At 40.3% G+C, this 143771-nt stretch overlaps 6 protein-coding genes and 1 non-coding gene across 12 annotated transcripts; 1 reads left to right on the top strand and 6 right to left on the bottom strand.

Annotated features, from left to right (window-relative positions):
• Window positions 1-10101: 10101 nt before the first annotated feature.
• LOC119742123 (neuropeptide CCHamide-1 receptor-like) lies at window positions 10102-24441 on the bottom strand. The gene is made up of 2 exons (XM_038218154.1): window positions 24252-24441; window positions 10102-13900 (listed from the first exon to the last, which is right to left on the bottom strand). Exon 2 carries the CDS (start codon window positions 13110-13112, stop codon window positions 12000-12002), a length of 1113 nt encoding a protein of 370 aa, XP_038074082.1. The 5' UTR covers window positions 13113-13900; window positions 24252-24441; the 3' UTR covers window positions 10102-11999.
• A 50385-nt stretch (window positions 24442-74826) lies between these two features.
• LOC119740237 (coiled-coil domain-containing protein 87-like) lies at window positions 74827-101019 on the bottom strand. Of its 2 annotated transcripts, XM_038215479.1 has the most exons (25): window positions 100904-101019; window positions 98385-98531; window positions 97548-97620; window positions 97389-97438; window positions 96714-96827; window positions 96006-96077; window positions 95301-95397; window positions 94702-94783; window positions 94177-94306; window positions 93293-93528; window positions 92069-92219; window positions 91214-91375; window positions 90679-90779; window positions 89030-89195; window positions 88218-88263; window positions 87957-88027; window positions 87014-87177; window positions 85144-85438; window positions 83850-83962; window positions 82941-83056; window positions 80772-81016; window positions 79831-79980; window positions 77738-77852; window positions 76686-76828; window positions 74958-75128 (listed from the first exon to the last, which is right to left on the bottom strand). In XM_038215479.1, exons 2-25 carry the CDS (start codon window positions 98481-98483, stop codon window positions 74958-74960), a joined length of 3162 nt encoding a protein of 1053 aa, XP_038071407.1. In that variant the 5' UTR covers window positions 98484-98531; window positions 100904-101019. The 2 variants fall into 2 exon arrangements, with proteins under 2 accessions (XP_038071406.1, XP_038071407.1); XM_038215478.1 differs by lacking the exon at window positions 87957-88027 and having other exon boundaries at window positions 74827-75128; window positions 88147-88263.
• Trnav-gac lies at window positions 93627-93699 on the bottom strand. Its single transcript has one exon. It is a non-coding gene; the product is annotated as a tRNA-Val (tRNA).
• Window positions 101020-101115: 96 nt separating the features above from the next.
• Window positions 101116-106085, top strand: LOC119740238 (tRNA (adenine(37)-N6)-methyltransferase-like). 3 transcript variants are annotated; one of them, XM_038215481.1, is made up of 5 exons: window positions 101116-101218; window positions 102210-102542; window positions 103474-103634; window positions 104304-104831; window positions 105700-106085. In XM_038215481.1, the coding sequence occupies exons 1-5, from the start codon at window positions 101211-101213 to the stop codon at window positions 105918-105920; spliced, it is 1251 nt and encodes a 416-aa protein (XP_038071409.1). In that variant the 5' UTR covers window positions 101116-101210; the 3' UTR covers window positions 105921-106085. The 3 variants fall into 3 exon arrangements, with proteins under 3 accessions (XP_038071409.1, XP_038071410.1, XP_038071408.1); XM_038215482.1 differs by having other exon boundaries at window positions 101124-101203; XM_038215480.1 differs by having other exon boundaries at window positions 101131-101179.
• A 4552-nt stretch (window positions 106086-110637) lies between these two features.
• LOC119740235 lies at window positions 110638-142260 on the bottom strand. Of its 3 annotated transcripts, none has more exons than XM_038215474.1 (18): window positions 142170-142260; window positions 141364-141765; window positions 140408-140701; window positions 139796-139957; window positions 138458-138629; window positions 137484-137656; window positions 126025-126378; window positions 125089-125263; window positions 123257-123425; window positions 122260-122416; window positions 120810-120980; window positions 120572-120658; window positions 118729-118890; window positions 115564-115722; window positions 113896-114033; window positions 112974-113330; window positions 112100-112237; window positions 110638-111625 (listed from the first exon to the last, which is right to left on the bottom strand). In XM_038215474.1, exons 2-18 carry the CDS (start codon window positions 141557-141559, stop codon window positions 111492-111494), a joined length of 3198 nt encoding a protein of 1065 aa, XP_038071402.1. In that variant the 5' UTR covers window positions 141560-141765; window positions 142170-142260; the 3' UTR covers window positions 110638-111491. The 3 variants fall into 3 exon arrangements, with proteins under 3 accessions (XP_038071402.1, XP_038071403.1, XP_038071404.1); XM_038215475.1 differs by having other exon boundaries at window positions 113896-114024; XM_038215476.1 differs by lacking the exon at window positions 140408-140701.
• LOC119740236 (frizzled-4-like) lies at window positions 130332-131819 on the bottom strand. The gene is made up of 2 exons (XM_038215477.1): window positions 131538-131819; window positions 130332-130494 (listed from the first exon to the last, which is right to left on the bottom strand). Exons 1-2 carry the CDS (start codon window positions 131731-131733, stop codon window positions 130445-130447), a joined length of 246 nt encoding a protein of 81 aa, XP_038071405.1. The 5' UTR covers window positions 131734-131819; the 3' UTR covers window positions 130332-130444.
• Window positions 142261-143100: 840 nt separating the features above from the next.
• On the bottom strand, window positions 143101-143565 carry LOC119740700 (zinc finger protein 566-like). The gene has a single exon (XM_038216078.1). The coding sequence runs from the start codon at window positions 143563-143565 to the stop codon at window positions 143101-143103; it is 465 nt and encodes a 154-aa protein (XP_038072006.1).
• Between the last annotated feature and the right edge of the window lie 206 nt (window positions 143566-143771).

Here is a 143771-nt window from a genome sequence, read left to right as displayed (position 1 = left end):
TCAACTTGGAGTCAGATTTTCATTTAAGGGTGTATTGAATAGCATCAGAGCAAATTGCAACTTAATAATTATACTTCCCGTACTGATGTCTAACAAGACTCTGTTCTTTATCGAGTTTCGGAGCACGAAGTACCTCGAGGTTTTCTCATGTTTGACGAATGGAAAGTCATCACTTCCAAGATCCTTCATCAAGAACGAATTTGATCTTCAAATATTTACGGGTCATGTGCACTTCCACCGAAATTGAAGTGATGAAAATATTTGAGGGAAAAAAAAAGAACACCCATGCGGCAAGAGTTCATAGTTATTTTTAATTGGATTTTCGAGCAAAAAAGCGCATGCGAATCCAGGGGATCCCGTCAGTACAACATGTCTCGATCCTGGGAGGATACTAGTTAAACTTTAAGAGAAGTAGGCCTATGTGGTCCTGTGGTTTGATTCGATCAAAGGTCGAAGTGAAAGATTGGATGCTCCTTCTAACACAGGGAAGTACTCGTGCCTTGGACAACACTCACCTGAGACGAGTGTTCGCGCATCGGACATTGTACCGTGGAATTAAAGTCTTGCCCGCGACGGCACGCATAGTTGAGTCTTATCTCTGAAATGTCAGAACGATAATAAAAGAGATGTTTTACAGAGTCTAGACTTAAACCTGCCACCTCTGACGTCATCTATTCGCTGATTTGTCACGGTTATGTGTTGCTGTCCATAGAAAGAAAGATAAATGTCTGCCAAGAATCTAGACCCTTTTATTATTGAGTTTTATATCCATCGTATAACCCTAAAAGGGCCGGGTTATTTTGACCATCACTCAGCCGGGGGGAGGGGGGGGGGGTTCCGCCCCTAAGATCTCGGCCATCGAGTGACGAAAAATATTGAAACTCAGTACATGCATAGAACAACTTATCATGAACATACCGAAGAAATTTCGTGACTTTAGGTCAAAGGGTTTTGGAATTATGGCTAATTAATTATTCATATGTACGAATGGTAATTGCTCTGTGGACACGACGTATATGGGAACATTCAGTTTTCACGGCGCGTTGCGCCGGAATTTTTTTCGCTGCGCGGCAACCCGTGGTCCGATTTATAAAAATGTCTTGGTATCAAAAGATGTGCAAGGCTCGAGGCTAAAAAGTCACAACAGCTCGGGTTGCGAAATTATTTTCCCAAGCTATCGCGGAAAAAGTTGAGGGGGGGGGGGGATTCCGCCCCGGCCCCTTTTTTTGATAAAGCACAGCGCTTTCCGAAGGCTTACGAGACAAATATTCACACGTTCGCTCGGTTGACAGTAGCGTATCTAAGAAGCGGGGGGGGGGGGGGGGGGGGGGGGCAAAGGGAACGGTCCTCTCGAGGCTTGCGCCCTCCTCTCTCGTGACCCCATTTGGGGCAGGCAAAGATGAGCTTTCAATTGTACCAAACAAAACCGCATTAAGTGCCCCCTCTAGAAAATGAGGCCACAAAGTGCTCTCCCCCTCTAATTGGACCCGGTAAGCCAATGTCGGGTGGGACTAGAACCCACGACCTCCTGCTTACAAGTGCAGGTGACTTCACGGCTCGATCATCGAGCTTGCCAGTGGGATGGATGGGGGAGTGTATATACTGCAGCTCATATGAAATACTCGAGTATGTCTCTACTCCAGTTTTCCGGCCAAGAGTACACCACGTCAATATACGTCTACCAATTCAAATTATAGGCTGCGTTGTGGCAATCAGTTCGCCCATCGACTTAGAGCTGGCTCGCTAAAGGGATTTTATACAGCTCCTAAATAGGTTAAGCAAGTTAAGCGTGAAAATCGCGCCAGTCGCCGGGTATTCTTCCCGTCCAGTGGCGGCAGTCAGCCGGCCCCGGCTGAAATCGGTCACGCAGAATAGAACGATCACGTTTCGGCAAATTATGATTATTATTTTATCCCAAAGTATTGAAATTGACTTCCTTTTGGCTACAATCACTGGACCTGGTGCCCGTCAGTCACGTCATTAGAGGAAGTACGTGTTTATTCAGACATTTTTTCCTCATTAATTTTTTGTTGTAAAAGGGGCAAAATAAGACTAATGGTTTTTTTTTGGTCACTCAGTAAATTGGAGCTTTAACAGATTCAGAAAGGACGCCAGGGGACGAATTCATATAGACGTACATATCAGTTTGCGGTTTGTATAGTTTGGTCGTGCCTGATTGGGAAATACGTAGATGTGATATTAGAATTGTTTAACCTATAGAGTTTGTGAATACCATTTTGATTAGATCCCTATATTTTAGGACAGGATTTTCGTTAGATACTATTTTCTACTAAACGGTGGTGGTTGTCTTGGCAACGTCACGAGTCCCTACTTAATGAGTGTCGTGAAAACAGTATTGACAACTTAAAAATCAATGCGACTCGGCTCAAGTTACATCGAAAATCGTTTTAATACAAATTTGCTTGGCGAACAACTAGCTACTCTTGCCAATGTTCGAAAAACGTCCGACTTTACTCATTTTGTATGAAGACAAAAATTGCCCGAACCGTGAGGGCCCTTTTTTTAAGCTCTGGCAGAAGCTTCTACATGTCACATTACCAACACCTTGTCGTAAAAGTTGGTATCTTAAAATTTCTAGGCAAAACCACCTACATCGGGGGTTTGTGTAGACAATATCAGACGGTTTATTGCTCCCCATCACGCTCAATTAAATTCGCCAGCGACCGCAAGTTCCAATTTAAAGAACAAGTTAAAGAGGTTGTGGAATGCTCGAAGACATTTCCGTCATGTTTCGGGTATATGTAGCCTAAGGTGTGATGAAATAAAAACGACTATTGTGTCGGTCATGAAATGAGTACAAAAGGTACTTTTGAGAGCTGTTTTTCAGGTCCTGTTTCGACCCGAACGTGCAGACACAATAGTCATGGGCGTCGCCAGGATGTTTTCTAGAGGGGGGCAAAAAATGTTTTGCCAAAAAATGCTTGCATTTCTCAACACATTCTCGATTTATCAGTTTTAGAGGGGGGGCAGGGACATTTTGCCCCCCCCCCCCCCAAAAAAAAATCATTAAATTTACACCACCTTGTCTTTGCGCCTCTTTTTCTTTTCTTTTTTTTTTCTTTTTTTTTCTTCCTTTTTTTTGTGTGTGTGCTTTTCCAGGGGGGGGGGGCAAGTGCCCCCCCTTGCCCCCCCCTCGCGACGCCCATGACAATAGTCGTTTTTATTTCATCACACCTTTCAAAACAAATTTCAAAACAAAGGCAAACAAACTAAATTTAATACTTAGCAAAAATTGTAGCTTATTGTGCACTCGTTCTTTTTTTCTTTTCTTCATGGCCCTCGCCATATTTTACCGTTCATATAATTTGTCCTTTTTTTGTAAGCTTTATCCTTGAGACGATTAAATTCCATTTCCTCATTACGAATGGCTCCCGTTTCCCGCCTAATGACAAATTAATGGGGTCACGAACTTTTAGTCAACGGCAACCTGCGAAGATAGAAAAGTCAAAGTCGCTATATATAGAAACATGACAAGTTATTACTAGACCGTGGCCTAGATGTCCTATCTAATTTAATTGAACACAAAAAAATACCCACAAAGAATCTATGCAACTCTGGCGATGAATTAATTGCTCTAATGGTGTTTTTGTTTCACAGGTGTTCTAGTTTATTCCCCAGACATTTTGTCTCCCTCAATTGCTTTATTTTATATTCCATTTTGTTTCTTTTACTTTAATCGGGTAAATTGTCTTATCAATCTATATCGATTTGTATTAAGCGTATACTGAATAAAAGAAATCTTTTGATCTGAATAACGATCTGTTCATTTTTAAATTCATGGCGAAAGCAGTGACGTCATGAATAAGAGATGAGAATATTTTGAATCCTCGATGAGGCCATGTCTTACTCTATCTTGGAGAGCAACACATGCCATCGACGTTCGTCTCTCGATATTTGTCTCTAGACGGTTACTCGACGATTGATGTTAAAATAGCAAATTTTTTTTGCTGATCGGCACAGATTTCTACATGTACCCTTGTGGCCGAATCTGAGTTGCAAAAGAATTTCTAATCTACTTAATGGCATCATCATCATCATCAATATGATCCTCCTCCTCATCATGTCTCGACTCTCGACATGTAATGAGCTGAATTCTTCATCGATGTGTTTTTGTGTCTTGTCTGTGTTTTCATGTCTCCCATGGCTCCCTATCGCTATGTGAAGTTCCACTCTCGTAATTTTAACCATCACGTTTGAATATTTGAAGCATATATCACTCAAAGTACACCGCAGGAACATCTCCACAGAGACTAACTCTACGTTATGGAATTTATTGGCCTTCTAGCCAGAGACCGAGTTTCTTGGACCCGAAACATCAGTCGGCAGCAAGTCACAAGCAAGTCACATCATGACATGAAATATCATAGGCTGCTCAAGTCAAACTTTATTTTCGCTTGCAAAATTTGAGTGCCCATTAGACGCATGAAATTGGACACCAATGTGCAGGGCATAAGAACACGTAAAATTAGGTCATGACGGTTCATCACGTTCTCCGAAATTGTATTTCAGAGAAATGTGGTTTGATAAAAGCAATTCACCGTTGGAAGGTTTAATGGAAGCCACAATTAACCATCTTAGTGGGGTTACTTCCTCTGCTCATAAAAAAATCATCTAAAGATCTTTATAGCGATCATGACTCAACTAAAACCTAATCAAACACCAGGAGCTAAATTAAGGGCATGTGGAATCCGAAATGAACCATCGTTGTATATTATTTTGGTATTAAGGAGAATTCTTACTTCGGTATTGCTATATCCTGGTAGGTAGGCCCTATCCTACATGCCTCAAGCTGTTAAGAAGATACGCTAGACCAATTACCCTTAACCACCATCGTAACTCACGCAGAGTGTCTCAGGGAGATTGCCAAGCGTGGCTGCAAGAGTACATCTGACATTTTCTTGGAAATAATGTTTGCGGATATATGCAATAATGAGGTGATATGCCTCAACAACACTGAACATAGTAAGACTGGGTAGAGGGCTACTGTATACTGTACAGTTTGCAAAACAACGTTTAAATTCATCTGAAATTAAGGAGAAAACATGGAATATGTAGGCCTATACAGGGTGAGTAAAAAAAAACCCCGAAACCCAAATGGGAGGACCAAGTTTTGAATGAAGTTTTGCCTGTAGCACTTTCAAAATCTATAGGATATAAAAGCCCAGTCATCGGATCACAAAACAGTAAGTGTTCTTTCAGCTAAAAAAAAAACCCATTCTGTTAGGGATGCATGAGAATTGTTTTCGTTTTGCTGAAAGAACACTTACCCTTTTTGTGATCCGTGGACAGAGCTTTAAAACGGTGGTCAAAATTCCGTAACTTGTAAAGTAATGAGTGATTTGAATGATTCTTGTACTAAAAGAAAGCTCTTGAAAGTGCTACAGGCAAAACTTCATTCAAAAATTGGTCCTGCCATTTGGGTTTCGTTTTTTTTATTACTCACCCTGTAGGTAGTTGTTCTTTGAAAATTGTACAGATACTTATAGGTAAAGTAAAGCAGAGCATTCAACGCCAGCATGAAGTCAGCTCCAGCCTCGAATTATGCAATGTCAAACTACGGAAACTCCTTGAGCATGTTAGGACGTGTCTGAACCTCCTTATCCTTCCCTTCACGAAGCCTCCCAGTTATACAATACAGCTCCATGTCACTAGTGTCAGTGATCCATATAGGCCATGGGGATGGGGGAGGGGGCCGCTGGGGGAGGGGGATTACCCCACGCCCCCCCCCCCCCCCCATTGGATGTCTGTGTTCCTTGAATTGAAAAAAAAATCATACTGCTGTTGAAATGAAATGTTTCATTTGCTTTTAGTGCACTCTTGAAAAAAATAATGCAGTCAAGGTGAACCCCCCCCCACCCCGAAGTTTGACCCTATTATAGTTATCCGCTGCATGTAAATTGGCACTTCAAGAAAATGACGATATAGGGTAAGCAGCTAGCCACGGAAAGTGGTTCAGACTTGCACGATGAAGAATACAATTTGAACGCTCTCATTACCGTTACTTTGAAAACTGTTTGACAGGAAGGTTTTTTTTTGGGGGGGGGGGGGGTGAGTGGGGATTTGTTTAAAAAACAGATTGTCAAAAAGTGTATCATGTATATAACCGAGCCTCAGCAGCTCAGCTTTGTCTTAGCACTAAAGTCTGCTAGGTGATATTTTACAAGCCTAGAGGGCGAAGTTTCAGTTGTACAAGCTGAAGAAGTTACATGATAGCCAACGTGGTCTTAAGAAAGTAGGGTAATGTATCGTTGCACGGATGTCAAGATTCACTCTCAACTAATGTTGCGCCGAGGTCCGCCAGATAGAGTGTTGGCTTCATGGATGGTTCCTGTAGTTAGTTACCCAGAATTGAAACAGATCCTTTCCCTCTCCAGATCACCAACTGTGGTAATCCATTGTGACATTTTAAAACTATCAGCATGTGACTTATCGGGGGATACATCAGGACTCAGGTTTCGTCTTAAGTGTTAAGGAGGGAAGATAAGACTCAGTAACATCAATCTGCAGGTTGATGAAGATACAATGACACCTGTCTCCTCTCGTCGGGATTTATTTGTGTTTCGGTCCGGGGATGCTTTCCTCGAATAAATGACCCAAGGGGGGAGAGGGGTGTTACCAGATTGGTGTTTGGTGGAAATGTGACGCTGAATTGATTGAAAGAATATAGGAGCTAGCGGTGGGTAATGGATTTACGGCACGCTTAAGTAGACTTTGTCAGATGTAGAAATTGAAATATGCTCCCAAATGAGAACTATACGGACAAGATTGTCAGAAAACGAAGTAAGACATCTTCAATTTCGTTTAGGAAATAAAAGGGAGATAACATTGAAATGTGCTTTGGGAAATGACGTCTTTCTTTCGTCCCAGTCTCTTCTTCATTCTTGAAACTTTAATATTCATTGGAAGCTCGACGGTTCTAAGATCGAGTGACACATCGCTTGGGATTATACATCAATCAGATTTTATTTTTAGAAGGAGAATATCATATTCCTCATCTTTTCCATTTGCGAGAGCTGGAAGAAAATACCAGCGAAAATCACACCGAAAAACGCAATAAACCCAATCACCCCCAAAAAGCATTATGTTGTTTCTGCCCCAAGTACCGACGAATGTGTCGGCTAGATATTTCAGTCCTTACTCGAGTGATATTCCATAACGTTTTTCCATTCGCAGTTAATTTATTGTAATCAAATATTTATTACAATCGGGAAATGATCTGTCTGATATATGAGTGGGCGGGGCAAATATAAGGGTAAGGTGTAATATAGACACCATCTTCACGCGATAACGATGTCTCCCTCAGACAGTAATCTAATTTTTAAATGTCATGGGTGTGATTTTGAATTATTCATTGAGAACTAGAACTGCATATCGTCTTCAATCGTTTGCTTCCTCCCAACATGTTGGAGTCTGCATACATACAAAAGCAGCCCCGATCGTCCAACAACAAACATATACACAACACATGCATCACAACCGTTCCTAATTTAAATTTGGGTAAATTTTTATTTGAAATTTAGAAAGCCACTCCTTATTTTTTCCTGCTACTTTGTCGATATGCTTTTCCCACAAATGTTTAACTGCACTTCTACGAAAGTAGGGCATTTGGATGGATTCTCGTGATTTCACGTATTATCTCACGCATGAGTTAAGTCAGACGAGAGAATGTATTATATGTATTCAACACCCTGTGATTTGTTCTTTAGATGCAGTCTGAACTTTACCCATCATGCACGTGTACAGCGCATGCGCGGAGGTAGTAAAACGTTTGCCAAATTATACAGGAAGAACTTTCTTTATGAGAAATTGGAGTACAAAATAGAACGGAAGCTCATCATGTGATTTCTGCAAGTTGTTCTCTTGTAAAATATGCAGACGAAAAATCCCATCTCGCACGGTATTACTTTTTGTTCTAATTCCGTCCACAGAATCTCATTTTTCGGCCGAGATTTTGACAAAACAATGATTGGACTCTCATCTTCATGAATAAAGGCACGGGGTTGTCAAAACATGAATTTGCCTTAATTGAAATCAAACCAATCTGGGTTGAATATGTATCTGGATCAAGATCTATACATGTATACGCTGACAAGACTTATCATTGCTAGATCGGCAGAATAAACCATCTTCGTTCTGATAATTCATCTGGATCACTTTCTCTGGATCACTTTCTTTGGTAAAGCCAGCAGAAGGATCTTATTTCTTCATCGCAGGACGACTTAAAAAGCTGGAGACTCCGAAATGTTATCCCGCAAAGCGAATGACCGTTTCAGATGTACAACATGAGACAAAAATTGTGTATCTATCCCAAGGCCTAAGGGTTAGGACCATACAAAAATCCGGTCTGTACCTCTTGAGTGTTTTGAAGACGTAGGTTGTTTGGTGTCGTTTTAAAATTGAAGTGTCCATAACGGACCTTATGAAATCAAGGAAAGGGGTCTGGAAAGTTTACTCTGTTCAATCTTGTCAGATTTATTAATTTATTTAAGATAGTATTACACGCATATCCGACTTTCTATACACATGTACAATGTAATGCCTTTATAGAAAATAACCGTAAAGATTTCGAACGGTAAAGCTTTTGTTATGCAAATAATGACTGTTTACGAGTGCAATGGTAAGAATAATTTCATGAGGTGACAGATGGAATGTTCCATTCCAACCGTTACCAAATGAAATCATTTTTCCACCTGAAAAAAATCCTCGTCATCTGACTGGTCAGAGCCACCAAAAGTGTGACTGTGCAATGGAAGTTCTATTTACCTTGGAATGATCTTCTATTTTTGCGGTGCAGCCGCGTCGTGCGTTGGGACGAATAATAATATCCAACGACACGTGATCAACGACCAACCAATCAGATGAAGGGGATTTATTCAGGCATTGCATAAACGCAGATGAATAACTACTCATTTAAAATTGGGGGAAATGTTGCAAATTAAAGCTTTGTATTTAGTATAAACGAAACGTTTATAGTTTGTTTACTTCAATTATGCTCCATATTCGGAGTGCATTGTGGGCCACCTAAGTGTAAGAATATGGCGGTTATATGGAACAACCAACACAAAGCTCACGCCATAACCTAATCGTACTTTTGCTGTACAAGACAACTGGAGTATCTGCGATGTGATGTGACCACTGTAAGTGTAGAACAGTCAGGAATATGGATTTGATTCACATTTTGCCTAAAATTCTATGCCCTTGGGCAGGGTTCTCTGCTACAATTGCTTCTTCTCACCAAGGAGTTTTATGAATCTGAATAGTATATTGGCAAGGCACCCATCAGGAAACATCACAGTCCTGTTGGTCTAAATGGTTGAACCAATCCAAAAGTGACTAGGCCTATAAGTAAAAGCAGGATGTTAGGCACTTGGATTCTCCGATTTAAGCTTTTAAAAAGTCACTAGCGTTTCATCTTGATTAAATACCAGATGAAGCAAGAAAGTATATCACTTTTCATATTTACAAATAAATACAGACACTGTTGCCTGGATAACAATATTTTGAATCACACAAATAATTATTTGTACTTATTGGTTATAATACTTACAATTATTACAAACATTTATTGGGGGACTGAAAGACAACAGTCGAGCATTTTCCGTGTCGATAGGGATGTCCGCTCATGGCCACCGTACTAACCAATAGCGCTGATCATCTCTATATTCTCTTTCACAAAATGTTGTGAAGAAAAAGCAAAGGATTATGGGTAGCTAACCGCCATGAATGATGTTCGTGCGCATGCGCATTGCAAATTTTTTGACTCGGGGTCACGGGTTAGAATCTATCCAATGAGAACTAAGAGAGAAATGAGTCCTCAAATGCACATTCACATGGGGCGGGTACCAGCGAAATAGGGACGATACAATTTTGATTAATTACACTTAATGATGCAGACAGTTTACGTTGACAGACAGGAACCAGCCCTGGACAACATTTACAATAATTCACTGATGATTGTACACATTGGCGAAATTAGATCAGTTGATTGCCTCAATTTCAAGATAACGTCTACATTTGAAGTCAACCGTAAAATCTTGACCAAACCGTCTAGAACAACTCATACACATTTAAAAGTTACAGTTTCGTGGCTGAAAAAGACAAAAAGGTCAATTTTTATTCTGTATAATACTTTGTGGAATATTCCATTTTGATTCATTTGTAATACCACACCGTTGATGCACCATTTATACTCTTTATATACATTCAAATTATAGTAACATTAAAGAGCTGTATATACACTGCTTAAATACACTGACTAAATTTTTTTTATTACACCATTTTATGCTCGTAAATTAAACTTAAGTCAGGTGGAGCAAACACTGCTGTTTTGCGATGAGAGATTTTTTTTGTATCACTCCAAAATGCTTAATTCTGTTTCATTGAGATTGATGATAAGAGCAGCGACCGCGACTTCACTGAGTTTGCCCCACTCGGACGAACTTGTCTTTGTTTGATTTTAGTGGATCTGAAAAATAGCAAAATTGCAATGCCGTATTTTTTTTGTGCACTCAAAGTTCACTGTTTGTCTCCAATTGTTGGGTAAGAAACTGTAACCTAGTCGTAATAACATTCTGGTTTCAAAATCCTGCTCCAAAATGTGTGTGGCTCTTGCCTAGCTGCATCACACCAAGACATTCACATTATTGTCAATATATGCTGTGCTGCTGAACCGGGTTGAGCTTTGTGACAGGTATAAAAAGAAGAATATTCAGCTAGTAGTTGCCTCACAATGATAGTAGCAGTTATACTATTATGAAATGACAACTACAGTACTGGCTGGACAGAATGATATTCAATTAGTGAAAATATATATTTTTTTGATAGGGTGTTCTAGTACTACCATACTAATACCAACACTGCCACCATAAATCGGTTAGTATCTTAAAATATTCAGAAAGATTTTACTTTACAAATAACAAAGTATGTCACTTCTACTTATGACTATTTTTTTCAGCAGTTGCGTTGTATTAATTTTTTATACAAAACTAGCTGCTTGACATTATTATTTATATCAACTTTTTTTGCCGTAAACCAATTAAGAATGCAACAATAATAGTTAAAAAGTAACAAATGAGTGAAAACTCCAAAACAATAGGCTAATAAACAAAGATCAAGACAAATCCTTGACGAAATTCAAAAGTCCTTTCCAAAGAAATTGCAATGCCTAGACATTTTATTTCGTATACGATCGAGTTCATAGCACGAACTTTAATTTGGTTGGATCGAACACACGGTACAAAATAGTCACCCTTTTTGACTTGTAATCATAAATGACCTTCAATCCAGAGATATCCATCTACAGACTCTCATTCATAGTTTTCTTTTTCAAACAAAGCTTCGCCATTTTATTTCTAAAACAAAGATAATTCACTTGTGTTCATCTCCAGGTATAGTTTGTGCAATGAGATTAGTTGCTGTTTGGTATTGATTTAACCTTACAAGGAAATCGATGCAGACTTTAGCCTACTTTATGAGTGTACTTTTGGTAGTTGCTTTCACGCTTGAGTAAAATGTGCAAAGCAATGTTTGAGACCTGTGCTCACTCAGTCGAAACAATCGAAATACCATAAATAAAAAAATGTATTCTATATCTAACTTGAAAAAAAGACACCGGTTTAAAGAAGAAACGTAACATAAGTTAGTTCATTGCAATGAACGTGCGGCGATATATCTTAAGCAAATTAGTGCAACTGGGAAATGTTCTTCCTTAACCCAAAGCTTCAACTTCAAGTCGAAAGTCAGTTGAGGAATTTTCCCCCAAATAAACCTTCTTCGAGCTGCATGTAGCAACATGTAGGCCCCTATAGACAGAGTTGCGACATGAGGGTCTACTAATATGAGTCAAACGTGATGTTCCTGGTCCACTGTTCCAAATCCAATCAACATATAAAATGAACACATTGGAAATGGAATGTGGACATTTAATGGAGCCTTGAGGACCAATGTGGTTCTGAAAGTCAAGTTTCAAGGCTGTGTATCTAGCTATGCGAAACCAGTGTAGATGAACTTTGCTTCATCTGGAACTCCATACTGCTTCTTCGAGAGTTGGGAACCGCTGTCTTGAAGGCTGACAACAATGTCCAAGTGTGACCCAGCGGTTGATTCTTATCTCGACAACATTTACACCAACTGAAAAACATTCTCTTGAAATGACGTCGGTAGTTGGAGCTCATGACGTAAAGAATGATTGGGTTGAGACAAGACGCCAGAGAAACCAGTAGATACGTCATGTCCATAAAGGCCAGCATAAATGGTGTGATGAAGACCTCAGCATTGATCTCGAATTCAATCCAGATCGTGTAGATGTGGTAAGGAAGCCAACACACAGCAAAGCAGAACACGGCAACTAGGATGATGAACGCTAAGCGACGACGGGCTTTAGAGTGTGGGTCACGCCTACCATTACCGTCACGAACTTTGTGACCGATTCGTTCAATTCCACGACAGAGGGTGTGAGCCGTAAGCGCGTAGAACATTGTAATAAGCCCCAAAGGTAGGATGTAGAGACAGATAACCTGTAAGATGACGAAGACACGGTAAGGGATGGTTTCACGTGGCAGGTGGCAATATGGATCTAATCGACCCAGGACAAAGGCTGGGATGCTCGACAAAGATGACAAAGTCCAAATCATAATGACTGTAATCAGTGTGTATCGCGTTACGTTGATCTTACGACGAGCCATAGGGCGAGCGATAGCGTAATACCGATCGGCACTTAAGGCGGCTAAAGTAAGCACCGAAATTCCTTGAGAAATGTAAATAGAAGCCAGGGTGATCTTACAGTAAGCTTCACCAAAAGGCCACACCTTGAAAAAGTTAAAAGCAATCAGATCAGGTACGTTCATAACGAGGTAAACTAGATCGCCGATTGCCATGCTCATGATCTGTAGATTAGGAATGTTCCTCATGTCTCGAAATCCGATGATGATTAGGATTACGCTGCTGTTGCCGATAATCCCAACAATCTGGATTATCAGGTTGACGATGGCTAGTGCGGGCAAGCTATCATCTTGAACGTAGTTAACCGTTTGATTATCGGGCGGCATCTCTGAGCCGGTGACCTCCATAAATCTGTTTGGACGGGCAATCATACGGATAGCAGAAAATTGGAATCGCTGAAAAAACCCTCAATCGATCTGAATTGTGCTCGGTATACTAAAATCCACCTGCTTCTACTTCCTTTAGGAAACTAGAGCAGAGTGTCAAAGGCTAGCAGGTGAACGTTTCTATGGGTAAAGGTTTGATGAAAACGTCTAACAGAAGTCACAGATCGTTTCCAGAAAAAAACTTCTGGTGTACCATCAAGGACGCAGAAATTTCCAAACGTCAAAAGTATCGCTCCAAGTTTTGACACAAAAGAGTTGGTAAAAAGTTGACCCTTTTTTCAATGCGGTCGCGTCGATCGCTGCAAAAGATCACGCTTGGTTCAATTTCCTGGACGAGTGGCAAAATTGGAGCAATGACTACTGTCTGGAGATGTGTTTTCCTTGAACAACGACTCTACGAAATTAACTCACAGAGCGCCAAGATTCAAGCATTTATTCAGGTATCATTATCGTGTTTACTCCTCAGAGATGTAAGTCCAAGTAGCATGGGTTGGTGGGTGTAAGTTAACTTTGAACGTTGATTGTTCCAACGCGTATGGATATCTCTCTCGTGGCTGCACAGATCCGTGTAGTAATTAAGCCGGCCTTACGATAGCAAAGTCCCGGCGGGGTTCTCCGCGATTTGTCACGCTGTACTCTCAGCTAATTTACGTCGATCTCTCAGGGAGAAGCTCTCACTCCACCCTTAATTACAGTGACAGGACAGCAGGAACATTTCCCCTGGATCCAGGGATTGGTGCTCGCTGAATAGAGAGCTGTGCGACCTGGCGAATCTGCGGAGACCAACAACAGAGAATGACACGATAAATAAGTGTTACATTGCTTTAAGTGCGAGTCGCCTGACCTGGCTTCTTCGCGTGATTTAGAACCGAAGGGTCGCTAATGCTTTGGGTTCGGTTGTGTAAGATAGAAGCTTGTCGGTTTTGATTCAAAGTCCATTGTAGTATACGGACTTAATGAAGATGTATCACATTCTTATTGAATTCAACACTCGCCGCCAAAGGTCCATCATCTTTGTCGGTTTTGATTCAAAGTGCATTGTGGTACGGACTTAGTGAAGATGTATCACGGTTCATGCACAATAAGGGTAAGATTCCATAAGCATCGTGTTTCACTGAATGAAAACACTCGCCGCACCACAGATCCGTCATCTTCCTCTTACCCTAGAAACATTTGTCAATTAGCAGTTGAGGGATGAAGACATACAAAGTGTTGAAAGTCCCTAGCCTGAATCCACGACTGAACCAATAGAAAATGCTAACCAATCATGACAATTCGGTGTCAGTGTTTTCAGGGTACGCTATTGCATATTCCTGTGACACTGTACAAAATTGACTGTGTGGGCTTTACAACGACAATTCTGCTTCATTTCTCGCCAGGCGAAAAACAACCGTCAACCAGTCACAAGCAATACACATCCCATGACGCCTTGGCTGGTATCTGCGTTTTTACTCAGCAAATTATGCTCAGCTTATCTAAGTGCTTAGCAGCGGTGGCGTAACTACAGGGGGAGGGGCGGGGCACGCGGGGGGTGGGAGGGGGCAAGTTTCATCTAGCGGATGCCCGAGCCCCTGGTGTCCCCCTTTTGAAATCTTGAATTGAACACAAATATGTAATATTCCTTCACTGCCCCCTTGAAAAATGTGTGCACCCCAGGTGCCCCCCCCCCCCCAGGTTAACCCTAGTTGATCCCTGTGTTTATTCAAGTAGCCTACACTCTATGAAATAAAGTCCTGGTTTGGTCATCAGAGGTGTCTTGAAGACATCTTCGTACTATCGTGGGTAAGTTATTGCACTTTTCCCCTCCACTTTTTTCGGTTCGAGCTCATTAAGCACATTCGTCAAAGCTCATCCCCGGCGACATATCATATCATATTTCGTCGCTGAGGAATCGATCAGGCAGACATTAAGCAAACATGACTCCTGGCACGGCTTGGCGTCGAGGGTGCGGTAGTGGTGTTATGGTGATAGTTAGTTGTTGCTGTGCCATTTATCTCTCTTAGTTCAACTCTGTGACGTTCATACCAAAACGTCTGCTTTAATTCACTGCAAAAACTGTGGTGTTAATTTAACACCATTCGGTATCTATATAGGACAACACCAGTAAAATTTAACACCAGATGGTCATATATAGATACCAATGGTGTATAATTAACACCGCAGCTTTTGCAGTGTTCCCTCCAATTTTAAATTGGACAAAGCAAGGCTATTCAGAATGGCTATTCAATGGAAATATTTGCATGGTTAACACAATGGGCCGGATTAGCCTATTCATTGATGTATCAGGGTAATCATATACGATAGCACTGCCCGGTTCACAAGTAATATTCGGTGAGTCAGTCAGTCAGTCAGTCGGCGAATGAGTCAGGCAGGCACAAAGAGATTATAGGCTGATGACCCGCTTTGAAAGCAGCAAAAATGGCACCACTATGACATTGCAGAACACGAACATTTAGATAACCCGGAAAACTATGCTTAAACTCAAAATGTCGTATCATCCAGGAGTGATTTTATTTTTAGTATTCCTTTCAGGAATGTGTTACATTTGAGGAATATGTTACAATTATTGTACAACAAGCTGAGACAATTTATGACTGAACGATTTGCTCCTTGCTTAGTAGGACATTCTGAAGCAGTCGCGTGCATACGCAGAATGACGTTGACTGATCAATGTGAATGATTTGGTATCATGTTCACCTTACATTGATAAGGTGCCTATTGTAAGTAATGCAATGGCTGATGATATTCACGAAACTGGATGTCTTGAATATTTGGAAGTCACAGGTTATCATTAAAATTCGCTTTAAGCGAAAAACAAGAATTTTGATACTTTTGCAAACATCTATTTTAATAAAAGATGAGTCTCATGTTTTGAAGGTCAAAGATTTCAAATCAAAACCGTCATTAAAGCTTTTGACTTGAAAAGTAGTTCAAATGAATTAACAAAAGATATTGATTTAGCTGGTTCCTTGTTTGCACTAGGCCTAAGTGCCAAATAGTTTTTTTCTTCTTCACACGAAAAACTAAATACAATATCGGCGAGTATAACTGATATCAGCTTATCCCTCTATTCCCGAAGGAACGAAAATTCACTCTGTAGAGTGATTTTAACTCTAAATCGTCTTATCCCTATTGTAAATTTGAGGGGAAAGGCCAAAATTTGTGTCAATTTTGCAGGTAAAAGACCGTCATCCAAGACCGCTCAGATCAGAGTAAGAAAATGTCAACAAGTGCACCAACGATACTCCACCGGGCCATACGTTGTTTTCCTGCCATAGGGTCCAATTTCCTTCCGACGCCCAGTCTATCGACTGAGACGCTTTGGTTGCTCCGTCTCCGAGTTAAAAAAAAAATGGTCTCTATTAATTCCAATAGTAAAAGGCACAGTCATTTGACGTTTGAAATTACCAGTCCGCTTTTAGTTTTCGGGGTGTTTTTTTTGTGGTACAAATTAAGACATAACAGAGAACAAGAAAACGGAGTAAAGTGAGGCAGGTATCACAGAAACGAAGCCATGAAGTTGAAGGGTCCATGAAGTGAAACTTTTTGAGGAACAAATTTTGTGCAACTTTCTACTATGCACTTTTTTTTTTAAGGATGCATTTACAATGTTCCATGCTTTTCCTGACAAGGGCGGCGCTGTTGCAGTGATGTCATTTCAGGAAGCCACTGTTTAACAGGGAAGTTTTCTGTTCAAATCGTGAACCCCACATTCCTCATAGAAAACATGTGTGAAGTTTGCTCATTGGCTTACTGCCATGTACTGATACAACAACGAATCATCAAAGGAAAGAAAATTTACGACAGCGAAATATCCTACATTCTGGCAAGTTTTGGCGCTGAAATACCTGTAATATTGAGGTATCTCAGTGCTTGAAATGACATCACACTTTTGCTCATGAATATGGAAATTTACATTGGCATAACATTAAAAAAAAACCCACAAAAATAGCCTTGAAAATGGCAAAACGAAAATTGAAAATAGTTTGAAATGGGAAACAAACGTTTCAAGGATCGCATTTAAAAACTAGAAATTTGTTTGTGGACAAACACTGAGCTGTTTCGACCGTTTGCGCAGTAACTGCCATGAAGGGGTTTCATCCAAGTCGAGCGTATTAACATTAGTCTGTGTACTGTGGAGACGTACACAAGATATGCCAGAGTGGGAATAAAATTAGAAATCAACTGATTAAGAATCCCATGATAACGTCATCATGACGTAATAACAAGTGCTGTTTCGGTGTGTACACCGAAACAGCTAATATATGACATTTGCATGGGCTCATAAAGTGAGCAGGGACGTACTAGGAACACACTTGTAATAGATATAAAGGAAGTGGGACAGTAACAGTAAAAGAAACCCAGAACGGGAAAAGATGAAGGCAGAAAAGGCTGGGGAAAGCAGGGACTGCAGACTGAAGTAACATTAATTTGAATCGAAAACCAACCTTATAACTGTCGCCATTTATTTGGATAGCAACATTTGTATTTGACGGGTCGTTGCGATACAATCTGACCCTTAAGGAGCATTTGGGGCTATGAGGAGCTGAATATAAGCCGTAATGACAGCAAGGCAAAGCTCCGTCAGAAACCAATGATACAATAAGAAACTCTCAACCCAAGCGCCTCACATCATTCTCCGCTCTACGATGGGCTTCCCGGCCCGATTGGCAATACACGATCCCCTGCAGGCGTTAAGGTGTCACAAAAAATGTCAAACAACTTAGCGGCAGGATTTCCGGCAGTGTCGGGTGAAGTAACCGATCAGAAAAAATCGACACGTACTGTTTTCGAGTGCCAGTTACTGCCTAAATCGATGTATTATACGACCTAATTCCCGCCATTGCCAACTATCGACTTTTCTAACCTAATTCTTCCCCCAAGTCCTGAGCATTTTTTTCACGTATTGCAACGTGATGCGTATTACCTCCTTTAATGCACACATTATAATCAATCGTTAGGCAATGCGAAAGGATATTATCTGGAAGTCTGGGGCGAATAGGTACTTATGGCAACACGAGTGCCAGGCACAAGAAAGGAGAATTACCTGATCTAGTTTTTGGTCTAATAAAAAGGCTTTTATTGCCAAGTTGCCAGGGGTATGATCGCTTTTAAACATAGGCTACTGTATATAGGTCTAACGTACCTTTCTGAGTGAGTGGGAGTAAGATGCCCCGCCATCATGTTGGCTCAAGACATGAAGAAATGGTGTCATGGCGGTCAACTGTAACAAAAATGAACTTTGCTTTTTGTTCAGGACATAATATCCGAACTAGAACACGCCGAGGTCGAACTTTACCCACGCGTCACCACGAGGTCTGCGCTGGTTCCCTGCTGTATATTGCTATACCTGCGACTATTGGTAACCAGCTATGCCACTAGCCCCGCAGGCTCGCACCAGAAAGTCGACTAAAGTGGCGTATAGTCGACAAGCGTGTTTTCAAGACCAAGTACAAAAGCTAAATGATTTAAAACAGTTCGATGTTGTTCTCATTGCTAAAACCTGACGAATTTGAGTGAGGCATTGTCTACGCATCGTTTGAATTAAGTGCACTGATCTAATAAAGTTAATTATTAATTTCGTAGGCCTGTATGCATGAAAACGAAACGTACACAGGAGGTAACTTGTTTATTTACACAGACTTTGGTATGTGTATTGAAATATCGAAACGGGTGTTATCTCTATGAGACCTAAATAATAGAATGTAGGTGATTGTTATCGACAAGGGGGCCATGCATTCATCTATAGTTTTTATCAAGGCAGGCGCACGAACTAATCACAACAACATCATATTACCCTCAAAATAGATTCATGCACTTAAACCACTCGAATGGGCATAAGAGACATCAATCACACCAGTCATATGGCATTGATTCCTCGTGAAATAAGGATGTGTATGTCTATATTTTTAATTTGTCTTCATTTTTTTCATTTAATTTGGATATTCACATATGTCGTTATTTCACTTTTCCAATCATAGTTTTCATATTGGTTTGGTTGTAAGTGCAGGTATACATTGTGTCCCAGAAAAAGCGGGGCCCAGACAAATCAGCGGCCATATCTAAACAAATAGTCATGTAAAACTAAATTTAGTTTGTGGGTTTTTTTCATGCTGTTGATGTTGTTTATTGCCTGTGGAAAAGAAACTGAATTGATTAAAAACTTTTAAAGCCATCACAAGAAATTTAAGAGCTTCATAACTTCGAAATTGACACTTTTTGCGGCATAGTTTGTGCTGGTAAATTAGTGAAGAGAGGGAAACCACGAACCTGTATCAAACACGAACACATTTCACATGCAAACAAGAAGAGATACTTCTGCGAATGCGAAGAGAGGGTGTCTTTTATTTACATGCAAATGTGGTCTGAAATAAACACAATTCTCTTCTTGTTTGCATGTGAAATGTGTTCGTGTGTGATATAGGTTCTTGGTCTTCCTCTCTCCATTAATTTATACCAGCACAAGTTGATGCCGCAAAAAAGTGCAAATTTCGATTTTATGGAGCTCTTACGTTTCGAGTCATGGCTCTAAAAGATTTCAATCAATTCAGTTTATTTTTCCACAGGCAATAACCAACATCAACAACATGAAAAAACAAAAACACAATTTAGTCTGGCATGAATATTTCTTTAGATATTGATGCTCAATTTTTCGGGCCCGCTTTTTCTGGGACAAACCGTAGATCTCGGGTCGTTAGTCTTCGTTCCTCTGGATGACACTGATGAATTGGAAAGCAAATATTACAAGACATATCACGTTACATGCACACTAAATTACAATTACACCGACAATGCTTCACGATCTGTACATCTGGATCTATATAGCTCTTATAATCATTACAAGCAGTTTATCATTAAAATCATTAATTATAAAAAAAAACATACAGCTTTGACATATCTGGGACATCTGTTACTTCACAAATCGATAAATTATAATTTATGGCGGGTTTACCTAAAGCTATTTTAGGCCTCTTCTGATCCACAGCTAACTTTGACAGCTGTGAATTAAAAAAAAAAAATTATCCGATGTTTTTCATTTTGATACTACAGAGATGCAGCGAAATTCAGCAAGTTTATCGTCAGATACTACAAAATAATTATGCTGGTCCTGTTCTGTATGCTACTTTCAAGTGATAACAGTTTTTGGCTTGAAAAAAAAAGAAGATAATTATGAGACAAGTGGTACAGATGTACTTACCCAGAGGTCACTTTTAATAGGCTGTGAAATAAATTTAAGTGATAAACTGACCAAAAGAGTTTAAATATAAAGGGTGACTCACAAATAATGCAACCCTAAAACATCTGCCTTTAAAAAAAAATGGATCGGTGGATTTTATGATGTTTTGGGTATCAGATTAAAGCTGAGAGTATTTTCCAGTTTCAAATACTGAAAAAAATCATGAAAATAGCACTTTGGGTTGCCGAGAAAATACTAATTATATAAAAGTAGTAATTTGTCATCCTGTACACACGCAAAATTACCACAGTAAGGGATTGTCACTGTACCCATTTGTGCATGTCCTAATCCTTACAACACAGCACATGATAATATGACACGAGTACAAAATGAGTTTGATGAAAATACCTTTTATTTTCCACCTCTCATCCCTTTTTCAACCTTTTCAGCATCATAAATATGTCAAAATACTAAAGAAATTGCACAAATGAAGGATAATTGCACAGTAGGCTTATACAGTCAAATGTTTCACTGCTTGAAGTACTTGTGTACAGGATAACAAATCTACTTTTACATAATTGGCATTTTCTCAGCAACCCGAAGTGTTATTTTCATGATTTTTTTCAGTATTCGAAAGAAAAAGCTCTCAGTTTTAATCTGATACCCAAAACATAACAATCCACCGATCCTTATTTTTTTAAAGGCAAATGTTTAGGGTTGTATTAATTTTTTTAGGTCGCCCTGTACATCCTTCGTGGAGGGTGCATACCTATGTTCCCCAATACCGATGTTGCCCAATTCTGATGTTCCCCAACCCTAACCCTAACCCGGCCTAACCCTAACCCTAACCCTAACCCTAACCCTGACCCTAATCCTAAGGATTTTGGGGAACATCGGTATTGGGGAACATAGGTATTGGGGGACATCGGGTAGACCCCTTTGGGGATACATATAGATGCAAGAATAATCGTAAATTTGACCAACCGTTTCTATACCTTTTTGGCTAGTCCTAGAGTTTCAATCAGTGTCCTCTTTGTATGTATCCGACTGACAGTCACTTGTGAGCCGGGCAGTTCTTTCGTATAGTATTACCCCATAATGACAATGCGTAAGGTAAATCCGGCCCATTGTGTAGCCCACATCCATGAGAAGACTCTCAGTGATTAACAATTCTGAATCTATGGTTGATAATTTATTACACACTGGGACCAGCTTTAACCGGCTTTTCCAGTCTTGTTTTGAATATTTGTTTTGTTTACCGTGAGTTGCTTGTTTATATAATGAAAAGTATTGAAATGTAGGTGCGAATTTTGTCTGGGCATTTCCCCCTGCAGGGACGTTTGTGTAATATTTCACAGTTTTTCATTTCACAACTGGGTCATTTTCCAAGGTTGGTTGACACATGTTAACAAAAGAAAACCTTGAAACGACCCCATCTTTCCACAATGCAGCGATCGAACGTGCAGTTTAATTTCCACTGGTATCCATATGTTGTTATTACAAGCGATAACGTAGTGGGTTATAATAGGTTAAAGACATTAATATCAAATCTGTTTTACCTGCAACGATTTGTGGTTATCAGTTTCGAAAAAAGCTAACCCCCAAAAAAGCTAATTAAATGCGAAATATACCAAAAAAAACTAAAGCGAATATAGGGCATCAATGAAAGTCCAACCGGTAATTTAAGAGAGGAATCAATCTATTTGGGCAAAAGACCACTTTTACATTTTCGGAATTTGCAAGCAGGATACTTTGTCATACGGTTACTGTCAGGAATGTTATCCATGAATTAAGCAATTCCCCTGCGAGCTTTTCATTTCCAACTTGATGGATTTGGCTGGGGTAAGATCTCATCAGGTAATGACTAGCGCGTCGTTCGGAATCTGTCGTCATATTTTACTTAGTTAGTTTCGTAATTTGTGAGCGGCATTTGGAATGCGCGTGTTACCAATTGGAGGCTTTGGAAGTGAATCGTTTTATGGACAGACGGATAAATTTAAATGACTGCTCGTTCTGTCGGAAATTCTCGCAAATCTTTGAAGCGATGAGTGATTCTGAATATTACTGGAAACATTCAGTCCGTGAGTTTCAAGAATTGAAATCTCTCAAGACGTTAAGGTTGATTGGCCGGTCTAATTGATTAACGGTCTAATCGCAACTTTTAAGTTTGGTAACTGATATTGTGTCATTTTGTTTTGCTGTAAGGTTTTGTGTGTGTCTTACACGTGTAATGGTACCATCAAGGAGACACGCTATCGTAATTCCTCCGCACAATGGGAGACATCGATCGGTGAGACATTTTCATGTCTCCCTAATGTCCCTTTTAGAGGCAAAATTTTGTTGTCGCAATTGCTCTTGGTCTAATTAGTCTATGGGGATGTCTCCCAAATGTCAAATCCAGGGTAATTATTATTACGCTAATAATCTCAACTGCACTCAACCGTTTTGTGTTTCATTTTAAAGTGGACACTACACAACACCCATCTGACTGGAGTGCCCTACCCATTCTTATCTAGTTATAATAACACACGAAATGTAACTTTTGTGAGAGACAATTTGAGTAAAGCGCCCCGTCGCATTATCGAGCATGTATGCTAACATCGATCGCAGGCGAGTCAAGAACGACAGTGACAGACACTCAAAGTTGTCATGATGTTGTTTGGTATACCCAAGCCACCCAGTCGCGCGTAAACAAGAATTCGACCTCAATATGTCACCGATAGAGGGGGCCCGGCCCTTGGGGTATAAAAACAAATGTGAACCTCGGGCCTCATGTATGCGGGTCACGTGGAATGTTGTATCGTCTACGGATTCAACGGGATGACGAGTGTTCAATGAAGGTATGATAAATTTACGACCATTTTATGGTATGCACATGCAAACGCCGGAATACTGCAGCCGCGTCCGTGCATCCCTGAAGGCTGAAACAAGTAGAAGTGATGCGAGATAGTTAACAAGAACTTTAGGAAGGTTGGGAAAATAGACAGATAATTCAATCTGGCCGCAAGTCTCAATTGATTTAATTACGATACGGCATCAAGTTCACGTGGCGCGGGGTTTTAGAGGCCTATAAGTCCATAAAACACTTGCAGGACGGTGTCCCTTACCGCCCTTTGGGCACTCAGAAAAATATTAATTTAAGAAGGAACTGAACTGCTTACGCTAGAGTTCGCTCCTCTGAGACCGAAAGTAAGGTTGAAATACGACACCCAGGCCAATTTGGTATGGCAATGTACTAAGATAAGAGGGGCTCCGGTAATATGGCAGAATTGGCTGATGATGTAAGTTGTCCGTCATGGAAGAATGTTCAATTTTTCGGATACAGTGATGTACTTTAACAAACCACATCATATGCAGCTGTTAAATTTGCTATCGTGTTCGTTTTAAAAGGAACTACAGAGATTTAAACCAATGTTTATGAGCTTGTTTTTTCAAGTTTCCGGCATAGATTTCCGGTTTCCTTGAATTGACGTCCTGCATGCCAGATGCAATGACTTTGAGGGATTTTATGCCCCAATGTGCTATTTTGGGACTGCAAAGGCAAATTTTGAGGCGGTTACCCGGTCACTAAGTTCACTACCAATACTTTTATCTCCTCTAAAGTCTTTCTTTTACTTTTTGCTAATTCTAGGAAAAGAGACAAACAACATAGAAATTATATTCTGGTACAGAATATTACGAATAATTATGTACAAAAACTACAAAAACTACAAATGCACAGTACCTGGCATACATACTCCCCTAAAAATTACAAGCAAGCGGTCAAAAGTTTTTCTTTCAGTTTTCCTATTATCAAGCTATTATTAATTCCGAGATGGCAGGATTCGAACCCAGGACTATGCCCTATAAAACCAATCAGGCTCCTCGGTTCAATGATAGCACACTCCCTTGTACTATCCCTCATCACGCGTTCCACCACTTCCTCGTCATCACCATGACTTTCTTACCTCAATTTGAATAACTCTCCATCAACGAAGGTGTATATATCCATCATGACGTCACTGTGACATCCTTGGTCCAAGGAAGCTTAAGACACAGCATGATCTACAATCATGCTTGCAAGACTGTCATCATGCATCCAACAACCGTATTTTGTTCTGTAATTCAACCAACTCAAAGCGCGGCCTTGTTCTAGAAACCCTGAAATACTGACAATAATACCTGTACTGCAAAAGCTATACTGAACTCGTGATAATAAACCGGTGGTCTGGCTCCGGACACGTATGAACCTACCTTCCTGTATGGATATACCACATGTCGAGTTGTGCAGGTTCCGTGTAATAAACTAATGACAACAAACCACCATGGAGTCCAAGTAGGCCTAGTCTGTACTGAACTTTTAGATCCATGATCGTTCGTCACACATCGATAGCTGTTGAGTTTGTCAGGATACCCGTGTGATTTGATTGGTTCAAGCACTATGACGTCACCGAACTTAATGACATATCAGAGTGGAACTTTACACCAACTAGTTGGAGACTTCAAACCGTTGTTTCAAAAATTTCACTCAAATTGTTATTCCATTAAACCGTAGGAATCCGGGAATCGGTTTAATCACGGGTACCCGTGTGCGTGATGTCACGTAGGCCTAATTGATACAGGGTGGCGTAGCTATAATGAATATTCCGGATGCGATTCCAGTAACTTTTACTGCAAACCAGTGCGTGTCTGTCCATGTGTTTAGTTACCAAAACACATGAAAGTGTGCCACTTGTCATGTAGTATAACAAAAACAAAAATTAGTTTCTTTAACACTGGACGTTTTCGATTTTATTCTTTCAAAGTGTCGATATATTGGATATTTATTGATCGAGTGGTATAAAACATAAGGCCTAAACACTGCCAGATATTGAGCTTATTGGTTCATTGGTGCAGTGATATACGTTTTCGAAACGACTAAATGGAAGCAAAATTGTTGTCACATAATTCAGACACCGCTTTATAAGCTCATTCAACCTACCATTTTATAGTAAGTAAATCCTTGTCATTTGATTAGGTCACGCGGCATTCGTTAATCGAACCACTGCACGGTCTACGTCATAACCGTGCATTGCTGGTTCCATTCACTATGCATTTTCGTCCCATCCCTTTTGATCTATTGCACGCCGCGCGCACGCTAAGACGCGCAGCGGCCCGGCGTCAGGGCGCTATGCGTTACAGCAGTAACTTGCCTTTGAAGTTGATACAGTTGCCTTGATGATTTTTTCCCCATTTTTTAAGAACTTACAATGTTATTTGTCATTTTATCGTCAATTTTTTTTATATTTTAAACCTTTGTTACTGTTAGCCCTAAACAAGCTAAACAAAAGTAGTGAATATGATTCAATTTTGTTTGTTCTTAAAGCTTTATCCTCCAATCGGATAACAAAGATCTACATGGATGTTATATAAAACAAATAATGAATGGTTTGCATTCGTGCAATGGTGATAATATTTCCATTCGTTGAAAGATGGAATGTTCCATTCAACTCGGCTTCGCCTCGTTGAATGGAACGTTCAATCTTTCAACTCATGAAAATATTCTCACCATTGCACTCATAGACATTCATTATTTGTATACCATTCAACGGTCGTATATTGTCTACAACTATACCACAATGGGTGGCGCAGTGCTTTTACTGCTTTAAGCGCTCGCAAATCTCACCACTGTGGCCCGGGTTTCGATTCGGATCTGGTCATAATGTGAGTAGAGTTGCTCGTTGATTCTCTCCCATCCCATGTCACGAGACTTTTTCTCCGGGTTAGTATGGCTTTCCTCCCTGGCCCTCCGCAAAAATCAACACTTTCAATCTGGCTGTGCTCCGTTTTCAGATATGGGTCGTATGGCGGCAACATTAGGCGCCTTTACATGCCTTCGGCTCGACCACTTTGTAGCTGCGTAATTCGGCTTCTGCTACAAGTAAGGACGATCAGCCTCCCCCAAGTCCTTTCCAACTATAGGCGAACATATACGAACCTGGCATCATATAAGTCTTGGTCACATTCTCAGATATATAAGTCTCCTTACGGTTATTCCCCTTTTGCCATCGCTCGTCGCCCTAGACTCAGAGCTAGCTATAAACACATGGTCTACGTACGGTTCACTCAGTGTCACAAGAGCAACGGTTATTGCACACGGAGCATCTTTGTCTCATCTCTGTTAATGCCTTTGACATCTTTCCAAGCCATCCACATCCTAACAGTGAAGAGTTCGACGCAGCCTCGGATCATATTCCCGTAATTTCACGCAGCAATCCATTAGGAAAAATGCAATCTTGCAATATTTACCAAGATTTCATATCAAAAATGTAGCATCCATGTATGTGTTATAGCATGTCTGTAGTTGTGTCGTGGATAAACATCATGCAACTCAGTTGAACTCGTATTTCGGGTGACATAAAAAGGGGGAAAACAGAAGGGAAAAAACACCGTTTATACGTAGCATTAAAATTGCCGTGATGATAAATGGAGCCTCGACCTCATCCAGGCGTTATAATCTATAAACACTCTATGTTTGACGTCATAGTCGACGTTCATGTTATTGGAAGTAATGAAGTTGAATGTCCTGCAGCCTGTTCACATCGATAAAATCAACAGCACCTCACTTTTCTCATGATCTTGCCAATTATGTTAGAAAATACAGGCAGCTCTTGTTTTGTTGCCTTTAAACTAAAGATAAACACTTCTATCAAAGGAGAGGATCTCCAAAAATAGTACTTCACTTCTGATAGCGAGAGGGTATACGAGCACGGAAGGGAAAGGAAAGGGAAATGATGCAAAGACAACGATTTATTCAAATGATTCTGCACGTACACATATAGCAGCACCTGCCAGTGGAGGGACGGCATGGTTGAAGCACAAAAGACTCATGATATGAATAGAAAATATAAAACAAAAAATAATCTCGATATGATATCTCCGTCTAGTCGGGATGCTATGAGAAATCATACGTTTATAATAAATGTTAACCTCTATTTTTTTTTAACTCTAGTTTGCTAATGACGTGTTTGTACCTATAAGAGGCATGTTTGGTCTTCTTAAATCATTAAAGCGCCCACGCAATGTATTTGTTTTTAATGAAGTCCTTGTAAAAATGTACCTTTGTGTCCCACTTAACCTTATATGTTTAATTTTCGTTTTGCCATGTTGAAGGGTATTTTTGGTGCCTTTTTGTTATTTATGCTAATGCGACTTTCCATATTCATTAGCAAAACTGTGATGTCATTTTAGTCAGAAACCTCAATGTTACAGCTATTTCAGCACAAAAACAAGTTGCTTGAGTTTTGGATATTTTGCTGTCGTAAATTCAACTTTCTTGTGATTCGTTGTTGAGTCGGTACATGACAGTAAGCCAATGAGCAACCCTTTCTCACAACTGTTTTCAATGGGAAAACTTTTGGGTTCACAATTTGAACAGAAATTCCCTAAACTGAACTGTGTCTTCTTGAGATGACATCACAGCAACAGCGCCCTCGGTTGTCCCGAAAAGCATGGACAATTTTAAATGTTTAAAGAAGTGCACTTTTCAATAAGATTAACCAGAAATGGATGTCATGTAGTTTTCATACATAAGGGGAGTAAAAAAATGTACAAAATGTGTTCCTAAGAAAAATTCATTGCATGGACCCATTAAGGTTTCGAAGAAAGCTCGTTACATCGCCCATTAAATCCACGCCAAGCCGCTTTTGGTATACCAAAAGAAATTTACTCTTATAGTTTCAGACAAGAATGATAATAAATAAAAATTAAGCTTAGCCTTCTTTTTTGGCCGTTCTGTACTTTCCTGCGGAGTGTTTTTAATTTTACTGACTGTCAAAGCTGACATGAAGCAGACAGGCAAAAACAAAAAGGAGTAATCCACGGCATGACTCATTATAAAGGAGATGGGCCACGTGTTCACATTTATTAGGAAAACCGTTATTTCAGCAGTCAAAATTCTATCAACGCTTCAAGTGTAATCTGAGAAATCATCCGTAAACCTGCTGTCTTTTTATTATTATTTTTTAATTATTTCCTTAATAACTCGAGCTGTACTAACCGGCCATGGGCACAAACAGATGGAGGTCCATCTTAAAATCATTTCAGAGTTTAAGGGATTTTTTTTAATATATGAGTTTGGAAGGGTTTTGTTTGTTTTGATTGCTGCTTTTCCCAGGCGAATATCTTGGTGAAATTCAAGACGGACTTCATGCCAGGTTTAAATACCAAAATGATTTGGACAAAAGGATTGAAATGTCAGCAGCGCAACGGTTGTTGTACTTGTAGTCGAACACTCACAATTACACTTTAGAGTGAAAAAAAATATCCTGTAATATCTTTTGATTCTCTCTGATTAATTGTATACATTAATTTACAACATGCTAGTAAACTGGAAATCAAAAAAGAAAAGGAAATCATAGTAAAACATTTAACATCGAGCTGCGTTAATGATGGTGTTCATAATGGGTTTCTAGCATCTGTAATTTCATTAATGGTGCAGTTCAGACGACGAATATGTGAATTAAAACGCACCTTATGTGATGTAGTAACAAACCAATCGACAACTTCATATGTCGTCTTTAATATTCGCAGTTTTGGCCCAGTTCCTGCCTATATAGGCTACATGTTTCTCTATGACATCCAGAGCATTCATCATTCAACGTGGACTGCAAATGACATTCAGCCACGGATATGAAACCGTAAGCCCATAATCAGGGAAGGGTAAGTCTCGGATCCCTTTGGGAGCGAGGGTATAGCTGAACATGTTTAATTTGCTTCTTGCACCGTTGTTCTCCTCTCCAGGGAAATGAGGAGTAGGAACCAAGTCTTTTGACCGTGACTCCTCGACCAATCGTCGTCTTGTTTATTTATTCCCCCCCCCTCGTCGCCTGAAGTGGTCATATACTGGAGTAAATATTACCACAGAACGTGTCGAAAATTAACAATCGCCCACTAGAGCCCCGGGGGACAAGGGGGTCCTGTTTTCAGCACACAATCACGAAATGTGATTTGTTTTTGTTTCGGCATGAGTTCAAGAAAAGTGTGATTGAAGAGGATGAGGAGCCGGGGTCGGGGACTCCTCTCGATGGATTGGACATTTGGGTAAACACTCTTGGAAATCATTAGCGGCGTTAATGAGGCAATTACTGATGAAGGGACGGCTCCTTGACCTGAGTAAACCTCGTACGTGACCTCTCGCCGTGCCTGGAAAATTAATTTGGAAATTAAGACGATTTTCCTAAAGTATACCTGTGGAATTTTCGAGAAATTGTCATCGCACTGCATGAAAGTCAATTCGCCAAACACGGATAGTTATTTTTTTTCTTTTATGTCGTTATGCCAAAAATCAATTTGTATTTTGACTTTTAAAGTACTGAACATCGATATTTTAGCATAAAACGATTTGATGGTCTAAGATATTGTGTGCAAAACGTTGCCCGTACGGTAAGCTTCGGCAGTGTCCTCTCTATCGGATTTGATACATGCAGTGTTTGTGATTAAAATTAGGTCTCAACGAGGACACCGTAAAACAAAACCGGATATCTTCAACTGAAACAATCTCTCCATTTTAACTGATTGGCTTAGTTTTCTCCCTGAACTTCATTGCGGTCATTCACATCTCAACCAAACTGGCTGCATATCTCCAGTAACCTCGACCAAAAAAACCCCAGAATATGCGCATGACCTTTCAAATTTACACCTCAGAAGGTAAGGTCTTTTATTTTAGTTGTTGAATGATAACCGAGACACGATGAACCTCAAAGAGTTCAACATGATTCGCAGTGTAATTGAAAGGATTAAAGTAAATCTCTTAAACAGATAAACATTCCTTATTGTGATCTCGAAGATACCTCAGAGTACAACTTGGCACATAATGGTTGGCGCTTTACACCTTCGGAGGTCATATTCATTATCGCTTTTATTCTCTAATTAAAAAAACTGACACGTTTAATAATTATCGATAATGGTAAAACATCTCCAAGGAGATGGTAGGCCTACCGAATTCTGTTCTCCTAATCTCCGTAGCTTGATGGATAAAAAATTATGACTTTCATTGCTATAGCCTAAGGACAGTACAAGGTGAAACCCCTAAGACGGTTTCACAGATCAATATAAGATTCCATTAACACTGCGGGGTGTGTTTTACGACTTGCTTGGAAAACACAAGGAGACCGATGAAAGATACGAATATTATAGGTCGGAGTCCAGTCTTGAAATAAGGGATCTGTCAGATATGTTATCAGATTATGAAAAAAAAACTTATTGATGTTTTAAAACTCACGATTTTTGCCATGGCCTGTCTACTTGCAAAGTGCGCATTACTGACATAATAAAGTACAAATGAAACTGAGAATTATTTTTTTTTATAGTCCTAACAAAATGGTCGTGAAAAGTGTGGAAATTAAAAAGTAATTTTTTTTTTTTTATAATGGTCCCTTATAGTTTCATTAAGATGCTTGTTTGGTCGGTGACACTAACAAACCTTATTTCTCTCAAGTAACTTGTCTGTTATAAAGAGCTCGATCTTTTTTATTTCAAGAGCAGTTTCCTAACAAACAAAGAAAGTTTCTTTGTTTGAATCTGCCCCATTGTACTGCATAGAACACGTTTCGCCTTGAAGATAAATTTGTCTCTTGGTCCAACTTATTTCAAACATGCGTACATTAGGCCTAAGTGCAATTATCTTTTCCCGTTGCTACAATCTTTAAAGCAAATTTTCAAGGAAGGTTCAATTATTTTGAGCTGCTTTCACGGCTTATTGTATAAATATGCGCCCGATTACTTTGTAACGGTACAACTGTTTCTCTTTCGAATTTGAAAGGACAAATTGAAGTCAACCCATTGTTGGGATTGTGTGCATCGATGTGGTCTGTGTAATGTACCGTCACCATTAGAAACAATGTGCCTTTGCCTAGACTAACATATCCATGACACGAGTGTATGTATTGAATGTAAACATTTAGACGCATGTTAAACCCAAACGGGCAAGAATGCGTGAAGACATCATGCAGACTTCAGAACCAATCAATTTTATCGCGTCATCGTCTACACGGATACGGGAATGTGACTGTATGCCAACCTTGACGACAGGGGTTTGTTTGTAAATCCGACTGAGAGAAAGGACAGTGAGTAAGACGATATACACGTGCGGCACCCTGTCCCTTCCCGGGCTTCATACGGTGGAATTAAACCAGACGCGTTCATTAAGTTGACAACATTCCAGATTAAACCATACATCTTACGGCTCAACATCTGCTCAAATTTATCAAACTCGACTGTTATGTTCTCAATCACTTGAAGTTGTAAACTTTAAGACCTAGACGAATGTTACAGATTAATGCTCACCGAAAGCACGTCAGCCTTAAGGGTTTTTTTAGGACACATAATGTCACATAGACGAAACTAATTTGCAAGAGAAAAGGTGTTTTAAATTGTTGGTTTTGTTCCAAACTGTGTCGGGGTCATCATCGGTCATGAGTTTGTAAGGGGAGCATTTTAAGTCAAATAATAGACAAGAAATTAATCCATTTCATTTGAAGTAATTGGGATATTGCGTGCACGTTAGACATGGTGACAGTTAGTGACAGGCCCTGAGTTTGTGAAAAATAAGGTTTGAAAATGAGATTGCACCCAAAAAGATAAGAAACGCCCGAGGGTGTTGCAAAATCAAACTCACAAGACCTGTGCGATTATCTGTCAATCATACTGGAAGAGTATATTGTAAGGACAACGCCGTATCAAGAACAGGGTGAGCAAAAAAAGCGAAACCCAAATGTCGGCACCATTGTTTTAGTGAAGTTCAGTATGCATCACTTTCAAAATCTACGATATAAAAGCCCAATTCATAAGCTTTCATTTAGTGCAAGAATCACTCAAATTCATCATGTAATTTTCAGGTTATACGGAATTTTAAACACATTAAAGGGTCCATTAAATGAAGGTCAATGAAATGAATCTTTTTAAGGAACACATTTTGTGTAAGTTTCTACTCCTCTGAAATGTATGAAAACTATTTGAAATCCCTCTTATGGTTAATTTTATTGAAAACTGCACTTCTTTAAACGTTTAAAATTTCCCACGCTTTTCCTGACAGCTAAGAGCACTGTTGCTGTGATGTCATTTCAGGAAAATACTGTTCGGTTTATAGGGTTTTCTGTTTAAATTGTGAACCAAAAATTTGTTCTTTGAAAGCATCTGTGGGAAAAGTTTGCTCACTGTCTTTATGACATGTACTAGTAACACAACAACAACGAATCACCAAAGAACAGAAAATGTATGGACGGTAAAACATCCAAAACTGTTCCTGAAACTTTTGGTGCTGAAATAACTGCAACATTGTTGTATCTGCTCATGAATATGGAAATTCGCATAAGCATAAAAACAAAAAACCTTGAAAATGGTAAAACAAAAATTAACAACATGTAAAATGGGATACAAAGGTGTATTCAAGGACTGCATTAAACAATGTACTTTGTATGGCCCTTTAAGCAGTCACAGTGAAGAGTGTGAAGTGAATGGAGCTCACGGTGATATTGAAGAAAGAATCCCAAGGCAATAACAAAATATTGTCATCTGAACAGCAAGGGTCTCAATTGATAAACCCCGCTTGAAATGAAGTAATAATTCCGCATCCTGCAGAGAATAGACTCAAAGACAGGCTGTATATTGATATTAATCCCCTCCAAGCTGAAGGATGTTTGGCAGGTATACAGGAAATCAAATCCATTTGGATTTTATGGGCGCCTAATAAAATGACAAGCGACTTGAGGCGAAGACTATAGGAGTTTCGCATTCATCGATGGCTATAAAATACGTAGAATGTGGAAAAGCCATTTGATCTTTTAAGTTATCAGTATAAATGTCAGTTTCGTAGCTTCACAATAACGTTTCAAAATTACAAAAGGTGCAGGATTTCAGGGTATTGTAGGAGTTAATTGACATCCAACAGGTGATATACACAAGAGGCCGTTCGTTCTATTTATATATAACTTTGAGAGGAGAAAATAAAAATAATGTTAAAATACTCATTACAAAAAAAAACCATTTAATAGGTACGAGTCGTAAAATTGAAAGTTAGAGACTTCCTAATGCTCGTTTGCGACTGTTTACATCTTAAAATATTTTATAGATTAAAATAAAGATTTTTTTTATTACTTGTGGTAATTTGCGAGTTCTATTTTCATTTTTATTTTGTATTAGGTTTTGTAGTCCCTAACACATTCCTGCCTCAGTTTAAATACAAAACTGCTGAATGTAGACACCGATGTGGATGGAATTATCACTCTGAATATATCACCAGACTTGAGGTTAACTGAAATCCCATGATTTTTCAAATAGCACAATATGAAAAACGCTTAAGTCTTAAAGGCAATTACACCTGTTCCTGTTTCATCAATAATTGATTGGCTGATTACTTCACCTGTTAGGTTTGTGTATTTTTCCTGTGCCTTATGGTACACGTGCACTGGTCACATCAGATAAATTAACCAACTATGATAATGATTAACCAGAATGGATGAGTGATATTATACTTTTGAGGCCAAGATATCAGACACTGTGCCGTCGTCCTTGCTTTGATATTGGCCGGCGTGATACGTTAGTCTTATTTTCGTTTCTAGGTCTGTATTTCATTTTAACGACTGACACACATCTGTCTACCCTATATATCTCCAAACTAGAATCTTACTTGGAGCAACAAATCAACAGATTGTGAAAGAACAAATAAATGCGTATATAAAATTTATAATATTGAATAAATTATATATGATGTCGATAAAAGTAATGCAAGTCAAAATTGAGTCAAAACCCAGTCTTTAAATGTTTTGGAGGCATTTTGTGTCTCGTATTCCACAAGATGCACTACTCCAAACAATCCCTTGAATGAAAAAATAATCATCGAGGAAAGTTTGGACTCGAGCACGCAGAAAATCTTGAAAAAGGCGATGAAGAGTGGAACAAGCCAAAAATCTGATAAAGAAGGAAACAGACTACACAGAAAGACAGATGAGAAGATGAATCGTGCCTTCGAACGTTGAACACAGATGTAAGAGTAACATCAATCATTGTGGCGTTTCACATGCAAAGACAAACATCACACACCGGCCTCTCGAGATTTCCTGTCTTTACCCATCTTCAACAATATACGACGCTTCGCACTAACGCGAGTTTCTTGCTCATGTTCGACCGTCTACTGCGCTTGTAACACGGCATGTCTGAGACAGCTGGTACGCTAGGGCAGGAAGTTAAGACGGAAATCAAACAGTCATATTGATGGTACTCATCGGTAAAAATGTTTATCATTCCTGGTGGGACGGAGCAAAATTGTCTTGCAGCTTGTTTTCTTTCGTCTTGAGCGATAATGGAAAAGGGTGTGAGGACGAACAGCAAAGGAAATGATGATGTTCATATTTATTTACCAAAGCGATGACTCGGAAGGACTTGACTTACACAAGTTATTTTTAGAAACTCCATTTTTACATATTGATCGATTAACTAGGCATGCTGAATCAATGTAGAAATCCCGTGTTCAATTCAGTACACTGTATTCGTAGGTATTCAGTATTCGTAACAATTTGTGCAATGCCAAAAGTTCTCAGGATTGGCACTGTATTTTTTTTACCAAAAAGTAGTCACATGTATCACTGACTTCAGAAGACATGAGTAAAGTAGAGCAGTATTAATAAGTGGCTTGCCAGATAGTTTACAAAGTGTTTGCCAAGTCACGGATTTCAATCAATTATCTCAAGAAGGCGAGAGGTGATATTTGTCCGAGCAGAGAGACGTGAGCATATCGATATTGATTCTGGTCTCGGACCCGTGATCTCAACCTATGAGATCAATTTGTCTGGTTTGGGGATACCCTCGAGCATAGACGCACTGCTGATGAGAATCGCCTCATTTCAGTTGAGGTGCTTTTCAGGTAGATTTCCCCCGTATATACTGGTGTTATCGGGTGGTTTTGGGGTGTTTTTTCTTTTGGTCTGAAAACCCTGCTTGAAACTTGAGCAACATTTGCGCAATGTTTCGGCAGCTTGATGCAGCTTGATATAAATCAAGTTGTTATCCTGTACGCAGCAAGAGTTGGTTGCATTGAGGAAATGTTTGCGGTATCGTTCAGTCATTTGACAGTTGTAAAAAACTGCTATATTTTCTCAATAACATACAGGGTTGTGCAGAAAAAAGGAAACCCACTTTTGACAGCAATTTTCACCTACTTGTTAAGCACATTTTAAGAATTCAATTTAATAGTATTAAATATTGATCTTTAGACATAAGTGACGAGTATTTGATGCAATGCATATTTTGTCTCTGAGATATGGTAGTTAAAAAATTATTCCATCCGCTTGACTGAGCTCCGGAGCTTGATTTGAACACAAACAACACTACACTAGACTTACACGTGCACAACAGTGATTTTGGTGACTTGTATTCAAATTAGCATAATAAGACTATTCTTGCGAATTTTTTACAGATGTTTTTCACCATGTATGGTTGAAGAGCTATACTTCACTTCATTACAAAACAAAAACAGTTCAAATAAGTTAAAGTAAGTAGGTACCAATAATTGCTGTCAAAGGGGGTTTCCTTCTTTTTGCACCGCCCTGAAAAGGCATTTGCCCCTTCTATCTGGGAAAATTGGTTCAAGGAATAATGAGTTCTTTGAGAAACGTAACTTGATATATGTGTTTTCATGAAAAGCTTTAAAGCCAGGATCAGCGGTGAAGATTCAATCGTATGAAAGCCGTAAATCAGAAATCTGTCATATAAATCTCGTATCTAACCATTTGCAATTTTCGCATTGCCACCTTAAAATGCTCTTCAAAAAGCCGGATTTTGTTCTCCTGACGAATTTTTAATTTGTGCGTTTTTTAACGAAAACAATCTTTAATCTGATTTTGGGCGTCAGCTACCCTCTGAAAAGGTGCTTTCATTTTGCGCACAAAATGACCTGCCCTGCTAGAGCCGAATTATTGTCTGGCAGCCAATGATTCGAATTTTGTGAAGAAATAATTCAATAACTAAACGTCGGTGGATCTTTTTGTTCAATGTCTCATTCAAAAGTGAATAACTCTTATATTGCTTGGGGAAAAGCAATTGAAAACAAATCTGTTTTTGTTTTCAGGTGAACTCGAAAATAGCACGGGAACACATCTTTTTTCACGTACTAAAGTTTAAAGCCATTTTTTAAACTGTTATTTTCCTAGCAATACAAATTAAAGTTTTTCACTGTTGAATAAGACATTGAACGAAAAAAATCCGCCAACGTTCACTCATTTCATAATTACTTTTCAAAAAAGCCACGAATTTACGGCCTAACGTTTTGATCCTATTTCAGGTCAATCCAGTCAGCAAGCAGTTTGCAGCATTTTGTTTAATTTCAGAATATTACTTCATAACTTTCGAATTATTTCCAGCCTGACTAAACTTCAGGCGGAGCTTTTTGTCTGTTAGAGGTGTAAAAGCAACCCAAATTGAAAGGCTCTTTCAGGTTTGCAGACGCCCAAATATATAAAAAAAAAGATTCTCGTTTAAATAAAAGATACAAATTAGTTGGGTGAAAAGTATAGGTGGGTGAAGCAAAGTCTAATTTGTTGAAGAGCGTGGCGAAGACAACTTTAAAATTGACGTGTGTAACTTATCACATATGATGAATGTGCTTCTGTATCGTGTTTACGAAGCAAGAATGACTTATTCCTGCCTGTGGTAACGTCCATTTTGCACGACAAAAAGATTTTGATTGATCGTTGTCTATCAGACAAGTTCTTGTGTCGCTGCGTACAGTGTTTAATTGTCCATATGAAGTTGTATGTGATAATTAATCTTGTGATAATTAATCTTTTGAATTACTCCCAGCAGGTAACTTATTAAATGTTGGGTCTGCACAGTGCCACTTAAAGCGTAAAGTTATATCTGTGGCTGTTATTAATACAAAATCATTCCACTTGATAGTTAACTTGAACGATTCGTAACCACTTCGGTCTTGCATAGCTGACAGGAATGACAGATCTTCTTAAGAAGGGAAACCAAATTGGTAATTATTGAAAAACAAATCACTGAATAAATGAGTACATATATATTCTAAGTTCAAGGAAGGTAGCGATGCCATCATTTTTCAAAGAATTCTCCGTGCTTGTCAAGACTTAAAACAAATCTTTATTCTTAATCAAGTCCATTCATCATCGCCCCCGTCGATATACTGACTCAAACAAGTAAAAGGTTTCAAACAAATAAAAGTGAAGCTCTCGTTAAAGATTCACTCCAAGCCATTTTTTTTTTAGTTTCACCAACCCGTCTCAAAATAGATTCCATTTTTAAAAGGCTATTTCACTTTGAATGAGGCATCAAACGAAAACATTGGCCCGCGTTTATACAGAGCAAGTACTTCACGCATTTTTATTTTTTTTTTGCAGCCCGACAATAATTCCGTTCTCGAAGGTAAAACTGGTTCCCGCCCCACTATCAAAATTGATAATGCAAGGACCAGTCTACTCGCAAGATAGATCTGTTAGTGCGCAAAAGCAACCCAAAGTAAAACCTTTTTTTCAGAGGGCTGCACACGCCTAAAAATGAAAACAAGTAGATTTTTGTGGTTGGCATGAACCACACAAGTTGAAAATTAGATAGAGAGAGAGAAAAAAAATCGAATTTGTTGAACGACACGCACACGGACAGCACATCTTTACAGTGGTATATCGATCACATTTAAGGGAACTTTGAAGATTTTAGATATTGTAATTATAAAAACGTGCAGGCAATACAGATGCCCTTTTCCCAGTGTCAGTCAATATTGAACGCCTGCCCGGAGCGAAAACTGTCATAAATGGTGAAGCCTCTTACCAATGTTAATATTTACGCTACAGAAACCAACACGAAAAAACCCAAAAACGTGACACACTGACAAGAGTTAACTCGTCATCTGGACAAGACAGAACATGCTGGCATTTTAGTCGGGCCAATTGTCAAGTCGAGATGGAAAATGAAATCTTGTCGGCAAGTTTTTACATTCGATATGTTTTAAAATGAGACACTTCATCGTAAGTGATATTATCACTTAAGATCAAGTTGTGTTATTGAAAAACACAGTTGTGCTAACGCCTAATGACGCCTCTCTTCTTTTGAGGATGAAACGTATATACTTCAAGTCTTCAAAATGAAATGTCTGTTCTTGGTGTAACACACTGTGTAAACATTCAGTTGTAGTGACAGTTTTGTTTTGTTTGTACCATCACTGCGTCAATGAATAACTTATTGTAATAGGGTATAATGTACAGTCTGGCCAGCGTATCGCTCTACACAACAGTGTGTTAAGTAACCATCTAAAACGAGACGACTAGTCGTCTCGTTTTAGATGGTTACTAAACACACTTCTGTCAAGCACAGAAGTGGTTTCTTATAAAAGGTTATGCAAAAAATCACGTATTTTTTGGTTTTGTCCTACCATAAAGGGCGAGTCACAGAGAAAGTGGCCAGGATTAATGATTATTTCCCTAAATAGCAATTAAAGTTGATACGCCAATGAAGTATGTTTTTCACAAGATGAATGAAGTATGTATTAAACGAACATGTTATTCCACTCATCTGAAAAAAAAAAGACTACTGAGATTGATCATTGCTATCAGAAGTAATGCAAGTTTTACTAAAAGAGTCCATTTTGTGTTTACAGTTGTCCATGGAATGCTAAATGCTTTGAAGCTATCAGCTGAGTGGGGACCAGAGATTGCATACAGACATTCAAATACTTAAATGAGATTAAATATACTTTGAGTCAAGACTGAGACATTGTTTTTCTGTCAGATTTTGTGTTTTTTATTTGGGGAATAAATCAAAAAAAAATTCTGAAATGAGAATGGTGATTTTTGTCTGGTTTCATTTGCAAGTTTTCCTTGATTGCATTTAAAGGGTATATTCATCAATGCGTATCTCGGTATAATTGATCTGTGGTGGACAGCTGAATATTGCGGTTCTTCTAATAAAATAGAAATAACTTGTGAATAGAGTATGCAAATTAAGTGAAATTTTCACAGTTACTTGTCAATGACATGTACTTTGTTCCTATGTTATTCTTATTAAATGGAGAGGGCAACCTATCTTTTAAATATTTTGTTCTCACTCGGCCACTTTCTTTTTTGACTCACCCTGTTTATATTGAACAGGCCACAATGACGAACTTGACGTGTTTCGCTTGCTCACTGCCCATGCAAACAATCTAGCCGTTAAGGTTGTTATTTTGACCTTAGTGATCAATCAATATTGTACCGGACAGCTTGGTGAGTTATCCGTCTTGAGAAATATTCAATCTCCGACTGTGAGTATTGTCTTACATCCTAAGAGCAAACTCATCAATGGAAGAAGTCCTTGCCCACATACATTTGCCGTCGGTGGACAATTTGTCACGGACGGAGAGAAGATATGTTATCCGACCCCTTGGTAATTGACAGAGTATCTCTGCGAAACTTGAGTACCTGTGAAACAAGACTATGTGCTCCGTGCGCCAACTGAAGATGGCGCCCTTTTACCAAGCAACGACGTCCCATGGGCGGGACATTTAGTTGGTTGACGCGCACCGTTCCTTGTGTGTGCCGCACGTACATTAGGGGATTTGTACTATGTACACGCAGTGGTACGACCGTGCGTCGCGCGCGGCAATATCGCAGTCAGGCAAGATGGCGTCGATCGGTCACCCCCGACTGTACTTTCTTTGCCGGTGAGGGGGTACTTGTGAACGGAGCGGATAGGCAATCCTAATAAAGCTTGATCCAGAGCGAACACAATTATATTCAATATATTCAAAATGGCTAAAAAGTTGGTAGAGTAAGCTGTAGTGGTTATAATAATGGAAATGAAATTATGGTAACATAATGGAAATCAACTTTTGTATGTATGACGAATATACATGGAACAATTAGCGGCGCCAGTCTAATTCATAAGTGACAGTCAGTGATTGCGATAGATAACCAGTCTAGTTCACAAGTGACAGTCAGTCAGTGAGATAGGTAACCAGTCGAATTCACAAGTTACAGTCATTGAGTGAGAAATTATTAATAATGTCTAGTTCACACGTGACAGTAACTGACCTAGATAGTTAATCAGTATAATGTACAAGTGACAATGTGTGTGAGAGAGAGACTTAGACAAGTCTAAGTGACAAGTGACTTCCAGCCTCGCTTTGGTTACGTTGATTTGAATGGGGAAAAAACAAGATGGCTGCAACATGATAATGGTCTCTATAGGATTCCCTCAGTTATCAGCAAAAATATGTATAAAACAAACTCACATTTTTTTTCTAAATCCGTTAATGATCTAATAAATCCGCTAACACAAAAATGATGGGAGAAAGTTCGGTAGGTATGATTTCGAAAGGGTCAAGAATTGGGCAGCATTCGGATGTGTTCGAGTAGCTTACCCGGATCGACTCGGGTAACAGTCGGGTTAGCCACGACAGCCTGCTAACCGAACGCTAAACCGCAGGCCATCACGATCCTCACGTGACATCCGTAGCCGCGGCCGTATCGTAGCCACTGACGAAACGCCCGTTTCGGACTGGGTCTTACTTTGAGATTTACTTCTTTTCAGTCAATTGCAAAACTCAACAAAGTTGGGCTGGAATTTAGGCCTATACAGTTGAATTTTGTCTGTTTCTTGGAATGAACAGCGCATGCGTGTGACGTATTTCCACCACAGACTCTGCTCCACGAGCAGTGTCTGTGGTGGCTGACCCGGTTGAGCCCCGAGAATGACGTCAGAGCTAATCGAACGGCGCGGGGATAACTCGTGTCGATCCGGGTGAGTTACTCGAACAGACCCATAGACGCCATGCATTCAGAGGCCACCTTTGAGGTATTTCCCCCCTTATTACAGTAACAATGAATGCACGAGAGAAGTATTCATGTGTGTCATTCTGGAACAAACGCACACCCCCAAAGATGGCTGCAACGCAAGAGGTCTATAGCGGTAGGAGAAATATGCATGAGTCGAGAAGGGCAAGAAATCAACACAAAGTAATGGTTCATGTATTTGAAATTTAAATTCGCAATTGATATCACATAGGTGTTTCGTGGTGTGAAAAATATGCAGCATAACACTTGAAAGCGCTTACACAAACCCCCATCTATTCATAAACGAATAAATACGAATATATTAATGACGTAACTGGTCTGCTACAACTGAACATTATTGCGTCATTATTTGCCACGGCAACGGCGTCAACAACGACAGCGCAAAACTTCAAAGAAATTCCGACTTATTATTCAACGTCTGCCACCAATTTTGAAATTTCCGCATTTAATTTAGTCGTCACTGTGGGGTCCAAATGAATAAAATCAAACCTTTAAAGAAAATCTGCAATAACGAAGCGCAATATGTTAGTCCGTTAGTGACTCGTTTCTCCCGCAAAATTGTGAAAACAGGCCGCAAGGGGATGGAGAGAACGCCGTGGATTCCTAGCTGTGATTAACCAAATACTTGGATTGAATTAAGGAATATTTTCATTCTTTGTTGAAATGCTGGTGTGGCTTGGTATGGCACGTTCCCTGCCTTGGGCGGTTCGTATACCATGAAGACCACTGTGGAATGAGTCCCGTGTGGTTTATAGCTCAGAGGGACGAAGGGGGAAAAGTGAGATGCCATTTGCATGTAACTTGTCGTATAGCGGTAACCGATATACGATCGAGTGTACAATATCTCTCTGTGCTGGGACCGATCATGGGGGAATACGATCGACCAAGTTCCGCGGTTACATTAGATTGAAACTGAGGCCCTGCTGCGGGATTGGTATAAACAAGAATAGTTCTGACGTTATAGCTCAGTCACCTACACAACAATGGCGAGAGAAAAACACAGAGCGAATACTCGTACAAATATTCCAATCTGGACCAAATTTCATGCATTTTGCTCAGCACAGAAATCTGCCAAGAACAGAAACAAACACTTGCTTTTAAAGATTTTGTAGGTTTGCATAAGGCACCCGATGTGTACTTTATACATTGGTGGATCCAGGGAGGGGGAACAACGGGAGCCATGCCCACCACCCCCCCCCCCCCCCCCCCAAAAAAAAATAACCGGAGGAGTGACAACACATTTTTGTCTAACATTTCACGAAATAAAATAAAACGTTGCGTATCTCCCTCGGAAGCCATCAGGTATACATGCCTTTTAGTTTTACACAATGTGACAAAAAGCGCACGACACCGTTATACTTAGGCTAATTCTCTTTCCCTAAAACCCCAAGAAACAGTATCCCTTGAACATTTGGCTCTGGCTTCGCCCTTGATTTTATATTGTATTTAACGCAATCAGTAGACGAACATCCCAACTCGGTCCTGCGTCCAAATCTTTGAAGTCGGCGTCGATGTGATTTTGTTACGGTTGCTCTATGGTTCAAGTAATTCCAGATGGTGGAAGAATGCAGAAAATAATTTAAACGCCTCCTCCATGATCATATCTACAAGCGGGACGTGTGTTTCATTTATCAATGTTACGTATGTTTCTCCTTTGGAGCCACGGTCACTGGAACCTTTGATAAATATTTGAAATAGGCCTACAGTCTCGGCCTGTGATATTGATATTGCCGGTGATTTAATACTGTTTATGGGTCGCGAATTTTTAAGGCATGGAACCTTAATGTGAAAAAAAAGTCTAGGGTGGTTTAGATCATGTTCCTTCCTCCATGGTTAGATCAACTTGAGGAGGAAAACTCAAGGCAGGGAATATTTGCTCTTTAACGTCGGTGTAACAAAAGTAGAGTTTAATTGAACACGTATCTGTAGGCCTACACGGGAGCTTTTTAGAAATTCTTCAGTCGGCCAGCCCAGACTGTTTTTCTATTTCCAATTTCCAGTGGCGTAGCATGGTCTTTTTTTATTGGGGGGGGGGGGTAGCATTTTTTGAAAAGGGCACTTGCACCTCTGAAATGTAGTCACGTTCTTTTCTCCCGACACTTGGCCTCCGTCAAATCAAAAAGCGGGGGGGGGGGGGGGGGGGGGGGGGGGGCGGTGTTCATCATGCACAATATATGGTGCTTTTAATGAGTCGCATTCAAAAAAGGCACCTGTAACGGCCGATGAAAGTAAAAAGGGCACAAAAACGTTTTTACAGGGCACTTTTTTTCGGGAAAAAAAAGGGCACTTGTTCAGGGAAAAAAAGGGGCACTCTTGACAAATATTAGGGGGTCAGCGCTTGTGACAAAAGGCCAATGAATGGAAAAAGGGCAGTCTTTTCAAAATATTGGGGGGGGGGGGTAAATCCCCCCCCCCCCCGCTGGCTATGCCTATGATTTCCAGAGATGCGAGTATTATGCATGAAGGACATACTGCCTTCATTGTAAAATCTAAATTACAATGCTAACATTGTGTATGCATAATACGTGCGAATGCACGCACATATTGTTAATTATGATACGGCTATTAAGTGAACGCTGCCGCATTTGACCTAGAGATTCAACAGGTTATTCAATTGTTTGTTGCCCTCCGTAATTATATTTCATACTTGTTACCAGAGTTTTTGCTGGTAGAAATGGTATATTTCAGTAATTCGTGCAGTTCATTTGTACTATTTATTGTCCTGATCACCTTGAACAAAAATCATGGTTATTGGAACTATAACAGAGTACCTCTGATTCCCACACATTTGCCTTGAAAAGTTAGGCAGGCAATTTATCATAAAAACGATAAACCTGTCAGATCGGCAAAATACCTAAAGATCAAAGTTATCATATGTCATTACCAGATCAATGGTTTGATTATTTGTATTGGATCAATCTCAATTCCCCGGGGAGTATACGCAACCACACGAGGTAACCTACCATGCGTAACTATACTCTATCGCTTTACCAAAGGCACACAGATGTAGTGCGGAATCTACACCACATTCCTGATAATATAGAAACCACCCATATACTCGTATCATAAGGCCACTGAACAGCATGGAAATAGGAGGAACAAGTCGAGCATACAATTTGGATGCAATACCAGACAAAGCGACAAGCAGTTGGTGACATATATCGGTAAAAAGTCACAGCAATCAGCAAGCAGTCACAGACAGTCGGCATTAGCAATCAAAGCACGGCAGACAGTCACTAACATTTTGTACGAAGAGAAGAGACAGACTATACAGATACTTTCACAGCATGCATACAGACCGGACTTAATATTATTTCGGTAAGCAGCTACCTATACAGACTAAAGCAATCACAGATATTTCGGTTAACAGTCAGAGATATTACAATCATACACAGACTGGATATTTGCAGGTAGGGTCACGGACTTGAGGAAGTCACAGATATTTGGTACGCGGCCACAGACGGTCGGTACGTAGTCACAGACAATGGGCAATAAGATTCAGAAACATCGATAAGCGGTCACAACAACCGGCAAGTGTGCACAAAAAATAAACAAGCGATTGCTTGGCAAGCTCATCTCTTAGCAAGTCATGGTCGATCGGATCTACTTGTGAACCTTTGTGTCACTACTTCTGTCAATCAGTAAGATCTACGATGTCTAAGTATAAAACCACAGTTTTATGCTGTGGCCTGTAACTTTCCGATAAGATGTGGACATCACATGAGTTGAAAAAATGCTTTTAGCACCGAGCTTTTAGCAAGTCACCTTACTCAAATAAAAGCCAACAATTCAGACAGCCTTTTGTTGATCACGCTTCATGCCACTTTTCCTTTCGTCGGGTTTTCACGTTTCCACTTTATATTTCTTAAGTTTTAAATGGATGCATGTTACCCCCTCTCCCTACGCTTGATGCATACTTAAGGACCTATGAGTAGGTTGGCCATGATTTTGTCTATAATATTGGCAGGCTTTACAACTGTATTTTTGAAAGCTTGAAGTAGAGCATGTCGCGTCTATTGACCAAAATAATTCAAAGTCACGACATGTGCGTGTGCATGGCATTGTTGATGAGCGAACTCTTCGAATCTCGTATAGAGCACCGTCAAGTGTCCTCGATGGCAGTCATTTATGTTTCAATGAATTTCTCACATTCCATATTGGACATGTTATCAACCGGTCACGCCAAGCCAGAATCTAAGAGTTACGCCCAGCCAAATCCTAAGAGTTGCCCACATTAAAAGGTTTAAAGCACAGCGTTTGAATCGTTTCATTGCATAATATTTCTTGGGCCAAGTTGACGTAAATGCAACTTTGAATGTTTGAAATGTTTACCCTTTGAACTTAGTCACGTAAACAGAAATTTGAGTCGCACCTCCAAGATGTAAAGAGGCATGGTTGTGACCAGTTATTTGCAGATCGAAAGTTTCCCACTCAAAGTACTTTTTACTTCAATTATACCTAAACAAGACCGCTGTAAAAAAATATATGGTGCACGTCTCAAAAAGTGACAATGTCCTATGCTAGCAAAATCCAAGCGAAGAGAAAATTCGCGTTTGTTAACAGTTATAGTCCAAGTACAATGTTTTTGCAAGTAAAACATTGAAAGGGTACATACCTGAATTTGCAGGTGGTAAGTCCGAAAACTGGACAATAGCCGGAACTATTGGTGCAGTGAAGGTTGGCGAGGATGAAAGTTGCGTACCAAAGTCGATGAGATGAGTATTAAGTCACCGCAGACCATTCCATGTAGAGATCATGATCGTAACTGCCACTCAGTAGTCACTCACCGCTTGCTACCATACACAGCTACGGTATTGTAGAGCACGGTGAATCTGTGACAAAAGAGGGCGCGCTTTAATTTGTTTGTTCCAGAGCAGTGGATACATCCGCCTTCGTTTTTTTTTGGGGGGGGGGGGAGGGGGGAAACAACAGCTTTTCCAGCATTATACATGTCATGGTCTTATTACAAAACAGTGGCCAATTGTTCACGTTTGATTTGAGTTGGTGCACCGCAAACGAATAAGATTCTGATAAAAGCATGTTCCATCAGCGCGCAATCCTTCCGCATGCAGCCTGATAGTATTTCGTCACCGACACCACGAAGTAACACTCACGGAGTCACGTACATACCAGTCAAATCTAGCAATCGGAGAAAACGGCATCTAAAGTTGAACGCCTTCTAGAACAACAGTTTGCGTGAAACTGCAGAGTATTTTCAGTTGGGTTTCTCGTTGTGGACACTTAATTTATTGATGTTATTTAATTTGCTGTTTTTGACCCGTTTGTATATTAAAACAACAAGAAATAAGATAAAAAAAGGTCAGTGCTAGTTCGTGAAACCAAAAAAGCTGCGAAACTGTAATTTTTCGTTTTCACGAAGTAGCACTCTTCAAAGTATTACAACACTAGTAGAGTGTTACCTCGTGGAAACGGAGGTCAGCGTGCGCGCGCTCAAACAAAGAGAGTGTTACTTCGTGAAAACCTTTTTGCTCGCATTTGAGCAGAGTGCGCGCCATGCATTATTGTTGATGTACCCTAACGTGGCGCGGCCCCCAACGTGACGCACTTTGATTTTTCGCCTGTAGCGCCTAGCTAGAGCAAAAGTTTTAACTGAAATTTCACAGAAAGTGAAATTTCATCAAGTTCTAAACACTCCTGTTCATAAATCGCGAGTTTATTTACCTGTAACAAAGTTAGAAGATTTTTTTTTTTGGCGTGATTTTCCGATTTTATTTTCAAGTGCAAAGTGGTCCCTTTGAAAATGCCCCGAAAAATAAGGGAAAAAAATATGACAAACATCTGGCTGGGTATGTAAGTAGAGATAATAATTATTTATCAGAATTTATCAAGTTTACAGAAATTCTTTAATGTTAATTTGGAAATTTTCCGGGATTTATTCAAGTGCGCCACGTTAGGGAACACAACTATACAATGGTAAATGGAACTTGAGTGTTACTTCGTGAAAACGAAAATTGTCACTTTCGCGCAAAAGTTGCCATGGATAATTATCGTAATTATTACAGTAAAGCTCTTGAAGCTTTGAAACTTTGTGCAATGTTAGGCTTTGATGAATAATGTTTAAAAATGTAAAAAACTGAAAACCGAAAAAAAATATGGTTTAACACGTGGAGTGTTACTTCGTGTTGTCGGTGACAGTTTTTTTATCGCGAGAAATACTCTTTTTTTTTTTTTTAATAGTTCATCGTTCATTCATCTTCGTCGAGCAAAGGCAAAGAGGAAAAGGTTACTTAATGAATATCAGTGAGAAAGGGAAATCTCGTTTGCCGTTTTTGTCAACTGTTTTTTTTTATTGAGACTTACTTTGGCCGAGTCCACTATGTACCAGAAGCCAACTGAAAAAGGCTGTCCACAGTCATCTTGTACGTAAGTAAGTCCATCCTGATAAAACAGATAGTGGGATAAATGCATCATTTCCAATGAAAAAAAATCGTTATTATTGAAAGCATATAGGCGTGCAGGCTCAGGTGTCTTTAATGGTATCTTCTACCTCTGATGTCGCCGGTTCGAATCCCACCTGGTGCAATAATTGCTGATTAGGCTTATCCATTCTTCATTCTTCTGACATTGTTTTTCCCGACGCCTAAGATATGACTTGCAAATTCCTCATGTCTGTCTGCATCCAAAGATGTTAACCGCGCCACAGACGCCAGGTCGACAGAATATCCTTTGTCATAAGGGTATGTGACCTTGTTTACATGTCGAATCTTCAATTTTAGCGACATCTCAATAGTTCTTATACATGACCAGACACATTTCATTTACAGATATATTTCCTGAAGTTTGTCAATTTTCCAACACATGCATGCACACTGTTTATCTGCTGAATATTTGTCAGACAATAATTTCTCGTTGAGTTCTGACGGACCATATTCCCGTAGGCAATTCAATTATAGTAGAGATGCGTACTTCACATCCCAAATGAGGAGTGTAAATGACATCAAATCTTTAACTGGATGACAACAGTTTTGTCAGCTAGCGTTTCCTGTCGGTGAAATGTCTGAAAAATGAAACGATTGCTGCTCAAGAAAGTATTCCAAATTTGGAAGCCATCTTCGGTCAAGGACGTGAAGACGCCGAGTGCTTTCCAGAATCACCGATCTGTAAATTTTCTAAAGACGTAGTATTAAATCACCAAATTGAAAGGTTAAACACCAATATTGCCTTGGGAGCACTGTGATACTTAAATAATTGATTACTATTAAACAAGCTGATCACTAGATCGTGAACTAGTCACCCGATTCGAAGCTGGTGCCCGCTGATCATCAATAATGCATTAATCTAAATACGGCAGGGGAACCAGTCAAGCGATTCCGTCGGGTGTCCGTTGTTTATTGTGCATAATGCATTTCACCCGTAGCCTGTCCTATATATACATGGGTCCAGTTTCGTCAGTGTTTTTTTTTTTATTCAAGCACACGAAATACAATCATGATGTCCTCTCATTGTGCAGTAAGCCGAGTTTAAAGGGGTATGCAGCGCCCTCAGTCGGTGGACATGCTTTACGAGCTCCTCTGATCAGAATTTAATTAACCGAAAGCAATTGAAAATATATAAATCTTCAAGATGATACAGTATTGTACATCATTTCAAATGTGGAATTTCTAATTTGCCGATGCTCAAAGTCGTGAGCGGCCATAGCGAAGCATTGGCCGCTTCACTTCAATTGTGAGGGTCTTTTCAGTCTTTATTCTCAAAGTTTGAAGCGGGCTATGTTCAGAAATATAAAAAAAAATGATTTAAACGTGCGTTTTGCAAAAGATTTGAGAAGTGCTGGGAAGTTTGCGTCAATTTTCGACCATTCATCCTAGTTTGTACGTTCCACAATAGCACCTAGCTTACATTTCAACCATTTTATTTCACCCCCATTTTCAAACTTACCCGGCTCCTCGGGTTTTTGTATTCGTATATCCGCATTTAGATGTAAAAAAACAAATGTATGCCTGATGCTAACCAATACAAAAGCTCAAAGAGAAAAGTGATAAAAAGAAACGATTGAATAAAGATATTCAACATGGCTTCAAAAGCCGGTAAAGTGAGACCACATTTCCCGTCAAGGTGTGGATGCAGGATCCTTTTGTTTCCAAAGCAACTCTCTCGGACCATTTTGTACTTTTGACAAACAGTTGATTCAATTTCTTGGGGAAATTTGAGCAAGGGTGGTAACGTGACTCGTCCCGATCCAGAGAAATAGTCAAAAAGATCTGAGAAGTCATCGATATTGATGGCCGCTTTTCGTCCGCCAACCCGCCAGGATCGTGATTAATTTCATTTTCACGAAATTGGACAATAACAGTTTTTCATCAACTCATTCTGTGTGTAGCTGTACTTTTTGAGAGGAAGGTTTTGTATATTGGACTGTGTATTTGGTTGGAGCAGTTTGAAGAAAGTTGAGTAGTTTGAAAGAAAATCCGCAATCAACACACACTTTAATATCATCTTTAAGAAAGAAGAAACCAAATGAACCAAGTAAACAGCAAAAACAACAAATCCATGTGTAAAACCAACCCTGCCCGTGTGACCCTGGGAAGGGATGTTGGTGCAGTATTTATCAAGACAAGACAAGACAAGAAGTAGAGTATGGAAACTGACCGTTGCTAAACGGCACAGCACAATCTCGACTAATGATCGACATGTCTATGGTTCGTCATGTTTGTGTCACCTTGTTTTAGTGGCGGCATAGTGTGGTGTCAACTATTATTTAAGGCATCAAGAAGACGGATATATTTCTGGAAATGGACCAATTTATTTTGAGAAGAGAGGGAAAAACAATGTACAGGGTTTCTTAACCCATAAGTAAACGCTTTTTAGATGTCACATCAAAGACTTAATGGTAATCTTTGTTTTCTTCGAAGAGAGTAATACATTATTTGTCATCACTACTGAGACGTCATTCACAGATCATGGGCTCCTTACCACTGGCCCACGCTTTTCGTATTAATACATCGCTGTCTTGATATTTCGTATATTGATGCACTTCGCCAAGTATCCAACAGTGGTCGGTTTCTTTTCTGGGCCAGTTTTTAGGCTTAGAAAACCTGCAATGATGATTCTTGCTTCTAATATGCAGGTAGCCTAGTTAAAAAAAAATACACAAAAGCAAAAAACCTCCTACAATTGCCAAACATTTGAGTTTAGATACATAAATGCGGACGCGCATTTCTGACAGTTAATATAAACAGGATCTTTGTGTATTCCCTGTCAGGCGAGCTCAAAGCAACAATGCCTTGCCTCAAATATTGCTCGACATCAATTTAACCTAATTATTAAATGAAAGCCTTCGCCCCCAAAGATAATTTTTTGATGCATATAGTTGTCCAGAAAAGCACACACGAAAGGGTTTTCTGAAATTTAAGTGCTCCAGATACACCGAACAAGCAAACAAAACAATGATGGATAAGTAAGCGCCAATAGAATTTGCATAAATCCGAGGAAACTAATAATTTGAAACGAATAAAAGAAACAGTTTTGTGAGTAAAGCTTTCAATCTTATCATCTTTTTGAGATTGACTTGCATGTAACGTGTAAACGTTAAGGCAGCTCTAATGCATTCCTAATTTGTTTTTCTTACTAGAGAATTTTGAACCTTTCTTAATCATTTTATATTACTGTTTGTCTATTTTCAGACTGTGTTCATTGTTGAAGTGCAGTTCGTCAATAATGACATCAGACTGAAACAAAGAGACAGCGTTCATATTTTTACTAGCAGGGCATTCGAAACCGTAAAATTAGTAAATCTTGCTATTTTGTTTGAGATTTATCAATTACTTTTTTTTACATCGACACCTCGCATGTCTCTCTGCTGTCTTTTGGCAGAATAACTCTTGCGTTGATGTCTATGTCGTCATTGTGTAAACGTCACTGTGTAAAATCCAATGGTTACTTATCAAAATGTAATTTCCTTCGTATTTTGGTGATTCATTTTGTTTTAAAGCCGCCATTCGAGCATAGCGATATCTTAATTTGATCATGCGCACCAATGCCGGTCCTCCAATGAGTTTCCTTACGCCTGGTTGGTGCGTCCAAATTGTGTTTTGTGGATCCGTCGGGATAGCATTTGCTGCATTGGCCTTTATCAAAATTTGGAGGTGCGGTAAAACGGATTATCGTTGAGCAGCAAAGACGACTTCAGTTTAATTGCCTCGGTTGGTGAGAGTGTGCAAATAAAACAACATCCTCTGAAGTTTGTGTGAAACGTTTCAGTTGGCAATTCTTTCATTTCTTCTGAAATGAATTTTCCACTCGCGTGTATGGGTTCCGTGCGATTGACTTAATTCACAGTTATGTTTAAAGTGCACTAAGGGTAAATTCCAGTCACGTTTCTCTTATTTTTGTTAGTAGATGGCACCGCGGCAAACGAGAATCACTGTTCCCAGCAATAAAAACTAGAAAATAATGCTCTATTACTATCAAACTTGACTAAGAAGAGAGTATAGGCCCTACATCACAGTTGCGGGAATGGTAAAGCAGCATGCAGCAAATCGAGTTCTCTTCTTAAATTGAATCTAAGCTACGGTCGTCTTCGCCTTATTGAAACATCTCTTGACTTCCGATGTCGGAAATACTAAAATGTTGACCGGTAAATAGCAGGACGAAGAGTGACAGCTGAGGGGCCGAGCTCGCCTGGATGCGCCAGGGTTGCAAAGCATAGTCACGCTCTATGATGAGATAACTCATCATAGGTTGATGAAGACGGGGTTCTTGGAATTCAGCTGAAATGCTCGTGGGCTAAAAGAACTCAGGTCTCCTCCGTCTTATGGAGGACCTACTTACCAGGATGACACCCATTTGATGTGGGAGGACAGAAAGAAAGCAGGAGAAACAGACGAAGAAACAAAACAACTAAGTGATTGATGACGGGAGTTGCCTCACACAGCCTCGGAGCTGGAGGAACACATTTTGATATGATGCTTAAAGGGGTACATTCGGCCACATTTCGTTAAGATTTCATGTTTTAAACTGTTTAATACTTAACTTATTTCAAAGGTCTGGGTGCAACATAATGTCTTATATTTACCAAGAAAACGTTGGGAAATCATTTTTTGTTTGCATCTGACGCGGCAGCGGTTTAACCCTTGTCTGCGCGTATTTGAAGCATCGAAGTTTTGCGCCAGCTGTCTACAAAAGACTCGCGCTGCTTAAAATGTATTAAATCCACTATGGGATACACTGGGGGTATCAGATACCACGCTAGCTGCAGAATTATACACATAACGATCCCGAAAAAGTTTTAAAAAGAAACGTGTGCCTGCAATACACATCAAATGCTCGATTTGTTGAGGGCCAACATTTTTTTTACATTACCCGAAATTCCTTCGCGCGGTAATTACACGAAAAATTCAATTTTCCAAGGTATGTTCGTATTCTACTTTTTGACGATCTTTCCGACATTATAATTTCTTGGTAGACGCGTTTTAGAGTCAAAATGGGCACTCTTAAAAGTGCCCCTTTACGGCTTATACAAAAGTAACGGGTATAGCCAAACAAGTATTGAAGAAAAAAAGGTTAGATGTACATGGTCATCATTATAGAGCCACGGTATAACCCTGTAATTGGTGGGAGGATTGTGGCAACATGTTGAGAAACATTAAGAGTCGCTGTTGACATCACATTTTGATGTTGATTAACAGCCGAATCCACACCAGAAGACATTTTTTAAAACAATTTTCTACGGCTTTCCTAAACAATTCGAGTAATAATTTGAGCAGAAGGCCATCATTTAGTGTGGTGAATAACTTTGACCTGTGGGTGAATGTCATGATCAATATTTTTGGTGTTGACAACATTGAATTGCAGCGTCGTAAGATCATTTCCGCTTATGAAGAGGTATTCCTTTAAAAAAGTACTGAAATTGTTTACAGTGAAACTACCGTTCGGATCTTTGCAGTCTTTTACGTCATTTTGTTAATTTTCAGCGTCACGTTGTGACGCCAGTAGCCTAATGCATTACGGCCTACGTTAATGGTGATGGCTTGATGCGAGTTGATTGAACTGTGAAGTGTAGCCTTTTCAGCCCCAAAGTCGAAACAAACAAAAAAACAATCAAAAACGGAAAATTATGTAAACGTGGGAACGACTGCTGAATCGAGCTCTGAATTGACCGAAGCTTGTTAAATCTTAGCGTGATTCGCTGACTGCAGCCGCCGTATTAACGAGTCAAGTCACGGTATTGTATAGACAAAGCCTGCGGTGCAATAATTACGGACCACTCGCAAAGAGAGAAATCATATTGATTGTATAATGAAAACGCCATCTGAATGTTGTCTAACTAATTACCGGGGTGCCGAGGTAATGTCTACAGTATATGCTGGTACACTGACTCACTAGATCAAAGTCATTACAGCATAATAACATTTGACAAGGAGAATTATATAAGGCGGTACTAGTTCCTTTTATTCGTTCTCGTTGTCAAATACCCTAGCCCTCATTTAAAAAGAAATAAATCAGTTATAGTTTTTCGAGTTGGCGAAGTTGATTATAAGCCTGCTTAAAAATTTACTTGAAAGAAACATTCTTATATTAGAGAAAGAAAGGCCCGATTGTGATCGACAATATGAAAAAAAAATATGAAATGATGCCCATAGGCTACAGGAAACGTAAGTGATTCAGAAAAAAAGTTGCCGATTATGACATCACTACTCGGTGAACGTTTTGATGTAAGATGTGCAGATTCCATATACATAAAGATCCGAAAGATTTTTTTGCTAATTCCTTTTTGCTAGCATTTGGAGCACTTTCGGAGCAATTGGAGCCGAGCTTTCTTATATAATCTTCTCTTTTTTTAGTATGAATGAAACAAAATGGGCACACGGATTAAAGAGGATTGATGAGTTCTTCATAAAACTGTACTAATTGATAAACTTCCCTTTCCCATCATGTTTATTCACCAGCGTCTCAATCTATAGGGGAAGCCATCCTTTCAGATGAGACGACGAAAAAAGGAAAACCTTCAGATTACATCTTGGGTCTCCTCAACTATAATCAGGAAGTATGTGGGCTGACAAAGAGTGCACCAGGGAAGTATTTCTCTCCAAACTAGCGGGGAAATGGACAAGGAATTCGTGTTAGCCCGAGGCGACGTGAAATGAGACGGACTCACGACGGAATAATCGGTTATTGGCCAAGCTACTTCCATTCTCATCAACGATAATGGTTTCTGGTCTGAATCTAAGACTTCGTGACTTTCACCTATGGGGATCAGTTATGGACTTGGTTTGGTGGTCCACTTCAGAATCAGACCAGCCACTTTGTGGTGTGTTCTTGGCCTCAAACTTGTAATCCGAATGATTTACAAGAGGCACACGTTCCGCTACCATGTTCCAAATGTCACCCTTATCCACGAAAACACTTTGATAATTTTTTTTCCATTTTGCTAAATGGATATATTTCAGTATTATATTTCTCTCGACAAAGTGATTGATTTACGTATTTATTCGTGCGTAACTGAAAAAAAATATGCCGCCAACACGACTTAAAGTCTTTTATCTCAATACTTGTTCAAATTATGTTGGGTATATAAGGCATTTCATCCGATGTTCAAAACTTGCTTTGAACCAGGCATTGTTTTCTGAAAATAACTGAGCCCTTATCTATGGTAGCCCTGAAGGGACATCACACATCGAAAATATCTTTGCAAATGTTTGCGAAAATATTTGCGATGTCGCAAATTATTATCGCAAATATTTTGCAAATATTTGCGATGTCGCCAATTTTGTCACATACTTTGTCGCATACTTTGTTGCACAGTTTGCATGTTTGTATTTAGGGCTACTTTTCAAGAATCTGACGGGTATAAAGGCCCTATCTCACTCTTGCGAATAGAGCTAACGTGTGCCCGACGTTTTGGCAATTTGGGTGTACGTTCGTGTAAGTTGTCATTCGTTCGTGACACGCTTGGCATAGGTTTAGGTTGCTTCTTCGTCAGCTGTTCGGACATTATGGGACACATTTCTTGCCATCAGGATTCTTGCGAGGCATGCTGGAACTGGAACTGGAACTGGAACTCTAGCGGAACTGGTCTGGAGATGTTGACTGTCTGAAGTGTGACGACGGGGACTTGGAGGGCGTGGGTCAGCGGAGACACGTCACGTGACCGGCCGCAGCACGCTAGGCATACGTTGGCCATTCGTTGCGTACGTTCAGCATCAGCCTCGACTCCATGGGCGCGTGCGCGTTCCTAATTCACTAACCCCTGGCCGTGATGTACATGTAAACGATGCTGACTGGCTATTGAGAGCGTACTGCGCGGGCCTTTCGAAGATTGCACGCTCACGTGCTTTGCACGTCACGTCACGTACGAATATTCAAAACTGCGCGATGCCTGTACGATATGGATTATGGCAGCCTCGTTTTTCGCTAAAAAAAACCCCCTGTATCTGCGGTTGTAAAGAGACGAAAGGGGTACTACCTTTAATACAAATCTTTGATCAATAACGCAACGTCCAAACCTTATGTTTGAAAGCATTGATTCTTCAAAAACACAACCGTTCAACATTTTAAAGATGGCGTCGGCACGTAAAACGGATAAACTGCAGCCTAATTATAATGTGCCATATTTTGACACATTTATATTACACAAATCCAGGGGTTGAGATCGCGCAAGGCATGATGGGAAACAACATGGCGCAGCAAGATTTCGTACCCATGGGAACGAGGTTGGTTCAGCATTCGTTACTATGGACGCTAATTATACGCTCAGCATTCGTTCCTCATTCGGTGGGCAATACGTCAGGATCGAGTTCGCTGAAAAAAACCCCAAGATTTTGGCCGATAATTTGAGCGTATCTGGACTTTGCCAAATTTCAAGAAAAAAATCAGTTCGCTAGGCATAAGTTAGCTATATTCGCTACTATGTGATAGGCCCTTTATTAAAGTTGTTTGAGCTCCAGCCTTCATTTCGCTAATGTGCATACGGGAGAGTACGGGTATAGGCCTATCGTACATTATACGTACGTACGTTTTGACGACACGGCGATCGAAGAATTTGCAAAGATATTTGATTTTCCGATACAATTTACAACATCGCAAACATTTTCGCAAATATTTGCAAAGATATTTGCGATAATATTTGCGACATCGCAGATATTTTCGCGAATATTTGCTGAGATATTTGCAATGTGCGATGTCAATTTAATTACTACATTCATAGCTACAACACAATAACCTCTACCAACATTCATCTACCTAAACATAGGACACAACCTTTTCAACACACAATTCGATATGGAACAAACTTCCCAATCATATCAGAAACTCAACCGTAACACACTTAACATATTTAAAAGTAAAAGTAAAATGTACCTGTACAACTGCTCTTTGTAAATTACTTATCTGTATTACCTTACTGAGTTTGTTCTGAGTTTGTTTAGTCCTTATGATATTGTTGTATAGTACCCTAGTTAGGCCCGTAATCAGTTAAGGTTTTGGTTTGTTTGTTTGTTTGTTTGTTTTTCTTGATTCAATGTTTAGTTTGTCGGATTGTCTTTGTCTGTTGCTGTCTGTCTGTCTGTTTTGTCTTGTATGGCATCCCCAGCTGTATAGCACCGCTTACCGGGACATGCCTCCATTTTCACCTTTGTTAATTTCAAGTTAATACTTAATATACATTAGTCTTGTTTAAGTATACACCGAGTGTTAATCTATATTTAGTTGTATTTTATTAACTGTGAAATAGAAATAAATGTGCATGAATTGAATGTCCCTTCAGGGCTACCATACTTATCCATTGGTACCTTGACCAATCGTCAAACGCATTCAATTATACAAATAACGAATGTTTGTGAGTGCGATGGTAAGAATAATTTCATGAGGTGACAGATTGAATGTTCAATTCCACGAGGCGAAGCCGAGTGGAATAGAACATTCAATCTGTCACCGAATGAAATTATTCTTTCCATCGCACGAACGTAAAACATTCGTTATTTGTTTTATACAAAACCTGAATAAATTCTCGTCATTTGATTGGTAAATTATAAACTACAATTTATTTTGATTTTAAAGATGCTGAACTACCCCTTCACGAAAATGTTTGAACCCAACGCTGTAGCGCTGGCTCTTTGGAACAATACGCGCTACGCTGAACGCGCACACCAGCATGCATTTTGCACGCAAATACCGCGTCATGGAACAAGCGCAAAGTGAAACGGTATAACGCATGGGTATACCGCATGGTCGCACCGTGCATTATACCGAATAATAATATGTCACGTGATCTACAATTCACCAATCAGATGACGGGGATTTATTCAGGTGTTGTATAAAATGTATTATACTGAAAGTTTGTGAAGCAAAGTTTGTTATTATACAAATAACGAATGTTTGTGAGTGCGATGGTAAGAATAATTTCATGAGGTGACAGATTGAATGTTCTATTCCACGAGGCGAAGCCGAGTGGAATAGAACATTCAATCTGTCACCGAATGAAATTATTCTTTCCATCGCACGAACGTAAAACATTAGTTATTTGTTTTATACAACACCTGAATAAATTCTCGTCATTTGATTGGTAAATTATAAACTACAATTTATTTTGATTTTAAAGATGCATGGTCGCACCGTGCATTATACCGAATAATAATATGTCACGTGATCTACAATTCACCAATCAGATGACGGGGATTTATTCAGGTGTTGTATAAAATGTATTATACAACACCTGAATAAATCCCCGTCATCTGATTGGTGAATTGTAGATCACGTGACATATTATTATTCGGTATAATGCACGGTGCGACCATGCGTTATACCCATGCGTTATACCGTTTCACTTTGCGCTTGTTCCATGACGCGGTATTTGCGTGCAAAATGCATGCTGGTGTGCGCGTTCAGCGTAGCGCGTATTGTTCCAAAGAGCCAGCGGTACAGCGTTGGGTTCAAACATTTTCGTGAAGGGGTAGTTAAACATCTTTAAAATCAAAATAAATTGTAGTTTATAATTTACCAATCAAATGACGAGAATTTATTCAGGTGTTGTATAAAACAAATAACTAATGTTTTACGTTCGTGCGATGGAAAGAATAATTTCATTCGGTGACAGATTGAATGTTCTATTCCACTCGGCTTCGGCTCGTGGAATAGAACATTCAATCTGTCACCTCATGAAATTATTCTTACCATCGCACTCACAAACATTCGTTATTTGTATAATAACAAACTTTGCTTCACAAACTTTCAGTCGAAACTTCACATCAAGCATCAGCTGGAATACTGCTTATATGCTTACCAGTGCCTCGATCGGCTTCTAGCTGTTCTAGGAAGTTGGTTGGTTCTTTTTACCCCGAGTGTAACTTAGCCTCTTTGCGATATGATCTGACTTCTGGAAAGGAAAGGAAGGAAGCAACGCCTACACTTCGTCTTATAATCATCGACATCGCCTCACATTTTGCCCGCAGGGAAGTGAGACCAAACATAGAGCAAGGAACAGATGGACCAAAGGAGGTAGTTTACGGCGGAAAGGAGAATCCCCAGAGCCAGTCTAGCTCATGTTACATGTTAATAAAGATTAGTCTGAAGACTTTGAAACCCCGAGGCAGGACTCTAACACACGTCAGAGAACCTCTTGAAGATTCACTATCAAGTTCAAACGAGCAGCTGATGAAGTAGAACAGTGTTTTAGTATAAAGCCTTGTGATTGCGAAGGCTTTGCGTCCAGCGTTGTTAAGCAAATTTAATATCCGATCGCGTATGAAAACAGAGCAGTGAAATCAATGCGCCCCCCCAAAAACATGGCTTTTTTTACGTTATGTTTTTCAGAAAACATGCTCAGTATGATTGAAATGTTTGATTATAACAGAAGAAGAAATTCTAAACTTCATGTCAGTGAAAAAAATTGCCGTTATTGATGCCGAAACGTCGTTACTGGTCACTGGTAATGCTGACCTAAAAATCATGGAAAATTGTTCAAAAAGGTCCCTCTTTTTACTTATCTCAATTTCTAGGACTCCTCACAAATTGTTTTTTTCACGATTAGTTGAACACTAATATCATCTAAGTATATTCCAAATTTCAGCTAAATCTGTTTTTGCAAACGCTAGAGTGTTACACCTTGAACTATCTTCAAGGCATGATTTCGCTGGACTAGGATTTTCTACCGACCAATACAACACGTGGTTTTAGGTTGACCGGTTGTGCCGCAACAATGACGAGGCGCATTTTTTATTGGCAAATTCATTAGCATGACTCGGCGCACGGATACTCTACTACTGTAGAGGATCGGTGCTCGAGGTGACTTCGCGTTGGTCTCGATATCGACCAATGGAAGCTGGGGAAAAGGGTGATATTTATTAATAACGTGTGAAGGAGGCGATAGTGCAAATTGTTAACTGCACAACATAATGGATAAGAATCTGATAAATATTCTTGAGGCTTGAAAAGATTGACAGATATTGCAAACACCAGTGTTACAGCCTATTTTTTTCAATTTCAAAGAAAAATACTGAACATATAAAAACGATTTTTAGCACATTATAGTTGCATCATTATAAGGGGAACAAACCCTGAAAGTTGCACGAAGATGCAGTCTACCAAACGGGAGAAGTTGATTTTCAAAGAATTCGCTTGCGAACATCAACATGTCTTGGTTCATGTTGTTTCATTCGAAATAACATATTACAACCTTTAGAAATCGGCCTTCGCAACAACATGGCCGGCTGTATACATCGTCGCAAATCCCTGCACCCACTGTTTTCAATGCTTTGCGTTGCGTTGCATTGCATTGCGGGCGGTCACTATCCCTCCCACACAAATGTAGGTGTTAACATTCTACACTGTTACCAAAAGTTCCTGTATGGCTAGAATTTGTTTTCAGAAAACAAATTCACCTGACTTCACTTTTTTTTCATTAAGCGTCACGTTAAGTAAAAAAATTGTCAGAATTAAATATTTTTTCTTTGCACCAAGCAAATAACAGATAGACGTCAAAGCAACAGTAGCACGTTCCGGAAAATCAACATGTTTGGAGTTTTAATGCCTGGGGTTCGTATGCGTCGTAATGACTGAAACTAGATCAGTTATGTCCCAAAAGGGACTCTCAGGTGGAAGACCGCAGGTGGTCGCAGTAGGTGTTATAATAGCAATCCCAACACTCCAAAGATGCCTCGAATTCCCTCCAGCAGACAGAGGTGACGCTGATTGTCAGAGAACTCGGTTACTGGAGCATGCTCACAATTGCCATTTTTTTGGGCACAACTACAGTTTCTTCAGTTTATTCGGTTTCAAGAGGGTGCGAAGTCCCTGGCTGGTGACGTGTTAATAAACACGCCAGACGAGTCCGTATTCATCTCAAGCATCAACGAGGGAATTCTGGGTGAATCGTTTGATGCGTAATTTAACACAGTCGTAGACCCGACTTTAACGCGCAAGCAAACAAGGTCGGGCGAGTATCCAATTTGACGTGGTGGTTGTTCATTTCTTCGTAAAAAAAGGTCGCAATCATGCGTCATCACAGTCATCTTTTCACGCCGTTGTTGTGTTTTCTTTCTTCTTCTAAATTTTTTGTGGGTGAGAAGTAACGCTAAGTGTTGTTTATCATCTATTCTGTACATCCGATCCCAAAAAATCTTTATTTACAAACACACAATTACTACTTTTTCTTAAATATATATATTTTGTTGGAACTTCTTGTGTTACTTTTATACTTGCACTTGTCATTGCTTGCTCTTCATTTCTACCAAGGCCCATTCTCTTCGGCCCCAATCCCATATTTTACATCCGATCAGATACAAGCGGTCAGCATCTACCCTGCAGGCTTTCAACTGTCGTCAGAAATCAAGACATGGTTCCCAAGACGCTTGAGAGATTGGACTTGTCAAAGTTGATCAAAAACCTAGAGACCTGGTACTCTGAGCGCTTCAGGTTGCGCCCAGTGAGAATTTCATTAAGGTGATAGACACATCGCTCATATCCTTCCATGCTCTCGTAACGTCTCTAGTGTTTGTATGCCGTTTGAATGACCTCCCTTTCCAACCAAGAAATCCTGGTGATTAAGAATCAGAAGTAAAGGAGTTTAAGGTGAAATGTGAACACCTCTCCCCCTACCATGAGAGGATGTATCAAATGAAGATCAATAAATACTGGAAAGATGAGAGGAGAAGAACGGGTCAGCATCTCTTTAGAGACTGTCTCGTGTTGCCAAATCTTGAAAAGGTCTACCAGGTGAGAGCGTCAGCAATTCTTGAATTTCAAATTAAAGACCACCATGCTTTCCTTCAAAGGTAAAGTACGATCAATGTCGACTGCCAATAATTATAAGTGCTTGTCAATTGGATTCAGGAGGGACGAAAATAAAGCCGTCCTTTCAAGTTGGAAGTCACTTTCACAAGAAGTTGTACAACAACATTATATTAAGAGAAAACATTCTGTATCTTTGTTTACCGTTACCTTTTCATTTGCAAGTTACATTTATAACTTCTCGCTTCGGTGTTTCCGCTCGTAATCATAAGCTTGAAACATAATCTTGAAATCGAAATCTAGACGACATGTGTAGCTTTTCGTGAGTTTAATAAGAGTTCAAATCTTTGGTTAAATTCTAAAGGGAATACGCCACAATACGATTTTAATTGGCAAATCCAGGCAAGTTTCTATACATTTTCTATTCATCTTTGCGCTGAAAACAGCTTTATATTTATTTGCAAATAGTTCTTACAAACTTAATAGCCCTTTTTGCCCTAAACGCGTTGTTTTAAATTTTACATGCGAATTTACATAATCAAGAGCCAGAGACAATCCTTACGCACTTCACAAATTACACTGTGTAATCAACCAATGGGTATGCTTTAGGCCACCTGACTATAAATTGGATATTTTGCTTGTCAATTTTTGAATGTAGAAACCTGTGAATTTAAAGCTTTAGATTAATTGACTTTATACGTAAAGTGAACAATAACACTTTGACTTGGTATCTGTCAGTAAATTTGACCAGAGGGATCTGACATTTTACTCTCTGTCTTCCTGAAAAACAAACAAGTCGACTTGATAGTCTTAAAAACAAATACAAGGAATTGATTTTTACTTTAAAACGGTATTATTTACCCGCGAGGTAACCCTAGAGCAAAATATTAATACAATCTCAAAACACATAGCCGCCTCTTCAGGTTTGTTTTTACTGGAAAGGAGCGGTGTAAACATGTCCCGTCCATCAAAGGAAAGACCAATTACAGCGGACAAACACCGAGATAATTAAATTCGTAAGGCTCGGAAATCCAGCGAGAGCTCGTGGGAGGGTAGTGGGGTTATTGAGGAGGAGAGGCGGGCATCAAACATGACTGGTTGCACCCGTTGAAGTCTGATCACGGAACATGGAACGAGTATGGTTCGGTATGATTATTAGAATTGGCGCCTGCAGCTAAACGGATTTACGCCATATCCAATTACATCTGGAAATTATGATGTTTTTGCTGTCCTACAGGTTTCATCTTACATGCTCGGACAGCCAAAGCTTTCAAGGATAGGACAGAGTTATGAAAAAATGAGATGGAAAAATGGATGGAGAGCTTTAGAAGGTGAGTATGTCGGCAGGTGGGTCTATTCGCGAACGGGAAGTCAAAACAACTAGACAACATAAAGTACGAGGTAAGAAGCAACCTGAAACAGACGAGTAACACGCGTTCCAGGCTTGGATTTCAGATTCCTGCCGAGCCTAAATGAATTTAGGTTGACCTAAATCGAATTTTGTGTCGGACAGGCGAACTTAATGTACTAATTTTTCAATGACGGGATTCAGGAATCGTTTTCGAACGACTGCAACGGTCGATCTTCCGCTTGAAGTCGATACTTATTGTCTGAAATGTCAAACATAATTCTAATTTTGGGAATAATTTACTTCAGCGTGAGTCTGGAACGCCAGTCTCAAACTGAGGTTGATAACGTACTTCTTCAACACATTCCAATCCTCTTGTAAAAAAAAACCCAACACATTTCATGGGAAACTAAGTAGTGGCCAGAACACTAAGCCTTGAGTCAGTAACTGCGTCAACAAAAGGGGCGGGACAAACAGTGACGTAAGGCGTCTAACAATGACGTGTGGTCTGTAAATGAAAATATTAAGAGTGCAATCTAAGCATGGTTCACGTCCACTTCTAATTGATACAGTTATTACATATTTCACATGAGGCATTATATTATCTAGGCTGATACTGGATTTCCAATAAGCTTTTTTTGATTATGTTAACAAGTTCTCACGTAATCTTACTGCATAGGCCTACACCGTTCTAATACACTTAAGGCACTAAGGATCATTTTGCTTCGTGCGTTTGTTTTCAGTTGAAGCAACAAAATAGCTCAAAATCTTAAGTATAGGTTGTTTAACAACTAGTCTGTTGAACTTTCAGCTCAATGAATATTATACATTTTGAGGGAGACAGAGCAAAATGTAGCTCCTCTTGGTGGGTCTCTGAACTGGATTCCGTTGCTAACGCACGTAGGGAAGTGTGCCGCGGGCACCCTCTTTGGAAACCACCTTCAATGTTAGTTTTCTTCCAACGACACCATTTCGGTCGGATTAATTTCACAGGCTATTTGATACCAGTCCTATCTTGACTTTGAGCTAGGTTTCTGTCATTCTATCAGTAGGTCCTTTTCCGGGTAATTGCAAATGATCATACGAGTTCAAGTTGAACCCAATTAAACTAAAAGTATTAAACAATGCAGTCAAAGGCATCCTGCATCGAGGACAGTGCAAACATTGTGGTATTGATCAAAATGGATTAGCGTTCACTGCGCCGCATACAATCACGGGAAAATACAGCTTTTTAATCAATATAATCTTAACAGTGTATACTAAATCAACAAGTGGTGAAATAAAGCCTACAGATCGCGATATTCAGAGATCAGAATTGAACTATTTGATAAAATAAGCTGACAAATACGCACTTAACTAAATAAGTTGTAAACGAGAATGCATTCAGCAACAGGAGTTTAATTCAAGGCTCTTCTGTTTTAACACTGGTGATCAATTTTGTCACAGTTGAATGTTATAAATGCTTACCTGGCGATCCAAAGTCTAGGCGTGGTTGAAGCTGGCTGATACAGAAGAGCCTCATGTAGACATGTCTTCACGTCTACCTGTGGTGTGGACTGTGGACCGTATCATTCTGTCGCTTTGGAGATGAGAATCACGATATCTTCTGTCAAAAAAACGGCGTCAAAGATGACGACGTTGCTGTAAAATGAAAGCAGCTCGTTCATTGGTCGTTCTGGCTGATATTATGAATATTCATGACTTCGACTTTTAGAGATTTTCGATTTTCTTTTGTTTTTCGCTTTGAAAATGGTAGGTGTGATGCTGAGCTGTGTATGTTCCTGTGTTTCTTGTTATTTGTCTTTTCTCTTCACGTAACTTATCTTAACCTTCCTGCTTTGTTATTGGTTTGCTGATTGATTAATTGGTTAATTTTGACTGTCGAATCATAAGGTATTCAATTTTTCCCCTCGATTTTTATTTGAAACAGTTAGTTGGTTGCGTGCCTTCGTTACCAGATGTGATACTCAGTATGTCATCCAATATTTACCTGCGGTTTGCATGAATGAAAGGACCTCGACACTGCAATAGGGTGGCTCATTAGAAATACCAAGGACCTGTCTAAGTGGCTTGATTAATTGGCTCTGAGGACGACCTTGATATTTGAGAGCAGTTGGATAATTTATAGGGAGAAAATAAGAGCAAGGGAATCTACTAGGTGAAGACAAAAACAGACATTCAGGCAACAGTCCATTACGATCTAGACATGTAGTGGATAGTGAATGATAAATCATATAGTAATCAACAGATGTCACGAACGCGCAGGATCAAATTGAAAAGTGCAACATTTCTAAGTCGCACAAAAATAGCAGGATATTCTTTGTGCAGTGCTATGTTGTGGTGCAACTTTTATGTTAAATTTGGAGGCTCAGTTTGAGCTCCCAATATTGGAAAGCATTTATATTTCGTTGCGTGATGTGAGGACGAATTTGTCTGGCAAAGAAAATGGTACTGTCCCAGCATAGTTTTCAATTGGTTAATTCCTGCCTTCGAGTGGGGGCACAAGGAGCGGGTGGGACGGGGGGGGGGGGGGACACGCCTCGAGTGAGGAGGGGGTATACCCCTTGGCGCCCCCTTATTTACGCCACTGCCGTTGTATCAAAATCTAAATTCCATTCAATGCAAAGGAATGAGCAATGCAGTGAATACATATTTCTGGTTTTATATTGAATATTTCCGAGGATCTGTTTCACAACCCAATCTTTAGAAGACTAATAAAGAAAACCAACGAATCAGGGTTCCGAGGGGCGGATCCAGGAATTTTCGCAGGGGGGGGGGGGGTGTTTCATCAGCAAAAAAATCTGAAAATGTACACAGGTTTTTCTCTCCGGACACTTGGCCTCCGTAAAATCAATAACTGGGGGGGGGGGGGGGGGGGGGGGGTGACAGAGCTGGGTTTTTTTTTGGACCCCCCCCCCTCTGGATCCGCGCCTGGTTCCATGACGTACATTAAATTCCTCTAAAGATGGATTGACTGCCGGAGGTTTACTATTTCACCATCTGACATTACTGTACACTCTTCTAGTTCACATTATGTGTTACGTTAATGCATGCATTCCCCGCCTTTTGCATGTTTTATGTGTTAAGTGACAGCGTCCATCTGTGGTGATGCATCATCGGATGTATATCCCATGTGTTATAGATGAATGTCTTGGCACGTCTTGTCAGGTTGTGTCATCTTGTGTTCGTTCTTTGAGAGAGTCGATTTGTTGCAGTTGTCCTCAGGCTATTATTGACTGCCAAAGACTTTGGACCTTTCAATGTAAAAGTACTTGTTTATTTTTAATTTAATTTAATTTATTTTATTTAATGTATTTGTATTAGCATTTTTATCTGTTGACTTGATCCAATTCAATCTTTGATTGCCACATCAAGTCTAATGAAAATAAACCATTTTATCTATCTATCTATCTATCTATCTATCTACTGTTATTCTGCTTGTCTGCTTGATTCTGTTTTTCTTTTTAGTTGTTCTCTTTAACAATGATATTCGGGTTGTTTGTTTGTTTGCCGCTGACTCAACGGCAAGTGGGAGATCTGAAGCACATTAGAATGACCTCATGTTGCTTACTGCTCTTAAGTCTTACGGAACTTCGTCCTTTTCTCAGAGAACGTATTGCAAAAAGAGCAGCCGAGAGACCAGACTTCAGTGGCAGAAATGTTAATCTTCATTTTGATAGGTGTATTCTACCTGATCCAAGAAATTCAGGTAACCTAGTGATTAAACATGTATATACCCGACAGAAATGCACCAGACATCTGTTGGTAATCCACAGCATAATCGGCCTAAAATTGCCAACAATCCACAAACATGAATCCCTCCATCAGCATGAACAGTCCAGGAATCAAAAGCAATCCACATGCAACCAACCCGAAATCCACCTGCTACGAACCAGAAAATCAACCACCCGCAGTCTACCTGCAACCTACCAACAATTAATCCACCAGCACCGACCTAGCTGTAATCTACCAGCAACCCACCACCATAACCCTCCTATAATCCATCAGGGACCACTTGCAACCCATTAGCAATTTAACAACCTGCAATTCACCGGCGATTATTCCTCATTCCACCAGCAATCCACCTGCAACCTACCATCAATCGACTAGCACACAACCGCAATCCATCATCAACTTACAAACCACCGTCAATGTAACTACCGCTGGCTGTCACCCACCTGCAATTTACCAGGAAAAAAAAAAGGTAATCTTCCTGCAAATACACCGTCTGCTTCATTTTGTATTCCACCAACAAACCACCTAGAATCCACCACTAATCCACCTGCAATCCACCTGCAATCCACTAGCAATCCACCGTCTGCTTCATTTTGTATTCCACCAACAAACCACCTAGAATCCACCACTAATCCACCTGCAATCCACCTGCAATCCACTAGCAATCCACCTGCAATCCACCACTGTTAACCCACGTATAGCCCACTAGCAATCCACCTACAGTGGTGTATTTAGGATGGGTGCCATGGTTCCCGGAAGTTATAAAAAAGAAAAAGAAGAAAGAGCGCCACCTTTTGTCCGATGGTGTCCAATATCGTCTGCTTTGAACTGTGCTTCCAATAGCCATTTGGCGTCCAGCCGCTTTTGATTATATCCAGCGCGGATGATATTCTGCCCACCTGCAATCCACCAATAATTTATTTGCAATCGACAAGGAACCCAACTGCAATCCATTAGAAACCCACCTATTACCTGTTTTCCGCTCCGATCCACCAACAACCCACCTACAATCCACCAGCAATTAAACCACCTGTAATCCACCAGAAACCTACCTGCAATCCATTAGCAACCCACCTGTTATCCACCTGCAATCCACCAACAACCCACCCGCAATCCACCAGCAATAAAACCACCTGCAATCCATCTGCAAGCCATCTGCAACCCATCTGCAATCCACCTGTTATCCACCAGTTATCCACCAACAACCCACCCGAAATCCACCAGCAATTAAACCACCTGCAATCCATCTGCAACCCATCTGCAATCCACTCCTAACCCACCGGCATGTTATCACCTACATCTGTTTACTTTGCGCAAGGACACAAATAACAAGATTCGCCGGCCGCAGTTCAGCTTTCGAGTTGGCTCCAAGCGTTTGAATTTGTAATTTTAAATTTGTGTATGTTTATTAATTTGTTTATTTAATTATTTTCATTTTCTTTTGTTCTTTCTTGGGAGCTGGGGGTGGCTGGGGGATGGGGGTGGATTGTTGGGTGAGATGGTGGGTTAGTGGTTGTTGTTATATCAAAAGTCACACACACACACAGATCTTTATGTTCGAATACATTCCCACAAGATGTTGCTTTCAAAGTATCCTTCCTTCTTTACTTCAATCCAACTTATTCAACTCCCATCTTCTATTGTGACATGCATGTATTGCATTCTTTCTGAAAAGGTCAAAGCTCTTTCCTTTCACTGGGAACTCTCGTGGTCATCTCTTAACCTGACATCACCAAGGGTTTTGGGTCAATTTACATCAGTGGAAAGTTGAGTAAAATTGCTTCCGCTGTGTTCGTTGTTCACCATTGTGTGAACCTATCTCCTTAGAGTCATGCTTCATATGTAAAATTGGTTGCAACACCAAACCTCCTTGAAAATTGAGACGCGAACATCAAGATTGTGACCCTGGAGTCTACAATATCTAAAACCGTTGGGATTTCTCGGTACTTTTCGTGGGAAAATGAACAGGATTTCTTTGACGTTTCACTCCCTCAAATAAGCCATTTAACGTGCATGGTTTTATTGTGGGTGTTCCAGTTTTTGTTTGTGCAACAAAACAAATAGACCACATTAGCGATCCTAACCACCCCAGAGCCGTGTATTTTCCTGTTGAAAACAGACTTGTCATTTAAAGAGTCCATGCGATAAACTATTTGACATGCCTTTTTTGGTTGTTTAAAGTGCATTTTGTTCAAATCTTCAAAACATTTCCATGCTTTTCCGGATAACAGAGGGCGCTGTTGCTGTGATGTAATTTCAGGAAGACACTGTTCAGTTTTCTGTTCAAATTTTGAACCCAAAAGTTTGCTCATTGAAAAAAATTTGAGAAAAGTTTGCCCATTGGCTTACTGCCATGTACTGACTCAACAACAATCAGCAAAGAAAAAAAATAACTTGGAGGTTTCTGCCTGAAATGAAATCATTCTTTTGCCCATGAATGTGGAAATTGGCACTAGAAATTGGACACAAAATCGCATTTTCAAGGATTGCATTAATACAACTACATTGCATCCCCTTTAAAGAGGCAAAAGCGTGAAACGTTGCCTGATTGCCGTTGCTTCGAGCTGCCAAGATCCCCTGAATTAAGGCTTCATCTTGCGCCAAATATTGGGCTTAAAGTAATGCATTAGCGCTCGTTATTTAAGACGCTTATACAATCCAATCAAATCCCGGATTTATAGAAAATCGCAAGCGATGGGAAGAGAGATTTAATGGATGCAGCTTCGGGCGATTGTGTCGGATATTGTTCGGACAATTGACGACATCTCTGGACAGGCCAAAGGAATTTAGTTTCAAAGTGTCTCATCACCTTTGACAAGTTCCTTCTCCTCTCGTGTGTGTGGGCGGGATACTTAATGTCAGTGTCAAAAAAATGACTTAGTTTAGAAACTCGAGAGATTAAAATTAGAATTTATAAATAACTCCGTATGATACTCTTAAAAAGTTAAACATATACATTTCTTCATCATTTTCAGTTTGCAAATTGTTTTGAAAATATTGATCAGCAATTTATTTATTCTTAATTTTTTTTTTGAAGAGGGCAAAGAACAAGCAAACAAAGTTGAACTTAAGTTGATTGTGTTATAATTAAATTCCCCCAGAAAAACAATATTTAAACAAAAACACTCTTTTAGGCGCAAGCAGACATTTCCTAGAATGAATGCACAATATTCTTTCCTACATGCAGAATATTGCAAAAGTATTCACTTCGATGAATAGCTCAGGTTACAGTCAAAAAGTTAAAGTTCATTCTGGGGTCGTCGGATGACGATCAGTAATACAAGTAGAACACTCAGGAAATATAATACAAATACTTCGATATGTAATGACATATGGAGATTACACAGAAATATTATACATAAAAGGTATCAGTTATCATGTGTCAAGTGTCAGATGCAATTCTCATTTGCCGAGATCTGAATCAAAGATAAGTGATCCACGCTGATGACAAACTATACACTATTTACTTTGCAGTACATTTTGCACTCTGTAGGCCTACTTCATTTATTCTTCTAAATTAATGTTCATCATAAACTATACGCACAGATAGAAATACGGTTATCCTTTTACGAATTCTTAAAGAAGGCTTAATCGATCTCTTGATAACTTACAAAATCATGGGTAACAAACATTATAGCTGTCAAGTTAAAACGGATGTTATTGAGCTACAGTAATAAGATTGCTTGTCCTGTTCACTTGATAACATTAAAATGCAACATTTGCCCCAAATTGCACGCTGAATCCCTAATCTGACGAAATTCTGGTTAAAAAAAGGTCATATCCCGATGTCACAGGTATGGTGTGAAAAGCTGCGCTGCAACGGTTCCACAATGCGACATTTGAATGCATAATTTACTGTTTCAAAGTGGAACCGCAGCTGTAACGATGTGACAAGATGTCCGAGACGGCGGCTTGTATTCGTTTATTCATGTGACGGGTGTGGGGCAACTTGTGCTGTATTCAAAATCCTAGTAACACGTGCACGTTGTTCGGAAAGATGATCGAACGGTCGCTAGAAAGTAGACTATCGCCGATTGACATACGGTCTGCTGATTCTGACATGCTTGTAGGTCTAAAACGCAACCTTATAGAAAAGCAGTGTCCTGTGATGATACTTTTAAATACGATCAGGCAAGGTCTTACTGCAAAAGTCACCAGGGCTAGCTATCAGCATCGTGGGTGTTGATTACACGAGGGAAACGGAGAGACAATTAGTTGGGTGTGACAATTATTACGACAATTGGACTTGGAATTTAAAATTCATCATTTGTCTTTAAAACCGAAAGTTTACAAAATGGAATCGAAGTGGCAGGCAACCAAGGGTGATATGTAAATATTCCCCGGAATCCTTCTTTTTAAAATATCCTCCTGTAGGTAAAATACAACCTTCAATTTATTACGAATCTCAACACTATACATAGTCTTAACAACAGCAAAAAGAAACCTGAGATCAGAATAAATCAGGTGTTTTTGTTTGTTAGTGCCATGTAATCAACGTATATTTCACGGAATATATTGACAAAGTTTCATAAAACAGGGCTTCCCACGATCATGACGAGAAATCTTATCGTTTTACCAGACATTAAGCATCACCTTGCCTGCTAAATCTGGAATTCTACGAGCTGACTGCTGCTGGATTATTGACAGTTTGGTATCAAATTCCCGATTGCTGCAGTGTAAGACTTATAGATGGAATCTTGAGAAAATTTGCAAGGGAGTTAAATCGATCAAGATTCAATCACCTCTCACGCATGCACAGAAGAGGCATGGTTTGTTGTGGGTCGTATTATGGACGAAGATGACATCTTTAACGTCTGCACTGGGGATGAAGTAGGAAGTAATCAAAGTTCAAGTGAGGTACGATCGGTGTTTGCTACAGTCATTTAGATTATTGAGGGCAGGAAATGCGACAGGTGTCGGCGCTCATTTCCCTTGATGGTTCTTCTTTTGTTAATGAACGCATCTTACCTACGGAGTTAAGCAGAGGTTGGGAGGAAAATTATCTTTCTTTTCAAGGTAGAGGCATATCGCTGTCCCATCAGTTGCGACTTATTAGTTGGACTTTGGGTCAGGTGGGGACAAGGATCGAAGAAAAGGCCCCGTACTTTCATCCCGGTTAAACTCAATTTTACCTGATTCGGTTCCCTACAGACGTACTCCTCAACCTCTTTCTCAGGGTGTCGAGCAGTACGCTCCCACCACTAACTGCTTTCTCACCTGGTAACATTTGCATATCCCAAAATGTTGGATACGTATGCAAATGTGGAATAGTCTGGTGCCGTCCCCTGCTTTACATCAGCGTTTGTTTTTGTATGTGGTGTCCGGGGGTAAAACAAAAATCAATTTGTCACGGCGTGAACCGTTGACGATTTCCTTTTCAAAGTTAAAATGTTACAATCTCATCCAGTCAATATGCAGTACATATATCATATTTCATACTAATATGTCTGAGCAAACTGGAAAGGAAAGGATTATTTTGAGGTATGGACGTAATAATTACAATAAACGTGAAAACACGCAATACGCGTTGGAATAATAACAACACCAAGAAGTACATGATATAATTCGATACCGCTAATAGCGGAATCAGGATACAGGAAGCAAGTTCTCATCCCATGGCTTTCTGTTGAAAACGAGGTTGAAAATAAAGTAAGCTCTGGGACGAGGTTGAGTACTCCTCGATACGGTCGATGATACATTGTCAAAACCCTCAATATCCCCTGAAGTTAGAAGCGCTTCCCTCCACCTCCACAGCTGTATTCAGAAAAAAAGCGGATTCAAGACATCCCGACGCCGTCCGAGATCAAAGTCTAGTAATAGACAAACCCTACAATACATGTTTTTTATTTTCAAGCTCCGATTTTTTTTTCCGGACAAAAGCCTCGGAAAGACCTGCCTCAATATCGAGCCTAGAGAAATGAGAATTGTGGCCTTGGATTGTTTGCAGAGATTGCACTTCAACCCGTTCTTGGTGAATTATTAACGTTAATAAAAGCACCACAAACAGCATGCCGAGGATACGTTTAGTTAGTTTCAATTAATAACAGACATAAATGTCAATTGTCCGGGAACATCTTGGATGGACAAGCAAAGGTCTCCATCGTTGGGTCTGAAATGCTCCCGTCTTGATGAAAAACAAATATCATAAATCATCTTTCTTCTGAAAAGCCGCGGTTTTTATCATCACAACCTCGGCTTATACGGAGCTACAAGTAATACAAAAACATTAGAAACACAATAAAGACGTGACCGCAAGATATTTACGAGGTATGGTAAAGCTGATGTTCAAGGAAAATGACGTACGTTACTATAAAGTGCTCAAAAAGCAGTTCATCGGCTTCAAGAAATGTTGATGTGATCTAACGCTCAATATATTTTTTTCTGACATCAATAAATCTGGGTATGTAGACCAGGCCTTCCGTGTACAAATTGGACGTTGTGGTTTCGTGTTGCCAATTTTAAGCAAACGTTTCTCTTCTCCACATGTGGCTCTTGCACTAGTGTGATTGGTGTGAAAGAAACTGTTTAATATGGGCCATATGTTTGAGTTGCCTGTCGGTTGGCCGTTGGTATGACGTCAAACGTAACATGGTCTATAAGAAACTCTTACTTTTTCCAATTAAAATTATCTCTCTGCTTCAAAACATGGAAATCAGCATGACTCGGTCAATCATGGCGCTGCGAAGCACAAACATTTGCTTAGCACAAAAAAGTCTGACTAATAAAAGCAGGTTATCAGCCACAACTCCACGTGATGTATATTGCTCGTGATTGGTATTCAGCTGTTGTTTGCTTACCATGAAAATCACATGGAGTTTTGGCTGGTAACCTGCTTTTATAAGCCAGACTTTTTTGTGCTAAACACATTTTGTGCTTAGTAGCGTAGTGAAATTTGGCCGTGCACTGAGTTCGTGTGACTTCAGCTCACGTAGCTACTTACCAAAAGAAATGGATTTGTGCTGAACCAAGATTTGACCATGGTGTATGATTCCTGAACAATCCAGACCACAGCTGACGTCATACGTACTTCATAAAAGCTGTCTAAAAGCTGTTCAGGTAGTATAGGCTAAACAAAATAGTTACTAAAATACACTGGCGGTCAATTCCAAATACATTATCTTTTATTTACAATATTCAGAAAGCACTTCACAGACATTTATCGCCATGTGACACGGATTCGTTTGTATGGGACAAACATCTAAAATTGAGCAAAACGGGGATACAATGGGAGTCCTGGCAATATATAACACACAAGTTATCAAGAAACGTAAAGTTATAACACTTTCTGAGATTAATTTGAAGGAAATAAGGTATTTGTGTTAAATAACTGCATATTAAAGGCATACTTTATAATTTACATATTCACACATCAATTTCAAAGGTATGATCTCAAACTTCTTCAAAAGTGTATAAAAGCTTTCAAACTTAGCAATCTTATTTACAACAAATAAACAGTTTGGTGGTTTTTTTAACAGAAAAGTATCATCTCCTGAATTATATATCTTTGTTACAATAATTTGTAAAATTAAGGAAAACCAAGTCATCTTTTTGTTCACTGGACGGAATAGGAAGGAACCTTGAATTTACAGGTCATGTATAATACAATGAATGGTTCATTTAAAAAAAAATGTCCTTGCTTTAGAGAAGACACATCAATTTACTTCAAGGAAAACTTTGTCTTCCTAACCAACATGATAAATAGGATTTACATACAACCACTTCTTACTCATCATAGTTCATATAATTCATGGACATGAATCTTGCTATGTAACATTGTGATGCTATGTTACAGCCACTCTATTTCCTTATTTAGAAATAAAAGCAAGTGTACCAATCCCTAATAACAACAAGAATGACATTTGAAGTATGGCAAACTCAGCAAAACGAACACATTTGAAATTGCAACGTGAAATTTAATCTCTTTTGTGATTTGTTCTGAGCTTTTCTACAGGACTTCTCAGCACCACTACTCTGAATCACAAAAGACATTTCTTTTTAGAAATATGTTGGTGAACGGTCAAACCAAATTAAACAAAAACAACAACAAATGCATATGGTAAAACGCAAATGTAATTTTAAAACTGAAAATGGTTGGCTGATGCCACAATTACACATACATACATTGTATTTATTTTTTTTGTCACAGAATGTTAAAGGGAATGTACAACATTTGCTGCAATTCGCTGGAAAATCCAAGAAAATCAACCATATTCTTGTAGTCTGGTTCCCTGTTCCCATTTAAGATAAACGGAACAATTTATAGACTTTGGGGAATTGTATTAAGAATCAGTCTAGCAGGCTTGTATCCCTTCACAGGTGTGTAATCAATTGCAAAAAACATGCAGAATAACTAAATATGAAAAATTAGGAGCACTTTTTGAAAAAAAGCCACTTTTCTCCAATGCTGGTCGGCCGACCATCGTTGGAAAAAAATACAAGTTTGCTTGAAAATGTCTGCACACCAGGAGCCACAATTTTACAGGATGCTTTTGACTGTCATTCCCTAACAATCCAGTAAGGTATTTCATGATAATTTGATCACGCCGTTTTTTGATGTTTGCAAATGTTGTATCTTCCCTTTAATCTACAGCTCAAGCTGTTGACGATGCTGTGACTGATGATAAAGAGGAAAGATCGGCTACTGGGAGTTTAACCCCCTGCGCCAGCGTGGAATGATCCAAAGCGTATTGACGCCTCTCTTGTTGTAACCAATACAGCATCTCGGTACAGTCCACTTTCATCTTGTTGAGGTAAGGACGACCCTAAGGAGGAATAAATGACAAGGACATTTGTAAACAACTTTTAATTGATTTCAGAACTCGATGATTAAAACTAGGTTCAAAATACGCATGATTATTATTATTTCTTTTAATAAGCGCAAAGCCGGACTGTCTTTGTGTAAGCACCAGTCATTTTGGGCCATGCATTCATTCTCGCTCTCTACTCTCTCTGTGTAAACGAGTTGATTGAGTCCATGGGGTTTGACGCCCCATTCAAGAAATTTGTATAATGTTAGTCAAAAAGAAAATGACGGCGTTATAAAAAATATTTAAAAGATATGTGGCTCTCTCCATTTAATAATAGTAAGAACATAGGAATATAGTACATGTACATGTTATTGACTAGTAACTGTGGAATTTTCAAGTAATTCGCATACTCTATTCGCAAGCTATTTCTATTTTAAAACTGTCCACCACTGATCAGTTACTGATACGCATCGATGAATACCTGTTAAATACAATGCACCATGGAGGTTTCCTACCTCCATGAATGAGCGAAAAACTTGTAAAGGAAAACAGACGTAACTTCTGATAGCACGGATCAATTTCAGTCATTTTGTTTTTCACAATAGTGTAAGAATGTGCTTCACTTGTGTGTCAAATTTAATTGCTTTTTAAGGGAAAACAAAAATAAATCCAGGTCACTTTCTTTTTGACTCACCCTGTATATAAAACTGTGTAACTGTCAACAAAAAGTAAGAAAGGAAAGGCAAGGACAAAGGGCAACAATGCTAATAAAGAGGTCGACATGTGAAGAGTATATTTTTAAAACGTGTTATATCCATTTGAAAAAAAGTGACAAAGTTGCACGATTGTGAAAACTTATAAAACATACCCTCAGTATAACAGCCGTTTCTAAACTTAATCTTTTGCTTTATTGTACTCCCAAATTGTGTTCAACTACATGTACAGGGTGGTGCAAAAAGAAGGAAATCCACTTTTGACAGGAATTTTAACCTACTTACTTAACTTATTTGATTTGTTTTCTTATAATGTAGTGAAGTATAGCTCTTCAAACATACGTGGTGAAAAAAATCTTTAAAACACTCGCAAGAATAGTGTTCTTATGCTAATTTAAATACAAGTCACGTGTAAGTCTAGTGTAGTGTTGTTTGTCTTCAAATCAAGCTCCGGAGCTCAGTCAAGCGGATGGAATAAAGCCGTCCGTGGACAAACAGGTTTGGCACATGAAATTTTAAACTACCACATCTCAGAGACAAAATATGCATTAGCTATCATTTTTTCGTCACTTATTATTAAAGATCAATATTTCAATACCATTAAAATTGAATTTTTGAAATATGCTCAAGAAGTAGGTGACAATTGCTGTCAAAAGTGGGTTTCCTTCTTTTTGCACCACCCTGTATATATGAGCAGTCGAAAGTAACTTTTGCCAACAAGGAGAGGGTAGGATTCTAAAATGCAACAAAATGGCGTATATTGTGTTTTGGAAACAAACGTAGATACACTTTGTTACAATGAACAGCGCCACCTGGAGTCAGACGGTGTCCAGCCTCCAAAACGAACCGATTCTCATACCTGGAATGTGGGAACGTCAGCAAACTTCTTATGGACTAACTGAACTTTGTCTCTGACATGGACATCCAGATCATGAAGTCTTGTGTAGAGCTCGCTGCGTTGTCTCGCTTCCTTCAAACGTGCTACTGAGGAACCTCTGTGACCTGTAAGAGAAATAAGAAGACACAGATTCAATTACCTGAAGACTCTGTCATCCTAGGTATGTTTGGAGGGACAATGGGTTATTTCTTACCCTTCTTTACCGGCATATTTTTATTTATATTTTAAGCTATTGATACTTTCAAGATTTTCATCATCTTATATGCTGATTGCTGTGTTTACTGTTTCATTTTATTGCTTTTACACCAGGAAAAGAATTTCATGTCTGTTTTTAACTTACATGACTAATAAAACATGAATCTATGAATCTATCTATCAAATTCGAACAAGGCTTTCAGGATTTTTGTCATTTTCAGGATTTTGTTTCAAAACATCAATAAATAAAGTTTAACAACTGTTAAATGGTAGATGGCAATTTCTATTCACACTTACAATGTTGCAAGAGATTGTGGTTCGAAGGCAAGTTTGAAAGGGTAAAGGAGAAGAAAAAAACACAAAGGAAAAATGTGAGGCGAATGAGACGGAAATGGGCATCGGCAGTAGCGGAGGAAAATGCAAAAAACAGAATGGGGTGATTTTTTTTCCAATTTTCTGATTTTGATATTTGTAATTGTTGATATGTCTACTGCACATAAGAAATATAAAATCGTGATATAAAGTTGTTTTGTTTTTTAAAGAAAAAGCAATCAGCATCTTTCATTTTCACTAATATAAAACTCAAAATTAAAGGCCGTTTTCTCAGTATTTTACTTTTTTGACATAAATAAATGCAAACTTTAAACAGCCATAACTTGTCGACGGAATGTCTGATTGAAGTGCAACGAACAGTATTGTAAGGAGAATTGTACTCTCTTTCCTAATACCTGCAAACCCTCATTTCGACCTGTGCCCAGTTCTGTCTCATTTTGCCAAAACGCCTCTCAAACATTACTTAAATTGAGAGATTATCCAACCTTTTTGGAAGAATCTGTCAGGATCAGAGGCCAGTCTCTCAAATGTTTCCAGTCTGGTCAGGATTGCTTCTCGTTGCAAGATGACTTCAGTAGCAAGTTCCCAAGCATCAATGGCCTGTCAACAAAGGTCAGATAATAATTGACAAATGGAACTGTTTGTAGAGCAGAAACATTGGCAATCAAGTCAAAATAGAGTTTTCTCTTCTCCGTCTGGACCAGCGCCTTAGAATATCTTGCAGATAAAGTGCGCTTTATAGGTGCTGTATACAATTTATCATCACCAGGGGTGATTGGGTTCAAGTGATCCGTGGATCGCCTTTGTCGCCTTTTTGACCTCAGTAATCCGATGAAGATTTGTGTCTTCCCACCCAAGGGTCATTGCATCCAAGTTTCATCAGAATCCATGAAAGCATGTACAATGTTGTAAAATTTTCCCTAAAATTGTGAATTACATCATTGTTATAAACCTCAGTTGACCTTTGACCTGTGACCCAAAATATATCCCACATTATCTTTGCTACCCAATGACCCTTGTGTCTAAGTTTTATAGAATTTGGGCGATTATTAAGGAGATGAGAGCAATTCCAAAAACTTTAACATTCTACGTGTCTATGGTAACACGATCATACAGAATTTAGGACTGGTTTGTGTCTCCCAAAACTTCGTTTAGGCGACACAAAAATCAAAAATTCAGGAAACACTCGGAAGGTTTGGTAGCTTAGAGCTCACAAGTAGTAGAGGGTCTGTTGTGCATGTATGGGAGTCCCCCCCCCCCTAACATGTGTCGTTGGCCAGTGAGGCAACATGTACATGTGCACTGTAATACATTTTCGGTCCTTTGAGGACAACAGTGTTTACATGATCATGTATCAATAATTTACATGTAATTAAAATTACAATAGTGTACTCGGCTAGATAACCCATTTTTCGGCGAGGGATGGGGGGGGGGGGGGCTATTGGGAAAAGTTCAAGCAGACCTCCCCAAAGGGTGAATTTGATATATTTATCAGGGGTGTGAGTGACCACTGATAAAAATAGCTGAAAAAGGTGTAAAAAGCTGAACTTTGGAAATCTCCTATAATGTTGTACACAGCAAGTGAGGGAAAAAGCTGAAATCCAAAACAAAAAAAGCTGAAATCAGCTTTAAAGCTGAGATTTCACACCCCTGATTTATAATTATTCAGTGCTCTTCCCATCTTAAATACAAATATAATAAAACAGACATGCAACTGGGAATTTAGATAAAAACAAGGAAATTCCAAACCAAACAAGACTTTGTACAGTGTTTTTCAATTTGTAATGGCATTCATGAGAAGTAAAAAACAAGGAAATCAGCGGATCCGAGGAAAAGTCGCATGCCTGAATAAATGAGAATACAAAACCTAACCAAAAACAGTGAAAGCGGAAACTGAAACAAAACTGCATAATGAAAGAAGACAAGCTGTTCGGACAACTTGTTTGACATCCTAGCAAGTTAATGGTCACGAGAAACCATCTGCATGGATAGTGCTCTCTAAATATCAAATGTAACAGCCAACAGCATCAAACACCGACACCTTGCCTGTTAACGTCAGCTTTAATGGCATCAGTGATCCCACACACAACTCCTTCCTCCTGTACTTGTAACGTACTTGTAACCTGATTACTATCTTCCTTATAGATCTTCAATTCTTTTTAATTCTTAAACCGAGCTACAGATCTTCGGAAAATGAAAGTAAAACTAAAAGTCAACGTAGCACTCGTTTAAACGGCAATTATATAAATGTCAGTTTTAGAAATGCCAGTTTGCATACACTTTCACCTACAAAGTATTTGAAGATATCATTACAGTTTTTTTGTTTACACTCTCTGAAACCAAGAGCTCCTTTGTTTTTGAGTTTTAGTTTCTGGGTCAGAGACATGTGGGTGGGGTGGGGTGGGGTGGGGAGGCCACAACACAGTTTATGAAATATACAAAACTCTCACATTACAATAGATAAGTAACTCTAGCCTGAGAATCTGAGTTATTTGATATGTCTCAGTAGAAACAGTTTGCAGTGTAATTCACCGGCCATTCTTGAGTCCAGTGCCTTCGATCATTGTCAAGTACTTACACTCTCTAGTTTGTCCATGTGGTCATCTGAGCTGTATTTGATGGCCATGTCTAGTTTGAGATTGTCAGGCATCTGTAGAGAGGTCCAGATGGCCTCCAATCTATCCTGGGAAGTCAGTGGCTCAGGAACGGCAGATGTCTGCAGAGATTTCTACAAAAACACCGAAAGGAAAATGAAACAAATTACTATTATTATTTTAATTCTTGTAATGAAACAAATGATCTGTCAAATAAGTGCCCGAAGCCCACAGTTTTAGAGGTGGGAGGATATCTCAAGACAAATAATAACAAAGCAGGGACTGAAAACCCAATCCACAAGTGGACCAGGGTAGGAATCGAACCTAGGCCATAAAGGTGGAAGGTGAGGAATGGACCACCAAACCAACCTGACTCACCAAATTATTGGTATGCTGTGAAACATTTTTGAGTTATTGTACAATAACTAAAATTATTGAAAATAGAAGCATTTCTCCAGGCAATATTTTTACAATTCCGGCCGCTTCCGATCCATTGTCAAATACTATTCTCAATACCAGTCTGAAGAGTAGTACGACTGATTTAACCTCATCTATCACTGAACTAAAACACACCAAAAAAAACTACTGAAAATATTAATAACAATAATTAGGGGAAATGGTACCTTAGCGAGACATTCCCATAGACTTGCTCACAAAAAAATCTGAAATTTAATGACCCCTAACCCTAACTTTAACTTAGCCTACCCTCACCAAACTTTGTAATTTGGGTAATGCATCACGAGGGATCGATTAAGGCTACTTGTGACAGCAAAATGCTGCCTAGAAATAGGACATGAAGCATTAGGGAGACATTCAAATGTCTCTTTAATCTACCTTGTCTCCCTAGGCACAACTTTTGATAATAATACTCATATCTGATGTACATGATTAAATATCAATCAAACTAGATGAGCTCAATGCTTACGGTGCTTGACAGACGACTGGTAAGATCCCTCATGGTTGCCCTGGATGACAATCTTGAGACTGATCGCTTGCCTCCGTCTCCTCCTCGGGATCCAGGGACCTTCAACGTTGCACTCTTGGATACTGAGCTCGTAGTGGATTTAGCTGAGCCTCTTGATGTAGTCCGGAGTAAGTAACGCGAGTGAGCGCGGCGGGAACGAGCTCTGGAGTCTGTTCCTTCTGATTCCTCCGGTTCTTCCTCTTCTTCTGTTTCAAGAAAGAGAACGCAATCAACGAGGAATAAGTAACGTTAATGGCATTTGTCCTCATTTTATTGACTTGTTGGCAAACGGGCCACGAGTTTGAAAAGGTAGAAGAAAAACTGTGCAGCACCCTATTAATCTACATCAAAAAAATCCACACTGTTCTTTTGCCAAAAGGGCATTTTCAAAGCAAAAAATGCTCATTTGTCTTCCCACTTTTTTGTCGAAGACAGTGACTGTAGTGGTGATCCAGGTTGAGGGCAAAGAGAAAAGGAGGGGTTGCAGCCCTCATTTTTTTATTGCCTGCCTGCATAATTGATAGCAAACTGGATCTACCACTGAAATGACGATGATAATTATTATTACTGAGAATGGTAACTTATGGAGACATTCCCATAGGGTTGTGCACAAAAATGTTCAAAGCACACGTATCCACCAGGTACTGGCCCTTACGGCGCTACATCATTATTAGTGACCCCTGCTCATTGGGCCCTTGAAACATTCCAAATACCATCTCAGCTCCCTGGGGAGTATGCAGCTCAATGCTGCCTGTTAGGCGCAAGGAAGCTAATTTAATACCATCTCTGCCCTCACAGGTACCCATTTACTCCTGGGTGGGGAGAAGCAATGAGTGACAAAGTTCCTTGCCCAAGGGCACACGTACCATGACCCCACTAGGACTCGAATCCACAACCTGCAGCTTTACCCGCAGACCACAAATCCAATGCCCTTAACCACGAGGCCACAGCACTCCACATTTTACCTTATCCTACCCCCACAAAATGTTGATACTTTATGTTTTGGGCCACGAGCAATCGATCTAGCCAGTACATAATTGCCTCTAAATAGGAGTTGTGACATTAGGGAGATATTGAAATGTCTCCTTAATCTACCTTGTTTCCCCAAGGTATAACTTGTGACTAAAAATGTCTTGTTAAGGGTACATTTACAGGAAAATGACAAAGGGCATCTGCTGAGAGCAAATGTGACCTACTGAGGTAAAATGAGGAATGTCCCCCAAAACCTTGTTTTGAGTAATCGACGCCTGAAGTCGGATACAATAGAAAAATCTTGCCAAAGTCGATATTAATTGTCTCGTATTTTTGAGTAGCCAAGGTATCAAAGATTCAGGTATGCATTTTTGCTGGGAGAAAAATACCCACAAAAGTGGAAAAAATTAAAAACATTTTTCACTGCCATTGGCAGACCATGCGTGTCTTTTTTTTTTCAAAGCCGTTATTTCTCGAAATGAGGTTAGCGAAACTTGGCAGGACACTGTTGAAGTTCCTGCGTCATATCTTTGGAACAACTTAAGCAACAGAAATGAATTTGGTATCACTGGAAAGCCAATGATTTGCGCTGAAACATGATGTACATACCGTGAAAAGTCAAAAGTGGGGGTTATTCCTCATTATGCTGTGGCAGGTCACAAATTTCACGAACAATTCGCATGTTTCAATCAGTCATTTAGCAAAGACCACTTCGATCATCAACCTCCTGTTCACTACACTTTGTTGAGCCTAGAACCCATTGTCTCTTTTGCTGATAGATCATTTTTCTGTATACGGCCCCAGAATCTGGAACAAACTTCCAGAATACATTAGAGATACCACCTCACTGCATACATTCAAGACACTCCTGAAAGCTTGCCTGTTTCAGGAGGTGTACCATCAATAATTTTTCTTCTTTTTGGTGCCCCATCGGCGCCTTAGAACGAACTTTTTGATTTTGGCGCTTTATAAATTTCTTTTGATTGATTGATTGATTGATTGAATGTTTTTTCTTTGGTCTTTCATCATCCCATCTCTAAGACTGCGTCCGAATTACATGGCTACAGCTTGCCAATATACATGCATCTTTGGACGCAGCTGAAACCTCTTTGCAAAGACACCTTTGTCAAAATGTTTTAACGTAGCGCAACATTTCACCTTCTACTTCTGGATCCTTGCCAAGTCCTCCCATCAAGACCGAGTTGACGTTCCACATTCCTGACTGGAAATCGGTCTTCTGATTCTTCAGTTCCTTCAGTCTCTCGTCTCGATCTCTGAAAGTTTTTATGGCAAGCAAACACGAATGTAAGTTTTGTAAATTGAATTTTGCTTCAGGGATATGTCAATTGATTTATATTTTAACAACAGAATTTTATGAGCACTGCATACTCAGTGATATCTGCGCGTTTGTGAGAAAAAAAAAGTTGCTTGCTTTGTAAAAATGTGTTTCAAAATCTGGTTAAGCTGGAAAACTTTGATGAAACATTTACATGCGTCGTTTAGATTAGTTAATTGCCAATAAATAATTAAGATTTTGTTGGCAATGCTGATTTTCCTTATGCATATTTTTTAAAGCTTGATTTGCAAATAGGGAATGTTTTTTTTATTAGAAAATATTTTTTTGCCTGAAAAACATCAGGTGACATCTGGTGACTTTTCATATACAATGAGCAATTCTATTAAATCAAATTAGGTTTTGCCCTTCACCGACGTATCACTCTGAGGTAACACACTGAGTATACAGTGTTATATGTCAGTGAAGGGCAAAACCTAATTTGATTTACATCACCCCGACGCAAAAAATCCACCTTTGAAAAGTCTATTAAATGATTGGTCTTTCATACTGTACTCATATGTGCACATTCTGTGCTCCTGGGGCGGATTTCATTGAGCTGGAGCTATGCATATTTGCTTAGCCAAAATAGGTTACCAGTCAACATATCATGAGATGTTACTGCTTGTGAGTGGTCCCCAGCTGATATTTGCTCAGTGAGAATATTTGCCTGGCTATATTTCAGCTGAGCAGGTCCTTGAAATTGTGCACCTGTCCTGCACCTGTTCTCTCACCTTTGCTTGGCCATTTTGGAGGAGCTGAGGACATCTTTATCAGATTTATTGGCATCCCCTTCATCATCGTCACTCTCGTACATGTGAAATACTGCTCCCAGAAAATCAGTTTCCTGTGACATACATCACAAAGTTGGGGTCAATAATAGCGTTTTGATTCTTTGTAAAATTAAATGTCACACTGATTGAATAAATTGAGAGACTCATTGCTCAATGGATTGAATGGTACATTAATTGATTGAATTGATTGACCAGTAAGTTTATTATGCACCAAACGATAATTTGGCAATCAATCATAATCCATACATCATGTGAAAGAAAAAAAAAAAAAAAAAATCAGGCTGATTAGTCGTGCACTCAGGAGGCAAAATCTACAGGTTACCGGTGTACTTTCATTTAAAGATTGCACAAATTCAGTGTGTAAATTGTTACTTGACCTAGCCTTTCACCAAGGCCATCGTGGCTTAACTTGCCCGCATTCAAAGCGGTGAAAACGCGAAGCGACTGGAGATGGAGACCACACACGCGAGTGGCGAAGCCACGAGGGTCTTTTCTTACTTGTCGAGAAATTCTTACACTTTTCTTTATAATCTCGATTTTTGCCACCCAAAAGGGTAGCAAAATTCCAACCAATCATCAGCCTTTTAGTGCGCGCGTGGCTACTACCCGGACGCGTCGACGCACCCGGATGCTTGCACAAAATTTAAAAACAAAAAATGCTAGTCTAGTTTTCCACGAGATCTTGACCGCGTAATTGTTCTTACATATCTTATTCTAATTTTACTTATAAAAGTATTTCAAGAAATTATTTGAGTGTATGAACTTATTTTTCATCTGAACTTACAGTTATTTGCTCTAACGTTTTCCTTACTCACCCTTCTTTTAAAAATGGAAGCGACTAGGCAAAATCTGCGTTGTGATTGGTTAACCTTCAGCACTCTTCTTATTTGCATAAAAACTATGAATAATTCAACAAAATCAAGTTGGGAAAGGCCTCATGGTTTTGCCACTCGTGCGCGCTGACTTAATCTTTGCTCCAGTCGCTTCGGGTCTTTGCAACTCCTCCGCTTTAAGCCACGATGGCCTGGGCGAAACGCTATACTTGACCATGCTTCATAGTCTAGATCATAGGAAATCCACATCATATCTGACATTTGCAGAGAAAATGTTGAAAACCCCCGCATTCTAGTATCATTTCCTAAGAAACATGTCTTAGAGCAATAAACAACACATTCAAGAGACGAAAGGGCTCCTTTCATTTAAAAGACAATTTTTTGAAAGGATAAATTTGTACCTGTGTAGATAAATACTTGGTGTAATCATCGCAGCTGATGGTATTCTTCCACCACGCAAGCCACGAAGCATAGGACCTCGCATTCCTGTCGTCCATCAAGCCTTGAGAGACCGGTTTACCCATAGCAGTTGCATCCAGATCCAACCCGCCTGAACTGGTTCCAGCTAGGTCCTGCCCGGGGGTGCCACCCCCTAGGTTGATGTTGGGTGTTAAGGATTCTAGGAGGGTGCTGGTGGCAAGGGTGTAGCCTTGTTGGGCGGTGGGTTTCTTGGCAAACGTGGCGTTGAAGATGGGACTGGATAAAAAGACCAGAAATGCAATGATTGTTACAACTGAGATTGTCATGTAAAGAGTTGTGAATCAACAAGTCATTTCACAAGACAGTCAAAAGTCAATTGACAAGTTTGATCACAAGCAACAGGGAGACGAATCTCAGAAACACGTTTGTCACAGTTCAACTGAATTTGGATGATTCACAATGCAGTGCGCCACCAAGAGTTTGCCACATAGAGTTAATTTTTCCCAGTGCATTGTGGGACATGGTCGACAAATTCGCAGCGCGGGACATTTGAAATTGTGTATGATTCGAGTATCTGTTTGCCCTTTCCTTTTCTTTATATCAATAGGGTACTTCTGTAAGGCGGCAGAACACTATGCCCCAATCTATAACAAATTAGCTCAAGTAAATGTCTCCTGACACTTGTTCAAATGGGCCATGTTTTGTCAAATGTAAAGTTGAAAAATGGACTCTCCACGACAAACTCTAGAGGGCGCACTGCATTGTGAATCACCCCAATTTACAGGGTAGTCAAAAGTCAATTCACAAGTTCGGTCACAACTAACAGGGAGATGAACAATAACACAAAAAAAAACACTTTCGTCACAGGAATGTCTTTGTCAAAGTCCAACTGAATTGGTAGTGAGTTGACTTGGATGAGTGATGATTGACTTGTGATGGAATTATGGAGCTCCAAAAGTGGACAAGCCAATGTCAGATTTTTTGAAGTCGACTTTTTGATTGTCAATTTTCGGCTGGCAGAAATTGATTTTTGATGACTCTCTTTCTGCCTCAAAAGTGGAAAACTGGAAATCTTGAAATTCCACTAGCAGAAATTTAGGTTGAATGTATTGCAGAGATCACACTCTCCCATTTTGTGCTGGTGGATATTTGGTCATTGACTGAAAATGCACAAATGAAAAAGTCAAATTTTCTACTGAAATTCTGCTAGCAGAAAATGGGAAAGTAGGGTTGTCCACTTTTTGAGCTTCATTATTTCTGGAAGTGGGAATTTGAGATATTTAGTTGTCCACTTTTTGGTGCCGAAAGAGTCATCAAAGTAAAATCCAAATTTCTGCCAGCTGAAATTTTTTTTAAAAAGGATTGCACGACTTTTAAAAAACCTACAATTCTGCTATTAGAAAATGGATAAATTGAGTTTGTCCACTTTTGGGGCACTGGTAACGCATAATTCCAAATTTCTCATTCAAATTTTAATCTGTAGAACCCTGAAAGACAGTCAGGATTGGGTCAATTAGATGCTATTTTGGGGTTTTTTCCTTCCACAACGCATTTTTATAAAAACCCTGCATATTCTGTGTTTTCCGACGGCTTCTGAGAAAATATCCACAAAGCTTACTCGAATGGGACTCAAACCAACAACCTCCTGCTTACTAGTGCAGACTTGCCACTCAACCATCGAGCTCACTGGGCTGGCCGGTTCGAGTCTGATGTGGATGAGTAGTTTATTTCTGATCTTACATGGGTCACATATAAATTACTTGGCTACGGCTGGTGATAACACACAAGCTTATGTAAGCGGCTGAATCCACTTCCCATAGACAAGTGTGTTACAGTTAGCCACAGCCATACCTCTTGGACCATTCTTCTCTGTCGTCTCCCCAGGGTGGGGTCTCTGTCTTAGTCAGGACTGGGTTCAGCACTCTATCTTGACCACGTTTCTGCAGCATGGAGGATGCTAGGATGGTGTGGTTTGCTAAGGCATGGTAGCTGGATGACTGCTCCATAAACTTATCCTAGATGCAGGGAATAAAAGTCAAGAAAACAATGTCAATCTAAGCACATGATTCTCTTAATTCAACAAAAGATTATAATCTAACAGTCATTCAAAGTCAAACTATATTATTTTCAAGATAAGAATTTGATGTTTGAAACAATTAGGGGCAAAAACATGTGTTGCAGTTGTTTGAAATGACGCCAGAGTTCAAACAATGGAAAATTAGTATATTTACATCAAATTCTATTTGGGTAAGACTTGAGTTACTCTACATACAAATGGTCTCAAGTAACGATGTCTCAAACTACCTGAAAATAGGCTTAGCCCATACACTTCATTACTCTCCTGAGAATGGAACAAGCTATTGTCTAGTTTCTAAGTGTAAAAGATCGGATTAAGTGGGTTGGGGTGAATGTGGGCGGGGCAGAGACTGGAAGGAGGGCGGGGTTCAGTGAGTTGACTACCTGATCATAAGCTAAGTAGTCAGTAGGCAATGTCTTCATAATCTCTCTATACACTTCATGAATCTTTTGAACACGGAACAGGTTACTGTCTAGTTTCTGGGTGTTGGGGCGTATAGTTTGGAAGGGGTTCAGTGAGTTAACTACCTGATCATAGGCTAAGTGGTCAGTAGACAATGTCTTCATGATCTCCCTGTACACTTCATTAATCTCCTGACCCCGGAACAAGTTACTGTCCAGTTTCTGGGTGTGGTAGGCTGAGTTTGGTGGGGTAGTTTGGGTGGGGTAGGGGCGGGGCATAGTTTGGAAGGAGGGAGGGGTTCAGTGAGTTATCTACCTGATCATAGGCTAAGTGGTCAGTAGACAACGTCTTCATGATCTCCCTGTACACTTCATTAATCTCTTGACCACGGAACAGGTTACTGTCCAGTTTCTGGGTGTGGTAGGCCGGGTTGGGTGTGGTGGTTTGGGTGGGGTAGGGCTGGGGCATAGTTTGGAAGGAGGGAGGGGTTAAGTGAGTTATCTACCTGATCATAGGCTAAGTGGTCAGTAGACAACGTCTTCATGATCTCCCTGTACACTTCATTAATCTCTTGACCACGGAACAGGTTACTGTCCAGTTTCTTGATAGTGTTGCCATTTACCTGTAATGCAAACAAATTCAAATAGTTGATTCAAAGTTAGTTATCTACAGTGTGAATTGATACTCTGAATAGTCTTTGGCATAACACTAGAATGTTGCAAACACTTCTGTAACAGATATTTGGATGCAACAAATAACCCTCTTTGTCCTCAATTTGTTATTTACAATATCCTGAACTCATTAAAGGCATATTGGATAATTTGCATTTATCGCAAAAGTAACCCACTGAATTATTGTCGAAAAGCTTACTTGGATTGATACTTAACACTCGGAAAAATTTTCCGTTTGGCTTGCTGTCATTTAGAAGAAATCAAGAAATGTAGGTGATTTCCCATGATCACTCAATTGTATTTTGGAATAAAGAGTTCTATTGATCACATCATGTTTCGTAATCAAAAGGTTGTGCATGATTTTTCACAGTTTTTTTTTAAAAGTGCAATACCCACTATGCTGAAACTTCAACAGGTCAGGTTTTGAACATTCTTCTTTGGATTTTGAGTGGTGTTAATATTGGAAACGAAAATATACATGAAAAGCAAATGATCCTTTATGCCTTTTAAAGAAAAATTTTTCCAAATTGTTTTAGGAGCTCATCAAAGCAAGTAACATTTCTGAAAATTGAAAAATCTGCTTTTATTCAAATCAATGTCTGTCCTTTTTTTGGAACCACTTTGTGATGGCATTTAAAGTAAAATTGTGTTTACACGTCCGTTCGAAGTTTGATTTGTCGAGAGCAGAAACAATTCACTATTCTGTGAAATACTCACATCATCATTGAGCTCATTGAAGACGGTGGTGTTGAGTTTCAGTGTGATAGATGAAAGGCTGACACGCTCTGACACACGCACGTCTGAGGTACGGACGACTGACTTGTTGGGCATTCTGGTGGTGACGGTTGCAGGTTGAGGGTGGGTAGGCTCGGAAATCTCAATACTGTAGTGAGTAACCAGAATTAATAATACTCATTCTGAAATTGAGTATACCTATCAACTTGGTGCTTCAGCTGAAATAGTGACATCACCTCCTGCCCAGGCTCATTCCTCAACAACTATTCATGTGCATTCCATATCGACAAATTTCACGTACGTTGAACACACACGATTACAGACAGCAATTTTCCATCCTACTTTTAAAGAACATTTTCACAAATTAGTACCTCAAAATGGTTCATTGTCTTTCAGCAGATTGTCACAAAACCAGTTAAAACAACAGTTGTGCATATTATTTCACTTACAAGAGAATCAAGCCAATAATGAAACAGATTCCCATGCAATAGCCATAGCGAAACCACAGTGTTCACTGGGCCGTTACACTGCACATGAACCAATATCCATGGTTGCAATGAGTTGACCTCTGAGTGACGTCACGACTATGCCAGTGACTAACACTTGTATTACTTGTATTATATTGTATATACTCCATGACAATCCATAAAATAATACAGTGCTGGGTGTATTGGGGCAGTATAGGGAGTAACAGGCAGGGCAGTTTAGAGCAGTACAGAGAATAAATCACACTATCATTGTTCTTCAGGCTAATTATATCATAAAATATCTCAGCTCTATTCATAAGATGGCATTTTGCGTTGGGGTGATGTTAATCAATATTAGGTTTTTTGCCCTACATCAACGTTTTTTTGCCCTTCACCCGAGCGATTTTTTCCAACTTTCACTCGGGAGGTAACACACTGAGTATAGTGTTTATACGTCAGTGAAGGGCAAAAAACCTGATATTAAAATCTCAGGTCTCTTACAACCATTTACATTCCAGAGTTGCAGTGAGCCAAAAAGTATTCGGACCAACAAGACTCAACCAAACTAGATCAAGTTTGGGTACGAACTATAGTTAACCATAGCTCGACTTACTTTACTCGAACGAAGGATGATTAGATTACGCTAGTCAAGTATTTGGAGCCCGTTCATGATGGTGACTGCTCTATGTTCCGACACCCCTATGTTCCGACAACCTAGATTGTGTTACTCCCGGTTAGGGGTCAGGGTTAGGGTTAGGGTTAGGGTCAGGGTTAGGGTTAGGAATAGGAATATGTGCAGTCGGAACATCGGGGTGTCGGAACATAGAGGTGTAACCTTCATGATGACATTTGACCATCGTTTGACAAGAGGCATTCACAGGTTGCTACTAGTGCACAGGCGTAAGCTACGTCACAAATCAACCACTAGTGGACTGATGGTCCTCGCCCGAAATTGCTCTTACATTCTGTGTTTTGGACATTTATGTGTCTTTGAAGACACTCTGAAGTGTTCCCAATGACTACAACAGTCAAACTTTCAACGACTTGCAAGTAAATCGCTGTTTCAAATGTCAAACTAATGAAAATTTTTGTTTATTGCAACTCTCGAACACCACTGTCCATTTAGACAAACACATTAGTCACACCTGCTGATCAACAACTTACCGTTCATTTCTCTCTTGGATTGCTCGTTCCTCTTCAATCTTCTTCAGTTGTTTCCTCAACTCTTCCCTTCTTGCATCAGCTCTGTCTGTTAGTGAGATTGCCTGAAGAAAAACACATTTAGTAAAGTATGCAAGCCTACCTAATTTCAATTGGGACATGAAAGAAATAAGGAAGAGAAATAGACCCAGTAATAATGCTTGAACAGCTACAACACCGAATATTTGTTTAGAATGACATCACTTTAATCAGAAACATGGAAATTGACAGCAGCATTGTCCCTTAAATCGTGGTTATCAGAAGGAAGTAGTCATGCTGAATTTAAAATATAATTGTATGTTACAGATTCAGACATAAAATTGTGGGCCATAAAAATCCCATTCACTGTTTAATAATATCCTTAACCTGAACAACATTTTAGCTGTCTTTGAACGTAAGTTGGCTGTTATCATGGAGTGTCTCTTCACTAAGAACACTCCTGCTCCTTCTGGAACGCACAAGGTACTCCCAAAAGGACCCGGCTTGACTACCCTCCTACCTGCAAGAGAGGCGGTAGATCTTCATCCTCCGCTAACTGCTCATCTTTCCCTTCATCCCTAGCTGATCGATATCTGGATAGCTTCTTCAGATCTTGCTGGAAGTACTCTCGGGAGTCCTTGGATTTGGAGACATCTTCTTCGGTCGTCTTTGGTTTCTCTGGCTGCAGAAGAAGTCAATGACAATTGATATTTTTGCAATCAATATATTTTTACAATGGCTAGGGGCCCTTCTGACTTTGGGATAATCCACTGTGGGGCTTGACAAGGGAAAAAGCAAATAATGACAACAAAATAAACATAGCCTCCTTTGTTTCTAATTGTTCCATTACTATTAAGGTAGGGCGACCTGAATTTCTAAATGCAAAAATAGGGTCCTGGCTCATCAACAAATGTTGACAACTGGGATCAGTTTAAGGAATAAAGGAAAAATAATGGCGAACTGTCTAAATATTAAAACGTAACTACTACAAAAGCTAACACGTTTTGGGGGCTAATTTCCAAAATGTTTAATGAAGTTTCTTAAACAGTTTTTTTATACCAGGGCGCAATTTCATGGCTCTGCTAACTACAGAATTCTGCGCTTACGATCACCGTTCTTTGCTTACCGCGCTAGCAGAAAAATTGTGTGCTAGCCCTGTAAGTGTAGAATCCTTAGTTATTGGATGTATGCATGTGTAGAAGCCAAAATTCTCCGCTAACCTGTAAAATATACTTACCGTATTCCCAAAATATTTTGCTGCAGTGATATTTGGCTAACTGTAAACAGCGCCATGAAATTAGGCCCTGATGGGGTACATTTATCATCCCTCTGCTAGCATGTGTAGGAATAAACATAACTGGCTCAATGAACTTACAAGTTTGGGGTCGAATTCCAGGCTAGGTCTTCGCTTATGAACAGTGTTGTACTCAATGCCCAGGTCTTCAAAGATGGTTTCGACAGGAAACACTTCCAAGGATTTAGCTCTTCTCATCTTGCGATGGAAGACGGGTTTCCTCTCTTGATCCCTGCAAAAGAATAAAACAAATTAATCTTGTAATTGAGCAGCTAAGCCATTGGTAGTTTCTTCAGGAACTTTTCTGTTGTCTTAATCCAACACTAGGCAGTGTTGTGTGTATTTTGGACAAGCTTCAAGTAAAATACAGGGCTCTTTTCTTATCTACTTCTTACAGTGTTTCAGTGGAGTCTATCAAAAGTCAATTGGGATGAATTGTAAAATATGGTCTGAAAATTGGATGAAAGGTCTGAAAGATACAATTCTTTCTATACTGGTAACATCTTTCTTTCTCAGATTCAAAAGGTCTAATTTCAGACAAAAGTCTGAAAATCTCCTGCTGGAGTAAATCACAAGTCCAGTCTAAAGTATATCACAAGTGACGGACGGCGAACAACAAAAAATAAGGAATGCTTTTATCACAGTTCACTTGAATAGCTTGTGACTTGACACGAGACTGTAGGACTTTTGATGGACTTGTGATATTAACCTGTGAGAACTGTTGAAGACTTGGACTACACCACTGACTGCTTAAGTTCTCTTTGAAATGGATGAAAACCCAGAGGAAAAACCACTGATCTCTATATACTGACTGGATTGCGTATGCCCAGTACGCCCTACATAAATTTATTGTTGCTTTTTGACCAGTTTGCCCCCGGTCTTCCAAATATGGCCGCCAATATACAAATATGCACATCCATACAGCGCATGCTGTATGAATTTTTGACACGCTGTTAACGTACACATATTATGATGATCTACAAAGGACAAGTTTCCGGCAGGATTATATTTCCAAACGTCACAAAAAGTGAACTTCGACATTCAAAGAGTGAACCACGATGTTTTAAAACACTGTGAACTGCAGTGGACAGAAGGTGAACCACGAAATTACTAAAGTGAAATACAACGTTTGAGAACAAATCTGAGTTGGCAAGTTGTCCTTTATAGAACATCAACGCGTCTCCCCAATATAGCTTCAAATGACTTCATCCTGTGAATCTTTCTAGGCCATCCAGCCATGATATAGAGATCAGTGGGGAAATCCTACACTGGCATTTTTAAAACTCCTTTTCTTCCTTTTCTCACATTATACTCCTCCTCCTGTGTGCCTCCTTCTCTCCTTGCATCCTAGCAGCATGTATCGACGCCCTCCTCTGAGCAGAATTTTGCTCTAATAGCCCTCTCTGTAGGATATCCACATCAGGTAGGTAGTCTAGCACCTTATGGGATTGTATGGCCGGCATCTGACGATTCAAATCCCGCACTTCACGGTCGACCGTCTGACGATAACGTTTCTTGCGCTTCGGACGGCTTGTCTCAATCTGTCGAGCAGACAAAAATACTGCCATGTTTACATATTGCATGGGTAAGTAGGCTTTTGTGTATTCAGCTTCTGTATGCTGTGTGATTCTAATTGACTTGACTTGAGCAGGGTTTGAACCTGCGACCTCCAGATTGTCGTTCTGGTGCTCTTCCGAGTGAGCTATCTAGCCCTTTGTTGGCCGTTCCCCAATTTGTCAAAATATTTGTTCAAGGGGTGCTAGTCAGAAGCCATAAACCCGTCTATGCCATGTAGCCAGGGATCACGCCCAAAGTCTCAATGCTAGCAACATTAGCAATGCTGCAAACCCCAGAAAGAGCAGACGGGGATCACTCAGAGAGGATACGACTTTAATGCGCCTAGTCAGTTCCTCTGAATTTTAAACAGAACAATACATCAGAAAACCTCTACAAAAGTATTTAATGGTCATGTCTGGGAATAGAACTTTGTGGGTTTGCATCAATGATTTTTATCCCAAAAGCTGAAATTTGATGAGAATTTGATGATGAGCATACAAAATTGATCAAGTCTAACATTCAACTAATAGGAGAATTTTGTTTTTCCAGTGCAATTTGATAAAAGGAGCTGTTTTTTCTTTGCATGTTACTCATGGACATAGGTGTCTTAAGATTATCTCTGATCCACTCACCAGTTTCTGGTAAGAAAGTGGAGCTACCTCTTCTTCAGGTGGTGCATCATCAGGGTACTCCTCCTCAGAATCTGACAAGACGCCTCTGATATCAGCAACGATGTGACGACGAACAGCTAAGATGTTCAGGCTGAACGTGGGAAAACAAAAATCATTTTGATATCATTTATACATTACTAAAATTCCTCAATACAACAAGGGTGTTAGTTATAATCGACTATGCTTGCATTTTGGAACATCAGAAAAATGAAAAGTTAATATCAGATATGGCAGTTGGTGTAAAGAGTGAAAACATTACATCCCGTCTAGATTGTAGTCAATACTTATTCTAAAAAAAAAAATGAAAGGAGGATGTCTTATGACACATGACGCACAAGGAAAGTAATTGCAAAAACTCATTGAATAAAAAAAAATCAAAAACAGAATGCAATAAACACTAAACATTTGTCATGTTCTTGCAGAATGTACGTTTTTGGGTAAAAAAAAGATGGACTTTGACGGAGAGAGCTGGAGATTTCCACTTACAATTTGTTTGCATCCAGCGAGAGTTGGGCATTGAGCCTGCTCATATTGGCTCGTTTGCTGAAGACTCCTCTCTCATCCAAAACTGAAAATAAAACAAAAAAACATGACAATTTACATCTTTGCAGCAAAATATGCTACAACAATGAATCTCCTGTTAATTAATCGTCATGTTCTATCAATTCGCACAATTCTCTGCAAATTCTCAAAAATCCATACGGTAATCAAAAACCTGGTGTGCACTTTTGTAAATTTTAGCCTTATAATATTTTTTGTTTTCCTTTTTGATCAACTAATTTCTGTCAAGTAATTTCTCATAATTTTGTTTAAGTTGAGCAAAGAAATTAGCTGCAGCGGAGTTTGAACTTGCGACCTCCAGATTGCCATTTCAGTGCTCTACCAACTGAGCTTTGTTGGCAGTTCCCCATTTGCCACTGTTTTGTTTAATTTGTAAGTAATTTCTACAAATGAGGACCTTTCAACCCCATTTTCCCAATAAGGACCATTCATTTTATACTAGATGACTGATATTAAACCTGTTCTCTCTCTCTCGATGAAAGCACAAGCCATGAGACTGAAAACAGCTAACCGATATTACTCACTCTTAGCTTTTTCCACGTAGTGTAGAAACAACTGCTCACACACCGTGACGATATGAACCGTGATTCTCCTCTGCAGTTCCTTATTCTCATTTGCAGTCTAAACAGACAGAAACAGTTTATTATATACTTGAATCTTGATTGTGTAAAATGTTTGTAGCGCTGAAAAAAAGCCTCAATTTTCGGGGTGAGATTGGGAAGAGGAGTGGGGGGGGGGGGGGGCAGAGGGTTTGATCGCCAAGGGTCCCCGAGCAACTTAGGGTCTATAGCATATGTGTATGTTTGTATTTGCCTAAAGGCACCCCTTACAAATTACAACTTTAAAAAGTTAAATAGATAAAATGCCTTAACTGTAAAATCTCACGCATCCCAGATTTAAAAAAGAATTCTTTAAAAGTCCTGAAATCAGGTACAATCCTGACAAAGAAATCATGAAATCAGAAAATCTTGACAAATATCACCCCTGAAGTTTGTATTCAAATTGTTGGGAGACAAAAGGAGTTTAATTGTTTATCAACACAAGTTCAATAATCACACCCTCTGTTACCAGTCACATAAAGCAACATGGTCCGCTTCTGCATTATTCTGCCTTCTACTTGCACTCATGGAATAATTTACATTGTCACACCTTAACAAATAATAAAATAAATCAAGTACAGGAAAAACACTCCAAGTAGATGGGCAGCGAGATTATAAAATGTAACCTACCAGGAACGGATCGTCCACTTGCCGTCTGAGATCTGGCCAGATGCAGTTGACTTCTCCCATGATGATACCAGCCTATGCAAAGTAGGAAATGAGAAGAATAAAGGTAACAGAGGGCTAAGTTCCCATCTCTCTTTCGAAGTAATTGGGTTAGACTCGAGTCCATGAAATGCTGCTTCGGGGGGATCTCCACACCTCCTCCACAGCAAGTCTGTTACCTTCCCAGCATTGAATAATGACGATACCCATTTAACACCTGGGTTGAGAGGAGTAATTGAGGTAAAGCGCCTTACTCAAGGGCACAACACGCATGGCCATGGTGGGGCTTAAACCCACAAATTCACGATCATGAATCATGTGCCCTATCGCTAGACCGTCACAAATCCGTCTACAAGTCCAGTCACCATAGATCATGAACAATAATGAAGGAATTGTTGTATCAAGGTCCATTTGAATAGTTTGAGACTTGAGTTGAGATCGAAGGACTTGTGATGACTTTAGAGGGCGTGGGAGGGCTTGTGCTAGCCTGGACTACAAAACTGGAAAGACTACAGTCAGCCAAGACAACTTAGCAAAAGCAACAGCACTACGGATTGTCGGTAGAAAGATAAGACACATTGCTCATCTGGACACCTCCGACATCTTGATGGGATCTGAAGTAAGGAATTACTTCAAACTGACCGAAGAGTAAGAAAGCTTTTTCCTACTTACCAATGTATGTTGATCCTCCATGGTGATGTGAGTGACTTCTGGCTTAGCAGCTATCCTACGACGAATCAGCTTAGCTAATTGACTGAATGTAGTAGGAGGTGTCTTGATACTCTCCTGAAAATTTCAACAGAACATAAAAAAGTCAGACATAACAACTTAATGTAGGAAAGGTCATCATTCATAAAGCAAGTGCAGCAAAATAGGAACCATATCATCATGACCCACTACTCCATATTTTTAGTGTTACTGGGGTATTAAGGATACCTGCACACTAATGTTGTGCAAACCTGACCCAAAACCGACTTCGGGTCAGGTTGGGTCGCTCTCACTTTTGAGTTTGCGATTTTCGGTTTGGGTTGGTTAAGCCATTTTGGAAAAACCCGAAATATACCAATAAACCCCAAACACTTCGAAAACTGAAACTGTGCAATATTTATTGCAGAGTCACTGTGCCCGGTACGAGCAAATGTGGTTTGCAGTCATGCACGGTGTAGGCCCACCAGTAGGTCATGTTGTGATTACTGTCCGGTATGATTTAGTTACTGAGAGACGACAGTTTTCACGCGATGCGGGTAAGTTCAGGCACAAAAAGCGAACACAGTTGCCCAAGCCAGATATTCCATTTTTTTTTAACAATCTGTACACCAAAGGGATAGACTACAATTTTATACTTACATCAATGGGAGTTACTGGCCGTTCAATGTCCAACTCAACTTTCTCAGCAGCTGTGTGCAAAATGAAGAGAGAATACATTTAGTCAAAGTGTTTTCCCTTAAATAATAAGAGCATTGACTGCAAGATACTTGCCAATGATGACATAAGATCTGAACTTACCCTTCTCATGGAAATAAGGAGCAAACAGGGTCAGTGGGCCCAAGATGTCTTCATAACGCTTCTGTAAATCACGCTGCAACAAGACAAACCAGAAGATTTCATGCTAGGATTACTGATGACTCCATTTAAAAAAAGCTGCAAAGTAGCTTTTAACAAAGTGGCAAAAAGTGATTCACTTGGAAACCTTTTTTTTTCAAATATATTTCAGGAAAAATGTTGCAACCTGACGCTACTTTCGAAACGGAAAAAAGACATTTTTTATGCTTATCTTGTACCTCAGAGAGTATACTTTCATGTGAGAACTGTAAGGAATATGTGATGCGATCAAGCTAAATGAGTCGTTTGTCGGGAATTTTTATTTGGAGATACAGGCCAAAATTAGATCACTTCATCACATCACTTTATGACATCTCTTGGTGTTCCGACTTTAATAATTTTTGAACTAAAGATGGTATCGGCATGCGGTTTTCACAGCAGTTATGCTGAGATTGTGCTCTTTTCAAATCTGTAAAAAATTAAAAATTGACCAGGGTCAACAAACGACTCATGTAGCTTGATCGCGTCACACATGTTGAAAAGTATTTAAGAGAGATTTGTAGGGGAATGTGTGTCCAACTTAGTGAATTTGTACATGTCACACATCGGTTGAGGGCGTCAACATGTAGCGAGATGTAAACAATCCATTCTATGTGAACGCTTCACATTATAGAGGATCTAATTAAAGGATGCAATTCAAAAAATGAAAATAACGATTATCAAGTTTTGCACATCATTCATGTACACAATGAATGGAGTGGTTTAAAATTAGTAACAATAAATTCCAAAACCTGAACTTACTGTGCCAAAGCCTAGTTTGCCCATTGTATACAGCTCTTCCTTCTTCTGAAGAGCTTGGGCGTTACTCCAGGATTTACTATCTCCCTCCACAGTTGCCATGGCGATGGTTTGTGGTTGCTAACTCATTGAAATGAAGTCAACAGTAAACTGAAATGAAGAAAAAGGGAGAAAAATGAACATTTGATAACATCACTGCTTGTAACGCGGCTCATCTGTTGACTTTACTTTAAACCCAAATAGTTTTCAACTACAATGAAGTACATGTATGATAGTGTAGAGATTTTATTGAGAAAAAAAATTTCTTCTGCAATAGTAATTGCAGTCTGTAAAATTTTAAAAAATAAATACAGTTTATACATATTAACCTTTTTAAATTAGATCCCACTCGTTATTTTGATCATCCCAATCACCTGAGAGAAGTCAGATTTTAATGGCTTTGACAAAAAAAATTCCAAAATAGGCCTATAAAGTATTAAAAAACATGTCTTTTCTGGTTGCACCATAAGTTTTACACCCCTGTAGAAACTGCGAAGTATTATCTATGACATAGGCCTATTCACTATAGTACTGACGACAGTGGGAGACCAAGAAAGGTCGCTGTACGGTCATATTTTCAACTCCTGCAGGCCCGGAAGCATCTGAGTGCATTTGTACTTGGTAATTAGCCCCCCCCCCCCCAGCTGTAATGCGCCTATCAAATGTTTCCTCCCCCCCACCCCCGCGCTACCCCAGGTCCGATATCGGGATTTGGTCACGTTTTTCATGCCCCAGGGTGGGGATTTTGGTCACTCAAATTAAATTGTTAACATTGGCGTAAATGGAAAGGCAATGATCACTAGTGCGCCCCACGTATGTAAGTCGGGGCATGGTCAGGGATTGTCACTTAAATTTTGCCCGAGGGGTGGGGATTTTGTCACTTCAAAAGTGACAATCCCCACGTCTTGGGTGGGGCAGCCCAGAAGGAGAGGGGTAGGGAAAACAATTGATAGGCGCATAAAAAGCAGATTTTATTTTAAAAAAATTTGCCTGAATTCCCGGTAGGCCTAAAACCTTCACTTTCCACATTTTTCCCGTTGCTGATTAAACTAGTTCGTGCATCAAAGGATATGATCCGAGCGAAAGTAGGCCTACGTCATTTTTTAGGATGCACACGTTGGAAAATATTATAAGAACACGACTGCGTAGAAATAGGAGCGCGTAGCTTTAGATGGTCTGACGATATCTGTTTAAGCCAAAGTGCGCATGATGTACTCCTAGAACTATGAGGCTCCACGTACATAGAGGCAGAACCCCGCAAAATTGTTATCAACACAAAACACTAATTAAGTACAAAAACGTCCATCCCAACCAAGCTGTTTCCCACAGAACCGCTGCACAGTTTGCCCCTAAACTCCGTACAATACCTCATGACATACTCACGTTATGTGCACCCAACAAACATCGATGGATTCTGTCTGTTTTCGGCAAAAATGATGAAAAATATGCCCTTTCCGCACTGAGCCAACCTAACACTTGAAACGAGCACGCCCGCAGAATGATCGCAGTCATTTTCGGGTTCGATCGCTCGGAGCGCGCCGCGGGGGGTACGTACTTGCACTTGTACGCATGCGCATACTTTCGTTCCGCTCCTACACCATACCCCCGCGGCGCGCTCCGAGCGATCGTACCCGAAAATGACTGCGATCATTCTGCGCGCGTGCTCGTTTCAAGTGTTAGGTTGGCTCAGTGCGGAAAGGGCATATTTTTCAACATTTTTGCCGAAAACAGACAGAATCCACCGATGTTTGTTGGGTGCACATAACGTGAGTATGTCATGAGGTATTGTACGGAGTTTAGGGGCAAACTGTGCAGCGGTTCTGTGGGAAACAGCTTGGTTGGGATGGACGTTTTTGTACTTAATTAGTGTCTTGTGTTGATAACAATTTTGCGGGGTTCTGCCTCTATGACTATGAGGCTCCACTACGTGGAGCCTCATAGTTCTAGGAGTAGGAAACAGCTTGGTTGGGATGGACGTTTTTGTACTTAATTAGTGTTTTGTGTTGATAACAATTTTGCGGGGTTCTGCCTCATGAGGCTCCACTACGTGGAGCCTCACAGTTCTAGGAGTACGCATGATGTTCAATGTGACGTAAACAATGGAAAAAGGATCGGCATGTTTGCTGCCACCAACATCTCAAAATCCCCCATTCAATGATTCAATCCAATTAGAAAATCAAAATTCATTGAACTTGTGTCTTTGTGAAGTTTTTTGGTTTGCATTTAGCTTGAGTAACTCCAGCTGACATGCTCATAATCATATTCATTCACATGTGAATGAATATGAGCATGTCAGCGAATCATGTCAGCTGGAGTCATGGGAGAGGAGTTACTCAAGCTAGTTTGCATTCCAGAAGTAAATTGAGAATGATTAATAAATCAAGAACTCTTAAAACGAATACTTTTGAACACTTCTTTCATTATACTCAGATCTATTATAAAGATTTAATTAAGAAACAGTATATTTCATGGTCATTTGGTACCTCAAAAAGTAGGGTTCCATGACTTGGTACACACATAATTTACATCGTTGCAGCCGTCTTCATTATTTAGGTATGAAGTCCTGAGTATTTATACACAAAATCACGCGTCTTCAAAATGATGCACCAGACTATTTCTATGTTGCTAGGGAGTATCATTTCTAACGTGTAGTTTATAATCTGATTTCTCCGTGTAGTTTGTGTTGTGAACATTTTGAACAAACGAGGGCGCTGTTCAAAATGTAAGATGGCAGCGCCCATGTGCATGAGCGGATTCAGGTGAGCGTTGCACGGCCGGGCCGGGTGAGGAATGTTAAGGTAGCCCTATTGTAACTTAGGTTATCAAAAAATACTTAAAACATTCAGTTTATAGAAATTCCGGAAAGAATTCCATATACCTACGCCACTTGACACCTGTCATGCCTGTGTACACAAACCCTATGAAAATTGTATGAGACTGGTCATGCTGGTCTGTGGCGATCGTGTAGTGTAGGGCCCCTGTCATGCCTGTTTTGGGCGATCGTGTAGTGTAGGGCCCCTGTTTTGTTTTGATCAAATTAGAGTCAAGAATGTTTTTTATTGCTCAAAAATCACCTTACAATCAAAAGCAGACTTTTCTCAATTCTCAATTCTAATGACACCCGTTTTGCAATTTTGAACAGTTTCTTGGGGTAGAAATCACGATTATCCTGTGCGGTTTGTGCCTTGCGATTCAGCACGCCGTGTGTGCTCACGGTACATGGCGCAGTGTTTTGCCATCTTTATTTTCGGGTTGTGTGTTGTCGCCGCACTGTCATCGTCATTTTATCCCCAAATTATCCTCAAAAAATCAAAACCCTGCCCTCTATCTATGAGTGACATACATTGTACCTGTTTATTGAGAATGTCACCAACTCGTTTGGTAGGTCTAATAACTATAAAGTGGATTTTGTTCCCTTTTAGGAACATTTTACCACTGGACATTTACCACTCTAGTCTTTCGTTTCAAATTGATATCACTTGGGTTCACTCTCGGGTACAAAATGTTGAAGAAAATTAAAGTCTTCTTTAAAATCTGAATTGAGACCTCAAACTTGGCTGGTGAAATACTGAGGATCTTGTCTTTGCCTCATGAAAACTGTAGAGAAATTTGTCCACTAAAGAGCGAGTGAAGTTGGCTTGCACTCAGGGTCATTGTCTGCTTTAGGCTTAAGCAGGTAAATATTTACATATGTACATGTAATAATAATTGACTGGAGAGTTGCTATCTCGGTTATATCATTTGAATATATGTTCATGAACTGCTGCTGATTTTTTCTTTTTCTTCTAGGGTAAGAAGATTTCTAAGCACCTCGACCAAGATCTTTCAGCAGAGGAACGTGGTACCTTATTGTAACATGGAAAGTAGAGAGAGTCCAGTTCCTTCCAGACAAGGCCATGCATCACTGGCGGACTGCAAGTCAGAAGAAACTAGTGCCACCAATGACCAGGATATCCTTGGCTCACCTATTGGATTCATTCAGTCGTGTTTCAAGAGTAAGAATGGAACGCCCCGGCAGCCATCAGTCTGTGCGTTTTCAAGAGCAAAGCTGACAGTGTTGAAGGAAGTCTTCCCCAATCCGGAACATTCCATTCAGGGTTTAGGTCAATTTTCCCATGTATGGTAAGGCTCAAAACTGTCACATGTTTATGTTTGGGGTATGGTACTATTACCCACTAGAGTGTAAGGTTGTCTGTTTTCTAATAATTTAGTATTCGATTATTTGAAGCTGCGTTTGACAGAATATTTGAATATTCGAAACACACCGATCAAGTTTATACACGCCAGATGCAACAGCATGCTTCGCCCGTCAGATGTTGCTCGCAAAGTGCCCCAGCCGACAATAAAGCGCTGCAACTTTATGATTAAAATCACATCACAGTCATGTACATGAATCATTTTTTTCTTTGAATATTCGAACAGCTAAAATGCTATTCGAATAATCTGTTGATGATTGAACATTCAAATATTCGAGACAGCCCTTCTAGGGTGTGTGAAAAAGCTTATTAACCCTAACAGAACTCAACCTATCAAACCCCAACAGCATGTTTTGTTTTGAATCTGTCAGGATGGGTACAAAGTACCACTAAACTGACAGTCTTTTACATTGGGTTGGCACACCTCCAGAAACAAAGTCAGAAATATGTGTGTGCAGTTTCCCATATGGTGTTGGAATTTGCCAGGATGGGTATGGTTCCTAGTAAATCATGCCAGGGACTTGGGGTTAAAATTGGAGGATTTGGGACTGTTAGGGCTAAAGAAATGTTTTTGTTGACAATTTTATTGAGGGGAGGGATTGGTTTATGTTTTACTGGATATTGTGTTTAAAGCAAATTAAAAATATATCTCCAAATTTGTCCACAGAGGAATTTGATTTTGATTTTCTTCATTACAGAACATCTTACAGCAAACAGCCCCATAGTTCATCCACAGAATTAAATACACTTATATCTGATCCAATCAAGTCATTTGTTGACAAATATAATGAAAAGATATGCCACAGTTTGTATGTTTTATCAATTTATCACTCCAAATCACCTCTTCTGTCTTACAGGATATTGTTCATCTTCCACAAGAATGGCGATCGGAAGTTCACCAAGGCCAAAGTCAAGCCGCCTCGTTTGGATGGAGCCAAGGTTGGGGTATTTGCGAGTCGCAGTCCGCATCGACCCAATCCTATCGGCCTGACCTTAGCCAAGCTGGATAGAATTCAAGGTATTCAAATGTTCAATCTGCAATTGTTTGGGGCCAAGCTAAAACAAAGAATAGTGTCTCCTCCTCACTTTTTGATAAAATGGAGGCAGGCCCTTTTTTCCGAAGATGGCAGATTTTTTCAAGATGACAGATGGATTCAGCCATTTTCTTGACTCTTATACGTAGCAACAATTTTGTTAGAAACAAATAAAAAGATATTGACAATGTATGTGCAAAATATATTGCAAATGTTTGAATTTAAAAAAAGGGGGAAAAAGAGGCAGGTGGGAAAAAGGAAGCGTGTGGGTACGAGAAACTGGTTTGTTATTTTACTTGGCCTTATCCACATCATTAGTTGAATTATGTAGTGCTGTTTGATCCAAAGGGTTTAATGATAATAAATAAGTGCTTATAAAATGCAAACAAAATCTTAGAGACTCAATTGAGGTGCTGAGAAGAAAATGGGACATAGTTTAGAATCAGTCCTTTCAGATTTTAAAAATGGAATTTTAGTTTAAAAGCATGATGTCATCGCTCCTGCTTTGTTCTAAATTTACAGGAGCTGTTGCCCCATTTGTTATTTGCTAAACCTGTGAAGAACCTATTGGGTATCAATGCTGTTATTCCTTGCTAAATGTTTTTGTTGTATTGTAGCCCTTGACGAGTGTTTCATTCTCTTTACTCTCTCAGGCAGTACCTTGCATCTGTCCGGTGTTGATATCATCGATGGCACACCAGTTCTTGACATCAAGCCATATGTGCCATCCTATGATAATCCTGATTGTATTCAACATGGTCGGTCGTCGTTTATTAACTCTGGTTGTGTGCCCGATAATTCTGAAGCAACTCCCAAGGATGAATTATTAAGGGATAGTCAGGGTGATACTAAGGAGGCAGTGTCTACAGAAGGAAGAGAAGTGGCTGGACAAAACCTGTCGGTGTGCAGTCAAGGATCAACCAAGAATCGGAAACGAGTTGTGCCAAACACTCAAGACAGACTGAATGAGTCGGCAGGGTCCAGTGTGACCTCAGACGGCAAGGCCCACAGGCAAATATCAGCAAGTGCTAACACTGGAGGGGAGAGGGACAATGAATATTCACAAGGTTCAGAGGTCGGAGTAGCTGATTGGATCCACTGTCCACCAATTAGGACGCTGGATGTTAGGTTCACTGCACATGCGGAAGCAGAACTGGGGAAGTTCAAGAAAGAAAGTAGTGGTAAGTACATGTAAACATAGACTTTTTGTAACAAACTCTGCTCAGATCTGTCTTGCTAGTATTGTTGACCTGTTGCAAAGCACAACAATGGACCGATCCAGTAAGCACCGCCCCAAGGTGTTCTGACCAATCACGGCCGTGATTTATGTCCGACGTGCGTGCACGTGTACGTATGATATGCGCAGAAGGAAAATGCAGCGTGGCAAGGGAGACGAGCACGTGTTAATTTGCCCACGTGTGCACTGGGCGGATCTTACTGGATCGGTCCATTTCTCAGTACAGAATAACAAAGTCAACAAAAAACAAAAAGACCCCCCCAAACCCCCCCCCCCCAAAAAAAAAACATTAACTGAGCAAAAACAAAATAGCAAACTAAACAAGCACCAGTATGTGATACTGCTAGTGATTTATGTTTGTCCATTGCAACAATGAACTTGACATTTGTTTTCAATAAAAACAGCCTCCGTGGGCTAAAATTTAAAATAAAAGTCAAACTTTTTCAATCTATGTTTTAAACCAAACCCTCCACCAACTCTCAAAAATGAGAGGTAGTTGGGAAGGTGCTTTATTGTGAATGGCTCATTCTATAAATTTGGGGTCCAAACTGTGACATTTTTTTTCGTCCCTGTTACCTTGGTACTTTGTAATTTGCCATTCAAGTATCATTAAGAATGACTTCAAACAATGTTTTATTTGTTTCGTAGGTTTGCTATTCGTAATCAGTCTTGAAGGACGACTGCATTAAGGAGTGCATCAGAATTATAAAATCATAAATGTCAGATGTAAAAGGGACAGGGAAGAAGGTGGACCCCAAATTCCATTGAATACATTTTTAATGTAAAGCCAATAATTTCTCATTTATTTTCAGATCCAAATTTCCAGCTAGAATTCCTTCTGGACCAGCAAGAGGCTAAGCAAGCCATCTGCAAGATTCTGGAGGCTGACCCGAGATCAACCTACCGTCGGAATAACTGTCAGGACCGGCTGTACTTCTTCACGGTTGACACGCTTCACGTGACCTGCTGGTTCGGCAGTGACTTTGTGGAAGTGGTACGTGTTCAACCTGTCAGCTCTGCTGATATCCCATGATCTGGCAAAATTGGAATCTCACGGACCAGAATTTCTATCAGATGTCGCCTCCATATCCCCCGTTTTGGATTTGGGACTTCTTTATCTTGTTGACTGTTCATTTTTTCCCCCAGAACTTAATAAACCATGATCGAGTGATATTTTTTTCATGGGCTGTGTTGTTGTGCAAAATCAAGTATTATCTTCAAGTAAACTTGTATCCTCGACTGTGATTGGTCGATCCATGGCAATAAGCCGTGCTACATATAACCATGTAGCATGGCCCCGGTCCATACCGCACTCCGCGTATTGCGCTTTTCAAAGATGCGAGCGCCATTCCGTACAACACGCACGTGCAATAGGATAACCGCTGAAAAGTTTGTAGACAGCGTGCATGGTCAATCTTTTTAGTGCGTCAAGTTTGCTTGAAGATAAATTCGTTACACGCTCGCGTTCGTGGAACACGGAAAATGTAGTGCGTCTGTGCCCTGCATACCACTCGGCCTTTGGCCTCAAGGTTGAGCATTTGGGGCACGAAAAACAACAGGCAGGTCAGTATGCTGTAATCAGAATTGATTATATTTTAACAGAATTGATTATCATTATTACATATCGTGTAAAGTAAAGTACAGGCAGATTGTAATGAAACATGGTTTGATCAATGAGTGTATTATGGAGTTACTATTTATAAGCAAACATCTTTCATTTCTTATACATGCATACTTTCCAGTGAAATTCAAAAACAATCCCCATAATTTCAAATGCCCTGCATATAAATAATAATGTCTGTGTACTACTAAGTATTAAGCCTTGATACGTTGGCACAGTAATGACCGCCGAATCACGTGTGTACTACTTATTCATTGTAGGGATAACCCCAATTTACTCAGTGGTGAGTGATCACATTGGCATTCATCCAAACCATGATATATCCAACTGAAAAAAGGTAAAAATGTAATATTAGTATTGAAACTTATAGAACACACATTGTATGATTGCTTTTTTTTTTTTGCAACTACATTTTATTGCTTTACTGTAGTCTAGCTGTAATTCAGTCCAACTTTTTTTTAACAACTGTTGAAACTGACTTTGGGCAACCAGCAGAGGGCGGCATTCTAAAAAGAACTAAAATGGCATTGATCTCGTTTCGCAAAAAGAAAGTTCATATGCAGTCCATCATTCAATAACCGAGAGATTCTGTTCTTCAACATATGTCAACATTAGTTATGCTTCACATGATGTTAACCTATGTGCATTATGTCTCATCGATCACATCTTGCTGTGATGTCAGGCTTTACGTGACTCCGATCTGAATCAATATTAGTCAGCTGGAAGTCCTTGTACCAGGTACCACTAATCACCAAGGTCAATGTCAGTACATCAAGGTTCAACTCTTTATTTATTACCAAAAGTTTGTTTGGCCTTCAACTGATGCAGCCTTGCTGTGCACTTTCACTTTCTCGTGCGTGACAAAAGCTTATCTGTTGCAGAGACACTGTGATAATAAACAGAAACAGGTTGTCTTCCTGAACCCAGGAAGCGACAGGTGTGTGGTTTCCTCTCAGGTGGGTGTCAGAGGAAAAGCTAGTTCCCTCTTCAAACAACATAATATCATGCGATGAACCATACCAAAACACACACACATTTACCTAATGTCAGCTACAGAACTGTAATGTTACCGGTGCACGTGCACAAACCAGCAATCATGCTGGGTTTGCACTATAACCTAGCTTGTAAAAAAAAAGGAAAAAAAGAGGGAAACATTCCCATATCTGGCCATCATTAATTTTTCCCTTCAGTGACCTATTAGCCATCAGAAACTAATATGTCCTAAAAAATAAAATTTAGAAGGGAAAATATTGAAGTATTTACCGAGAAAACACAGACATTTTCAGACCAGGCTCATAGGGTTTCTGCACAGGGTGACAAGTGATGGCCAGATATGGGAAGCTTTCAAAAAAAGAGGAAATATTAAGATTTAGAAGACTTTGCACAGGATTTGTCCATTTTTAATGGCAGACATGGGAACCAAAAAAATGAAACAAAATCAGCCTATCCGAGGAAAAGTAGCATGCTTGAATAATCACAATAAATTTATCACTGGCTGTGTGGCTGTGTGGCTGTGTGGGTATGTACACTTTGTCTTTTCAAGAAGACTTCTGCAAGGGAAAAATGCTCATGTATAAACATCACATTAATTTAATACAAATTTCTTGCATAAAAAATTGTTTATTGTATCACAACATATAGGTATCACAAAGCACATGAAAGTAACCAAGCATTCAAACAAACTAACATTGTAAGTCATTGTATGCCTCGCAGAGGGAGAAAATTGTTGACATTAAACTACAAGCAATTTAATTATATTTTATTGTATTATATTTGAGTTCTATATAAATTTTATTTGTGTGGCAAATTTCAAAGTCCAGTGATGTATGAAGCAATTGTGACAGTACAGGCACTCGGACATTTAAATCTTTTCTCAAAATGTGTAATAATGCTCTACTCAAGGTAAGTTAGTAAAATAGTAAATTATACTAAACTTTACTTACAAAATCGCTTCTAAAATTCTGTATGATGGAACAGCAATCATAAACACATTAAAGATGAGTTACATGCACAGGTACAAAAGCCAAAGTGGTAGTCACAGAATCCATGCCAACAAAATGTTTGTATATGTTCACTTTCTTACTATACCGAACATTCGGCTATGTCGAACATTGTCTTTGCCTCCCGATTTTTGTGTACAAAGCCAACCGAACATTATTCTTGAGCATTTCGACAGAAGAGCGACAAGTGGCTGTTATTTCCCCAATGAATAGAAGGGGAAAGCCACCCATCGATGTAGGTAGTATTGCTTACAAGCATGGGCGTCGCCAGGATTTTTTCCAGAGGGGGGCAAAAAAAAATTTTGCCAAAAAATGCTTGTATTTCTCAACACATTCTCGATTTATCAGTTTTAGAGGGGGGCAGGGCCATTTTGCCCCCCCCCCCCCCAACTCATTAAATTTACACCACTTTGTCTTCGCGCCTCTTTTTCTTTTCGTTTTTGTTCTTCCTTTTTTTTTGTGGTGCTTTTCCAGGGGGGGGGGGGGGGGGCAGTGCCCCCCCTTGCCCCCCCCTCGCGACGCCCATGCTTACAAGCTGTGTAATTAGTTAATTACATAATTCAATAGTCGGCACTTGTTCAAAGTCGTCTTTCAGTAACTACCAGGGTGTTCAGGGTGAAGTTCTGAAGGATGCTTTTTATTGAAAAGTGAGTACCGGAGCACCGGCAGCTTAAATTCGCTATACCAAACGATCACTATTACAAACATTTTCTGTGGATGTAGTGGCGTTCCACTGTACCAACAAAAATAGAAGTACACAGTTTAAGCAAAACAATGTCATAAGCAAAACATGATTTTTGCTAAATGCTATAGTACAAACTGCAGTATATATGCAACAAACTATTTCAATTTTTTCCTTGAGGTCCAACAACACACTGTCAGAGGGAATTAGCATTCAGCAAGCACAAAGAATTAGTATCACCCATGTTACTTATAGGAATAATGCTGTAGATATAAAATAACTGAATATTTAAAACATTTTTGTGTTTCACAAATTTATCATGACTTGGGACAGAAAAACCCCACCCCTTTTCTGCTTGTGTAGTAAGACGAAAAATATCAGATAGCTTACCTGCCCCTCCAGACACAAACATGGTAAGAACCATTAGAAATACCGGTATGTAGCTCAGAAAATTCATGTGTTAAATCACTATTCTGCGTTCTAATTTGAACGGCCATATCATCAGCGATGTACAGGGTGAGTAAAAAAAAAGCGGAACCCAAACCCCCAAAATTATATTTTATGCTTAAAAAAATATGTAGCACCAAAATTAACAATGACTGGAAAGCCAATTTCATAAGGTATTTTTAGATGAAAAAAATGACTGAAATTGGTCAATCTGTTTATAAAATATCACCATTTAAACACAATGACCCTAAAACCTGTCTCGTCCAAAAAAAAATATGATTTTAAGAAGCAATTGTCATCAAACATCACCAGTGATAAAATCTCAGTTTAAACGTTCAAAAAATTCAACAGAATCCCTTTGAAGGCCCGTCCTTAACAAAAAGTGGACTTTATAAATCATATTGTTTGCCTAACCAGGGTTGTTAATAAAGATATTGTGTACTACAGTTGGTGAAACAAGTGTTCTGTGTCATTTTCTTTGTTGTTCCAAACAGTCAAAACACACAATGAATTGCTTTTTTGGGGGACAAGACAGGTTTAAGGGTCATTGTGTTTAAATGGTGATATTCTTTGAACGGATTGAGCAATTTCAGTAATTTTTTCATCTAAAAGTAGCTTATGAGATTGGCTTTCCAGTCATTATAATTTTTGGTGCTACATGTTTTTTTTTAAATATAAAATGTATTTTATGGGTTTTGGGTTCCGCTTTTTTTTTTACTCACCCTGTACATCTCGCATCAAAATAATGAAATGTAGATATATGGGCCTGGTGAAATTATCAAACACAAGGCACTTTTTTTTTGCCGCACACGTGTCCCGTACGCGTATTATTTCTAACGGTCCTTAGTGAGTTTTGAAGAAAGTGCTTCAACGTCAGGGAAGGGAAACTTGACATCACAGTCACAGGGGTGTTTTTGTGTGCAGGCGCACGAAGACAATTTTGTTTCCAGTCTCCAATCTTGATTGATGTCCAGTATAAAAAATACTCCAACGATATTTCTAATCATACGTAATTATTTCAGAACTATTTGTTCAATTTTAATTTCTGAAAACCTGCAGTCCCTCATCTGCCCAATTTACTCATCCCTTGGTGGTTAATTAACACATCGTAAAGTATAATCTTATAAAAATTAAAGTTGCGTATACAATATGTAACATAGGCAAGTAGTATCTATGCAGACATAACGATTACACTGCAAAAGTGATGTGAACTATAAAATTCCTTCTTCAATACCTGTTGACGTCATATCAACTCATTGATGGTACATATATTCAAATAGATACTGCTAATATTGAATAAACCATGTCACCTGTAAATTCACGCCAACGGCCAATCAACTGAAAAACAAACGCCTACGTGTGAGCGTCTTTCTCAAGTTATTTTGCCCACATTAACCCTCCTATGCAAACATACATTCTGCGCCAAGTTGTCCTTTCAGTCAAAATCAATCAAGTGACTGTTTTAAAGCCAGCTTTGACTGTGGGTGATTGATAAACCAGCTGTGTTTGCTTCCTGCCTGCTTCTGTCTGTTGACTGAGTTTGAATAGTCAGAGTGCTTGCTTGAAATATGATCTGAGTGATATTGACTACCCTGTGTTCAAGGCATAGCAGGGGAAGAGGATTGATTTGTTTGACTGACTGTGACTGTTTGAACAACAGGAGGGTTTTAACAGTGAATGTTGTTGTTTCTTAAACAACCCATATTTCAAGAGATATAAACGCCGTGCAAAATGGTTACAGTATGCGGAAAGTTGACATCACGTTACCACAACATCCAAATTTGTAAACAGGTGACGTGGTCTGCCAAATCCAATCAATTAAGTAATGTGACGCAGGGGTTCGTGCTTGCCATCTTACAGCTCAACAGTCACCGAGTATTCCCGGCCGGAGCAGGTGTACACACCTTTGCGTCTGGATTGGAGGTTGTCAATCTGCAAACGAGTCACTGTGTCCGATACGTAGACAGCTCGGATCGTTCTCGTGTCTCCTGATGTAAAACAAAAAAGAAAGAAGTATGACCAGCCAGAATATCACATACCTACATCAGTAAAAATACAACTGCTCTTCGTCAAGCCAAAAATGATTTTTTTCTTTTCTACTTAATTTTCAACTTTTGTGGTTTGTAATTTTAACAGAAAAAACTACTTTATTCCAATTTTGGGCGTTTGCAACCCTCTACTAAAGGCCTTTCAGTTTGTAAACAAATCATCTCTGTGTGAGCAGCCAACAATGCCAATTTGTAAATAGGTATAACTTGCATATTGCTTGGAAGGAAGCAACTGAAAAGAAAAACATCCATTTTTTGTGTCCATCGAACTACATCTTTAAGTGTCATTTCCACTATGAGCACATACACAGATCTTCCCCACATGAGTATTCTAAAGTGCAATCAAGTGTGCAGTAGATGGGGGTGCAACGGATCGGTCTAGTATCGACTCATTTTCAGGAATGAATTGCCTACCAGTTTTGACTTTGGATCCGTCGGGTGTGGTCCATTTTGGCTGGATACCGGGCAACAGGTTGTAAGTACAGTCAACGGAAACGCCGACGCCTTCCTCTGAGCCCAAGCCCGCCACTTCACCAACGGAGACCTCTTTCACTGCACAGAGAGAAAAATGGACACCAGAAGGTGCATCAGGAGAAAACATTGGGCCAAACACAAGTCTGGTATTTCTGATGTTAGAAAAAAAACCACCTCGTTCTGATTTTTTTCTGATGTCCGGCGTTTAAGTATAACTAGGGCAGTGCAAAAAAGCCAGCACATTTGCAGCAGTGAAAAGCACCAAGCGGTATTTGATAAACCCAAACATTCATTTGTTGCATTACACAAAGATGCCTTTCTGATCTTCGACTTTTCAGAATACGTTTCCTCTGTTCAGATATCCAAGATGCCCAACTTGATGCTGAGGGTGCTATTACAGTCATACATTGGACATCTTGCAACTGTTGGCCACATTTTGCAGAATCAGAATACATGTAAGTGCATTGCAAAATTCAAAATTTACTGTGCAATAGTTTACGTCTTATCATTTGTGTGTCTAATTTCAGCCTATGTGAAGGCTGAGCGTTAAGCTAGCATACTCTGCTAAGAACCTGCCTCAATTCACATCCAGGCCAATTCAGGACAAGTTGTGGATATTTTATCAGGTATAAGTTGCAAGATTCGGAACAACATCTTCGCAATCTTCCTTCAGTCCAGCAGATGCCAAAGGAAATTTCCCCGGAAACGACATCTGGGACAAATGCAGAGCTTCTTCCGGACAAAGTAAACGATTCTACCCGCAACTTATCTGGAACTCATCCTGGATTATAAATTGAGATGCGCCCTTTAATACCATTGTAGCACTGTCCATCGTCTTGACTAGGAAACACATCACAACCAGCACCGCCAAAACCTCCCTGTGGCATCAACTGCTCCTCCGTCATCGTTCCCTCGAAGGTTTCCAGACACCTCCTGACAGAAACCTCACATAATTCACGGCACGGTGGGAGTGGGACATGACCACACGGAGGGGCAAAGGTAGAACACATAAAGGGTCTGAAGAAGGTAGCACATCCGCTCTCAAAGATGGTCGATAGAGAACTAAACACATTGGCCACGTCTTCGGGAGAGAGACCGGTGTTGTGGGTGGACATGGTTTCTGTGTAATCCAAGCCGACTGCACATTCTGGAATGCTGATGGGCACACAAGCTGAAAATAAAACCGGAAATTGGAAAGTTAAAACAGTTCTGTTGAGCAATTCAGATCTTGTCTCAAGTCCAACGAGAATGCCCTCTCATTTACAAACCAAGCCGACAAGTTGGTTTTAATCTAAAAGGGATGCTTTTCTTCAAGTTGCGTACCCAGTACTCTTCAACAAATTTGATTTGTTTCTATTAATAAATTTCAAACTTGCAGAATCATTCCAACCAAACAACCTCGTTTTCCACCTTTTGTTTGACATTTGCAACCTTCTGAAAAAGGATATTTATTTTGGGCACAATCAGTTGTGTTTTGCAAACAGACTGGCTCCCGGTCCGTTCCGTACATTATGGATACTGATTGTGGGCTGAAACCAGCCTACCCCATGATAATGGAATTATTGTCTGGTGTCCAATAATTTGAAATTGTCAAGTGACAATTTAACAACTAATCATGGGCTGACTTTTTCAGTCAATGTCTCATTCAAAGTGAAAAAAAAAACTTTGGAATGGCTTTAAAAAATAGCAATTTAGAAAAGGAAAAAGGGTGAACTCAAAAATTTAGTTTAACTTACAGGTTGCGTTACAGTTCATTTCATCCACACCAGTTGCACAGTCATTGACTCCATTACAGGCGTCAGATATGGAGATACACTTATCTTCACCAGGACATGGAAACTTGCCATCAGGACAGTTGTTAACACCTGAAAGAACTGTAGAGAAAATAATGACAAATGAGATCTGATCCTATGAAAACCAAACACAGTTGGAGAAGTCATTTCGGGGCTAGCTCTAAAGATAACCACCATCAAGCAGAAGTGTGTCTTTGGTTGATGAAGTGGGAAACAAACGTGTAAAGAAATTTATACAAACGGGATCTGTTTGTCTCACAATTTGGTCGTCTGGCTTTTTTCCTCTTAATCCTTCACCCAGGGGGCGATAGGGTCATGTTACTAACACCAATCTAACACCGCGTTCCCACTTGAATTGGGAAAAGGTGGATCAAGATCCAGCATTTTGGTGTGATCGTTATCTTACCGCAACGAAACCGCAAGTCGCGTTTCCACTTATGCTTGATCCACCTTTTCGTACGGAAATGTTGGGTCCGAAAGGTCACCGAGTTCGGAATTACGCGCGCTCTGTGGGAGTGCCATTGTTGCATGGTTGCATGCTAGGCCAGGATGGGTCAGTTTTCAAACAGCTCTATCAGAATTCACCGACAAAAAATACGCGAATTCACCAACATAAATCACGGATCCGTAGAGGATCCGTGCGTGCATAAAGTAACAGGTGAAACCCAACAGAGCCGCTCATTGTGTGACATCACGGCAGAAACCAATGCATCGATAAGGGATTCCCTGGTTCTGAAGCTTCTCATTGGTTAGAAACGGTCACAAGATGTACTACGACATCAATTTCCAATTTTCTATAATCAATACTTCAGATTTGTCACCTCCGTACGTACCGTGTTATCGGCACTATTCTCATTGCATACTCGTAAGCTTTTCCATGATTCTGTGCCAAAGTGAAGTCTTTTGGTGAGTGCGGACTCAGAGTCATTTATGGATGGAAAAATAAGTAAAATTTCAGGAATGAAAAAGGTTTAGTAATGGACGAACACGCAACAAAAATAAGGCCTATATAGTGTAGTTTAGGATACCACGTGCGCTTTTGCATGCGCGGTGCTAGCCCGTAGTTCAGCGGTTGTTTATTGTGCATGTTGTATACGCTGGAAATGTTCACATGAGCTACACGCCTGAAAACGTGTTTCTTCGTTCATGAGACCGCAACATTTTCGCGCCACTCGTGCACCGGGCGGATGTTAACAGGTCAAATTGCCGGATCAGATCCACCTTTTGCGTTCCCATCTGATCGTGATCCGGCAATTGCCGGATCTGATCCACCAATTGGGGGATCTGTATCCTGGTCCAGAGGTGGATCAGAAAAGGTGGATCTGATCCTGATCCACCTTATAACGGTTAGCGTTCCCACTACACACAATTGCCGGATCTGATCCACCAATTGGGGGATCTGATCCGGCAATTTGGCAAAAGGTGGATCAGATCCCCCAATTGGTGGATCAAGTGGGAACGGGGTCTAAAGCTGAAAACCTTCAAAATTTGAAATTGGGTTCTTCGCAATTCAGCTTCTGATACGAGAAGGGACAAGTAGCAACTCCCACCCTTTGAAATTCCGTCTTGGACCCAGACTAGGATTAATGATGAGGAATGTTGAGATCTTACCGGCACCACCCTCATCACAAGCCATCTCATCTATGCCGTCATTACAATCCGGATTGCCATCACACATGGCAGATGGTGGGATACACTGGTCACTTGTTGGGCAGGGGATGAGGCCATCAGGACATGACGATGGTGGAAATGGTCCTGGAGTAACAGCAGCTGGAAGGATATGCGTCAAGATGTTAACTGGCCGTTTTTGTTCTTTTCCAAATAGTTGACCAAGGGCCATTTTCAAGGCGCTGCTTAACAGCAGGAACAATTGTGTTGACTATGGCAGAAAGTTATGCTAACCCTAAGCACTTTGTTCATGGCATGGTTTACGGCTGTGTTTGTAAGCAGGTATCTATTGTTACATTACTGATTTAATCACGCAATAAATGGTGGGTCTAGTGTTAGCAGAAATGAGTGTGCTTAGCAGCACCATTAAATTGGGCCCAGATCCCGAGAAATAAATCTCAAGGTCGTTTTTTTTTGGGGGGGGAAGGGGTTATATGGGACGCAGTTGCAGTTAGACACTGACAATTGGCTGCCTGTCTTTACAGCTGTAAGATTTTGTCTTAAGGATGACAGGGCATGGACTTCATGGCAAACTGCACCATTTAAGCACTGAGACTTGAAATCAAGTCAGTAATTAAGCCTGGTTTTGTTCGCCCGTCACGCACCGCGCTGTCTTGGACAGCTACCTGATATACTGCATCATCCCACTATATGTTACATGTAATGTAAAGCATGGCACTTGCATGCGGGCGCGGAAATGGCTTTGTGCAATCCTTGATCTCAATAAGCATGTACGGTAATTGCATTTACCAGCTCGAATAACTTGTTCTTGGCTTTGTACACAACGTATTGCTACCAGATTTGGAATGGACCAGTCTGATTGGTTTATTGGTTAAGAATCAGGAGAATATGAATATTCATGTTACACTTTACAGTTTACACACTACACATGTAGGCCTTCAACTGCGTGCAGCATGGAACAAGTCTCTTTCTTTGAGAACATTTTGCATTTTGTCATATTTTTTTTGTGATAGGGAGAACAATTACTTGACATACAGTGTGAGTCAAAAAAAACTATACACTTTTAAAATTGGCCATAGTTTTATTATGTAGCAATATAGATAAGATATTTTCATATCTACTTTTAGAGTAATCTACTTTTAGAGTAATTCTTCCTGCTTCTTTTGGTGACATTTTCAATGGATTAGTTTTCATGCTGCATGCCTGTACAGGAGATTAAAGGGGTCGGGTGAAAACTGACTTGCGCCAACTGGTCAGGGCTGGATAAGAAAGAAACAATTGAAAAGAACACAACCATAATTGTCTAACAAAGAGATAAAACAGAATTTCATTAGCTTTTAAACTTCGTGTTTATTTAAAACGTTTAAATTAAATTAAAAAGGCAATTAAATTCCAGGGTGTCTTAGTCCTCAACATGGCCACCATCTCGTTCAATGCACAGCTGGGCTCGGCGCATCATTCCTGCAACAGCACGGCGAATCACCTCCCTGTCTTGTCTGAGAATGTCAATTTCATGAGTTATCCTTTCCTGGAGGTAATCCAGATTTGCCTACTGAAACTCTTGCAAGCAAGATCAACAAATCTAAACTGATTATGCATTCCATGACCAGAACCAAGACAATGGTTGTGTTCTTTTAAGTTGTCTCATTCTTATCCAGCCCTGAACAGTTGGCCCAAGTCAGATTTCACCGACCCCTGTAATTGTCTCCTGTGCAGTCATGCAGGAAAACTAATTGAGTGAAAATGTCACCAAAAGAAGCAGGAAAAGTTACTTTAAAAGTACATATGAAAATATCTTATCTGTATTGCTACATAATACAACTATGACCAATTTTAAAAGTGTATAGTTTTTTTTGGACTCACACTGCATATCAACTTCCCCAAGTCATGTGCATTACTGCAAGCCATATAGCCAGGCAATTCCCATAGTCATGTGCATGACTGCAAGCCGTAGCCAGGTAATTCCCATAGTCATGTGCATTACTGCAAGCCGTAGCCAGATAATTCCCATAGTCATGTGCATTACTGCAAGCCATAGACAGGTACCATAATTCCAATAGACGTGTGCATTACTGCAAGCCGTAGCCAGGTAATTCCCATAGTCATGTGCATGACTGCAAGCCGTAGCCAGGTAATTCCCATAGTCATGTGCATTACTGCAAGCCATAGACAGGTACCATAATTCCAATAGACGTGTGCATTACTGCAAGCCGTAGCCAGGCAATTCCCATAGTCATGTGCATGACTGCAAGCCGTAGCCAGGTAATTCCCATAGTCATGTGCATTACTGCAAGCCGTAGCCAGGTAATTCCCATAGTCATGTGCATTACTGCAAGCCATAGACAGGTACCATAATTCCAATAGACGTGTGCATTACTGCAAGCCGTAGCCAGGTAATTCCCATAAATGTGCATTACTGCAAGCCGTAGTCAGGTAATTCCCATAGACGTGTGCATTACTGCAAGCCGTAGCCAGGTAATTCCCATAGACGTGTGCATTACTGCAAGCCGTAGCCAGGTAATTCCCATAGACGTGTGCATTACTGCAAGCTGTAGCCAGTTAATTCCCATAGACGTGTGCATTATACAGCAAGCCGTAGCCAGGTATTTCCCATAGATGTGCATTACTACAGGCCGTAGCCAGGTAATTCCCTGACATATGCATTGCTTCAAGCCGTAGCCGGGTAATTCCCATAGACGTGTGTATTACTGCAAGCCGTAGCCAGGTAACTCCCTAAGACGTGTGCATTACTGCAAGCCCTAGCCAGGCAATTCCCACAGACGTGTGCATTACTGTCAGCCACAGCCAGGTAATTTGGGTACAGCCGTAATAATGAAGATGCTGCCCATCCCATATTGCATATTGCTACCAGGGATGTAGTCGAGTCCATCACAAGTTCATCACATCACAAATCAAGTCACAAGTAAACCACAAGTCCAGTCACAAGTAACTGAGGATATAACAAAGGAATACCTTTGTCAAAGCTCATCTGAATAGCTTGTGAGTTGAATTGGGACTGGAGGACTTGTGATTGACTTGCAAGGAATTATGATGATGAATCCCTGATTGCTAATTAACATGCATCCATTCATTTGAAAAAAAAATATCAAATTTTCTCCAATGTGACAAACTGAAGCTGTAACCTACCTTCGCAGTTCATTTCATCAGTTCCATCATCGCAATCTGGGATTCTGTCACACACAGCAGACATGGAGACACATTTAGAGTCACCGTCACAGGCAATCTCATCATCAGGACACGTTGGCATGGGTTGTGAGCACACCTCCTCCAATTCATCACGACCGTCAACTGTTTTAATAAGGGAATAAATGTGTGCTTGAGAGGTATTAAATCACTCTGTTTAAGACCACTTTAGAGTCTGGGTGCTGATAATTAACCGAGCCGGAGGCGAGGGTAATTATCAGCACCCAGCCTCTAAGTGGTCTTAAACAGAGTGATAAATACCGACGGAGCACATATTTATTCCCATTCATAAATACCTTTTCGGTAAAAAAATTTGTATAATTCGTTCAGAACATCCCGATTTTGTTTAACAAATTCACTTTATGCTTTTTGAAACATCCCTCTTGCAAAATAATGGAGTGTTCAGCTGGCGAGTAAGATGTAAACAACCCTTTTATGGAGATTGACGGGCACGTATCATGTTCTGCGCAAATCGCGCAGAACGCACCTGGCGAGTTGCATTTTGAATTTAGAACTATAAAATTCTGACTCCCTGGTAGTGTTGCGCATGCCTACGTGGGGATTGTGAACGTTTAACCAATGAAACGATAAGAGGCACTGGATTTTTAGGAGTCCACATTTTATTGTGACACTGGAAAAGTGTTTAAGACCAGCTAGCCATGTCTTTATCATCCGTTTAAGACCGGCCACGTGACGGGCTCTCGGCCAATAGGAATGCGTAAACTGTCTTAGGTATTTATGAATGCAACATAAATCAATTCGGTGTCAACTCATCCTGATTTGATAAAAGGGTACCCAAGAAAGGCCCCCGTCACAAATTTATTGTTTAGAGCTACGGATCTCCACAGTTTGAAATTCATGATAAACCCTGGGAGTTTATCATCCTTAGTGCATCCGTGGTTATCCGTGGTTATCCGTCATCCACCTTGAGTATTCGTGGAGGGGTTACGAAACGTTTAAAATGTTCAAACCTTCCATGGTGAAGCGTCATAAAAATCGATCCAACCATGGGACATGCTTAGGACAACCCTACTGATTTGCAGTGTTCTTCGTGGCTATAAATTTGTACATATTTTTGGAGATTCGTAGCTCATTCATGGTGTAAATCTTGATGAATTTGCCACGAATGTTGTCCAAAAATGCCCACCTGTGCATGGTTCTGCTAAGGTGGTACTACGAATATCTTCATTTGTAGGAGAACCCTGGTCATCTGCGACCCAATTGCAGACAACCTTGAAGCTAATGTCATTTTTCTTCTAAGTACTGTCCCAATTCTTCACCAATCCGTCCATATTTTTGACAAACCATGCTTAAGAGAGATATTAATAGAGGACATTCGTAGCAAATGGTAAACGTATGATCGAGGCTTTAGCCTCGCTGAATTGAATTACAAAAGGAAACTTGATATACCGAATACTGAACAAGAAAAAGTGTAAAACTTGACCTTTTACCGAAACATGGCCATGCTTACGGAGTCTACTAGCATTGTGACTATGGGTGCAATCTCTGACGTGTGCTCCATGTAGAAAGACATTGACAAATTGGGAACCCGCCAACATAGGGCTAGATATATCAGTTGGTTGAGCTATAGTATGGCATTCTGGCTGTCGCTGGTTCATATCCCACTCCAGTAATTGTTTTTTCTTGAACCGAATATTGATTTTTATGAAATGTGTAAGAGTTTTCAATCAATGATGAATTCCTTGGGTGCTTTGCCATATAGAAGTTGAGTTTTCAATCAAGCTCCTGCATTTATCAATGAATTATTTCGTTGATAACCACTTACCACAATCCTGGTCTTGGTCACAAAGGAACCGTTGTGGTACACATCGTTCCCCGCAGTTAAATTCATCTTCAGCACAGGGGAATTCCACTGAAGAGAAAGAAATTATTGTACCACATTTTATTTATCGAAAGACAATGGCAATTTAAAATGCTGATCAAATTGTTTGTTGATGTTGTGAGATAAATTCTTTGTTCAGTAGCTTCTAAAGTCTTCGATGCCAATCAATTTCTAAACCTACCAGACACAGCCAGAGTAGCCTCAGTCAGTGTGACGTTCTTCTGATAACCAGCCGCTGTGCAGAGATATACACCAGCGTTCCGTTCATCGGTGAAACCGGTGATTGTCAGCATGATGCTGCCAACTACTCCAAAACCAATTTGAGAACATTCAACATTGCCTGCTCTGTATCCTGTAATAATTTTAAATAAAGAACAGGGCATATATTATTTTAAGCTTTGCCTGTTGATAAGTATTTATCAACTAGCAGTCTGACAACTTTGCATTTTTGTCTACCAAATGATTTTAAAATAGATTATTACATGAGCTCTGTGCGCAAGTACCCTTAGCGGCACCAAAGAGAAAGTAACGAAGACCACTGGGAGAGCTGGACTCTTCATGCATGGGGGGGGGGGGGGGGGGTAACTGCATTTTCTCCCCTAAATCACTGTACTTTTCCAGCATATTCTCCATTTAAAATTCTTCGAGGGTGGGCAGGGACATTTGCCTCCCAAATCCATTAAATTAACAGCAATGTTACTTTGGGAGGGCCAAGCGCCCCCTGACCTCCCTGCCCCCCCCCCCCCCCCCCTCATAACGCCCATGTCTTCATGCATTGCTAACGGCGCCAGATAATCACAGAAGGATAGCAATAAAATGAGTAATGTGTACTTCTCTCAATACAAGAACCAGAACTTGCATGCAAAGGGTGTGGAGGCGCAGAGCACATAAGGGTCAACAATGCTAATTCATTTACCAATTGAAAGTTACATCAGTCGCTACTTTTGAATTTCATTCTTAAAAACAGATTCCCTTTCTAAATTGTTATTTTTTACAAAAATACGAAAGTTAACAAAGAAAACTGGCAGGAGCGGGATTCGAAACTGCGACCTCTGTAAGACTGTACCAGCGCTCTACCAACTGAGCTTATCTTGCCCTATGTTGGCGGCCTCCCAAATTGTCAGTATCTTTGCTCAGGGGCCACTATAGTCAGAATTCATAAACCCATATAGCCATAAAGGTGGAGGGGTGTGGGGTGGAGGGGTGTAGGGTGGAGGGATGTAGGCTGGAGAGGTGCAGGCTGGAGGGGTGTACAGGGCTGTGGGTGTAGGGCTGTAGGTGGAGGGGTGTAGGGTGGAGGGGTGTACGGCTGCAGGGTGGAGTGTAGGGTGGAGGGGTGTAGGGTGGAGAGGTGACTGGGGAGGCGTGTAGGGAGAGACATGCAGGGGGAGGCATGTAGGTGGGAGGCGTGTAGGGGGAGGTGTGTAGGGAAAGGGTTGTAGGTACGTGGAGGGGTGGAGGGAAGAGGGTCGTAGAGTAAGGGAGGGATGTAGAGAAAGGGGTGGAGGGGTCTAGGGGGAAGGGGAAGGGTGTATTTAATGGGGTATAGGGGGAGGGGGAAGTGGTAAAGGGGACAGTGGTGGGTGGGGAAGCAGGGGGGACAAAAGGGTGTATTATTCTAGAATACTTACTGACGGAAAGCTTGGTGCCTGATGGCAATGTCCACACTGGTGCCTCCGCTGCATCCACATACATCAAAAGATCCTCCCTCGAGCAAGTCATGTGGACATCAATGCCACTGCCGGTTTCTACGACATTTAGATCTCTCAGCTGCAAATCAATATCTTCTGAACTCGGGACAGTAAATCAAATGAAAAGGAAATCATGAGAAATCAAGACAGCTTTATTCTATTCGCCTAACATTAAATCAAAAGATAAAAGTACGTAAACAAACACAATACCAAACATCTTTTACTGAAAGAGCAAAATAATTAATTTAAATAAAGAAGGCAAAAACTGACATTTCAATGTAGCTATGTTTTTTCTGTGATGAATTTTCCACATCTATATATCCACACCAATGATCCACTAAATTAACCACAAATAATTCTAAGGCAATGATAACTATTTGTAAATGATAGTGTGAATGACTATTACAAGACATTAAGCCTGCTGCACATGAGAGCTATCCATTTGCTCAGCATGTAGCTCACCGTGTGTGGTCAATATTTGATGCGTTTTCTGCTTTGTGAGGCCGCGTGCAGCAAATATCTGTCCTGTTTGATTTTTTCCGGGTGGCGAAAAACTCACTGTGTGCAGGCAACCTGAGCTATTTTAGAGGACACTTTCGTTAAGGGCAGCCATCTTTAAATCACGTGAATAGCGTACGTGCTTTCATTGGCTAGTTATTTTGGATAGGCAGGTAGCTCAGCTTGCCCACACACGTTAAGTTTTTAACCTGGCAAGGCGAAAAAAGCAAACAGGAAAGATATTTGCCTCACGGTGCAGAAAACGCAACAAAAGCTGACTGTGCACGGTGAGCTACGTGCTGGGCAAACAGCCACAAATGACTTTTTGCTCAGCAGACAGCTCTCACGTGCAGCGAGCTTTATACTCTACAGTGTCACTATTTTTGACCAACATAAAAGTTGCTGTAACACCTTTATTTTAAGGCAAACTTAAACTTACCTTAGTGCATCCCAAGACGACATCGCCAGAATGGCCTGTGCACGAGAAATCATCAAAGTCGTACCAGTCCGACTTGGGGCAGTCAAACAGAGATTCCTCTGTGCCTTCGCAGTCAACGTTTTTAAACATGACCGATATGAACCGGTCGAAGTGCAAGTTGTACCAAAGCCTGCATATAATGAGAGATTTTCTAAGATGTTTTCTTAAAAGCCACAACTCAATGCCATACAAAGTTTTTGACATGAAACTACAATATTAATCTCAATACCAGCCTACAGCCTCTTGTCTACATTATCAAATCATATTGACAGGGCGTAGCCAGACCGCTTTGAATTGGCTGGGGGGAGAGTTGTTGACAAAAAACTTGCCGACAAACCCTCAGTGCTGAAACATTGCCATGTTTTTTTTCCCAGTCAGCCAGTCGTGGTACAATAAATAACAAAAAGGGGGGGGGGGGGGTTGAGCTGGTCAGGGGGTGTTGAGCTGGTCAGGGGGTGGCGAGGGGGTCAGGAGGTGGTGAGGGGGTCGGGGGTGGCAAGTGGGTCGGGGGGGGGGGGGGGGGAGGGGTAGTGAGTGGGTCAAGGGGTGATGAGTTTGTTTCTGCATGCAATAGGGGACGTTGAACAAAAGGACAACAGGGTCCCCAATTCCCGACGTCCCCAATTTGGCAATGATGTGTGCAAAACATATGGGAGGTCTTCCTAAAAAGTTATAGTACAAACAAATCGGGACAACAGGGAGTCCCGGATTGCAGACAAATACCAACTTGTTCGAAAGGGTCGGGGGGGGGGGGGGGAGGGATTGGGTCGGGGGTGTTGAGTGGCCGCCGGAGGGGGGGGGGAGTTTGGGGGTACACTAATTGACTATTGAGGCATTGTTCAAAGCAGGCAATCTTGGACACTATCAGACAATTGGTATGTGGCTCTTTTCATTGCCGCATACTGGCCAACAGACACTAACATTTGCCGACAGGGCAACGATTTTGCCAACAAAACCAACTATATGGGGGAGGGAGGGGGGAGGGGCGAGACATCCCTGATACCCCTCATATAGCAATGCCAATGGGATGAGCCTATGTTTTATATTTTGATTTGGTAGTTCATTTTACGAATGTGGCTCTAAATGCTCAGTGAGAGAGATTATTCCCCCCCCCCCCCGCTTATCTTACATACCTACTGTGGACATTCCTTTGTATTAGTACAGTTGAGAAAAAAACAAAAAACAAATCATTTTACTCCCACTGAACACTCTTTCAACCAAATATAGTTTTTTCATGATTTCCTTGAATGTTCCTCTTAATTTTGCGACAGATAAACCTTACTCAAAATTGCCTCTAAACCTGTTTTCCAAAGAGGGGGAACCTAATGTGGATGTGAACAAGTCCAAAAAGTGTTCACGTTTCCTGTATCCTGTGGACCTCCTTTGTTCACAAGTCCACAAAGAGTATGTAAGGTTAGAGCAAACTCTGTTCGCTACGTCTTTTAATTGAAATCCATGTGCAAGTGACCGATTCACTTGCACATGGACTGGCAGCCAATAATTCCATGGATTGTTTTGTTCAATGTCTCATTCAATAGTGAATAACTTTTATACTACTTGGGAAATAGCAATTGATAAAAACTCAACTTTCAAGGTGAACCTCAAAAACAGCATGGCGACTACCTCTTTAATTAAATAACCTTCTGTCAATGTAGTTCATTCATAAATAAGGCAGCTGGTGCATGTGGAATAAAAGGGGTGACCCAATGCAGGAAATAAAAATGATTCATAATTCACACAATAATTTTTTTTTTTTAATTTTTAACAAACAAAATGAGGTATTAATGACATACTGTGGTGAGGATCTCCAGTACTTGACTCCCTTATATCCCAGCTGTCGACAGACGACCTCGGAATCCTTGACGTCCCATCCCTCGTCACATACAGTGCCCCACTCATTATTATAGAACACTTCAAGGACGCCCTCGTTTGGTGACTGTTCTTTGCTGAGGCGGATAGCAGTCTTTCCTTAAAGTGAACCACAGTGGCGAAATATAGCACAAAATGTTCAACAATTTTTTTCAGTCAAGAAATGTTAATAGTTGAGAAGAACAACTGAAACATATATCTCTCAACTTGCTCCATACCAAGTCTCTGTTCTAACCATATCCACTGGCTAGTGGTCTTTAAGTTTGTGTTATGAATAAACTGTTTATTTGACTTCCACCTATGAATGTTTTCAAATATTACAGCTCTGGAGTATTTCTGTAAAAAAGTTGAGCCCGGTGGTCACTGAATCCTGCAAACTAAACCCAATCTTTGTGGAGGGCATTGTATGCGGCACCTCACTCGTCACTTTTGGTGGGCATGACTGTGAGCAGACTGGGAAATTCTGGTGAAATTGGGTAACCTTTATTGGGTTTGAATGGGATAAACACTTTGTATCGCCGATTTCTCCCTCCTCTAGACCCAAGAAACTTTTCCCTTTGGACACGATAGAGACAATGACTTATGACTTAGCCACATGACACGACACAGATTATCTTCTTTCGAAGAAAATGCAACACAGATAAGTTCTCAATTGGTATTTCATTTGAGATAAAGCAGAAAACCAAGGGCTGCTGCAAATGATTTGCATTCGACTATTTACTTACTTGCACTTGTTGTGGCGCAATAGTGAAATTAATTTCAATCTTGAGAATAATTTATAGTTTTGGGCGATGTTGGAATGCCAGTCTAAAATTGGTTTACTGAAATTGTTGAAACAAAATCAAGTACTTATGACTTACTTGATCCCGTGTCACAGATGACCCCAATGTCCATATGGTGTTTACATTCGTCACCAATAGCCCATGGAATAAGAGGACACTCAGCCAGGGTCGCTTCTTCACCTGTACAACTTGACACTGAGGCGTACCCAACGCCATCCCCAGTGCCAAACATCTGTCCAAGTGCAGCTTTGAACAGCGCTGGACCAAAGCCCAGTTGTCTACAGACGACATCAGCATTGCCTTCGTCCCATACCAGCGGGGTGCAGAGGTAGCCCCACTGGCCGTCCTTGTAGTACTGAACGAGACCAGAATGTGGGACATCATATAAACTGCTAACAAGACGAACAGCTCCCTCTTCTGTTGGCCACTCTTCTGTTGATAAGAAAACACTAGGGCTATATATCCATTTTCAAAAAATTTAGTATTCGATTATTGACCGGATCTGCGTTTCGCCGAATATTTGATTATTTTAAACTCTGTGATCAAGTTTTACATAACCAGCTGCAACTGTGTGCCGCGCCGGTCAATAACGGCGTGCAAAGCGCGGCAGTTAAATTTTGCTTGCGATGACCAACAGATGCATTACTCGGACACTCTCGATAGATTAGTGACATTAAATTGATTGTAAATGAACTATCGGTACCGATGCTTCGTGTAAAATGCGATGATTTGTGTAAAACAAGAATGGGCCACAGCGCCAATGGTTTGTGCACTGACAGATACAGCCGATAAGAGAGCATACAATCACCGGCGGCCGTTGCCCCAGTGGCCTTGCCTCAGCAAGATTTACGTAATGTTGCGTAACAACAGTGTATGTGGGGAAACACTAGGTCAGGGCCCAGGCACTGCACAAGGTCATGCACTCGCATGCTATCGTAATGTAACGTACACTTAAGTTTGTACAGTTGCAAACTTATTTGCTTCTTTTAATGGACATAAAGGTTCGCTACACACATAATGTATAATGGATCAGTTCGACGGTAAACTAAGACAGTGTTGTAGTTGAGTCACTAACATCGAGTCCGAGTCCGAGTCCCATTTCACAAGCCTCGAATCCGAGTCCCGAGTCGTTAGCCTCAAGTCTGAGTCCGAGTCACAAGCCTCGAGTCTGAGTCACGAGTCACTTGTTCTTAGTTGTTTACCAAATAATCAACTTTTTAAAAAATTATTTATTATGTTTAGCCCAGCGTATATAGTTTACAGAAGGCAAAAGAGGGGTGCGGGCGTGAATTTGCAGTATGTTAAGACTTCATTGTTACTTAGAGAAAAAAGGGGTTCGAGAAGAGAAAAGAGGGGTGCGGGCGTGAATTTGCAGCATGTTATGATCTCACTGTTGCCAAAGGGGAAAAAGGGGTGCGAGAAGACAAAGGAAGGGTGCGAGAGCGAATTTGCAGCATGTTAGTTGCAAGAGAATAAAGGGATGCAAGAATTGGCAAAAGACGGATGCGGGCGTGAATTTGCAGCATGTTAGAGCCAAGAGAAAAAAGGGGTGGGAGAAAACAAAAGAGGGATGCCGGGCAAATTTGCAGCATATTAGTGCCAAGAGAAAAAGGGGTGCGAGTAGGCAAAAGAGGGGTGCGGGCGCAAAGTTGCAGCGTGTTAGTGCCAAGAGAAAAAAAAAGGGGTGCGACAGGGTTTCATCTAGGATTACCAAAACTGCCTGTCATACCCTTTCAAAAATGCCCGTTGTTGCCCAACAAAACAGACTTATTTGAATGAACATAATAATGAAGATGCTGCCGATCCCATATTACATCGATACCAGGGATGGAGTCAAATCCATCATGAGTTCACCACATCACCAATCGAGTCACAAGTAAACCACAAGACCATTCACAATACAATACAATACAATATTTTATTTCATCACAATTAAAAGACTTTAAAAGTGAAATTCTTCTTCCCAATGTGCACATAAAAGCAATAAACATATATTTAGACACGTAAAAATTTACCTGTCAAAATCTTCAGTTTATGAAAAGTATAAAACCACCAGCAAAAATCCCTACTTTGAAAAATAGAGAAGCTTGAAAACAAAAAACGTATTGTTATAAAAAAGTATTCAAATCTGCATGCTGATATGCTAGGTTATTTATTTAAAAAGGTCTAATCTGAATTGTAAACACATTGCAAACAGACAGTATTTATCTGATAAAATTAGAATTTAGAGATGAATGGCACTAGGTAAAAAAGAGAATCTGAACCGGTTTGTGTGAGTGGGGAGCGCTCGTAATCGTCCTGATGGGAGTGACTGTATAGATGAATGTAGAGGATATGAGTTGGGTCCTGAGTTATAGTCTGCAGTTTCGTGAGATAATTTGTTTCAACAATTTCGTTCACCTGTTTCACTTCCAGACCAATTATTTTTCTTGCAGTTTTTGTGATCCGCTCAATTTTTCCCCGGTTATTTACAGTTAAGTTATTGTACCATACAATGTAACTATTTAAAAAGAAATGATTGACCAGACAACACTCTGGTAAAATAGATCCAAATCGAATCACGAACATTAAAAGAACTTAACTTCCTGAGAAAATAAAGCCTCTGGTTTGCCTTGGCATGCATTCTCTGAGTGTTTTTGTTCCAGTTTAATCTGTTATCAATGACTATTCCAAGATATTTGTACTCAGTGACATTTTCCACTTGTTCATTTCTAATGCTAACTTGACCAGCATTATGTTGTTTTTTACGAAAGTCAAAAATAACTTTTTTTGTTTTGGACACGTTTAGCATAAGAAAATTGTTGTCGCACCATTGAACATATTGTTCTATTTCAGTTCTGTAATCAGACTCATCGTTTTGAAGGATCAAGCCAGTCAATGATGTGTCGTCAGCATATTTCAAAACAGAGCCAGTTCTGGTGTTGCAACGATAGTCACTGGTGTAGCGAGAACAGAACTGGCGACAGGACACAACCTTGTGGCGCTCCAGTACTTGTGAAGATTGTGTCGGAGAGTGAACTACCAACTCTCACTCTCTGGGGTCTGACCAGCAAAAAGTCTCTAATCCACAGAGTCAGAAATGGACAAATGTCCATGTTCTGTAGTTTATTGAGAAGAATGTGGGGCTGCATTGAATTAAACACCGATGAAAAGTCACTGAAAAGTGTTCTCACATAAGCTCCAGGTTTGTCCAGGTGTTCATAGACATTGTGTAGAAGTGTGGCAACTGCGTCATCAACCCCTCGCTTGGCGCAATTTGCAAATTGGTAAGGATCAGCAAACATCTTGGTCTGTGCCAGGAGTAGATCTTTGACGATGGTCTCAAAGCACTTCATCACAACAGCTGTGAGAGCAATTGGCCGGTAATCGTTCAGGACAGATGGTTTGGCTACTTTGGGCACTGGGACAACAATTGACGATTTCCACAGCTTTGGAATCTGATGTGAGTCATGCGACCATTGAAAGAGATCGCGGAACACTGGCGACAGTTCTTTGCAGCAGGTTTTCAGTATTTTACCGGAGACTCCATTTGGACCCTTTTGCTTTATTAGTTTTTGCTTTCTTTAAAGCATTTTCCACAGCCAGTCTACTGAGTTCCAGTCTATTGTTGTCTTTTGCCTTCACTTTCAGCGCCTCTCCGATTTGCATGTTGACATCGCTACAGTCTGTTACGTCAAAGCGACTGAAGAAAACATTTAGTTCATTTACGAATTCGTTGGGGTTATCCGGCGGATCAATGCTTTTCGTTTTTAGTCCTCGCCATGCACTTTTAGGGTCTTTTTGACTGAAGCTGTCCTCAATTTGTTTACCATATTGTCTCTTGCCTTTTTTGATATGTGCGGTAATCTCCCATTGAATTTTGCACTTTTCCGGTAGATCACAGTTTCTCACAGCAATGTTTTTCCTTGCCAAAAGGGATTTCTTTTGATATCCAAGGTTTGTTGTTTGGGAATAGTTTCAGTTCTTTTTCCGGTACTATCATATCCTCACAAAACTGTATGTATGCGCTTACTGTTTCAGCTGCTTCGTCGATCGTATTAGAATCCATAAAAACACCTCAGTCTGTGCAGTCAAAACAAGCACGCAGTTCACAAGTCCACAACAAAGGAATGCTTTTGTCAAAGCTCATTTGAATAGCTTGCGAGTTGAACTGGAAATGTGATGGACTCATAAAGCATAGAACCAAAACCTAGACCATTAAGAAATACAGACATCAACACGACAACTAAAAAAACAATTGGTGGCTTAATACCACTTGATTGCTTGCTCACTGCATCCACAACAGTAGGCTCTCCTTCACCCTTGGCATTGTACGCTCGTAATCCAATCACATAAGCGGTGTCAGGAGTTAGACCAAAAATGGTGAACACAGACTGTGTGGCAGACACAACTTCAGTCAGTCTAGCTGATGAGCCATCACCATATTCCAAAATGTATCCTTGGACCAAAGTCGATTTGACTTTTTTCTAACCAACAGTGATTTTAGTGGAGGAAGGAATCAGTCCTCATGTATGACCACTCGGAGTGGCAAGCCGTCTTCAGCTGGTCCTTAAAAAAAAACCCACAAAATTAGGCAGAGTCAACATTACTGGACTGCATCTGGCACTTTAAACATGTGCCTTTAATTAAAAGTAAGGAGACAAAAAAAAACCAAGCTGTTTTTGGGTACATGAATGGACAACCATTTATTCTAAGGATACTGGGCCGGACCAAATCGAATTGACAAATTCTACTGGACCAAACCACATACAATAGAGTCTATTCTAACTACATGTAAAGCCCCTGTCACAAGTAGCAAATAGAGCTAACTTATGCCTAGAGTACTGACTTTTTCTCAAAATTTGGCAACGTCCTGATACACTCAAATTCTCGGCCGAAATCTGTTTTTTAGCAAACTCCTGACGTATAAGACGAATGCGGAACGAATGCTGAGCGTATAACTAGTGTCCATATAGTAACGAATAACAGCACATGCGTAGCGTCCATCCAATGAATGCTGAACGTATGCAAGGAATGGCCAACATGTGCCTAGCGTGCTGCGGCCGGTCATGTGACGTGTCTCCGCTGACCCATAAATAAGCTCTCCAAGTCCCCGTTGTCACATTCATTAGCCATGCGTGAGACAAACTCTATGTATATGTTGGACATTCACCATATACATGTAACAAAGATCCTTGGGTTGTCCGTATATGTCTGATCAGCTGACGAAGAAGCAACCAACACCCAACGTGCGAAAAGTTCACACAGCCAATGCTCAACATAGCGTATTGATCACTACGTTGTCGCCTACTACTACTACTATGTTCAAAATTTTACCTAGACCCCAGCGCACCTCTGCGAACCCCTACGAACCGCTAACAAACACAACTTATGCCAAACTTGTCTCGAACAAGTGACAACTTACACGAACATACACCCAAATTTCCAAAAATGTTGGGCACACTTTAGCTTAATTCACAACAGTGTGACAGGGCCTTAAGAAAGAAGATCATTTCTGATTCTAGCTCCACTATTTCCTACAACCACCGTATAGTGTGAAGTATCTCTAACAGGGCTGTATGAAATAATGTTCAATAAACTGTGACGCTTACCTGAAATGCAATGCGGATTTTCATCGGATGTAGGAAACACGTCACAGTCCAACTCGCTTGGCCACTCCAACCCTAAATCCTCCATGCTGACCTGACAATTTGCCTTGGTCACCAGACACAGATTTCTGCAAGGTGGAATAGCATCTCCGTTCTCATTGCATGCAGGTAAGAAAGCAGCACAAACGAAGGCCTTCATGTACTTTCGGCACACCTTGTGCTTACGGCCCTTAAGTAGAGAGACAAGCTGCCTCCTTCCTTTAAGCGCTTTCTTCTGGCTTTGGTAGGTTGTGAAGCCAGCGTCTGGTCCCGGGCCGTTGGGTATGGTGATTGGTACGCTGGTGTAGTGGTGGACATATGGGCCGGAGCAGGTGTCCACACTGATTGGCTCACATGAACCTGAAAGTATTTTGCAAAATTAAACAGTGGTAACTGAAGACGGTCAGAGCATACTGACTAGAACGTTAAGTTTATACCTCTGGTTCTTTTCAGAACCATTGTCTTAGTTGAGAAATTATTCGCTCATGGTGTTTCCGCAAACCTTTCATTCATTTGTGGTAACTCGACACTCAACCCCGAGGCCCCGTAATAACCCCATCGACATACTTAATGCTAGATATTATTAAGGCCAAGTAAAAATGAAGAAAAAAATTCTTGCCAGATTATATGAAGAACGAATGTGACGGAGATAGCTCCCGGACCCCCCCCCCCACTTTTTTTCCCTAAGATGGCCGATTTTCCAAGATGGATGTTTCCCTTTTCTCAACTCTTTTGCCGATACAAAAATTATGTCTAAAAGGAGCCGACACCATTTATACAAAGCTACAATTCTGTTAGAAAAAAAAGTACAAAACAAATTGCAAACGTATAAATTAAAAATAAACACCTGGCAGATTTTTTAATTGGCCTTAGATTTTTTAAATTATGAATAACCTGAAACTTAAAACTCCATTGAAAGATTGGATCAATTTTGCTTGGGTGAAATTACCACGACAGGGCACAACTTACATGCAACGACTCCAATTATATCGGTATTAATCTACTATAGGTGAATGGGGTAGTAAAGCACCAAAAATCCACTTTTATGTTATTGGACTTACCAGACTAGTTAGCCGTCCAATTTGGCCATCACTGGTGCCCATCACGAGACAGTAAGAGCCTGGTCTGGTGCCTAGACAGAGGGAGATATTAGGGGTTTTGGCCTCGTACCCCCCACTTATAATATAACAACTCAGAGACAGAGAGATATTGGGGGTTTTGGGTCTGGTGCCCTCCACCCTTGCAGGTCAAAAAAGGGGTATATATTTTGAAATATTGGTCCTGTACCCCACCCACACCTATGGCAAAGTATAGTACCCTCCACCATCCCCTACTCAAGACCTGCCAATTATTCCCGACGCTCAGGTCTAAATTGTAGGTCAGGCAGTAACCGCGGCTAATAATAAATATGACGGCATTGACGGCCCCTTTTTCAAAGCTCGGCTTTATTTCCAAATTCGCTTTATCTATATATATAAGAGAGAGTTTAACTCGGCCTCCGAGACGATGTTTGCTCATGAAAGGATCCCAGACCGCGGGCTCCCGCGGCGCCAAAATCGCTCCACGTCCGTGGAAAAATGCGGAGGGTGTCTTCCGCCGGGTCGGACGCTTCGGGTCGTCCTGATTTTCCGGTACGGACCGGCGATCCGTTTCGTCGATTTTTCGTGACTGCGTTTTGCGCAGGAATTTGCCGTCGTGTGCGCTTTCACGTTGACTGCCTGGCCGCCCCCCGTGCTGGCCTTTCTGCGTGTCTAGACTGTGCGAGGTCAGCGAGGTCAACGTAGGGGTTTCGTTTACGTGTTCTACTCGGCCGTACTGCCAAAGCGTTCACCAAACGGTAGCAAGGGGTGACCTTGGCAAAATATTTTTTCTCCATGGTGCGTGGCCACCAAGTGTCCCTATTCTTTCCTGTGCTTCGCTTGCCGCCCCTGCGCCGAGTGCAACGAATACTCAGAAGGACTACACATTGGTATGCCTCGCGCGGTCTGACCAATCGAAAGTCTACACTGCGTGGTACTTCTCGGCTATGCGTAAAACCGTCGATGGCAACGCGTACTGCAGCCTGCTCCACACCCTGGAAACGAGGTTGAGTCTACGGTGCTCGCTATTTGAAGCGCAAGCATGTGACGTCGCGTGATAGAGTGCTGTTGCTTCCATAATGTGTTTACAGCTCCACGCTTCAACCACCAAGGCTGAGCGTTGTGAGTTCGCTGCACGCCATGTATAATTCAGTGTCGCGTGATAATTTCGGGGGACTGTTTGGGATCAACGAAGGATCGATGCATTGCATCAACTTATCGCGATATTAAACGCAGTCACAAAAAAATCGACGAAAAAGACTTTAGTGTCCGACCCGGCGGAAGACACCCTCCACATTTTTCCATGGACGTGGAGCCATTGTGGCGTCGCGGGAGACCGCGGTCTTGGATCCTTTCAGGAGCAAACATTTCTCGGAGGCCGAGTAAAACTTGCTCTATAGATGGTTGAACCAACTTGAATAAAAGTTGAATCGACTTTTTCCTCGCCAGACGGTCTCGCAAATTGTAAGAAGTTCAAGTTAACGTTTGTTGAAGAGTCCAATACTGAAACTTAATTATGACCTTCCTCCATATTTTATGGTCACACTCAACATTTTCATTTCAAATGACACCTTCACGTTTTATTGCATTATTATTTATTGTCAAAACTGTACAATCAGGCTTCGCCTGTGTACTACGGTAACCTTTTCACTACGTTTTCCAAATGCGACTGCCACACGAAATGCCAATTTAACAGACCAACGGGAACACTTACAGACAGTTGCAATGGTACATAATTATCATGTTCGTAAATCGACGGGGGACGGGGGAAACCCCCCCCCCACCCCCCCAACATTTTTCAAGCGGGGGACATTGTTTGGTCCCCCCCCCCAACTTTTTCTTCCCCGAATAAAATTTGTACTCTACAATAATGATTCTACTGCTCAGAATACATGTAGCTGATTCAATTACTCCAAACTCAAAACTTTAAAAGATGATCTTTCGCTGAAATTGATTTTATATAGTGGTCAGAAATTGCCTCAGATCACACCACAGAAATTGCTTTTCTATAACTGCACGTCTCCTCAACTATATCCCCCATCTACGTTTTCCAAATGCGACTGCCTCACAAAAAGCCAATTTAACAGACAAACGGCAACATTTACAGACAGTTGCCACGGTACATAATTATCATGTGCGTAAATCGACGGGGGACAGGGGGACCCCCCCCCCCCCCATTTTCAGGCGGGGGACATTGTTTGGTGTCCCCCCCCCCCCACACACACTTTTTCTTCCCCGAATAAAAATGTTGTAGCCTACAATTATGATTCTCATTACTCAGAATACATGTAGCTGATTCAATTACTTTAAACTCCAAACTTTAAAAGATGATCTTTTGCTCAAATTGGTTTTAGTGGTCAGAAATTGTCTCAGATCACACCACAAAAATTGCTTTTCTATAACTGCATGTCTCCCCAACTATATCCCCCATTTACATTTAACTCCCCACATTTTCATCCCCAACACTACGCCCTACCCGATCTATGATCGGGTAAATCAGCTTGTCACTTATATAGCTTTGAATGTTTGAATTAAATTTTTCAATAAATCACTTGCTTCTTATACCATCATACAGTTATGATATACAGTTTGATATTTCTGTAAGAAGACATTGACTAATGTTGACCTGGAATCTTGAAAGTTAGGCACCCAAATAGCACTTTTAGCAGGCAGAGCCGAATGAAGACCACACCGAGTTTTGGAAAATCCCTGTAGCGGTCGTCAAATTCAAAATAGTACATGACCAAGCAAAAAGTTTGCCCCTCGTACACGATCCGAGTGCATACTTGATGCACAAAATCGTCGTTGAATTCCAAGTTTTCTACATGCAAGCAATGAATATTAATTATCAACTCATTTTCAAAGTTTTTAATTTGCAATTAGGCAGTTATAATGATACCTATATTATACTGGGAAATACCCGGGCGCTATCCGATTGTCGACGAAATGAATTCAGCAAACTTCGGATATTTTCGGAAAAAGGAGGCATTCCTCCCGTTTTAGTCACGTGACGTATATCTATATTTTGTATAGATACTAGCCGCTACCTGCATGACCTAAGATTCATCAAAAATACATGTAGTCAGAATCCTTTGGTCTGGGAACCAGACTACTCAGAGCTGGGTCCATCAAAGCCGATTCCAGCACTCAGAGCCGGTGTGACATGAAAATGGGACTTTTGTGAAAATCGAACTCTATTTTTTTTGTTTTATTGGTTAAACCCTCTCCAGTGATCGGTCCTTTTCCTAATGCAGGAGCATGCAGTACCACCAACACCGCTTGTCCAGCCTCGCCCCATGCAATTGTGTATGTATTAAAGTCAAAATGATTATTATCCATGGTACAGGGCCAGTATTGGATTCAATGCTCTATGCCTCGTGGCCGCAAACAGAGGGCTCTGCTGAGTGTTTTGTTTTTTACTCTCCGTAACGTATAGGAGTTTCTTTGTGTGGCTTTCTCTGCCATTGTGTTGACTATAGCCAGAGTGAATGTCCCGGGTTTTCACGCGATTGAATTCATACGCATTGCCCGATTCTCAGCTCTGGGTTTTGTGCACAGAGAAAAGATAATTTAATCTAGAACCGATTCTTTTGGAGCCGGAACCGAGCACAGCGAGTACCCGGTTCTGGTTCTCACAATGGAACCAGGTAGAACCGGGGAACCAAAGGAACCTCGCAATACTACCTCATACACTTAACTTATTAATCAATTTTGCCTAAGTTATAATTCTGCTGTTTGCTATATGCTCTTCTTGAGTTACCCTACACTGTCATCGTCTTTATTTTATACATAGCTTTCTTTGTCTGTATTTTTAGTTATTTTTGTATTCCTAGTATTTGGATTTGCCTTGTGCATGTACATTTGTGTAGTGAGACGTCTTTTACGAGGCACCGTACAATTGGCACACAGCCCAGAAAAATGTATACAAACGCGCACTCAGTGCCGTGAACGCGCAAATATCATCCCTTTTCTGCCTGCACACCAAAGTGTGACTATCGTGTACAAAACTTGTGCTTGAACACCAACATTTTAGTTTCAAATGAGCAAAATTTGTATTATCTTTACATTCTAATGTCATAATGCAAGTTCTCTGCTACCGCTGGGCTAGGTGTTAGTTTATTTCATGTTGACGAAAGGAGTGATTTTGGGGTGAATTAGTCTTCGTAATCTCAAAGTTTTAATCACCGTGTGTCACATGTTGATTTATGGCAATATGGCTGTTTCATGTCAGGTGCAGTTTGGAGGCCTAGTTCACAACAGCCGTACACTGGCCAGGCGTTAGGGGAACCGGTGAATCTTAGAAACCGGTGAATCTTAGGAACCGGTGAATCTTAGGAACCTCACTTTGAATCTGGGAACTTTAGAAATACAACCTTTGTGATTTAATATATTTTATCATTGGCAACTGTGTCACAATTTATAGAGCTAGAAACTGAATCTATTATCTTATCAGTACTTTTTGTAACAGTTGTTTTTGTGAGTTCAAATTGAGATCATGTGTTAATTTAAACTATTGTAATCGATTTTTGTGAACAAGTTCATGAGACCAAGCATAATTTGACTCCTGCTTTGATTTGTTTCTGTTTGTCTTGATTTGTCCTTGGCGTCCTTAAATCTAATCATTTGAGCGGACCTCCTTACCGGCGTATATATATTTTTTTCTTGTTCTTATGTTGTTGAGGTCGAATAAATAATAATAATGATAATAATAGTACAAAATTTTAAATGCTAGGAGTGTGCAACTTTTACAAGACCATATATACTCTACAGAGTCAATATTTTTGCCCGACATTACAGTTGACATAGTGTCTTCATTTTATGGCAAACTTACCCTTCTGGCATGCCACGATGACATCGTTCAAATGGCTGGTGCACGCAGACGAGAAATCATCAACGTACCAGTCCGACTTGGGGCAGTCAAACAGAGATTCCTCTGTGCCTTCGCAGTCAACGTTAGTAAACATGACCGATCTGAAACTGTCGAAGCCGACGTAGTGTGAAAGCCTGCATATAATGAGAGATTTTCAAAAATCATAAAAGATGTCTTCTCAAAAGCCACAGCTCACTGCCGTACAAACCTTTTGGAATGAAACTACAACACTATGGTAGGGGCCTCGTCTACATTATCAAATAACATTGACAGGGCGTAGTCAGACCGCTTGAAATGGGGGGGGGGAGGGGTTGACACAACATTTGCTGACAACGTACCCCTCCGTGCCGAAACTTAGCCAGGATTTTTTTCCAGTCAGCCAGTCTCGGCACAATAAATATCAGTAAATATCAAAAGGGGGGGGGCCGAGTGGGTGAGATGGGTGGATGAGGGGGGGGGGGGGGGGGGGGAATACTATCGGAATGTTGGAGAAGCTGTTCAAAGCAGGTAATCTTGGACAAGGGCGGATCCAGAACACAATTAGGGGGGGGGGGCCAAAAAAAATTTGGTTCCCGATCTGAGGCAATTTCTGACACTTTAACCAATGTTTTTTTAGGAAAAGATGGTGGTGTACTCATTGCCTGCCTTTATTGCAATAAATCAGCCTGCCTAAAAAAGAGGGAAAAATATCTTAACGAAAACAAAGGCTGTTTCAGCCGGTTGCCGAAAAGCCCCAAAAATCTATATTTCCAAGGTGAAACTCATTAACAGCATGGGAAATACCTCTTTAATTAAATATGTAACATCCCTGTTCATTCTGAAATAAGGTAGCTAGTACCATGTAGAATGAAAGGGGTGACTCAATGCAGGAAATAAAAATAATTCATTAATTCAAATTCTTTTTCAACAAACAAAATCATTTACTAACGACATACTCGACGGAGATCGCAAATTTGGTTCTGTTATATCCCAGCTGTCGACAGACGACCTCGGAATCCTCGAAGTCCCATCCTTCGTCACAGACAGTGCCCCATTCATTATTATAGAACACTTCAAGGAGGCCCTCGCTTGGTGACGTTCCATTGCTGAGGCGGATGGCGGTCTCTCCTGAAAGATGAGTCATGGTGGAAAAATAAAGCACAAAATGCTCAAGAAATGTGAAGAGTTGAGAATAATGGTGAGACTTTCCCTTTCGTTAAATTGATTTCAAATTTGGAGACCAACATTTTATAAAATAAGCCTTCCATTTTTTTGTGACACAGGCTGAAAAACAACAACTGGAACATCCCCCAATTTGTAACTGCATTCACTTGCTAGTGGTCGTCTCGGTATAATGAATAGCCTGCCTACTTGACTGATCAGAGAGTTCCCGCCCATTTTTGTTTTCAACATTACAGCTCTGGAGTGTTTTTGTAAAGGCCCAGTGTCACTGAATCCTGCAAACTAAACCCAATCATTGTGGAGGGCATTGCATGCGGCACCTCACTGATCACTTTTTGTTGGCATGACTGTGAGCAGAATGGGGAGTTCTGGTGAAATTGGGTAACCGCTACTCGGTTTGCTATTCGGTTCGAAAAAAGTAGGATATCCAGATTTGAAAATCTCCAACCATGAGAAGAGACACTTTTTCCGTATGGACATGCTGGACATGATGGATACAACCACTAATTTCCAAGTCATTCTTAGGAGTTTGCAACATGACACAACTCAGATTCAGATGATTTTCTTTCCGAGAAAACTTGCAAGTATTACAGAAAACTTCTCAATTGGTGAATATAAGATAAGCAGAAAACCAAGGGCTGATACAAATGATTTGCCAGAGACAAATTTTGGCAAATCCAATCCTTTAGAATTTTGAGTCCTCAAAACAAAGGAATGTTTTTTGTCAGAATGTTTCAAGGACAAATTTCATCCATCTCATGATTAGTTTGGTTGAGGTACCCACTGGTATATCAAGATTTGAACCAGCCACCTGACCTCGGCATGCTCGGTGGTCGAGTGGCAAGACATCTGCACTAGAATGCAGAAGGTTGTGGGTTCAAATCCCACTGAAAAAAAATGCTCCAAATATATAGCTGAAGCTGAGCTGAAACTTCATCAGGTTAGTTGTTCAGCACCCTTCTTTAGCTTTTGAGCACTTTTGTTGCTTCAAACGAAGTAAATGCACAAATTACAAATTACAAATGATGGACTATACCTTTAACAAGCATCCGTTCATTTGAAACAAAAATCTAAACTTTTCTCCAACATGACAAACTAAAGCTGTAACCTACCTTCGCAGTGCATTTCATCACGTCCGTCGTCGCAATCTGGGATTCTGTCACACACAGCAGACATGGAGACACATTTAGAGTCATCGTCACAGGCAATTGCATCATCAGGACATGTTGGCATGGGTTGTGAGCACATCTCCTCCGATTCATCGGAACCGTCATCTGTTTTAATGCAACATAAATCAATTTGGTGTCAACTCATCCTGATTTGATAAAAGGTACCCAAGAACAGTCAAATTTATTGTTTGGAGCTACGGATCTCCACAGTTTGAAATTCATGATAAACCCTGGGAGTTTATCATCCTTAGTGCATCCGTGGTTATCCGTGGTTATCCGTCATCCACCTTGAGTATTCGTGGAGGGGTTACAAAACTTTTAAAATGTTCAAACCTTCCATGGTGAAGCGTAGTGGTAAGACATCTACACTAGAAAGCAGGAGGTCGTGGGTTCGAGTCCCACCCGAGTGATTTTTTCCAACTTCACTCGGGAGGTAACACACCGAGTATACAGTGTATAATATGACGCAAAAATTCCATCTTATGAACATTCCTGATTGCTATCAAAAGCAAAGACCAATACAAAAATAAGACATCAACCACATGGGTGGCTTACCACTTGATGGCTTGGTCACTGCATTCACAACAGTAACCTCTCCTTCACCCACAAGATTGTACGCTCGCAACATTATCTGATAAGAGGTGTCAGGAGTTAAACCAGTGATGGTGAACTCGGACTGTGTGGCAGGCAAACGTTCAATCATTATGTCCGGTTCGCCATTACCATATCCTAACATGTACCCTTGGATCAAGTTCGGTTTGAGTTTTTTCCATTCAACGGTGATTGAATCAGAGGTACGAATCACCACACGTGGGTTCACTCGGGCTGGCAAGTTGTCTTCAGTGTGTCCTAAAAAGAACATACAGAGTGTAAGACAGTTAAAATTACTGGACTACATCTGACAATGTCAGGTGCCTAGATGAAAATGGCTGTCTCCATTCCCAGTAGACATGAGAGTTCTTGACCCACAACAGGTTTTAGTTTATAGTCCAAAAAATTTGAGACTCTCAATACTGTGTATGAGAGTCCCTCAACTTAAAATGTTGAAAACATGCAATAAAAGTAGACTGGCACATGAAACAACCAGTCCAATACCCCTTTGGTACTTTATCAATCAACTGTGTCTAAAAGAAACATCCAAGTCTCAGTTTATACACATATCTCTGTGGTTTGCCACCAGACCACTGAAGGGTCAATCTTTTCGAACAGTTGGTTCACGCACCAGTCAAGTCTTGGGCTTCAAATTGAAATCACTTGGCTTCACTCTCAAAATGTGAAAAAAGTCTCCTTTAAAAACCTGAAACAAGACTGCAAACTCGGCTGCTGAAATGCTGAGGACCTTGTCTTTGCCTCATAAAAACTTTGGAGAATTTTGTTGGCTAAGACTACAGAGTGAGTAAAGTTGCCTGATTTTTTGCATGTTTTTCTTCACTCAAGGTCCCAGTCTAGGTTCATGTGTTACGTAGCTCTGACAGCTAGTACCTTAAGATATAACATTCTGTGACTCTTACCAGATATGCAGCGCGGATTTTCATCGATGGTAGGAAACACATCACAGTCCAACTCGCTTGGCCACTCCAACCCTAAATCCTCCATGCTGACCTGACAATTTGCCTTGGTCGCAAGACACAGATCTCGGCAAGGTGGAATGGCATCTCCATTCCTGTTGCATGCAGGTAAGAAAGCAGCACAAATGAAGGGCTGCATGTATGCTTTGCATGTCTTGTGCTTACGGCCCTTGAGTAAAGATACGAGCTGCCTCCTTCCTTGAATTAGCACTTTCTTTTGCTTTCGATAGGTAGTGAAGCCGGCATCTGGTCCCGGGCCATTAGGTATGATGATTGGTACGCTGGTGTATTTGTGGAAGACACCTGAGCCTGTGCAGGTGTTCACAATGATTGGCTCACAGGAACCTGAAATAATTTTGCAAAATTTAACAGTGGTAACTTGACGGTCAACCCAGAGGCATCCCATAATAACCCCATCAACATACTTTGCTATAAGGCCAAGCAAAAAATAAAAAAATTAATTCTCGTCCAGATTATTTGAAGAAAGCAAAGGAGAAAGCTCCCCCTTTTTAAAAATTAAAATTAAAAATAAACACCTGGCTGATTTTTTAATTGGCCTAAGATTTTTTTAATTATGAATAACCTGAAACTTAAAACTCCATTGAAAGATTGGATCAATTTTGCTTGGATGAAATTACCAAGACAGGGCACAACTTACATGCAATAACTCAAATCATATCTGTATTAATCTACTATAGGTGAATGGGTAGTAAAGCACCCAAAATCCACTTTTAGGTTATTGGACTTACCAAACTAGTTAGCAACCCATATCTGGCCATCACTTGTCACCCTGTGCACAAACTGTATGAGTCTGGTCTGAAAATATTGTAACGTGAACTTATTGGGTTCTTGTCCTCCCAGTCCGGCCAAACGCAAGAAAAGGGGACAAATACAAAGGATTTCCAACTTCTGAAGAAACTCTTATTTATTAGGCACAACAACTCTGTGGTCAACCTGCCACACTGCTACCAGTACCACGACTGCTGATTCCCGGCCCCAGCATAGAAATACACACAGTCTGAACAAATGTATACAATTGTAACAACTTGCAATGACCTCGGCATCTTGCCAAACCTTTCCCGCGTCCCCCAACAAAAGAAACCCACTTAAGCAACCTATTTGTAGAGCCTATTTCCGGAGCGCGCGCTAGTCAGACCCAAAACCAGGTCAGGTGCGCGCCGCCGGAGCCCCTCCGCCGGAGCACTAGTGCTAGAAAGCAATGACAACAAAAGTGTGCATAAACTGTCCGTTACACTACCCCCTCCTTAAACTGGGCCCATTCTCCTGAATAGGGGCACATATACAACACATTTCACATGAACTGATATTCACAATTTCCCAAAACCTCTTTTTTTCTCATATATGTAGAGAACAAAACACTCACTTGTTTTTTTTTTCTAACAGGGTTTACATGACTAACACTGTCACTTTTAGAAACAAACAATTTTTTTTTTTCAAGTGATGTTTACAAGATTCAAAAAAAGGTTATCAAAAAGAATTTACTTTGCATTGGTTTTACATTACTTTATTTTCTGGAACAAGAATCACAAGAGTTCACTGTCTATGATTTATTAATTTTTTTTTTTTGGGGGGGGGGATGTCCTCAAGAATGGTGGTTAATGATGATTTAGGCCCCACTCTGGTTCCTAAATCAAACAAAAACACAACAATCGGCGAGGACTATCCGCAACTCGTCGGTCCCCGATGCTGGGCCCTCATGTGCCGGGTCAAGTAGTCCGACCGTCCGTAGGACTTCGGGCATTCCCGGCACTGGTAACTCCGTTCTTCATGCGCTGCTTTTTCATGCCTCCTCCGAGTAAACGAGGAGACATACTGCTGACCGCAGACCCTGCATGTGTACGTCGCCTTGCCTTGAACTGGCTGACTGTCTTTCGTCTCACCACCGCTGACTTGTCGCAAACATCCCCGTCTTCGGACCGCCCTGCCACGGCGGTTGCGGGGCGAGCTGGTGCCTTGTGTCGTGTGGTGTCCAACGGCGGCAGTGGGACTGCCCACTCCGGCGGCGGGATTACCTGTTCCAACCTGATTGTCTGTCCTTGACTGGCGTACTGGCCCCAGCGCTGGTTCTGCAGTAACCGCCGGTTGAGTGGCTCTTGGCCATGGGGAATCTACCGAACCCAGCATTCCTTTGTAGCGGAACTCTGTGCTTACCGACAACAATTAAAGCACTCTTCGTCCCACATCAGCTGGCATTGATGCTGTCGCAAAAAGTCCAGTCCCAGAATGGCATCTACGCTGATGTCTGCGACCCAAACGCTGTGTAGCACCTCGCTTCACCCAGTCTTTATCGGCATCTTCGCACGTCCAGCGATGCCCAGCTCACTCCCACC

The sequence above is a fragment of the Patiria miniata genome, unplaced genomic scaffold, assembly GCF_015706575.1.
Source record: "Patiria miniata isolate m_02_andy unplaced genomic scaffold, ASM1570657v1 HiC_scaffold_5, whole genome shotgun sequence".
Classification (NCBI taxonomy): Eukaryota; Metazoa; Echinodermata; class Asteroidea; order Valvatida; family Asterinidae; genus Patiria; species Patiria miniata.
This window is presented reverse-complemented; position numbering and strand designations above follow the sequence as displayed.

Bases quoted from the DNA above. Each gene is read 5' to 3' on its own strand.
- LOC119742123 (XM_038218154.1), bottom strand. From the start codon at position 13,112: ATGATTGCCCGTCCAAACAGATTTATGGAGGTCACCGGCTCAGAGATG.
- LOC119740237 (XM_038215478.1), bottom strand. From the start codon at position 98,483: ATGGCAACTGTGGAGGGAGATAGTAAATCCTGGAGTAACGCCCAAGCT. The intron at 95,398-96,005 runs GTAGGTTACATT...CTGTCTGTTTAG, and splicing joins AAGTGGACGATCCGTTCCTG to ACTGCAAATGAGAATAAGGA. The intron at 94,307-94,701 runs GTAAGTGGAAAT...TCCCACGTTCAG, and splicing joins TCGCTGGATGCAAACAAATT to CCTGAACATCTTAGCTGTTC.
- LOC119740238 (XM_038215480.1), top strand. From the start codon at position 101,148: ATGGCAGCGCCCATGTGCATGAGCGGATTCAG. The intron at 101,180-102,209 runs GTGAGCGTTGCA...TTTTTCTTCTAG, and splicing joins ATGTGCATGAGCGGATTCAG to GGTAAGAAGATTTCTAAGCA. The intron at 104,832-105,699 runs GTAAGTACATGT...ATTTATTTTCAG, and splicing joins GTTCAAGAAAGAAAGTAGTG to ATCCAAATTTCCAGCTAGAA.
- LOC119740236 (XM_038215477.1), bottom strand. From the start codon at position 131,733: ATGAAGGCCTTCGTTTGTGCTGCTTTCTTACCTGCATGCAATGAGAAC. The intron at 130,495-131,537 runs GTAAGCGTCACA...TTTTTTTTTAAG, and splicing joins AAATCCGCATTGCATTTCAG to GACCAGCTGAAGACGGCTTG.
- LOC119740235 (XM_038215474.1), bottom strand. From the start codon at position 141,559: ATGCAGCCCTTCATTTGTGCTGCTTTCTTACCTGCATGCAACAGGAAT. The intron at 118,891-120,571 runs GTAAGTGGTTAT...TTATTAAAACAG, and splicing joins TGACCAAGACCAGGATTGTG to TTGACGGTCGTGATGAATTG. The intron at 112,238-112,973 runs GTATTAAAGGGC...CTCTCTGTGCAG, and splicing joins CGATGGACAGTGCTACAATG to TGAAAGAGGTCTCCGTTGGT.
- LOC119740700 (XM_038216078.1), bottom strand. From the start codon at position 143,565: ATGCTGGGTTCGGTAGATTCCCCATGGCCAAGAGCCACTCAACCGGCG.